Source organism: Anopheles cruzii, chromosome 3, assembly GCF_943734635.1.
Source record: "Anopheles cruzii chromosome 3, idAnoCruzAS_RS32_06, whole genome shotgun sequence".
NCBI lineage: Eukaryota > Metazoa > Arthropoda > Insecta > Diptera > Culicidae > Anopheles > Anopheles cruzii.
In genome coordinates this window covers 55,547,815-55,691,993 of record NC_069145.1, presented here as the reverse complement: position 1 = coordinate 55,691,993, position 144,179 = coordinate 55,547,815, and the positions used below count along the sequence as shown (strand labels likewise).

General features: G+C 46.8%; 1 protein-coding gene across 1 annotated transcript; it reads right to left on the bottom strand.

Annotated features, from left to right (window-relative positions):
- Positions 1-62,447: 62,447 nt before the first annotated feature.
- Positions 62,448-113,775, bottom strand: LOC128270632 (T-box protein H15-like). The gene is made up of 7 exons (XM_053008041.1): positions 113,619-113,775; positions 102,444-102,664; positions 102,245-102,375; positions 79,042-79,327; positions 69,974-70,218; positions 69,326-69,337; positions 62,448-63,012 (listed from the first exon to the last, which is right to left on the bottom strand). Exons 1-7 carry the CDS (start codon positions 113,773-113,775, stop codon positions 62,448-62,450), a joined length of 1,617 nt encoding a protein of 538 aa, XP_052864001.1.
- Positions 113,776-144,179: the final 30,404 nt, after the last annotated feature.

Sequence of the window (144,179 nt, the reverse complement as noted above, 5' to 3'; positions counted from 1 at the left end):
TGGTTTCTGTTTCTTCTCCCTTTTTATGAATATTTAATTTTGGTTTTAACTCTCGCTCTGTCTCTCTTTCGCTTGGTCCCTCTTTAGTAATCGTGTCATAGCAATATCCTGGATGTTGTGAGCATTTGTGAAACAAACATAAACTGGTCAAGCGCAAGCGACCACGCAGCTTCAGGAATAGAGAGACAAAAAAGAGCGAAAGAGAGAGAGGAATCCGAATCCGAGTTTTTCGTTGTGTGTTGTGAATGCACCGCTGAGTGTGAAGCATTTGCATTAAAATGCAACCACTCGGAAAACCGAAACCCCAGGGCCGGACAGCGTGGCTGGTGTTGAGGCGTTTTCGTTAAATGGTCACTTGCTGCGTTTTGACGCTTCGAATGAGTTATAGCCGTCGACGGAAATGACCCAAACTACCCGTCGTTTTGGCAGGACGCTGAATCGGGTGCGTGATCGGGGACTCCCGACGCCAGAACGATCGGGATGCGACGGGGTTAGTGAACTGTTAATGCGACGAAATGGTCCAAAAATGGCGTGCCAAATATGAAGTTTTTAAATTTCCTACAAAGAGTTCGGTGGGCGTTGGTAAAACTTTACCTCGAACGCAATAAATGTAAAATATTTGTGAGAAATGATGAAATTCGTGCTCAGCGCAATTAACTATTAATATATTGTTAACATTCAATTAAAAAATTCATGTTAGCTGTATATTTTTTATATACCGTAGATTACGGGTATTAAGACCCACCTTTTTTTGCAAAAAAAATCAATCTAAAATCCAGGGGGTCTTAATAGGTGTAGTCAGCGATTCGGCTTGCTGGATTAACCGGTTAATGCATGTAGCGGCATCATAAGCAACCTGACTCAAGCACTCGATCTGAATTCTATGAAGAAAAAGTGTTATCTTTCCACAAATTTGTCATCAATACCCGGCAACAGTTTAGCTTTGAATTGTCACAGATAGGCAATGGTCTAGCGTCTGGCGTCCTGTTGAAGAAGCATTCTTATTTGGTTTTTGGATCAGTTTAGAGGGCATTTGACGGAAAAAGTAAAGCAAAAGGCTAAAGAACTGAGAACCCAGTTAGCAGTCATTCCAGGTGGTCTCACAAGTCAATTGCAGCCTCTTGATATCAGTATCAATAAACGTTTTAAGGCAAATATGAAGGAGGAGTGGACCAAATGGATGAGTGAATCAAATACAAACTTAACTCCATCAGGCCTGTTGAAGAGGCCAACAATCTCACAAGTCTGCCAGTGGGTGAAAACTTCATGGGATGCCATCAAGAAAGATGTTATCATCAAATCATTTAAAAAAGCAGGTATTAGTAATGTATTAGATGGCTCTGAGGATGATGCTTTTTTTTGGCGCAAAGTTCTCAGACACAGATGATGATGACATGGAAGAATTAACTAAAAAACTGGTTAATCAATGTTTGGAAACAGAAGATATGTTTGAGACTGAAGAATTTCATAACTTCTATGACGAATGAGTTATGAATAAAGTCGTTAAAAAAAAAAAAAAAAATAAATTAAGGTTTTTCTTAAATTTTTGATCTAAAAATGAGGGGGGGGGCTTTATAGATGTAGTGTCTTAATACCCGTAATCTACGGCATGTATTTTATATGATTCGGTAAAGAATTTTTCGATAGGTATGATGAACTGCACAATGTAGCGACACGGCCAACCCAGAGTGACAGGTAAAATGTTGCCTTCAATAACCGACATCCGATTGTAGTTATTTTGAAAATTAAAACAATAAATTACGAAAAGCAGCTCAAATCCTCTACACATCTCTACTGTCGCTCCGCCAGATTTCTCGACAACGTGACACCATTGTAGTAAATTATCTGAAGCCTGCCCTTAAGCATCCCATCGAGAACGAACTCGCTCCCGGACAATCTGCATCATTCGGCTGCATTAACGGTGCGCTGCAGCATGCATTGGCATTGGAACTGGAAACACGAAACTCCCTAATTTTGGCCGCTCAGCGACAACCACCTAATGAGTGCTCCGAAGATGCAACACGAACGACCTTGGGGTGCCGATCATTACGTGGGTTTTGCTTTGACATCCGACTCCAGGGCTCCGGGGCCTTGTTATGCGTGTCACGTGATATATCGGTGTACATACACGTGTTAAGATGTTAAGCCGCTGTGTGGGTGGCACTGGTATTGCCGAAGACAGAAAAATGTAAAACCTCGAGAACCGACTTCTGGGAACTTTCAGGGGTTCCGAGAGGGAAGAAAACCTTGGAACAAAACACCCCCAAATCATCTGTCGGTTCTGTTTGCATAACATATCATTGGCGTTACAGGTTTGCTTCCCAGCGAAGGCGGGAACGTCAAGCGAATTGACAAATCGTTTCAGGAAGTCCCGAAATGGCTCCATCCGCAAGGTGTGACTGGTGGCCACGGGAACGATGATCGCTTACAAAACGGTAGATAAATGTAACGGACTATAGAGGGTCGCTTCAGGAAGACCTCCCAGACGGGGGCAGCCCTACAACATAATGATACCATTATGATACCTTGATGGTCAATAATGATGGAGCCGCAGTGAAGTGACACTCGGGGTATTCGTCAAATTGGCGAGACAAGCATTCGGTCGGAGCAGTTTAGCCCGCACCGTCATCACGAGCCCTACGACCTACGACGACGACGCCGGAATGGGGCGTAACATGCACGCGGAAGGCTGCTCGGACGGAAAGATCGTTATCAAATAATTATGATATCAGGCGCGCGAGTGCGCGGCCATCAGATACAATTTGCCCAAAAACGACCCTGGACGGGACGGGCGTCGGGATCGCATTTGTTCCGGAAGCGGAAGGCCACCACTTTGGTGACCATTTTCCATTTTTTTTCCTTCTTTCGGCGACCCTCAGCTGGCGGATACCGCACATTATAATCGTTAATTGTCATTACGGGCTCCCAGGGCCCCACTCAGGCCCATCACCAGCGGTCGCATCATCAAGACCATCACCATCAGAGCACCGTCATCGTGGTTTGCAGTTGACAAACGCCCAGCCCACGTTGCGCGTTGACACGTGAACCGAACTCTGTGGCCCGGAGGCCGCACTTTGTCGAACGCGCGTCTAATGGAAAATTGTAGCTTCTCTGCGAGTGTGTGTGTGCGGGTTTGTGGGAAAATGAAGGATTTTGCGGCGTTTTTGGCAGCTCGGTTACTGATTGTTACCGCTGGGGGCGTAGTGAATGACATTGGGAAATTGAAACCTTGCCAAAGATGTGGAAAACAATGAAGCTGTCGAGCGAAAAGATGCCACCCATTATGCTTCAAATGTGAATATGCTTCAAATGTGCGTTAATTAATTACTGGTAAGCAATGGTAGAAAACTGTGAGTAGCTTAAATCTTTTGAGCTCTATTACGTTGATTCTTTTTGGTGCTGTGTATTTTAGATTATCGATTTTTTTATACCGATAGGTTGCTACACATATCAGTGACTTATGGTGAAAAATTCGGCCACTTTGAATAATCAGTCTATTTTTGACAGCTATTTTGCTTGGAGGTGTTTCGGCTCATCGTCGATTTTTGTCTACTTCAAAAGAAATTTGACCACGAAGAGGTAATTTGAGTTTTGGAAACAAGAAAAAAACACACGAAAAAGTCACAGGGTGCCACATCTGGAGAATACGGTAGCTTTGCCATCAATAATTTTAATCATAATATAAGTTAAGGCTAAGAAGATATCCATTATTTTTGCGTGAATTTTTACACTTTATTTAACATGTTTCCGATGGTCCGATTTATGTCAAACATGCACCATTATGTTGGAAAATTTGTTGGCTTTTTAAAGGTAGCTTCATGATGCCCCTTTCATAGAAGTCTTAGTCGTAATTGGCGAAAAACTCTAGCAATCTCTTTTCACAATCGTTTCTTGATCCCAATTTCTTATCACTCATGAAGTTTTGCAATGCACGAAAAAGGCTACAATCGCTTGGTACAAGATCAGGACTATACGGTGGATGCATTAAAACTTCCCAACCAAGTTCCCGGAGTGTTTGGCGAGTCGCTACAGACGATTGTGGCCTTGCGTTGTCCTGATGGAACACAAAACCTCTTCTGTTGGCTCTGGCAATTCTGGTTGTTTCTGGTCAATTGCTAGCTTCAAACGGTGCAGTTATTGACACTAGAGATCTGAATTTAGTGTTTGTTCACGGAAGTGCCGGTTTTTCATTTCTCATCCCCAATTAAAATTTTAAAAGAATCCCTTGAAACTGTTCAATGGTTGACCTTTAGCTTCTAGACGATGCTTCGACTACTAACATGTCGATCAACTTGGATTAGTAACAGAGCGGGGACCAACCTTTTGAGTTGCTACACCATTATGATATGTGGTTGAAAAAAACATTTAAAACTCTTCATTCTAATAGTGAAACTTTTGCACTTTCCAAAGCATATCGCTAAACACGAAGGCCGCCCTTTTTGGCCGGCGCAAACGTTAGTCTGCGTCCCTTGTGGGCGACTCCCGAAGGGTGCGGTTCCAACGTGGGCGGCCTGCAGCTCGCCAGCACGTCACTGCACTCGTCAACTCGCGTCCGTCACGAAGAATTGGCCCAAGACATGTTTTGACACCGGAACAAAGCGGCCACAAGCGTACGCAGCGTACAAATCCTACTGATCGCGCCCGAGGCCCCACGAGGAATCGGATCGCCATCGTCGCGGCTTGTGCCGACCGACCGCCGCCACGAGGGCAACGCTTTCCGTTGAAGTATTTTTCAATTAGTTCTGATGCCTCCTTTCAGCCGCTCCTTTGAGGCTGTCAATCATCTCCACACCCGCCGCCAGGATCAACTACCCCACACCGGCTCTGCTTCCCTCGCTCTGTCCCCGGGAATGCAAATGCACACGATCGGAGCCGCGAGCGTCCTGGAGCGTCCGATGCAATCAAGCTGCTGCTCATCTGGAGCATGTTCGGGGAATTAATGTTGAAAAATGTCAGGCGGCAAACACCTTAAGCTCGGCCCGCCTCCACCCGGGTCCTGCGGGTCCTCCTGCCACCGGCCTGCGGTCTGCAGGGTGTTCTGGAGGATTGGTGAGAGATCCCAGAATCAGATTTGCGGCCATTCACTGCGGCACGGTTCCTAATGAAGCGCAAATGACAGCCGTGGCGAATTGAATCCCGAGGCCCCTCGACGCACGGGGACGACGCTTCCCGAGATCCGGGAAATCCGGGTCCCAAACCGACGCCGATGGCGGCCGGGCGAGAAAGTTTAATTGAATTTTGCTCCTACTCAAGGGCACTGGCCCGACAACACGCAACAACTTGGGCCGATGCTTGACGGGTTGCAATAGATGGATCAGCTGAGGGTGCCGGTCGCCGGCCCGTTCGCTGCTCTCGAGGAGGTGGTCGTGGCAAACGAAAAGTGATCAATTGCGATACAATCTGCGGATACGGTTCACCGGTGCGCATCAGAAATTGTTGCATCTTGGCGAACGCAAAGGTGCCTGAACTCCTTAAACGCGAGCACATTAGATCACGTGGACGAGATTCCGTGCGCGGTCGAACCACGCTGGAAAATTATATCGCCGACGCCGATTTCAATAAGCGGGCGGTCCGTGATTGTAACGGAGTCGGTAGTCTGCAGTCTGTATCCTTTTTATATAGATGATCGAGAGTGCAATTCAATATAGGCACACTTTACCTTCTTAACGATAGTTTCAATAGGCACATTACTATCATAAGCTATTATCCAAGTCTAATCTCCAGTTAAGATGCGTTTCATATCATCTTGATAGTCGAAAAGCATTGTTTCACACACTTCAATACGACGATTCAATCGATCGTTTTTGGCACCAATCGACATTACACTTTTCTAAAGTTCAAACCGTCACTGAAAATGGACTCCAACGTTCCATTCTATTATTCCAACAAGGTCAACAAGATCTCGGACTGTCGATCGACGACTTTGGAGTACCATTTCATTGATTTCATTGACGTGTAGCTCATCAGGTGATGTTGATAATCGTCCTGTCGGTACCTCTTCAATGCTTTCCCAACCTTCTTTAAAAATTTTGCACCGCTTTCAGACTCTTTCTTTTCGATGGAGCTTGCTCCCCAGAAGACCTTTTGCAGCATTTGTATTCTTTTTGTAACCAGAAATTTTATTCCGCACACACAATTTAACGTAACTGCCTTTTTGAACGATGTCTTACATTATGAGAAACGAAGAATTCACTTTTAACTGTTTACAAAACGACTGGTATCGCAAACACTAATTAGTATTTCGACGAATAATTTGACACATATGTTGGTGACAGTGACGTCAACTTAGCAATTAAAAGTTTAAAAGTTCAAAATCCAAATTGACGTTACTTTTTGGCAACAGTTTTATGGTAAGTTTTTTCTCAAATCAATCAAATCCTTTCTTTTCCATACCATATACGTAAATTATATCTGCCAACCCCGAAACAACAGCAGGCATAAAAAACCTTCACTGACAGCTCCAAAAGGTCGGTACTTGGTCGTGTACATCCAATGAAAATGGTCGCCAATTTTCTGCTGTACTTATATTCCTTCAGAACGATCATTACGGTTAAAATACGATCCACGAGGACTCCCAAACTCACCCGTAATCGTACTACTTGGTTTGTTGGTGTGAAATTGAGAAATTAGGTTGTTAAGATGAAAACCAAACCATTCGCTACGCGCAATCAAATTAGGATAGATGAAGCATAAAAACGGAGTGAATCCGGCGCGATTTATGCCCGCGGTGCGATATTCACAGCTAATGAATGTTTCATAGAGCAATAAATTATTCCAGCGTACGAAGTGTAATGTTTGTCATTTATGCGCGTCTCCCCGGTGGGAGAACCGGAGGCAACACACGGAAAAGAAAAAACAAGGACGCCAGCACCAAGAAATAGACTCCACCTTGGCGAGGATGAACTTTCGAGGATTGCGGATTACGTCGCGCGCTGTGCGGTCGTCGGTAAAGAGTTGTCAACCTAGTGACAGTAAAGTGGCAGGCAGGCGGACAGGTTGCCTCCCCTGTCTCGACGGCGCAGCGAGCGATCCTGTCAGGATCGCTCGCCGCCACTGCGAGCCAATTCCTGCCACAAATTTGTGCGCTTGTTAACATTCAAATTATAACTTTCTCCTGCGGGCCATCCCGCCAACTTGTCAGCTGGCGATGGTTTAGACTTCTGCCTTCCCTGAATTGGTTTGCGGCACTCGCGAGACTTCCACGAAAAAATGGGAAATGATTTCGTTCCGCGGCACGAATGCGGCAATTTAGGTGGCTTCCGACTGTTCCCCTGGCAGATGGATGTTACTTGGTGGTGGACGATTTTAACAATAATTATGTCACGGGCCCAGTCTCGACAACAACCATCAGCGTGCCGCCGGCCGGGCCGAGGTTGCGGCCAGGTTGTGTGGTCCCGAGGTCCCCAGGTCCCGGCAGTTCAGACTGTCTTCACCGATGCCGCTTAGCGCAGGAAACCGCGCTTCCATCCACACGCCAGCGTGAAGGGAATAATGGAAACAGATGAAGTGAGACTTGCGATCTGTGGATTGCTGTCGGTGCCACGCACACCTACCCAAGGTTCCGGTGGGCGGCACGGGCGGTAGACGGCATTCCGCGGATGTCAGTGTCAAAAAGTTACCACCGAGATTCGACTGTCGGCCCGTTGGTTTGGGACTGGGGCTTGTGTCTTGTGTGACCCCCACAACGCGGGAGGTCCTGCTGAAAGGTTACGCCGATCCGGACGTAAGCTGATTGTATCATTTGCCAGCAGACTCGTCAGTGTGCGTGTCAGTGGATTTAAAGTTATTTTAAGAGTGATTTGGTGGTTAATATGCTAATTTAAAAAGAGAAGCGGGTAGCCATGCTGCAATCATGTTAATTTCTTAAATATGAGGAAGAATCTTTCAGGAAAAGTATCACAGTGTCTTATCAAAGTTTTGATAAGACTATTCAATTCAATTCAATTCAATTCAATTCAATCCCCATTCGTATTCAAAGACTCTTTACGACTCTTTACATCGTTTGAAAATTAGTTACAGTTTCAATATTTATTCTTTTTCCTGGAAATGGGATTTTGTATAATACTTTTTATTCTTTGCTCATGAAAAATTTAATTATGAAGAATTGTTACCAATATTTTATAAGTCATTAAAAATAAAAAAAAAGAAGTTGTATCTTCCTTTTCGCGAGAGGATTAAATGTTCTAAAGTCCTCCAAATGCCCGAATTGATTTGCTCAAATAATATTTTAATGACGAAAGATTCAATATTTCAATATAAACCGAACGATACATGTTGTCTATGAAACACTGACGTGATGGTTCCAGCAAAGTTCACGCGCTCCAACCCACCGACGACCGCCATCATCGACCGCCACCGCCAGCACCGTCGAGCAAGGAACCAATTTTTCATCCTCGCTCCCAGCGTCGGAGCCCACCTTGGCGAATGAAAATTATTTTCGAGGTAATTAAGACACATAATTTTGTAGTTAATTATTCACATCGTCGTCTGCCGCGCGCCGTTTGCGGTTCCGGCTGCCCCGATGCTCTCGATGCTCGACGCTCCGGATGGGTGGCCATCGCGACATTCTGTGTTTCATTACGATGTCGCCCTCCCGACTTGCCCGGAGTTGGGGCTCCCGACGATTGTACTTCGATGGAACAGTGCCCGGGGCCGAAGCGCTTCGATTTCCGGGCGTGTGGCGAGCTGAGCGACGAGATTTTTCTTTCGTCGAAACACCGTCAGATGGATGGTACCAAAACCCAGGGGGGACCCAGCCACCGCGTCCGGGAGACGCGCCGCGATGGCACCTGCAATTCGGACGAAAATTTTGACAACTCGACAAAGTGATGTGTTAGATGTGTTGTTCATATTTACACCAGTGCGCGCTGTCTGTGCGCCGCTCCTCGCGAGTGGCGGACAAACGAGAGCAGCGAGATAATTTATGGCATTTTCCGGATTCCCGTGCTATGCTCGCCGTTCATCCGATAAAAAACACCGTGGGCCACCGGGGTCTTTCGAGCGATCCGTTCGGGCGTTCGTTGAGCGAACTATTTACAAACAAATGCCAAGCGAGCGAAGACGCGAGCGCAAGGATCGAGCTCCAAGGGGCGCGAGACGGGCGACGGGCGTGTTTCGGTGGTTGCATACGCTAAGTGACATCGGGGTGACACGCACTTCGGACGTGATTTATCTGGGCTCTTTAACTTATGACACCGCACCGGGAGCGCTCCTCGGCTGATCCACTCGCAGACTTTGTTTGATCGAACGAACTCGGGCCGGAGCCGCCGTGTGCCGTTGGATGTGGGGGGGCTCTCGTGGGGAAGGCGCCCACCACGGTCCACGGGGGCACTGATCAAAGTGAAAGCTGTCGAAGTTTAATCTCCCAAATCCCTTGTAATAGATTCGCTTGAAGAAATCAAATGATTTATCTAACGTTCTTCGGAAAACACTTTAGCACACGAACTATGACAGTTTCTTAAAAAACATTCCTGTTCTAGAAACAGAAATTTCCCCATTCTTTACTGGCCATAATACTTTGGATGCAGTTGAAAATTGAACGAATATTTTCATGTCCTGATGAAGTCATGAAGTGAGCAACATTCACAAGTGGGAATTTCGAGATCTATGATTCCCTGTTTCAATGGAAAAAATTGCTTCTGTAAGCTTCCAATATAAATTCGTATGAGAATTCGTACTAAGTCAAGTTAAGGTATTGAATATTGAATTTATCATTTGAAGCAACACCAACAAAAATCAGTCAAACCATCTCAAATCAGTGATCTATTTCATGCTTTTGTTTCAATCAGCGCCAGCGCATCCAACGAATTGACAACAGACCTTCGCAGACCGTCGCGAGATGCTCGTTAACATTGCTGAAGCGACGATCTTGGCGACCGTTTAGTGAGGATCACCGAAAACACTGATTGCTTTCCACTGAAAAATGTGTTGGCCCATCACCGTGTCTGGCATTGATGAATGATCCTTTAACGCCCCCTGGCGGCCCCAGCCTAGCCGATTTCCGTTTCCTCACTGCAGCAGCCTTTCGAATTTCGGATTTTTCCACCGAAGGACACACTCAATTAGCGAGGCCTGCCGCTGACGGATGGAGGTCCCGAAAAGCGAGTGACTTGGGCGAGTGAAAAAAGGGCACCAAAAGTATCGATGCTTTTCGTATCGAAAGGAAGTGACCCCAATATGCGCCCCGTTGCCCCGTCGCATTTTCGGCGCACACTCTCGGCGTGGCACAATTTGTCAAACGTCATTTATTTCTAAACACCATTTGACGACTTGTGAAATGACAAGTGGAAAACGCGCCGGTTGCGCTTAATTAGGCTGACATTAAAGCTAAAAGGATCGGCGAAGACGTCGGGGCCAGACGTCAGACACCCTGCCAGAACGCCAAAAAATCAGAGCAACATTCTTCAACTGCGCTGACTGCGCTCCCAGGACATCCACGTCCGGAGGCGGCTTGGGCGGCGACGGGGTGAGAATTTGAAAAATCATTCGCGGAATTTAATTAGCGCGTTATTTGCGGATGTACTGTCGCCGTCGTCGCCGTAGAGAGAGAGAGAGAGACCGCGGCGAAACCGCGGGTCCCGGTCGGCCCGCCCGCTGGGGGCGAACGGTGAAGTTGTAAACATGCTCATCTTCATCAGTCTCATCCGCGGGTGGCGATGTTGCATTTTTTGGGATGCGTTCTGTCTGCGCTCCTTGCTGCCCCGGGAGGGACTCAGAAAATCTTAATTAGCCAACATACTGATCCGTCTCAATGAAACTGTACGGGCGTGGGTCCGTTGGATGGTACCTCGATGAGGTGAGGTGGTCGGTGGTGATTTATGGTTGGGGTGTAAATTTTGTTTCTCTGTCCTTGGGGGCAGTACATTTTTGCTACACAAGGATTTAGGCACATTTTAAACTGAAAAAACATTCCATTAGTCGGCCGTTGCTAAATTTTTAAATTGATTGAATGATATTCAAATATAAATTTTTAATCTGAGGTTCAATTACTTCATAGAGCTTCAACTCAACTAAAGAAATCAAGAATATAGTTTTGCAGGATCATCTGTTTTTGTCGAAGCTTATTTTACCCGCAAGCCATTTAAACATTTTCAACGCCATCTGCGTTTTCCATGATGCTTAGATTTAAGCTTATATTTTGTCCATAGAATTAAGTATAGTTTTAATAAATAAGGTTCAGTGCGTTCTTTAAAACACATGCTGTCATATCAGAAAGAAAGGAATAATCGACAGGAAGGTCCATGCATTATTAAGCCTTACAACATTTCTTGTGAGCACGGCGCGTTTTGCTCTTTGTCAATGTGGCTACGTAAATAAGAAAGTAATATCGGCAAACAGGGCTATAGCTTTCCTCAACAAATAAAACACACTCGAAGACGTTCCCTAAACGTTTGCACCAATCATGTACGGACCCCCACAAGCGATTCTGAATCCCTATCCAAATAACCAAACACAAAGCCCCCTGACGGCACTTAAGAATGGCCATCGAGTATGATTGCCGACAAAATTACACAAAATGTACAATATCAGCCGGCAGCACCGGCCACTGATAACGGCTCCGTGGAAAGGTGTGTATAATGCATCGGTCGGCTGCTCCTTGCTCGAACGAGCGCCATTCACCGTTACGGTTATGGGCAACGAGACTTTCTTCGACTGCAATTTCGAGACTCACTCGAAACAATACAAACAGACCAATTGCACTTTCCGTGTTTGAGTTATCATTTCAATTTTTCTCTCCCCCGGCACGGCGCCCACACGGGAGCACGGGGGCGCAGAAAGTGGGCACATGTCCGGAGGCACGTCGACTCCGGCCATAATCGTTCGTTCGGCCCGTATTAGCATCCAGATGGCTCCGACCCGGCCCGGCTCCCCGGGTATATTAATAAAAGATGTCCATGCAAAGCCAATCGTTAGCCCGCCACACATCTGAGCTTTATGTTTTATGCTCATCTCACCCGCACACTCACCGAAATTGCTTTCGAAGTTTGTTTGAAGCCGATAAACAATCACGCTAAACGGTAGCACGGTGAACCTGGCAGCTGTTGGCTCCATTAAAAAAAAATGGCCATAAATATCGTTACAAATGCCAAGTTTGTTTGGATTTCCGGGAGCCCTGGAATGAGCTCTTTCTTACTGGCACGTATTTCTTTGCAAACCGACCGGCAAGATTGTGTTTGACTCCACTCCCGAGTGCCCCCGATTGTTAACTACAGTTCCTCGAACGAAGATTAGCCTGGTCGTTGGTCAGGTTTGTGCGGTTGCGAATAGTTGTCTACAGCCAGTCGACCGAAGGAGCGTCCAGCGTCGGGCCAGATGTAAGTAACTTCCGGCACTGGAGACGATGCAACCGAAAAAAACGGCTTTGAAATTAATTTCTCGTCCCGAAGGGTCTGTGAGCCTGAGAGGACGCTGGTAGTATGGGGGAAATTTTAGGCAAATGTCCCTTGCGGGTCCTAGCTAAATCCTACCCCGTTTTTTCCTCCTCCAGGGTACCACATGAGGCCCCCAGAAGAGCTGCAAGTGATTGGGTGGATCATGGAAAGGTTGGCTCGTTGGGCTGTTGAATTATTTTAATCCCTCACCGTTCTCGGGCCGGGACGCTTAGCTCCCGTACGAATCTTTCCGGGGAGTTCGGCAAGTTCCATCCCGGGCGCTACTTCCGGGATGTACTGGCCAGCGTACGAAGCCATTTGCTGGGCTGGGCTTCCAGCAAGGACGACGACGCCGACTAGAAGCTTGCGATCTAATCTCTTTCGAGTGTAAAACGTGGCCCAGGGCCCAGGGTTTGGCCGAATGCTAACAGCAGTCAGTCACCACATAATGAACGCTCACCGGGCATTCGGGTAACACCGGGTTGTCGGTGCGCAGAGACCGTGCAGCCCGCAGAGCCCGTGATGTGCTCGAATGGCCAAATCATGCTTTCACTCAGCTAGTCACTTACATTACAACCGGCAACCTGGTGACATCATATACACAACTGACCAGCACTCGACACGGCTCCGTATCGTAAGCCCGCGTGCTGAAAGTTGCTGTAAGTGGGGATTTGGATTTTTGGGGCGAATGATTAATTTAGGGACCACGACGATTTGTGGGGGGTTTGCATTTTAAATTCGCATTGGCCACGAGGTTGGGCTTCGAATGACTATCGAGCAAGCTTGTGCAGAGACCACCACCACCAGAAAGCCGCAAAGAAAAATCAGCAAATCTAAATAAATCACATAAAATACGGGCATCGCATAACACACCTGAGCCGACGAATAAATGGATGATTGCCTGCCATTTGTGTAGACCGATATAGTGTCAATCGATAGGAGACGTTATCCTCAGAATCGGAACCTTAGTTTCGGTAGGAGGTGAAAGTCCAGTCTAGGAGTCTTACTTGAAATAGGAATAAGAAATTCTTGAGGTACAGTGGGTGGCGAAAAGAACTTCAGTACCTGAACATTTCAAAAATATGTGAAAATATGAGTACATCTTCGTTTTGAATGGCTCTTTTGAGACGTTGAATATTAGATTGAGGTTGTAAGACTAAAACGTGGGCGATAAAATGACATTTAAATGTAATCTAGTATACTGGTGCGACCATTTGTTTGGAAAACAACCTTAGTTTAAGTTGGAAGCTCGAAAATTTTCAATTTTTCACACCAATTTCCTTTGTTTTGCTTGGTAATAAAGCTACTAGAGTACATTTTTAACTTTATATTGTGCATTGAAATAACGTGGTTTTTTACATGTTTTCATATTCAAAAAACAGAATTAAAGCTAAAAAATGCATGATGAAGAATTCACAAGACATTACGCTGTTTCTCAGCTTGAAATATGGTTGAACTCTCTAAATATCCCAAGTTAACTAATTAATAACGTGAATTAGTTATTAATTTGAGTATTATTTTGGTAAAAATAATAGGGATATTGCACGATAAAAGCGACCAACCAATCGGCAGCAATAATCAAGCTGTATGAAAATGAAGGTCGTATTCATCATATTAAAGTTTGTGGCCGCAAGAAATCAACACCCAAACGAGTTGATAAACGTATACTGAATATCTCCTCCACACACCCTTTACAATCCGCCTAAGGTATTGGCCAAAAACGAAAATGAGAAGGTATACAACTCGAGTATTTGTGCAAACTTCTTTCAACCATTATTAAAATTAAGGATTCCGCCATAAGCAAACAAGATGCACTAACAGAGGTCTTGAGGTTGGTCTCCTAACGTTCTGCACAATCCTGCTGAGACCAGAGACCTCGAAAACAACACGATGAAAGAGATTCCTGAACCCATCTAACATAACATAAAGTTTCCCTTCTTCCAAGAGATGGGTTATGATTTTTTGCTTCTTCAAATTAAAGCCATCAGCCCCATCTGGAGGTCCAATCTCGATGCAAGTGCACCATTTCTCTCACTTCCTGCACTTGATGGCGGACGGTGGTGAGCACTTCCCACACACACGCATTTGCTGTTGCTCCCCCTGGATGGGAACACCGAGTATTACGCCGGGGCTAACAAAATGGGTTCTTCTTTTTCAAATTGACCCACCAGAACGGGGCGGCTTAATTTCCGGTTCCGTCGCCCGGTAATGCTGGGAAGCTAATGGACACGCTGCTTGGCGCATCTTCCTCTTCGCCCGCTTACCTAAACACCAAATGGTGATAATCATAGGTTCCGGTCTCAACTCTTTAGCTCAAACGATTGGTACAATCAAAATGTCTTCCCAGATGACGACGCTAACGATGCGGCTGAGCCTGAGCAAATCGGAAGCGAGCAGTTCGGTGACTTCGGAGCTTCTCAGATGTTTCCTCAGAGTTTTAACTATTTAATTACATTCGATAGCGGTGGATCCTGTTTGCCGGCGCCGAAGGCAACGCTCAGCCTGACGAAGGTGAATGTGTGAAAAATACTGACCAAAAACTCGACCATAATTGAGTAATTTCCTAGCCCAGACCGGCGTTTAGCTGAAGCCGGTGAATGATTACCCTGACACTGATGAGCTGGAAGGAAGCTAATTGGGTTAGATATTTCCGGAAGCGTCACTGGCGGCCGGCAAGCAGATCGTTTCTAGATAATGAAGCTCGAAATTTACCGAGTTCGGAAAGAAAGTGTCTGCAATGATTTAAATGATGGAAAGTACAAATCGGGAACTTCGAAAGGGGCCAAATTTAAACGGTGATGCGCGGTGGGTCTCCGTCCGAACAGCGCTATGGTATGCTCGTTCATTATGCAAAAAAAAAACCAAACCCCGGAGCAGTCCGATAGTATTTCATGCCACACTAAACGTCACGGGGACATCGTTTAAGCTGCGACAACGGAACGCGCAAGATGACGAATGACCAAATAATCATCTAAATGAATGCAAAACTGCTGGCGGAGGCTGTAATTTTGCGTAACAATGCCGCGAAATGAATGCTGCCGGCCCGACGTGCCCATTTGCGAGCTAAACGAAGCACAAATGAAGCATATAAAGCCACGGGGTCCTGCCTGCGTCGTGAGCCTTCCCGTGTTCGAAATGAGCGCAATTCGATACCGTGAAGCGGCGGAATGCGCTGAACAATTGAAGGCCCTTAAAAGCGGCGAATCCGCAAATGAAAATCGCACATTAAAGTGCATCCCGACGCACACGGGACGCCCTTTTACGATGTAGTTGACATTTATGCTAATTGAGAAATACGCACTTTCTGCATGGCCGGCGTTCCGTCAGCTCCTCTCTCTCTCGCTCCCGCTCCGTCTTGGTGTCGAGCAGGTATCCATCAACGGATGCTGCAACCGGGCCAAACGCAGCATATGCGCCTCCGAGGCGGCCACCCCAAAGGCTGGCCGATGAATTATTCATATGCAAGCCCACCGACCACGACCACACCACACACGGTCTCGATCGCCTGTGGGGCCACGTACGGCAGCTACTGTGTGTACCGAGAAAAATTGATAGGTTTAAAAACGGCTGATTGCAAACTCCGAGTAGCCTCCGGAGCCCACGGGCTGACTGACAAGCCCGGGCCCGGCTCTAAAGCCCGGTAGCCCGCTTTCCTTCGGTGAAGGTGTCACTTCGAATGAATGAATATTGCGACCACCGCGGCAGGCAGCGGCACCATTCCGGTTGGGGCGGGGGGGGGGGGTGCTAAATTAATGGTCAGCTGCTCGGACCTCGGAGGGATTTTCGTTTCGCAATAACGGGGCCACCACCGACAGCGGGTTACGCGCTTTTGGCGTTTTGGGTGCATCGGTCATGATGCGCCGCCGTTGTGAACGGTCGGTGCCAAGGGCTCATAAACGTTATTTATGGACCAAACTTCCGGTCCGATCCGGGGTGCGAAGCATTCTTGGCCCCGGGGAAACGGAGACCGCGACCGGAGCGCACAGTTTGCGCACCGAGAGGATACCTTTTAACGAACGTCCCCGCGGCCGAAACGATCGGGTTCAAGGAACACTTTTTGGACAAAGCCACCGCTTTTGTGCATTTTTTCCAGAGTGTTAAATAGGCACACTTTGAAGTCAAGAACATTCCACACATGTTCATGTTCGAGAAGTTACAATGCAATACTTGGAACTTGATTGAAAGGAAATATTCAGCACCGGACATAAGGCATTGGACGTGAATTTAAACGAAAGAGTTGATATAAGAGGTCGGGTGACCTCAACATGAAGATGGTAGAACCAGCAAACAACAGCAAGACAGCTTCATTGTCACTCTTCTGACAGTCACTCGTCAAAATGACACCCAATTTGGACGCGCAGTTTTTATGTAAGAATCGTTTGAATGAGTTGATGTCAGTGTTTTTCTGAAGGAAAATCAAGTTTAGGGGTGTCATTAAATTTTGGGTTTTCAAAAGCAATAAGCGTACGCAAAGCAAAGATGAGATGGATTCTATATATGGGGACATTGCACCATCATGAATCACATTTTGTGACATTTTGGCCAGCGAAATTTAAACGTGGCCTTAAGAGCTTGTGAAACGATGCCCGTCCAGGACGTTCAAATACTGCAACTACCGGCGAAAACGTCAGCAAAGTTCAGCAAACGGTGCTAGACGATCGCCGAATTAAGGAGAGGTTATGAGCATGTAAAAGTGACGTGTTTGCCGCATTTAAAATCAACATTTAGATATGAGAAAGCTGTTCGCGCGTTGGTTATCACATTTACTCACGTTGCCATCTGCGTTGCTCAGTGGTAAAAATGGCGGAAATTCGCGAATAATGGGTTGAACTGCTTCCATCTTATTCACCAGATCCAGCCTCAATCGACTTCTTTTTATGTCCTCATCTGAAAATTGCGCTCTGAGGACCAAAATTTTCGTCAAATGAAGAGGCAATCACCTTCGCGAACAATAAAGAGAAAAAGACATACTTTCAAGAGTACTATTTAAACCGGGAAAAATGTGAAAAGTAACAAGGTTACTACAGGGTGGCAACGTGAAAGTGATACACTCATTCGAGTGCTCATCGTTTTAATTTTTACAGCTATAGTTCCGATCTTTGTTTACTATTTGAAGAAGTACTATGTTTACCGTCTATTCATATGTGGCAAAGTCTGTGCTTGTGTTTCGTTCACCAGGAAATTGTAATGGATTCTTAAAGCGAACAAATCAAAATCTTGCATCTTCAAAACATCACAAACATTCAGATATGGAGGAAACTGTCACAACTGAACTTGACCAGATTATTCGTGTACAGGACCATCAAACGGTTCAAGGAACCTGGTACTGTAGTCCCCAAAAAGAAACCGGGGAAAAAACGGGTTGTACGGACTTCAGGGGTAATCAAAGCGGTGAAGGAGCGTATTCGACGAAATTCGGCCCGCTCGGGAGGAAAAATGGCACGTGAGATGAAAATGAGTCACACCTCTATGCAAAACATAATCAAAAAGGATCTTGGATATAGCCCTTTTAAGAAACAGAGGATTCATGGATTTTTTCTCAAAAATATTGCCGATAGGGATGTCAGATCTCGGATGCTCCTGAAGACGCACGCTGCTCACAAGACAATTTTTCCGGACGAACATTTTTTACTTCAGGGGCAACTTTGAACAAGCAAAATGATCGTGTTTATGGCGGAAGTCTTCGTGATGTACCAGCCGGAAAAAAAGGGGTCGAGAGGTACCAAAATGCATCAGCTGTGATGGTTTAGGGAGCATTATTAGCAAAAGGGAAACTACCACTGTTTTTCATCGATTGGGGCGTGAAAATCAGCAAGGAGTACTACTTGGAAAACGTTATCAGAAGCCATTTGCTTCCTTTTGCCAAGGAACTTCATGGAGATGAAGATTTTGCTTTCAACAGGACTCAGCACCTGCGCATAAAGCATTGGTTGTTCAGAAATGGTGTAAACAAAATTTGCCATGTTTTATCAGTTCCTCTGAATGGCCCCCATCGTCTCCAGATTTGAACCCACTTAACTTCAGTATTTGAGGATACATTCTAGGAAAGTTAGACGACGTAAAGCATATGAGTTTGGACACTTTAAAAATCGTTTAGTCAAAATCTGGGATGAAATGCCGAATGTAGTCGTGCGTTTCGGGTTTCGGGAAAAGCGACTTCGGGTCGTAATCAAACACAAAGGCGCAAGATTTGAATTGAACTAAATACATTGTAACTTTACTACTTTAACACGTTATTAAAACTGCAAGAAGAGAGAAAGAAAAATTTTTGTTACTTTTATGACATAATTTAAGTTTATCACTTTCACGTTGCCACCCTGTATTTAAAAAAAAACAGGAAAATGGTCTTGCATCTTTGTTAGGTCGGAAATTTTTCAAATGACTTCAGTTAATGTCTGATTTTGAAATTTGTAAAATTATGTTTCCCAAACGACGCATCCCCACAGCTGGTTGGACACTAATTGAAAGCATCTTGATTTTGCTTATGCTCGAAAATACTCCATCGTTATCAGGCACAGGCTGGTTGTTTATTGGTATATCTGAGAATGATAGCGCAGCGTTTAACCAGCGGGCTTTTTCGGACTCACCCAGTACGGAGGCCACTTGTCATGATTTAGAGCCCCCGTCAGATGCATGGCAAAAGTTTATTTCCAAAGTCTGTAGTGTCTCTTCGGTCAGATGCGTCCAATGGGTGTCATGGTCGCTGATTTATGTTCCTTTACCTCGGAACCCCTCGGAACGTTGGCGACTCTCTCTCTCGATCGATACGCCAACAACGCTCACGTTTACCACTTCAATCACGCATCACGACAACCTGTCACCGGTGTCACTTGCAGCCCGCAGCCCGAAGATGCCCGCAGCCTCGATTCGGGGTGTCAGGGCCATAAAATCGTCCTCATCTCCGGCGCCCGGTCCCGGTTTATGATGGAATAATTCACCCGAAGCACCACCAACTGCATCGGTTTCGCAAAGTTGGCCGGTGACCGAAACGGTCCAAATGTTTGTTATCACTTGCGGTGGTGGCGGCGGCGGTACGGCGGGGTGGTTAAATCTCGTCGTCCGCGTCGTATCTGACCTGAAAGATTTTAATAAACCCGAACCGAGTGTACCGGACCGGGCCGAGGTCTGGCGGAGTCTGCAAATCAAAACTCAAACCCGTGATGCACCTTAAACCCAGTGCCGCTCTCGGTGACGGCTGGGCGCGTCCTTACGATCTAATATCGCTTTGGTTGCGACAAGTCTACCGAAATGACACAAAGGCACAGGAGGAAGCAGGACGCGCAGATGTACTCGGCCGTCGGGCCATTACTTGCTACTATTTTATGACGAATCATATTGTTCTACTCATTTCGGGACCGGGTTCCGGGACAGACTGGCTGCTGGGGTCTCACCCGGTACCCGAAAGGTCGCAAATGTCCTCCAGATGACAGATCCTGCCACGGGAACACGTTTACGGTCCATTCATTCGGTACGGTAGTTGGTTTATGAGTTTCGGGGCACAAAATTCATCAACCAGATTTCGAGCAGCCGAGCGAATGATGAAAGGCACGATGCAAATTCGTCCACCGAGCTGCACCTTCCTGCTGGTGGCCCGTTTTCTTGCAAGATAGCAGAGGAACGCCCAAACGGGCCGTTGAAAGTCCCAACGGAGGGTATCGAGCGGAATAATTCGGCATTCTCGATGCGTCAACCTCAACGGTGGTGGATGTGCAATGAAAGCCCTGACAAGCATGACGAACAGCCCGACCGAAGCCATATCGTTCGAGCGTTCAGCGGATCACTATCGCCATCTGCCGGTTGGCTCGTTGTTCGACGGTGGTGGCCTCCTTCCTGGTGGTGGTGGGCTGCGCTGAGAGGAGTGCAGTTGGTTCATAAAATTATGACATCGGCAATTCTCATTAGTAGCGCGTGGTGTGACGGAAAATCCTGGGGCCCAGCCTCGGAATCCGGACGACGCCGTACCCGGAACGGCCCGTGGCCGTTCAATAAACCCGAGATCCGAGAATCTGCTTGCGGGGGACGTGATTGGAATGTAGAACCATAAAGTTTTCCGGTCGGTCGTCCTCGGTGCTCGGTTTAGTTGGCAGGATAATGACGACGATCGCCGGTTGATATGAAACCCGGATAGTGTTATCCTCGGTGGAACGATGAGGCCCCGGTTTTAATCGCTTTCCCTTTCCGGCACTCACCCGTGCCGAGGCCTCAAATGCTTGATGGCCATCATCTCATCGTGCTAGGCACAGGCGGCCTAGCTGCCTCAGAAATCGGCATCTGGTTTCGCTTTCGTTACGATTCGGCTGAAGATCGCTATCAAACGATTGGTATGCAAATTGTTACGTGTATTGAAGATTATTGTCGTTTCGGTATAGGAACTGGCCCGAGCCTTAATCAGGCGGTGTGTGCGTTAAACTAAGCAAAAAGCCAATATGTTTCAAATAAGCATACGTCCAAATGGGACTGTAAATAGTGGGATTGCAGGCTGTGATGTATTGATTCTGTTGGACTGTTGCTTGGATTGGACCGGTGCTTATATTTTTTTCGTAACAGGAAAACTACATCAATTTACATACTTACTTGGGAGACCCCAAATACTTCATTTGACTCAAAGTGTATTTGTTCACATTGAAACAAACGTTTATTACACGACAATAATCGTCAAACGAAAGATTAACCAAACAATCCATAATAAAATGACAATAAAACATTAGATAGTCGAATTTTAAATTAAAAAATGGGTAAGAGTTGTACAATGTCGTGTGTTTAAATAGTATCTCAAAACAAAAATACGCGCTTTTCAAAGTACGATATACACTGCTTTTCCTAATGATAGAATCACCCGTTTTTTCAGACTGAGGCTAAGATAAAACGCTGAACCGATTTTTCGAAGATGAAGAATCGATTTATTTAGCAAAAGAAATAATATCCATTGTTTGGTTTTGCGAAAAAAAAAATTATTTTGACTTGGGGAGCCAAAAAACGATAAAACGGCTTTTTCAAAACGATAGCATCATTATGTATTATTCAAGAAAATAGGGCCACCCAGTAAAAATGAATAACAATTATGATGTTTTAATAATCAGTGGCCTCTCCACTACGATTTATTACTTGAAATATCCTTTTTGGCATACTATCGGATAGGTTCTTTAGCACGTTCATCGACAGGGAACGCCAAGCATTTCTAATCGCCACTTCAAGCGTCTGTAAGTTTTCGTACTGCTTGCCATCCGCATAGATCTCTCGAATTAGAATTCCCCAAACATTCTCAATAGGGTTGAGATCCGGAGAAACAGCCGGCCAGGTCATTAAATTCACTTCCAAATGTTCCAAGTAAGCTTTTGTTGCTCTACTTGCATGGACAGTTGCATTATCCTGCTGGAAAATTAGCGGGTGGTGGTTGAAACGATGCAGGTATGGCTTCAAATTACTCTCCAGAATGACTATATAGCCTTCACTGTTCATTCGTGAAGGAACTATTGCTAAATTACATTAAGCTTGGCTGCTAAACGCACCCCATATCATGATGGAACCTCCGCCATAATTCCGTCGTCTTAAAAACGAGGTCAAATCTCGCCAGTAGTGGCAAAAATCATCCGGCCCATCAAGACTGAATTTCTTTTCGTCACTCCAAACGACCTGAACTTAAAAAAAAACTCAAATATTGGAAAACTCAATGTATCGATAGCTTACATAATTCCATTCATCTTTCCAAGACATATGCTCGTTCGCAAATTGCAATCTTGCTGTTTGTGGTGTGTCTTCATTGCTGGAATTTGTCTCATTGGTTCTCTGACAATGCTTACAGAGGAACTAAGAGTTCTCCAGATTGTAGCATAGCTAACATTCATGTGGAATTAATTTTTAATACGCCGACAACATTTCGTAGTGTTAGGCGCAGCTGTAACTACTCTTTGTTCATCTCGAGGATTGAATGGTTTTGGCCGTCCCGATGACTTCCAAATCCCATATTCCAATGGATCTTTCAAGTAATTCTGACAACCTTTAGAGATCGTCTTAGTAATGAGGCTATTTCACGATTTTACTTCCCAACACTATGGTACGCTTCAGTTTTCGCTTTTCGCCTTCTCCTAATTGAGCTCCACGACCCATTTTTGATCAAAATGGCCAATGAACTACAGGAAATATGCGAGACTACTGAGATAATAAAACTCAGTTACTTGACAATTCAACTACTTTTAGTAGGACTGGACTAGGACTGACTTTTACAAGTGAGACTATCATTTTGAAACAGCCGTTTTATCGTTTTTTGGTTCTCCAAGTCAAACTAATTTTTATTTCGGAAAACCAAACAATGGATATTGTTTCTTTTGCAAAACTAATTGATTCCTCATCTACGAAAAATCGGTTCAGCGTTTTATCTTAGCCTCAGTCTGAAAAAACGGGTGATTCTATCATTAGGAAAAGCAGTGTATAAGATAAAAAACAAAAATATAAAAAACATAAAACAAAAACTTCTGAGATAAAAAAAAATAAAAACATAATGTTGCAAAAAGGACATAAGTAATAACATAGTAAAATGCTAACAAAAGAGTTGGATAAACCACATAAATACAGAAAACGAGTTGGCAACGGATAATGGAGATTGCTAGCTACATTTTAATACGATCCATTCAATAGTATGTTTAAAAAATGGAAAAAAATAATAAGACTTTTTTCTTTCCATTCCAAATCTCGTGAGAATATAACACGCAAATAAGCGTCAGGTAGTCTTATTTTCCACCAAACAGACCCACGTAAAGCAGCTGAGCTAGGGCCTCGTACCGAAAACGAGCTTAATCAACCAAAGTTCAGCAACGCAACCGAAAACTCGCTCTCTCGGAGGACAGCCTTTCTGGTCAATCAGAAAATTCGAAAGCATTTCTGGGCAAGAAAAAAAACCAGATCCTCAGCGCTGCCACAACACTCATCGCAGTGCCATATCGTATCGGAACCCGGGGGTCCGCCATCGAACGGGCCAAATCTGTTACTTTGTTTGTTTAAGGGTTGATTGGATACGCCATATTAGCCAAATAAATAAAGTCAACGACGAGACCAATCGGAGGTTCGCCCGTACAAAGTGTCACATGCTCTTTTTCCGACAAGCCCCTCTCTGTCTCTCTTTTTCCCGTGCCCAGAAAGGACTTCATTCGCAATAACCTGGAATCGAACGAACGAAAGACTGCGAAGGGAAACGGACCCGTTCGTCGCACTCCCGGCCCGGAAGGCGGAACTGTTTTTGTTTGTGACGTTTCCGATTGTTTTTCACTTGCGGCGCTAAATTGGAACTGCGCCCAAAGGACCTGCGCACGGAATCACGCGGAGGGTGAGCGATGACGGCGCGGGAACAGAGAAGGCTACCGAAACGAAACCAGCGCTAGCCCAAAAGGCTACGGAAAGAAAGTTCAGATCACTCAAGACGACACCGGAAAGACAATTCCTTTCCACCGGAGCGAGCGGATTGGAAACGAACGAAAAGGACGAACGGGCTGGCCTCGAATGCGGTGAAAGCAGCGTCCCGTGGTGGCCGCTGAAGTGAAATCGGACCGGTTGCGGATGGTGGTGCTCGGCGAGCCACCGGAGCGGAAAAGCAACCCGGCCCCCGACGTATGAAAAATGCTCCGGGACCGGGACACATGTGACATATGTCAGGATGATCTAATGGCTCTCTAATAAACCGTTTCGTTTGTCGAGATTGCAGTTTCCCTCCGGACGAACGAAGCCACCCGGAAGGGACTTTTCGCTACCAAAGCACAAACACAGCCACTGCCACATAGACCCACCCAGCCTGTAGTCGGTAGAAAAGCTGCTCACGGTTTGACGGGCTTAGCGGGTTTGACATTCGACTCGGTTGTGTGGTCGGTGGTCGAGATGCGGGGTGTTTGTTTCATCTGGAGAGACAAACTGTCACCAGCGCGCGCAATGCACCCCAGGCGTGGCCGAGGACGGGGAACCGGGAAGGGATCGCGGGTGGTCGCATCCTTCCTCCGGCGTGCTCTTCATCCACCGAGAGGCTTCCCAATTGTCCCTGTTTTCTCACTTCTTCGCCCGGGCGTAGAAGGCATAGAAAGGGACTGATGGCGAAGGATCCCAAAATCAAAACTAACAAAGTCGAACGAAACGCGGGTCGACAAAAAAAGGACTCGCTGAAGCGGCCGCTCGTTCGGATGAAACGCTTGTTAACAATTGCCGGCTGACAGCAGCAACAACAACAGCAACAACAGCAACAGCGGCCACAGCGTGTGTGTGGGCTCCGAGGTCCTCGCTCTGGTTGGCGTTAAATTTATGTTGCCCATTTGGGAATAGGGCCCCCGGATCCTTCCTGCCCGATCCTTGCGCTCCGGAGGGGCGTGATCGATATGGCTCGAATGGCATTTGCCTACGCGAGGCGGCCCTAGTTTTCCTTTTTGCTTCGCACCTTCGGCCGGAAAGGTGCGCATCGGTCGGAACCGGTCGGTTTTTGGGCCCTCGTCGCTGTTGTCGTTAAAAAGGTGTTAGAAATGTAAATCTGTCACTGAAAAGAAAAGGCGAGACATGTTTGCAAATACACGGCCAGATAAGAGTTCCGCCGAAGCACGTTCCGCCGCCTTTGACCCGCCGGCGAACCGTGCTCGGAGCGGATGGAAAAGTTAATTACATGTTGATCCAACACAAAGCTGAGAAAGGTTCATTACTGAACAAAAAGCGGAGGTGCCCCGGAGGTGTTCGGTTCAGGTGGATTTGGCCGTGATCCCAGATATCGAGCATTCGCAGGCGACAACACGAGAGGTTTCAGCAACGATCCGAAAACGAAACCTATGAGTCCTCATTTATTTAAAGTTTTTATATGTTTCCTGACGCAATTTATAAACATAGACAGAATTTTTCAGGAATACAAAAATGTCGCACCCATAGAAAGACTAAAGAGTTAAAAGCCGTTAAAAAAAGTTTAAGCTTCTTGAAAGGATTTCATATAAATCATATTATCAATTGCCACCATTTGTACGCAATAAAATTGGAAAAAGAAAGGCATCTGGAATAAATCATGAGAAATTAGCTTTAATTAATGAACTAGAATTGGGAGTTGGTTGAAAAAAATCATTATAAAAATAAAGACTTTATTGACAAAAAATCTTTTTATCGTATCAGAAAAAAATATTTTTATCTTATCATGGCTGCGATTCTGTTATGGATTAATGGTGTAATTATTAAGAATTATTTCTTTCTATTCCAATCATTTTCTTAAATTTTAGAGTAAAATCTAGACGGGCAAGAATATAATATCCATTTTTGACAAAATATTTTTTATAGCAGATGCAACTGCCTATTTAAAAATAAAATACCAATAGGTTAATGCGTTAATGCTCGGTAAATCTATTATTTTCCCGTATTATACAACACGACTTTTGTAGCCTGTACATAGCGTCATTTAATGCAAACGACATAAAAAAAGTAATGTTTCATACAATAAAAAGTTTGCAAATAGTTTTACGAAATAGTCAATATCATTTGAGCGCTCCTCAGAAAACGAAGAAAACATTACGTCATCTCTCAGTTTTTGTCTGTAAATCAACATGTAATTATTGTTTCAATAAAACAAAAGCTTAACAATGCCAACAAAACCAAATTGAAACCGTCTGAAAAAGATGAGATATAAATGTACATTTCTAAAACGACCAAAACGTAAGAAACTAAAGAGGTAATGCAATCATTTTGAAAAGATAATATGCTGAAAACTATGTGAAGGACTTGTACATTGCACACGAAAAGATGACTTTAAAAAAAAAGTAGGGATTTTACTTTGATGAGGATCAAATTCTAGCTTCATCCAATAAAGTTTCCATCGCCTCGAATCAAACCAATCCATTGTAGAGAAAACGAAAGCATGGTTTGGACGTTTTAAGAAATCTACTCCGGCTGCTCTGGTTGAACGGAGCAATCGAAACGAAGATTGCAAAACTATATTGGGACACACTGCCCGGACGGTACACAGCCGTCATACTGATCTATGGACGTGCGTGAACCACTCGATCACGATCAATCTTCAAACAACGCTGCCCCCGAAGCGGAACGCTGCGAGGAAGCGAAGGGTCTTCGGGTCGGTGAATAGTTTAGGCACAAAATCGATCATTCGCCGGTGAAGATTGCCAATCAACCGGGGGCCACCATCTGCGCCACCTCGGTAGTCGTGATCCTCCAGGATTTCGGGCACTCCAACAGCACTCCCGAAACTCCAGGTAGCGAAACGGGTTTCGGAGGGCGCTACTCGAGGTGCCCAAATCCCGCGATACATTGAGGCGTTTTAGAGAGGTTGTGGAAAAATGTCGCTCTCTCCACAACTGTCCGACGGCCGGGTAGATGCCCATCAGCCCGAAGGAATAATTCTCGCAGATTGATTTTCCTCCAAGAAACTCACCAGACCCTTCCAGGCGGCGGTACTCGCGGGGTTATTATTAATTCAGACCACCGTCGATGGCAACTGAGGCCTCTGGTGTGTGTGTGCTGGGAGATGCCCATGATTGATTAGGTATTTATCTCCACCTCGGACACCGGAGCTAAGCTTTACGCCCCATCGGCCGACATCGGTCCAACCACATATGCCATCCATCGCACCCACAGCTCACGTCCATAAGCCCACCTACTCCCGACAGCCATCGCGCGGAGCCCAAAATCCCTCAGAACCGGGACCGGGGGACGGGATCAGCACGCCGGGCCGAAGGCCTGACGACCGCCGCGATCGCGGAAACCACCCGGAATCCGCTGTCAGCTCGCGGGGACGAGACTTCATCTCCTTCTGGGCGTTGGAATTAATTGTTATCTGCGCTTCTCGATCGGCTCGGCGCGTCCCGACGTCTTGCAGGGGGCCGTTGGGTTGCGTGCGCAGTCGTGTTTGTCGCTTCCAACTTCCAACTCTCCACGGCGAGCATCGAAAATTCTTCGGCACACCAAGCGGCCGGCCCGCAAGGGGGCCAAGCCTTCCGAAAGGGCCCTGCCCAGTGGACTCCAACAACACAGAACCACACAATATTTGCCACTCTGCGCCACGCACGCGGCCACGGAGTGGCAGGAGTTACGGTATGCGCCATGAAGGTTGCCCGGTGATAAATCATGTTTTCATTGCACGAAACACACTCCGGGAAAAGGGGAACACCCAGGGGTGGCGGTGTGGACTCACGTATCGGTAGAACAAACTGACGACCAACGATCCATAATCTAATGACAGGTTGGGGGTTTTTCGTTATTTTTTGAGCTACCGATGGTTGACTCCCTGCCCGCTGAGGGCTCTCGATGGGACACTTGGAATGTCCCACTCCGAACCCCCACCAGCTCCAAGCGCGCCTATAAGGAACCTCGACGTGTGTGTGTGATGGGGTCGGCCCCATCGGCTTCCAGGAAACTCTCCATCTTGGATGGTCCCAACAGTGCACTGGCCACTGTTTTGCCTTCAGAGATTCATCACTCCGCTGACGATGGCTTCTGGTTTTGATTTGCTGGTTGATAGGAATGTCCAGCACCAATCGGGGCAGCGTGGAGTAGAAGCCCTGTCTTCAGGATTTCTAAAGTTTTCTGGAAATAAACCCAGACTCATGAAAACCGATTAAGCATACTTCAATCGTTATCCAACGATTGGATGAATAAAGTTCATCAATTTCGATAACAAGTCGAGATGATAATAAGAAGACCAGGTTAATAAATATATGTCTTCAAAAGTATTATTACTGTGACCAAAAATGGGAAACAGTTTTCTTTGATTATCGAGCTGTGGTGCATCGTGAATTCTGGTGCCAAACTGTCGACAAAGAATAGTATTTGAGTGTTAAGCTGTTTGTCTGTAATGCTGTGTGTCTGGTTTGTGGAGATCTGTGGAGAAACAAAACCTGATTTGTGGAGAGACAATTCTTGGTTCACGAGGACACGAAGACACATTTTCGTGATCATTTCGCCACAAACTTCAACCGCAGCCACCGTTTTCGCATTACTTAGCACCATGTGACTTCTGGCTATTCGCTATGCTCAAGAAACCGATTCGTTGCCACCTTTTGCAGTCAATAGTTGGCATAGGAGCCGAAAAGAAGAACGTGTTGAAGGCTATTCGCAACTTCTCGGATCGTTTCGAATATTGGAAATGTAGACAAATGTAGGTAGATGCATGGCATATAGTAGGAATTATGTAATGGTAATGACATAGATTTAGAAGAATAATCAGAGAATTTGTGAGTTATAAGTGAATTCCCGGTATTTTTCGGACAGATGAGTATGTTTAAGGTGCTAATGGCCACTATAACACAACCGCTGTCGATGTCAATAACAAAATTTAAAAAAAGGATTTAGTGGCTTTTATATAACCTTGAATAAACTAATAGGTTGTGGATTTTATGTACCAAGGAAAACGATTCCAACAAGATTACAATTATTTTAATGTCACGTCAAGGATCATGTGACTCAATTCATTGAATGGTGGAATGTTTCGCAAGATCGCACGTAAATCATACCCAACAACGATATACACAAGACCTTTTCGTAGTAAACTAAAACAAGTAATGACCAAGACCAGAAACAAAGCCCTTCCTAGAGACGTGCCACGGTAGATGTGCCATCCCTCATTTCTACTCATCCTGCTGAGTGGTTAATCTGTTAATCTGTCTTAGCTTCATGGCCGTAATCAACGCAGTCGAACCGTGAAAAAGAAACACATCAAAATCAATTTTAATAACTCCACAGTCCGTACAGCGCCGCTCGGTGCGGCTTCCTGTGGAAATAAATTCTCCGATTTTACACGCATTCGCGTTCTCCCATAACGGCTGATCGTTTCAACAAATCGAACCGAGCAAAGAAAGAGAAATACCTTCCAACTAGCCAACCCAGGCCAGCAGACAACTCATACTTCTGGAGACACTGGAGGCCGAACCGAGAAGCAGCGCATCTTACCGCACCGGTGAAATCACCGCTTTTTTGGTATTTAAATTATTAACAAATTGCGGTCAATAAATTTGAATTTTACAAGCTCTTCACACAGATCGGGGGTCCCGTAAGTTCGTAAGAGTGGAACCGCGGATGTCCAGCGGATCCAGCGGATCGCCCAAGCACCGGTACCGGTAACGAAATGGCTGCGAAGAAAGCGCTCACAATAATTCAACCGAAAATTTATGATCTTCATAATCCACCGTGGAGATGTGAATCAGTGAACTCCGGGAGGCGAACCGATCTGGTCCCGGTCTGGCATTCCTCAACGGCGTGCCGTCTGGAGGCACATTCCCGGGTGCTTTGCTAGAAACCGACGACGGAGATCGGCACCGAAGGCCACGATCAGCATCCAGAGCACAATATTTTTGGACGATACCCCCGAAACATCTCTCCTAATCTCAAGTGCGGCTCAAAACCGCGAAGCCGCCATCTGTTGAATGTAGCAGCGGAGCAAATAGTCACGGGAGAAAGTGGATCGTCTCGTTAGGAGACCTCCGACAGGCTGGCACGCCACACGGAAGTGGCCTCTTCTGTCTGTCGGAAGCCTAATGCCTCCACGATTCGATTCAATCGATCCAGACCAACTTCCAGACCGACTGTGGCAGACCGACTTCCCCCGTTAGCAGACCTCGATTAGATACGGCCACGGGTACGGGTTCTGTTGGGTTTCGTTGATGTTTTATGATGTTTTAAAAGAGCTACGCACTTACACCGTGGGCACGCGCTCCGAACCGGGTGCGCCTGACTTATGACCACCAAACCTCCTCCGCCAGATAATGACAGGTCCTTCCTCTTCGGCGCGTGTGTTGGATAGTTTTCGATCGTGCCACACTAGGCCCGTCAATTTCCGTCTGGTTTCGGATTTGACTAATTCGAAAATTATCTTCCCTCCGCGCTTCCGGGACCACATCCGGGAGCATCCCGTGGGTCGTCGGCGGACGCACTAAACGACGCCAAGCTGATGACGGTCCATCGGTCCATCGGGCGTAACTAGGGAATTGCGTGCCGGGGTTCTATCAGCGATAAACTTTACATAATTACTCGTTTGTTTATGAATGCTCTCCGGAGACCGATCCTGCCGGCGAATGGCGGCGGCGGCGACGGTGACGGCGTCGGCCTTCGGTGGACGGAATATCCTTCAATTAGCTGATGAACGCGCGCACGGTAGCGGAATCGGAATCAATTTGGTAATATTTCGGCTCGAGTTGAGCTTTGTCGGGAAGGCGTTGTTATTAATTTTGCGTTTGCAGGATAACTACACCGGCAGGACCGGAAGTCATTGGAGCACGTTTTGGGAGAGCATTGAGGGTGGACAGCACGCACCGTGAGCTAGGGACACTCGTAGCTTTTGTTGCATAAATTTTCTCGAACGCTAACGGGCTTTTGTAACCTTCGCAAGCTTTGCACAGAATTCGTTCTTTCTTTATCACAGACTTTTTAATTTGTATATATCGGTTCAGTATCATGGGCCAAACAATAGTAAGGTCAATTACTGTCAACATAACCAATGATCTAGACGCCATTGTTCAGTATCCTTTACTTTGAAGCTCAATTTGAAAGCCTGCTTTGATCATGGAAGGAACCCGAAAACAGCAAAAACCAAACAGTTACCAAGTAAAACCGATAAGGTTGGATTTAAGTCCAAATTGTGTCACCGTAAGCCTGTGACGTAACAAACATTTCAATTCAATAGTTTTCGGAAACTGTAAATGTTCGTATAAAAAAATGCTTGAAAAGACACAGAAATTGATCCCGATCCGGTTCGTAATCGAAGTTGTACCGGTTCGACAACCGAAAGGAATAGTGTGCCTTGAACATTGTACGGTAGTTTCGAGTTTAGATCAAACATCAAAACGGTGTTGTTAATAGCTTAACCAATAGCTAACTTAACGAAGGTAACCAATAGCTTAACGTACAGCAGTGTTCGTCTTTTTCGTAGTTTCATCATTAAAACTATTAACACGCTTACCGGAATGAAATTCTAATGCAATTTCTAACGACTCATTCCATTTTTCCTATAAACTACCTACGCTCGTGACAAGTGGTTCAAATCCAATATCAATTTTACGAGCAGTATCGCGTTAGAGTTTCATCCCAAAAGTCACCATAAGTCACAGAAATAACGACATCCAGCCCGGCCGCACAGCATGTGACACGTCTATTAGTCCCGCTTCAGGCCGCTGGTGAAGGAGTGCCACCACACACACACACGGTTTCATGCCTGGCTCATCCCACTCCCATTATCATTCCAATCACTCGTCGAGGATGGCGATCTGCCGTCTTTTTCTTATTTAGAAAGTTGTACCAAAGTCTTACACTTCGCCCAAGCGTTCATTCATAAAACTTAAGCCGCCATTTATGGGCATGAATGAAGCGCGCACGGAACGTGACTGAAGATGGTCAGATTCCCCCCCCCCCCCCCACACTTCTCCAATATGTTCCGTTTGTCAGGCTTTGGGGTTAAAAAATCGAAGTCATTCAGCACCGCACGGTTCCGAGGCAGCCGTTTTGTGGAAGTGTGAACCTAATCGCTTATCGATGGCCGTTATCGACCGAGGCACCGATGATGGGTAAGGAAATTTAGTCATTTTCGGCCACGGCTTCAGCTGTGGCGCATTTTTCAAGGCGATCTACACCCGATCAGCTCCGTTTGGTGGGTTGCTGACCGGAGGCTTTCATACACGTGGCACGTGGGTCAATAAGGGACGAAGCAAATCAATGTTTTTCATTTGGATTTTCGAATGAAAACTAAAACATTGGAAATTTGACACAGGTTTTATATTTTGGCTACCATTTTCAGTCGAGTTTTCCATCAGCAACGGTCAACTTTGGTCACGTGGATAAGTTCTGTAGATATCAGAACACTGATATCCTGAAAGAGTGTGACGTAAATCATAGAACCTGACGTAAAATCATAGAAAGTCGTTGAAAATTTGAAACTTGAGCATGGAACGTTGCTGATGGACGACGAATAAAGTCGTGGATATAGTAAAATTACCTCACTTTGTGGCTTCACTTTACTACTTATCGGTCTCCTTGTTACCTTGGACAACCGCAGGCTGGCGAGCAATACTTTGGGGCCCCTGGGCCGTTCGTGTACCGTTTTGGGGCGTTTTCATGAATGGAGCTCCACGCGGGACTCGTGCGTTATTATTTATGAATGGATTAAAATATCCAAACAGAAAATGATCTCAACGATTTCTGGAGAATGATCAAGAATTCATAAGCCCCCGCGCGGCCGCACGATGGTTCTTCCCTCCGTCCCATCGGGTCCGGGTCCGGCGAGGGATGCCCACCCGAGTAGTCGGGACCCGCGCGAAGGGCATTTGCATTTTCGTTCGATTCCGCGTCCCCGCCCGAGACGGTGTTGATATTTTATTTTAATGTCATATTTTATAACAATTTCCATAATTTCTGGCTATTCGTTCGGGTAAAATATGTCTTCCGTTTTTGTCACGATCCGAACCGTTGGAGTGTTTTATTTTTTTTCCCAACAGCTCTCGAATTGGCAATGCGCTCAGAGCGCAGAGCTTTCGCTGAAAGAGGGCTGAAAATTTCTTTTTAATAAACACCAAACACCCGAACGCCCCACCGGGCAACCCGGGGCAAGTTATGGGCAACCGTTCGTTTGCCATAATTTTGTGACACACATTCCTGCCTGCCCCCGGCGGCCCGTCGGCCCGTCGGTCAACCTCCCAGTAGAGCGCTCCCCGTTGCTGGTCGCATAAGTTATATTCTCGCACTATTTTTGGCACCTCTTCCTGGGCCCGTGTCCTCGCCGTGGGGGGCGCGGCATAAGGCAGAGCTCTTCAGGGGCAGCTCGCAGCACCATCGGGAATCGCTGGCAATCGAAATATCATATTACGGCACGATTATGATTATTAAATTATAATTCATATTTGCATCGCGTTTCGGGTCGAATTTCTTCTCCCTGGGAGTTTTCCTGTCTTTTTCTGGCCTTGCTGAGACGGAGTGCCTCTACTGTCCCGGGCATCGAGTATCGGGCAACCCCGCGGGGCAGACCAATGGACCGTTTGATTCATGGCGAGACTCGGGAGACTCGAACCGAACCCCCCTTAAGAAGCTATTGGGACCGGACAGCGAGCCGGACTCCTGGGAGTAGCAAAGGTTCGAAGCATTCCGGGGTCCAAAGCTGTATAAAGATTGTTTGTTATTGTGCCGGAACATTCATTTTTAAGCATGTTTCAAAGCAGTATTGCTCAACGGACTCCACCATGTACAGTTGGTTGATTAAGTATTTATTTCAGATTAAGTCGATGGATAAAGCGCTCTAGTTGACACTTAGACATAAGGCAGGATAAACTTGAAGCTAAAGTTTACAGCTATTAGGATAATAAAAAACAAAAATAATTCAAATTGCGTTTTTGCACTGCTTAAAGGGCATGTCGAAGCTCAATACACATGAAGCACGATGCTCTGGTAATATTTCATAGTGGCTCAAGACTGGAGGCGATTGACTAGAGTAGATTCTCAACCCAGACATTAGACGCCATCTTTTAACCCGCTCAGGTGCGCACAAGTGACCATTGGCTAGTAAGAAGCGGGCATCAATTTAAGGAGTTAGAAGCTTGGCCGGTTGTTATGCTGGAATCACCGAGTCTACGAGAAGGCGACTCGGGTGAATCGTCTCTGAACTCAATCGCATCTTCACAACATTGACTTACGGAATACGAAACTAGCATGTTCAAGAATTGGGTAGACCAGATATCAAATGACGGCGGCACTGTTCAGGAGAATCCAGGAGAACATTTAAAAAACCCACTATAACACATTGTTGATCTGTAACCCCTTTTTTTAAATGGCTTCCAGCCCTGGGAAAGAGTTTCAAAATTGCGATCCAACAGTAATCCCCTTTGCAAGTCAACCAATAAATCCACCGAAGATCATCCACGGCCCGTTTGCAGTCTTAAAATTATTACCACAGAAAAGCAGCGAAGCTTTACGCAATTATTATAACTCGCCGTACACGAAACGTCTGCTCAGTTTATGGACAAACCCGTGGCTTCACGCTCCGCGGGTCGGACCGAATTACGCCTTCCGAATTCTAATTGCACATTCATCTCGCACAACACACAGGCTGGCTGGCTTTTCTCATAAACGACGGAGTTTTCTCGCCCATCAGATCACACACAGAAGCACACACACACACATGTGAGCAGTTCTGTTGCACACACCGGAAAATGGGGACCCTTGCCTTTTCCGTGGCCAAGAGAGGCCAATAACTCACCCAGCCAGCTTCATTCGCCCGGCGCCCTTAATCTGCCGTCTTCCGAGAGTGTTGAATGGGAAATCTTCACCCGAAAAAGGAGAAAATTGTCAAAACGAAAACATTTAGATACGAATCTTTTCTTCGAGCTTGCGAACGCATCCTGACGGGGCCCGGGCTTTGGCAAGCCCGACGCTGGAGACGCTTCCAGCCACCCAGCTAGGGGTGACTTACGTATTTCTCGGTTGTTAATCTTCACTAATCTGTGTAATTTATCTCTTGACTTTTACGCCCGGAAACCCTGCCGGATGCCGGATGAAGAAGTTGGTTTGTGCCGGGGGGCCGGGCGTATTCTTCGCCACTGTCAAAGCAGGCGAAGGCTTTGCTCCGCAAACTTTTCTGGCAAATAAAATTCCGTAACGATGAAAACATCGAACCAGAGCGGCCCGCTCGACTATCGCTCTTGGGGCTCAGGCCCTGAGGGGGACAACCTAGTGTCGGAAAGCTGCTGAGTTCGCAATCGTTCGCCACACGCTGCCGGGTGTGCTGCCGATCAAGATTGGTGGAGGACGTCCTTTTCGAGGACAGTTTCGGGGACATAAAACTTTCCGCCCGTGCGATACGCTACGGAAGGCTCCATTACCAGGGTAGTCCGGTGTAGCCTTCCCGAAGCTTTGCTCTGGGCGACCAAGACCAAGACGAAAGCTTCGCCCGAAATTAGATCCAGATTGGGGTCTCGGAGTCTCGAGTGTCCCTTTTTGGCCCGAAGTAGAGCGTTGGGCCCAAAAGGCAAAAGTTCTGCCCCGTTCGAAGGGCTTAGCATGTCGCAGCCTTATAGTGTGTGTGCTGGGGTAAGGCTTCCGCTGAGAAGGTGTAAAGTTCTTTGTTGCTGTCATTTAGATTCCTGGCTGCCAAGAAAAAAAAACAGCAAAACAGCAACACTCCCGACGGTATCCCGAGCAACCGGTTACCGATGTAACAAACTGCTCTGTGAATGTGTTAACAATTGTGAGCCACAATTGGTCTTTGGAGATGTTTGAGGTGATCTTGTTTTGTACCGAGCGTCGGATCCAGAAGCTGAAAATGGAACGCAATGCTCGTCAGTGAAGGCATCTGGACCATAAAAAACGGAGCCCGCCTTAATTGTGTTCTAAACCAACAGTTTGACCCACAAACTGACCGAGCAGTGACACAGTTTTGATACTTTTATAGCACTGGCCACATGTGGCCGAAAGCATTTGCGCACCTTGCGCCACGGCCAGGCTGTAAACCCGTCGTCGTGCCGAAAGGGCTTGTCCCAGATACCGTTGTCCTACACGACTTTATTGGCATCAGGACGTGATCCGATCCGATCCGATCCCGATGGATGTCCTAGTTTTAATTAATTCTTTACAACGCCACTTTATAGCGCAACCCTTTTCCAACTGACGGACCACTTGAAAGTAGGACACGATTGGCCGCTCGGCGGAAATCGGAACGTAAGGATATACGATCGATGGATGGCTGGAAACCGATTGGCTAGCGAAGAAGCGCGGCGCCTCCTGTTTTGGGTAGGGCCGGCCGACATCCCGGCCGGCAGCTGCCGCGAACGCTCTCGTCCCGTATGCCCAAATCAAGATCCTGGCCCTGGGTCCATAAATGTATTAAATGATTTTATTTGTTTAGCTACCATTCTAATTAAACTTAGACATTGGGGCTCCGTCGGTCCCGGTCGTAAAATCCGGGGCCCCTTCCCACACTTCCGGGGCACCGCAGGGACCACACCGAGTCGTCCGAAGTAGGCGAGGTTTCGGTTGGTGGTCGGTCGAGTGATTTTCGAGCGAATGCGGGATCTCCTTTCTGCGCCACCAGCCACCAGTGCCGTCCCTGGCGCACCTGGAGCCTCCGGAGCCTACACGGCTACACACGGTATAAAATGCAAATGATGCCGAATTTATGGCACTTCTTCGCATTCGACGCGTTTGGAAATTTATTATTCCGTATCGTAAAACCGTGTAAAGCTTGCCAGTCGCCGGTCGCATCGCGCGCGCAGGATTGCGAGCCTGCCAATTGCATCGGTTTATCGGGTTTATCCGAGCACCACATCTTCCAATGCTGGGCCGAGTGGCCCAGCGTCTCGAGCGGCTAGACAAATGTCCGTGGCAAATTAAGCCACTTTATTTCTGTCTCTTTTTTCCTTTCTCACCAGCTCGCCCAAAGCCTCGTCGCCGTTGGTGGCATTTGCCTTTGGGTGGAATGTTTCTGTTTTAGGGGGTAGGTGGTAGAAGGAGCCTCCGAAAAAACTACGACTCCCTCGAAACCGATAGTCGGCTGGTCAGGAAGTTTAATAAATTGGCTCTCATTAACCGCGTTGCATGCGATCGCCGTCGTCGGTTTCGGGTCGGCGGCTCTTCGGCCACCTCCTAGACGAGCATAACCCCAACGAGAGCATAAAAAACGCACACCCACCGAATGGTTCGTAATTCAATAACGATTTCAAATGGCTGGCCCGAGCCCGGCGGCGCCCTTAATCAGCGGGTATCGCTTCCCGCGCATCTGCGTAATGCGCGCGGTCGTAACCACCACCCGCGGGATCTCGACGCCACGACCCTCCAAAAGACTGTCTGACTAATGGCATTAATTTTTTTGGTTCTGTCAAAATATTTTCCATCCACTGTTCACTGCGGCTACCGATAGATATTGGACCAAAAGTATGAGGACCTTCAGAGAATACTCACGCTGCTCACTCACGAGACTGCTCACGTAGTAGTGCGTAGTTCGGTATAACTCCAGCCTAGTATAGGCTCCTTTTCGGTCGATTCAAGCGAACTGTTTGGTCCAATTTAAATTATGGCCACCGATCTTGACCGTTCCAAGTAGGACGTGCTACTGACTGAACGGATGATTGAGTGAGGTCGATTAACCCTAATCAGCCCAACAGAGGACGCCACCAACCAGTTACTGCCCGGGCGACTCTGGTCGGCTCCATCCTTCGCACAGTTTGGAACTCCGTTTAATTTGGCGCTTCATTGGTTCAATCACACTGTGAGAAAACAATCAATCCTTTTAAAGAAAAATAAAATCCCAAACATCATCACCAGAAAAAGAAAAGAAAATTTTGTTTTGTTCGGTCTTAGTTGGTTATTTTACATCGGTTGCGGAACGCAAATAAGCGTCCGTTATCCTCACATCTCGGGACAGTCCTGCGCCGGGATTAGTGGCAAAGTTATTGTGAAGGTAAAAAACCAACATTGTCGAGTGCCACTTTGGTCGGCAATAAAAGTGAACGACATCGAGGCGAGGCGAACGAATCCCAATCCCAAGGACCCCAAGGACCGCTGCGGTGCTGCTGAGAGAAAGTTTGCCATTTTTGTGAGTTTTTTCTTTTCTCGTGTGTGTGTCGAAAACTAATCGCCCCGCCAGCATGCTGACTCGGATAATTGCAAACGAATTTGATCGTCCGCCTCCGGGTCCTGGCGGGCACTCGGCGGCGCGACCACATGCGTCACAACATAAAAAGGGGACCGAACCTAATCGCCGGTGGACGAATCACACCCGAAATCCCGCCCGCCCTACCGTGGAACGTGTCCCTTTTTGTGGCGGCGGTCGCCGGAAAGGCAAACAATTTGCCGCTCCCTTTATGATGATCCTGTTAAAGTGATTATCATAAAAGTTATCATAATTCTATTATCTACGGAAGATTTGACTGCTCCGTTCGCCGTCCCGTTCGCGCGTGGAATCGAAAAGGGAACACGCCGAGGACGACAAAAAATCGCCAAAACGCGCAGGACCACGAGCGCAGGGCTGGGCTGGGCAATGTGATGAGAAATTACACCCTCTCGTTAAAGAGATAATAAAGAGCGGCGGCAGCATAGGGACCCGACGGATTCGTTCTGTTACCCTTCATTAGTCATATCGTTTGGAACTGTTTTATGGTCGCTTCTGTGGCGGTGATTTCTGGGAATGTTTTCACGCAAGGGCAGCAAGTGGACAGGGAAAGCCATTCGTTTCCATGCCGGTTGGCGTAATGTGCAGTGGCTCTGGTGGGGAAAAGTTGAAAAAAATCCCAATTTGTCGAGAAGGAATGTTTGTTTGTCGGAATATTGTCTATTAGATATTGTTCATAAATTGAGATTAGAGTGCATCACCGTCCTTGGCTATGCTATAGGCCATACTTAGAGGCTTAGGTAAAGAGCTTAGATTACACCCTCTATAATCCTATCGCATTGTGTAATCAGTGGTTGAGAGAGTGGTTCAAGAACTAATCGAACCTAGTCCCTCTGATACATCAAACAGGATGAAATCATTTCTAAAAGGAAAATGGCTGCCGTCTGCCATCGTATCTGGAAGATTCTGCTGGTGGACAAAAAAGTAACAGGGCTGAAATTCCTACGACCAAAACAACGTGGGCTTCGGTTTTTCGTAATTGTTCGGAACATTTCACACATAATGTTTCATCGCTCCTGGCAGATATGGCACCGGTTACGATCGCTTCACATCCTTCCCCTGAAGGCCGCTGTAAAATGTGCACTTTATGACTATTTAGTCAGTCCACTGTAAACATCAAATCTTGTAGAGTAATATTCTTTCCAACAGACCCTGCGAGTATAAATAGCAAAACTCCTTTCATCTACTGCCGTGAACAGCGCGCGCGATGGCGAAGGTGCAGCGACCGCGCCGGCACCCATGAAGCACCACATAAACTGCATTTTATGGGTTCATTTTCATCATTAAAAAGGAAAAAGCTTCGCCACCCACCCATCGCGCGGCCATCGGGCGCCATCGAGATCAAAGGCAGACAAGATGCGCGAATAAAACCCGGCAAATGAAACGACGCGGTGGCCATCGGCAGCGCCACTAGACGGTTCGCTGACGGTTCATTTATCGTTCGTTTATTCGATGGCCGGTTACCGAAGACGTTTGGCCCCTTTCCGACCGGTCGCACGTCTTAAGAGCGCAGGTTCCGAATCTTCCGGGGTCTAAGCGGCCACCGCTTGAAAATGTCGGCCCGACGGTGATTCCGTTTCTGTTAATAAGTCGCTCTAAGAGTCGCTTAAAACATTCCGAGCCTTGCATGATTTGCTAACGAATTGGGCAAAAACAAACATCCGCTAAATCTGCTAAATTCGTGAACGATTTGCACGGTGAGTCGTAATCTCACCCTTCGCAGCTCACAACTCACCGCGTGTGAGATGAACGATGGCCACGCCTCTCGCTGAAGCCGCGGTTCCACAATTCTTAGCGCCAAAATTGTTTCGCGATGAAGAAACCATCACAAGGCACGGAAATTAGCCTATTGCTTAGTAATGGACTTTAAACCATTTTTTAGTTAGATTACATTTATTTGAAAATACTTTTTAATGGCAATTATTCTAGCATTTTCAAAAACAATTCATTATCTGGGCAAACAACATTGATTGATATCAACGACAAATTAAATCAGTTAAGTTTAAATGTTTATGTTTGGAGATACAGGGTGCCTCATCATGACCTATACTATTTAAATGTTAATTAACTCCGCCAATTTTCAGTAGATTTTGGCAAATGAACAAAATTTATTTAGGGTATAGAATGCCGTTTATTGATAATTCAATCAGAGCACAATATCGTTCAAATGACTGCCTCCATTAAACACACAAAAAGCGGGCATTTTTTATTGATTTTGGGCACTTTTCATTGTATTTGAAAAGTTCATTTTGGGCACTTTTCATTGTACATTTCGGGCACAATAGCAACAATTTCCGCTATGATGTGAGCTTTCAGTTCTTCAATTGTCTTCGGTTGTCTGACATAAGCCTTACTCTTCAAATAGCGCCGCAGAAAGAAGGAGGAAGAAATTCGACAACAATAAGCACGCACAGTTTTCACAGTTGAACGATTATTTTCAATGTAGACCGCTATATTTCAGGCCGCTATTTAGGCATAAATCGATCTATGATTAAAACGGTATAGACTAACGTTTCAGAATCTAGTTGTATGGGTCAGGATGAGGCACCCTGTAGAGGCATAACTAGAAAAAATCCAAATGATTGTTCAATATAAATTTGCTACTAGTTCAAAGAATTTGAATAAAAACCCATTTTGTTTGCCTATTATCTCAACTTGTACCATAACCAGTTGTAAGCATAATATTGAAGCAACTTCTTTGTTGACCGCCGATGCCATCACTAGTTAATCCAGATAATCTCTTCGCTCCCGTTCCGCGGGAGCAGCTAATGTGTCAAAACGACTCCTTGTCTAACAGTAACTAGTCTGATTGTCGTTCACGAAAATGCTACTTCTTATTTAATATGTAATGGAACTGCTTCCGACGAAGATCGATGGACGACGGCAAACGCTAATAACGGTAGCGCGCTGTTGTAATTAACACTCCATTTTGCGTACTGGTTGCCTTATTGCAATAAAGAATCACATTGCAAAACTCTCCTGCGAGAGTTTCGTGTTACGTGTGCGTTAGCTTAAGAGTCGGGTCAATTTAACGCACGTCACGTTGGAATGACCAGTTTTTGAGTGATCTTGTTGTGTTCACCGTGTGTGGTCCGGCGAAGCATTATCCTTTGCGTAACAGGACAAATATGCCTCGCCACCTACGAGAGCTGCTCCCGTAAGAGAGCGAGAGAGACGGAGCTCCCGTTTTAAGGCGGTTGTCACTCGGCTCGTGATTCATAACAACTTGAGCTGACTCTGACGGCCCCAAGCGAAGGTACGTGTTTTTTCTTAATCACAATCAGCCAGCGCCAGACCACCGATTGGCCAGGGAATTAATATCGCTGGCCAAACAGGCACGGTTCGGTGCGAGTCTTGGCCACTTCGCTGGCGAGATACATGGGCGCGATACGCAGATTAACATCATTCAAAAAATCGGCCTCGGCCCAAGCAGAACTCCGCTGGTGCTGGCTGCTGGTGGTGAGCATATATAATGAGTGGGGCTGGTGTGAATGATTTCTGGCTGCTGCTGGCCCACTCCCGGGTCCCGTCAGATGGAATGTTCGAAAGTATAAATAAACTAACGCACAAATACGCCACCGCCACCAATCATCGTGACTGAAAAGCGTATCGAATCGAACGACGAACCACAGCCCGCGGTGGGTGGAATTCGTTTCTTCTTCTCCCGTTTTATGTTTCCTTCGAATCACGATACGATCCCGTTGGCCGCCTCAAACGGGCTTCAAATTGAACCAGTAGGAACCGACTCGTGCGGCCTTCAATTTCATTCAACTCAACTTCCAATCGTTCAACGGAAGTTGCTTTCTTGTGTTTTGGGGCGACAAAAACGAGGCCGTGTTTAGGAAAAATCGTTGCCACGTTGTAATCTTGAACATCCGTATGACGGATTCGGTTCCGTTTCCAGCCCAGCACCGTTCACACCTCCAAGCCAAGGTGTGAAGGAACAAACGCGCTAACCAAACACCGTTTTGGAGGGCCCGTTGTGCTGCACCAATTAAATCATAAACTATACTTCCCAGCCCGGTGTGGCGTGTGGTCGGCTTTGGTATGTTCCGGCCAGCCGGCCGGCCGGTCTGGGAAAAGAGTTAAGCCTTGCGATGGTGTCAACCACGGCCCGGCTTCACCTAAGCCGTCAACACGCGTAACGAATCCGAGACCTTGGCTCGATTTCCAGCGCCAAATGTTGGGCATGCCAGCATCCACACACTGGGCTGGGGTTCCAATAACCAACCCCGAAGGTGGCCTCGACACGCTAAAAACAAAACGCCACCAAACCCGGGGACCGGTGGCCAAGTGGTATTAGATTTTTCTGTGGTGGCGGATGAAGGTTTCCGTCACGAACCAAATCCCAAAAACCGAAGAAAAAACGCGAACCCTTCCGCCAAGAAAGGAGGTCAATGGGCCGGGTTTGATTGGTTGTTTCGTCACCCGCAAAACAACACCATATTTCGGCGTATCTGCGTTTGATCTGTGTTGGTTTGGCTGTTGATGGAAGTAGCTCGAATTTGGGTATTTTGACTCAATTAGACACGCACACTCGTAGACTCAGCTACACATTTTTTCAAACTGTTCTGACGCCGTAACAAAGGAGAGAAAATGGCCCAGACATTCTGGTCTCTTTTTCCAATTAGGTAACAAATTCCCACAAAACGACGAAACTACTAGGCTGCTCATTAAATTCGGAGCCTCGACAAGAAAGAGCGCTGCTACGAGCCTGATTTTTTTTGTGATATTGGTACACTCTTCAAATGAACGTATGTGAAGTTTCATTTCAATCGGTCACTTAATTTTTTTTTCACAAGCCATTTAGTATCGACATGTCACAGTATTTTTTACAATGGAAAAAATCAAGTATGTGCAGTGATTTAATTTTTATTTTTGGAAGGTTTAAAAGCCAAGGAAAATTATGAACGAATATTGAAAGTGTATAAGGACTCTTCACCTTTAATTAGGGGTTAAAAGAGGGTTTTCTGAGTTTAAACATGGTCGTAGTAGCCTTTAAGACGAACCATGTCAAAAACGTGAAAAAAAGGCACAACACCTCAAATCGTAGAAAAAATACAGGATATCGTTTTCGAAAATCGTCGAACCACTGAAAGAGATTTACTATAAGGCCTAGCCATCTCATTGAGCAGTATAACCAGTATTTTGACTGAAGTTTTGGGTTCTTAAAAAATGTTTGCAAAATGGGTGCCGCATTCGCTAAAAATGGAACAATGCACCCAGTGCAACAAATGGCAAAAATCCATGAATTAAAGTTCAAATTGTTGGAGTATCCACCCTATTCATCAGATTTGGCCCTTAGCGACTTCCATCTGTTTTCAAACCTAAAAAAATCCTGCGCGGAAAGCGGTTTTCATCAAATGATGACGTCATAGCAGCTGTAAGGAATACTGTGACGTGACAAAAATACTGTCGATACTAAAAGGCTTGTAAAAAAAAAGTAAGTGACCGATTGAAATGAAACTTTCCATACGTTCATTTGGATAGTGTACCAATATGACAAAAAAAATTAGACTCGTAGCAGTTATCGTATCGTAGCCCTCTGTTATCGAGGCTCCGAATTTAATGAGCAGCCTAGTATATCTAAATATCTATCTCAAAATTGTGAACTAAATTAACTTAAGAACTGCGCATTGTTTAAGATGCCGTGTCTTCGTTTCCTCGGTTACCAGAATCGTTTACCAAAAATTGAAGAGGTATAGGCAATGACAACATTTCGGACAAACAATTTTATACTGTCATGGAAATGTTGTTCATTCATTGAAACCGTCCCTTTTCCCTGTTGGTTTGGACACAATCAATTTCCAATAAAATTGCGATAAGAATCAGCGGATCGCAACGGTAAAGATCAGGTGGAAGGGCTCGGCACTGAACAAAGTCCTGATAGATAGACGATTAGAAGGATTTTCTCGTTGATGCCTGCACGTCGAAGGACACACACGCGAGGACCTTAGGGAATGGAACCGAAAATTCCACGAAATCGTTTGACCCTTCGAAGAACCCTTCGTGGAGTCAATTTGTCTAGCATCGAAAGGAACGATTTCCCATCGAGAAGTCCTCGCCACGGGCAGACAACGAGTCGCCCGTGGCACGATTCCCGCATCCACCGCCGGTTGGTCGGTAACTTTGGACCTTGGTGGGCTGAGATGAGACCGCGCGATAAAGATGTTGGGTCTTGCTGGAGAGATTTTTGGAAGATTGATCGGATTCGTTCGATCATCCAATTCGCTCCGTTCGGTCCTCGGCCGTATTGCAAAGTCATGCGGGGTGTTCGGATCGCGGACCGATCGGAGCGATGAGAAATAAAACTATTATTGAACCATCAGAGATTCGTCCGATATCTACCTTTAGGCCCTTCCATCACGCGCAACGAATAGCCGCTTCGGGTTCGACCACCAATAAAAAAAACGAGGAAACAAAACAACACCATCACAGAATCTAACTCAAACTGGTGTGAAAATTGAAATTTAAATATATGCATTAAGATTAGTGCCGAACGCACGTCAATCAGTGGCGTTTGAGTGGCCGAGACCGGGATCGGGAGCGTGAAAAATGTTCCACGGAGCACTTCGGGATCGCCGCGGATGCTCACCGCTGTCTCGAAGGATGTGCCCACGGAATGGACACCGTCGTCGATCGGGCGATGATTTGGCTACTTTTGCTTTTACGCCTCTGATGGCTGCATTTATGAATGAATTTGTTTCAGCTCGTTGCTGGCCATTCATTAAGAACGTTTAGTATTGGGCGTCAGGGTCAGGTGATTGAATCTGTTTTTGTTGTACAGCAAGTGGTCGAAGGAACGTAAAGTTAGTCCGCAACTCTATACTGTCTATAAATACTGAAAGTATCCAAGGCTTTTTCATGAATATAGATTTAATTGATTTATGATGGTGAATGTGACAAACGCAGGCCAAAGTTTCCAAACACATATGTTTGAAATACTCTCGTTTTTAATACTTTCGATGCCTTGTATAGCTACCGGTAACGTCATCAAACGAACGGAATCGAATAAATCTAGGTCTTCATTGGCAAAGACCAAAAAATAGTCCAAGTCAATTGATGATGGTTCTATTGGCGGCCGATAAATAATGATGGGCACTTTCTTGAATGGAATTTCCAAAAAGGACATTCCACGTTACGAGATCCGTTTTAAATGACACAATAAATGTCACGTCTACTCCAAGAATAACCGAAGCCAACTTGGCACCGCCCCATCTGCCTTGCTGAGCTCAAGAATTCCCGAATCTCCATAATCGCGTTGGGTTGCCAATCCCAAAACATCTTACGCTCCCTCTCCATCATTCGGCCGATTCGGTGATGTCTGCCGCTATCATTACCACGCAGGCCTGACCCGCCAACCAAGCCGGGAATGGTGCGATGAAAACATCATTAACCTGGTAGCCACTAACTACCGTCTTCGGTTGGTCTGGATTTGTTTTGGTGTTCTCCGTCCGTCGTTTCATTCTGACTTCCAAGACCCACAATCTGGTCCGTGGTCCTGGTCGTTCCCCCACACACGCTTGAGTCGCCGCTTAGCTACCTCACATCAACACGGCCGATACTTCGCGGGCACAAAAAAGGACCAACTGCAGAAGTGTCATGTCGCTCAAATCACCAAACCGCAACGGAAACTACTCGCAGCGCTGAGTCAGCGGAATTGCGCTCATTTACATGATTTGGCCAGCCCATTTGATTAATCCGCACCACCGTTGGCACCTCCTCCCTATGCCTTCCTCCAACTGTTTATTTGGGGCTGCGTTTTGGAGAAACGGAAAGAAGCAGAAAAAAATGCTGAAGGTCGATTAAAAATTCAAATTCTTGTCAATTTATTCCCCCTCAACTGTCAAGACGGCCATCGGCCAGCAGCGGCGGCGACCGAGTGGCGATCGCGGGTTGTCTGCGTCCAAGTCAAATCGGTTCGTTCGGACCGTTCCGGACCCGGGCACAGCGGGATCGAGCGGGTGCGTGTTGCGCATGAGTGGTGCACGGTGAATCATTTCACGGTAGTCATACCCACATCAGCGACAGGATTCTCGATCTCGTCCAGAACCTGATCGTCCCGCGGGCCGGGAAATCGCGTCAAATCAAGCCCGGCCGTCAGCGGGGTGACTTGTGATAGACAAAAATTAGCCCGGACCCGAGGCCAGCCCGGGACCCGGGGCAGCCGTTTAGGGAGGACCACTTTCCGGGAGGTTTCGGTGATGGTGTTGAAAATATTAAAAATATGCCCCGCATTCCAGGGGCCCCCCCGCAACAGTCCAGGAGCTGCGTGGCTCGCCCGTTGCTAGCTTCTCCGTGAGTTGGCTTTTATTAGTTTCATCAACCGAGCGGTTATGTCAATCTACGGTTCGTTGACGTTCAACTGACTTGTGGCACAAGAAGCATGCTACTTTTTATCGGCCTGTCAGCCGCTGGAATGTGATCGTTGATTTGACCGTACGTCGACATACAGCAGCGCCCGACGACCGTTTCGGGATGGCCTGTTTCGACGACGTTTCGACTAGCCGGCACGTAACAAATCGAGAATACACCCATTTCGGACACTGCAGACCTAGATACGATCCCGGCGGATTTAAGGCATTTAGTGGCACCCTTTGGAGCCTCGTATTATGCAATGGTTTCAAATCTCATGTCAGGGTTCACAATTTTTAGCTAACCTTTGGAGCTGTTGCATTATTCGATAATCAACGCCTTTTACAAATGTTCTGAATATTTCCGAACAATAAAGCATACATTCAAAAGCCTTCGTTAGTGTTCGATATCTTATTGACTAAAATCTATCGGAAATTTATTTGTAAATAAAACAATCTAAATTTATTCTCCCAAATCTATGTCATTACGTTTAAAATAATCTCTTACGTCAACGTTTGTCTACAATCGTCAGCAATACAATTGCGTCTACATTTGTTCCAAGGTTCGAAATGGTCTAAAATGTTCGTTTTTGGAAAAGCCTTCATCACATTCTTCGTTTCGGTACCTATTGCAACTATTGACCGTCAAAGGTGTCCACGGATCGGTTTCTTGTGTTTGAATAACTAGAAGCCACATGATGCTGAGGGAGGCAAATCCGATATGGGACAGGCTTGTGGAGCTCGTGGATCACGAAAATGTGATACAAAAACATCACCAGGAAGTTGAACAAAGGATCATCTCTCCATAAATTAGGTCTTGTTTGACTCACAGTATTCTAATAGTATTCTTTGTTGACAATTTTGGCCATTTGGAAGGAACTCATAATGCACCACACCACAATAATCCGAAGAAAATTGTTTACCGTTCGTTTTTTCGGTCGCAGTTTTATGATACGAAAACACCAGCACATTGTTTCGTAATCACCGAACTTAATTATTTTCGTGCGAATAATAACACAAAACGAAAAAATAAACACAAACAATAACACTACGATCAAAAATGTTAATCATTAGAATTTCGTGTATCTTATATGGCTTCATATCATAAATTGTCATATATTTTTATTTCTAAACGAACCAAACTCAATTATCTAAATGAAAAGCATTGCTTCGTGCTCACAACAATTGATTTCCTTTGGCATCTCTTCCAATCTTTAGTATGACTAAAGATGTTACAGTATATTATAAGTATCGTTACGAATGGTGATGATTCAAACTTTAACGAACTTAAACCAAAAATCCCATCTTAAAGCTTGAACCAAAATCGCATAACGGTACATAATGTCCTATGCTTATTTCTAACGTTCTTTTTGGGTCTAAGCTTTCCTCAGGCCAACCGATCGCACTGACGAAACCACACGACTCCTGGGGCGGTCACTTAGTCCTACGGACACAAAGCTGTACGTTCCAAGTGGTTGGCTCACGCGGTGTATAATTAGCATCGTTCAACATATTGCGCCACGTGGTTCCAGCGCAGATTCTCACGCCATCAAACGCATCTCACACGCAAGGACGACCGATTCATTGTCTACCGCCGATGTCTTCACCGGCGCGAAAGCGATGGCCAAAGCCTGTGGAGGCGCTATGTAGGGCTGACGTCTCCGATCCGAGGAAGCCGCCGATCATAGGCCCCGGTGTGAACCGACGTGAAAGGTGCCAAACGGTTTCGATTAACCGTTCAGTTTAACCGTTTGACTTTGTTTCGACCATCACCAGGCTGCCTCTGCCTTCGATCACTGTGGCAAAGTCGCGGTCGGAAAAATTCCCACAGTCATCAAACCTTTTACGTGCAAACAATCGACCGAACGACGGCGCTTCTTTCGAAAGTGTAGGAGGAGAAAAGCTGGCCCCAAATGTGGAACACACGCATACTAGTTCGTTGGCTTCGGAAGCGGCTTCGTGTGCCAATTTTCGCACCCATTCGGAGCCGTTTTGTGATTTCTTAATTAATTGTGCTCTATAATTATTTATTAAAGGGGTCCTCCTTCTTCATTAAAATCGAACATGTGTTTCCTTTTACGAGCTCACTGGCAACTTGAATCGACCGAGTTCTGGGGCTGGCGCTCTGGACACGGAAATGGTCTGTTAGAGAGAGCGAGGGCCGTGTGAAGCGGCCCAAGATGAATCGCGCACTCCGTTCCGGATCGTTGCGTGAAGCCGAAAACGGAGCTCTCAAAAGGCAAGCTGAGCTCATCAGGGAGCAGCTGTCGACATTCGCCAGTTGATACTCCTTGGAGTTGATTTTCCTCCCGGACTAGTCAATCGCTGGCCGGGCGCAGTAGCGTCCCGGGCTCGTGCGTTTCTCAGTCCTGCTCAATTGCCGTTGCCACCCGACCCACCGGAGTTGGAGCAATTTCGGTCGCACAGATGTGAACGTCTTGGTCTACGAATTTCGGGCTAGTCAGCCAAGAGGGGGGCAGATCCAAAAATAATGGACACACGCTCTGTGTTGAGGAAAGATGACGACAAGATGATGGTTCGTGGATGGTTTTTCTGCTCCACACTTTGAACCCACGCCAGTTCGGAGGCCGCTGTTTGCTGATGATGGAGCATTAGGCTGAGCAGGGGTGGTTGGTGAGAACTTTAAATTCGCCCAAACATTCGTTATGATAAAAGAAGAAAAGTTGGTGCATAATGTGGCAGGAAGTCAGCTATAAAGAAAATGGCTGTCTTAGTAAATAAACATCGCAGTAACAGCATCGAGCCTCTAGCCTCAGTAACAGCATCGAGCCTCTATGTCACTGATGGCTCGAAAATAAACAGTAAAAGATTCCAGAAGGTGGCCACTTCCAGTGTTTATCAATAATTTGGATATAGCCAGGACAAATAACTGAATTCTGTTTGATTCTGTTTTCAGAGGAACAGAATTTCGGACTACATGGCAAAAATCACACGAAGCTGAAATACTTGCTACAAGTGGCACGGTTTCACGGGAAACAAATGGTGTCAAATGGGATGTTCCAATAACAATAAGACTACAAACACTTGGAGTACATACCAGAAAATGTAGAGTTGCCACTGTGTAGAAATGGTGACCGACAAACTGTAACCAATTAAATGTTTTATTAGTTGACAATGTCTGCAAATCAATTTATCTATTACAATTAATATTGTTTTTTCGTTTTTTCATTGTTTTACAAGGAATAAAGAATGTGAGTCATAAGCAGTAAGCATTGTTTCTTATACACCAGTCATTTTGACTGGTAGGTCCAGTAGAAATAGGAATATTTAAATAGCGTTAGGAATAAATCTAGCGTTAAAGGTTTGGTGGAAAGTTAGTATGGTTCCAATGCCTGATGCGAAAAATGTACGGAAATTTGGAAAAATGAACCCGGAAAATTTCACTGAGACTAACATTTATGAAAATTAAATCCTGATTATATAAAGTAGAAAATTATTCAATATAAATAAAATAGTGTTTATGAATGCAGTTGGCTGGACGAAAGACTTTGTTGCTCTCGGAAGTTTCGTGACGCTCTTAAATTTTCTAAGAAATTTGATTTTAGACCTTGTTACTTATTTGAAAAAGCTTCGATTTAAATTCGTTAATTTAGATACTTATACTGTTTACTGGGAAGATGCAATATTCTCTTTTTCTCTTTATTCAAAATGAGCATGTTATTTGTTGTTTATTATCGTTAGATCGGATAGGCGTAAAGCTTGGCACTCAAGTGGATTCGAATTGACGTCTTTAGCATAGAAACCGACGGACCATGTTATATACTTACTGTTTTGTTGCCATCATCATTGTTTGGCGACATCTGATGGCGCGCATTTTCCGTCGCTCCACCAACACATTGCTGGACACTACGCTTCGGGTCGCCACTCTATACTACGTACACTGCTTGCGCTTGAGCTCGAGCTCGCCACTAACACATCGCTGGACATTACGCTTCGGCACTATCTGATACCCGTTGTCAGCACACAACACTCATCTCATCTGGATCACTCTCACCAGCAAACTCACCATGACACTACACGGCTTGCAAGCTTTCTCTCGGCTCAACTGTGCGCGGTTTATGACTCAGCCGACTGAAGTGTGTAGTGATCTCGCCTAACTACTCGCTGAGCTGAGAAGCAGCCTGATTTCTCCCGCATATGGACCGGCATCTCACATCACTGAACGCTATTCGCTAAGGCGGTTGGCGCTACTGATGCTGCGTCCAGACGATCGACTAACACACCGTCTGATTCGCCCTTTAAATGGCGGCACGATCCACACTGACACAAATTGACACCGTACTGTTCCGGGAATTTATTGACACTCGGCCAGGCCTCGGGCACCGCTCGCCGCTAACTGATCCGAATGCGTAGCAAATCTCTATCGACCGCCAAAATGTAAGAGGACTATGGACAATGATCGTTGACCTAAGGTTGGCTCTTTTCGATGCGGATTGCGACATTGTTGTGCTGGCGGAGAGCTGGCTGGCTCGGTGCACTGTTCTGCGGCGACTGTTACACTGTGTATCGGTGCCCGATCGAGGCCCTAAGTCGAGTGGTGTGATAGTTGTCATCAAGCTCATATGATTATCTCGAACTGCCTCGAACAAGTGTGAGTGAAAGTTCAACTCGCATTTTCTACTCTCTGGATAGCTGTATGCAGAACGCTTTAAATGACACTCTCGTCGAGTAGAACGACCGCTGTAAACTGGGAAGTCATCTGATGCTGATCGGTGATTTCAACCAACCATGGACTAAATGGCCCCACCTGAGTTGGATATCTTCTCTAGTCATTCCTCCTCTGGGATTGACCCGTTAAACAATATCGCTAGAGCTTATAACCGTGCATTGCCTATACTCAACTTCAACATGTCCGTCAACCAGAGCAAAAATAGTACAGGGTGTTCCATCACAATTCATACTATTGAAATGTTAAATAGCTCCGTCATTTTTCAGTAGATTTTGACAAATCAGCCAAATTCTGAAACGTCAATCTTTGCCGTTTTAGTCATGGATCGTCATGGAGGTCGCTTTTACGGTAAAACAGCGGGTTGAAATTGTAGTGCTCTAGATTGAAAATAATCGTTCAACTGTGAAAACTGTTCGTGTTTATATTATTTAATCGATATTGTATTTTCAGGAAAATGGTCAATAAATGGCATTCTATACCCTAAATAAATCTTGTTCATTTGTCAAAATCGACTGACAAATAGCGGAGTTATTTAACATTTTAATCGTATGGGTCGTTGTGGAACACCCTGAATTTTTTTTAAAGGCTTAAGGCGCACCTTTTTTGTTGTTCATCTCATCACTCCTGATTGCTCTTACTACTTGTCCCTTTGACCGTGTTATATGTTATGTTAGGCTTAGTATTCAGTTTTAGTTTTTAAGTTTGTAAGTAAGTGTCAACTAAGCCTTGTAGCCCGTTGACTGTATGAATAAATGATGACAATAAATTCAACTCAAATTTTCGCTAGAAGGTGTATGGAAACTTTAAAAGCTTACGAATTCAAAATCCACTGTTGGTTAAGAAGTTCGTTTAATTTGTCTTTTAAATCCACAACCCCCTAGAAAAGAAACACTATTAAAAAACCTTTAATTACATTACTCTGATTAATTTGAAACCTTCGCAGTGTTATTTCAAATGAAAAACCATTCCGCAGCATTTCACCAATTGCTCAGGATTTCTAGTCACACCACCACCACACCTAGAGAGTCCTACCCATCCACTGCTGGCCGTAGTAAACGCATTGCTAACCCAATTTAGGGCCCGATTACGTGAAGCGTGAACCATCATCACATGTGCACGGCTCCGGGATGCGCCACAAACTTCACACCTCGGCCACCCTCGAATCCCCGAATCGTTTCGGGCCCTTTCGATCTCAGATTGGATCAGATCACTTGGAGTACATACCAGAAAATGTAGAGTTGCCACTGTGTAGAAATGGTGACCGACAAACTGTAACCAATTAAATGTTTTATTAGTTGACAATGTCTGCAAATCAATTTATCTATTACAATTAATATTGTTATCGTTTTTGTCATTGTTTTACAAGGAATAAAGAATGTGAGTCATAAGCAGTAAGCATTGTTTCTTATACACCAGTCATTTTGACTGGTAGGTCCAGTAGAAATAGGAATATTTAAATAGCGTTAGGAATAAATCTAGCGTTAAAGGTTTGGTGGAAGTTAGTATGGTTCCAATGCCTGATGCGAAAAATGTACGGAAATTTGGAAAAATGAACCGGAAAATTTCACTGAGACTAACATTTATGAAAATTAAATCCTGATTATATAAAGTAGAAAATTATTCAATATAAATAAAATAGTGTTTATGAATGCAGTTGGCTGGACGAAAGACTTTGTTGCTCTCGGAAGTTTCGTGACGCTCTTAAATTTTCTAAGAAATTTGATTTTAGACCTTGTTACTTATTTGAAAAAGCTTCGATTTAAATTCGTTAATTTAGATACTTATACTGTTTACTGGGAAGATGCAATATTCTCTTTTTCTCTTTATTCAAAATGAGCATGTTATTTGTTGTTTATTATCGTTAGATCGGATAGGCGTAAAGCTTGGCACTCAAGTGGATTCGAATTGACGTCTTTAGCATAGAAACCGACGGACCATGTTATATACTTACTGTTTTGTTGCCATCATCATTGTTTGGCGACATCTGATGGCGCGCATTTTCCGTCGCTCCACCAACACATTGCTGGACACTACGCTTCGGGTCGCCACTCTATACTACGTACACTGCTTGCGCTTGAGCTCGAGCTCGCCACTAACACATCGCTGGACATTACGCTTCGGCACTATCTGATACCCGTTGTCAGCACACAACACTCATCTCATCTGGATCACTCTCACCAGCAAACTCACCATGACACTACACGGCTTGCAAGCTTTCTCTCGGCTCAACTGTGCGCGGTTTATGACTCAGCCGACTGAAGTGTGTAGTGATCTCGCCTAACTACTCGCTGAGCTGAGAAGCAGCCTGATTTCTCCCGCATATGGACCGGCATCTCACATCACTGAACGCTATTCGCTAAGGCGGTTGGCGCTACTGATGCTGCGTCCAGACGATCGACTAACACACCGTCTGATTCGCCCTTTAAATGGCGGCACGATCCACACTGACACAAATTGACACCGTACTGTTCCGGGAATTTATTGACACTCGGCCAGGCCTCGGGCACCGCTCGCCGCTAACTGATCCGAATGCGTAGCAAATCTCTATCGACCGCCAAAATGTAAGAGGACTATGGACAATGATCGTTGACCTAAGGTTGGCTCTTTTCGATGCGGATTGCGACATTGTTGTGCTGGCGGAGAGCTGGCTGGCTCGGTGCACTGTTCTGCGGCGACTGTTACACTGTGTATCGGTGCCCGATCGAGGCCCTAAGTCGAGTGGTGTGATAGTTGTCATCAAGCTCATATGATTATCTCGAACTGCCTCGAACAAGTGTGAGTGAAAGTTCAACTCGCATTTTCTACTCTCTGGATAGCTGTATGCAGAACGCTTTAAATGACACTCTCGTCGAGTAGAACGACCGCTGTAAACTGGGAAGTCATCTGATGCTGATCGGTGATTTCAACCAACCATGGACTAAATGGCCCCACCTGAGTTGGATATCTTCTCTAGTCATTCCTCCTCTGGGATTGACCCGTTAAACAATATCGCTAGAGCTTATAACCGTGCATTGCCTATACTCAACTTCAACATGTCCGTCAACCAGAGCAAAAATAGTACAGGGTGTTCCATCACAATTCATACTATTGAAATGTTAAATAGCTCCGTCATTTTTCAGTAGATTTTGACAAATCAGCCAAATTCTGAAACGTCAATCTTTGCCGTTTTAGTCATGGATCGTCATGGAGGTCGCTTTTACGGTAAAACAGCGGGTTGAAATTGTAGTGCTCTAGATTGAAAATAATCGTTCAACTGTGAAAACTGTTCGTGTTTATATTATTTAATCGATATTGTATTTTCAGGAAAATGGTCAATAAATGGCATTCTATACCCTAAATAAATCTTGTTCATTTGTCAAAATCGACTGACAAATAGCGGAGTTATTTAACATTTTAATCGTATGGGTCGTTGTGGAACACCCTGAATTTTTTTTAAAGGCTTAAGGCGCACCTTTTTTGTTGTTCATCTCATCACTCCTGATTGCTCTTACTACTTGTCCCTTTGACCGTGTTATATGTTATGTTAGGCTTAGTATTCAGTTTTAGTTTTTAAGTTTGTAAGTAAGTGTCAACTAAGCCTTGTAGCCCGTTGACTGTATGAATAAATGATGACAATAAATTCAACTCAAATTTTCGCTAGAAGGTGTATGGAAACTTTAAAAGCTTACGAATTCAAAATCCACTGTTGGTTAAGAAGTTCGTTTAATTTGTCTTTTAAATCCACAACCCCCTAGAAAAGAAACACTATTAAAAAACCTTTAATTACATTACTCTGATTAATTTGAAACCTTCGCAGTGTTATTTCAAATGAAAAACCATTCCGCAGCATTTCACCAATTGCTCAGGATTTCTAGTCACACCACCACCACACCTAGAGAGTCCTACCCATCCACTGCTGGCCGTAGTAAACGCATTGCTAACCCAATTTAGGGCCCGATTACGTGAAGCGTGAACCATCATCACATGTGCACGGCTCCGGGATGCGCCACAAACTTCACACCTCGGCCACCCTCGAATCCCCGAATCGTTTCGGGCCCTTTCGATCTCAGATTGGATCAGATCAGGACCCTGCGCGCGCGTGTGTGTGTGTGTGTTGTGATGATTTTCGCACTTTCTCACTCCAATTGACACATTTCCCGACGAACCGCGTGTGTGTGCGGACGTAAAGGGAAAATCCCGCAAAAAGGGGTTACTCGGTTTCCGGTGCCACCACCGGTGAACGAGATCGGGTTTTCCCCGCGGCCAACGCGTTAAAGTGCAAAGCACGGCAGCGGCGGCAGCGCAACGCAAATTGCGTTCCGGCGACGTGGCCGGCGGCGCGACAAAAAAAGGCGGACCGGAAAAAAGGATTTTCTTGACTCGGCCCACAACCCTTTCCGGCCGATCCGGCCTCCGGGCGAGGCCGTGAAACTGGCTGCGCAACCATTTAACGGTCGCGGTACTGATTGCTATCAAACCGTCCCGAAAGGACGACCCGCGTGGGCCTGAGATCCGGCGAGGGTGTGAAGCCATCTCCTCGGGGAACCCGTAGTCCTGATTTATCTAGCGGAACATCTTATTTTCAACCCCTTTTTTCGCTCTCATCATCAACGGGATTGGAATCGAGTTCATTTTGTTAAACTCCAGCCTCCGGGAGACGACCGACCAGCAATTGGCCAACGCGGCCAACGAAGGAGGCCAGTCTGAAGGATGCGTGAATTTATTGCACCCTTTGGCCTCTGGCCTCGGCCAAAGTTAGGTCACGCGAAACTTCGGTGACCCAACGACGAAAACCTTTCTAGTGGACCGAAGAATTGTAGGAAATTGGTCCAAAAATCTCACATTCAGCGACAAAAAAGCAAGCGTGAGATCGCTGCTCCTGAGCTCCCTTCAACAGTTTCGGTTCATTTCGGCCAACCCGACGCGATTTGACGGTCGCTGCGCGTATCCGTTTGCACGTTTGCAAAGTTTTCCCATCAACAGAAAAGGACACCGAGGACACCGTGGTAAATTACAGGCAATCCCAGAGCGAAGTGGCAACCGGGCTGCTAGACCGGGCCGCGTGTGCCCCGCGCGCCGCCAGTTCCGGAACCCGGTGCAGTAATTTAAATGATAATTTCATCCCCATTTACCGATTCGATTCACCAACGTGGCGAACCTTCGGCCTTCGGCGGCCTTCGAACCCTTTTTCCGGGTCCAACGGTTCGACTGTCCTTCCCTCGGGAACACTCGTTACATCTCGCTCGAATAGTGGAAACCCAAATATCCTTCGCCCCCTTGCTGGTTGCGACCCTTCTGCCGCCGCCGCCATCGGCGACTCGGGTCACGTCAATCGAACGCTCCTAATCGTGACAGGTTGGACTCAAAACACCTACCGGAGCCCCGGACCTACCGACATTCTGGAGGATCGCATTAAAACTGTCACATTATTTGGATAATGAAGCTGACAAAAAACGCATCGCCGACGAACGTCAAGTGGCAGACCCGGTCTGGCCGGGTCTGGCGGGGTGCAGGACGAGGGGACGGAACCACTTAAATGTCTATCGGGCCGATCCGGGCTTTTAATCTATATCAATTAATCCTAACGGACGGACGGATCGGTCTGACACTACGGTTTGTCCGACACCCGGCCGGTTGTCCCGAAAGCTGAGGCGCAACATTTTAGATCGGTTTAATCGAAGCAACTCAAATCTCCGCACCTGTCGGTTCCTGTGTACCCGTGACACTGCCAGGCTGAGCACGAAAAAAGACCGATAGGAGCTCCCTGACGTTGATGCATTCAGGTTGCATGCAGCAGGGTGCATGTTGTTGTGATCCCGTGGCCACCTCCCGTGACGGCCCGAACCCAAAATGAGGCTCTCCACGAGCTTCGGTGTAAGGTGATTTTTTGTTGTTCTAATTCCAACGGTGATAGAGCGGAAAAAAGTAAAACCTGAGCCCGAAAGCCGTCGGCCGGGAAGATGTGAAATAAAAATGAAGAACGCCCACATTGGCCATAAATACCTCCCGGTCCGGAGGCCATGCACTCAATTAACAATCTCATCGGGCGGGCCCGAATTTAGCAGTCCGTCCGACAGGAATTGATGCGCGCTAGAGAGAGGGACGGTGGCCATCCTAAATGGCATCCGGAGTGGCTCGTCCTGAAAATCGTCCGCACCCGGCACCCGGGCACCCGGTGTCAATCCGTTAAGTGCGACTGGATGAAATGTCAATCGAATTTAGGACCGAATCGGGTTGGCTGCACTTTTCGGCCGCGTCCCGGCACCGACCCGGATGTGTGGCCGTTGTGACAGTTTATGAGCCCGTGGCCGTGAGACGCGTCCGGACCGGGCCGAGTGCGGGGCCGCTGGCCGCTTGTTTGACGGTTGCCATTTTGTCAAGAATATTGACGGCAACAATTGAGTCCCGGGACGGGACGGTCGAGCCGAGTCGAAGCGGATCGGAGCCGTTGGATGGGTTTGATTGGTTTTGAAACAAATCTGGTCGCCTAATGGCGGAGGTGGCAGACCTGGCAAAATGGACCCGTGAGCATAATTTAGGCTGTTTGTTAATGTATTTTTTTTTCTCACTCCCGTGCTCTCTGCATCACTTGTCGGCGTTAAGCCTGCCAAATATGCCGCCGGACCGGACGTTGCAAAAGTTGCAGTGATTGTCTTTGGCACCGACAACTTCGCTGGTGACATTGCTGAAGGGTGACATTTTGATTCCAGTTTGAAGGTGTTATTGGTGCTATAAGACGACCCGACACCGTCATAATGAACGTGCTCAATGCATCATCGAGTCCTTCTGTTAATGTTTGGAGTGTCTTGGAATGTTTGCAAATACCTTACCAAAATCAACAATAATCGAAAAAAATCACAAATCCCACAATTAAAACTACAAAGTCAATACAATATCAAACAAAGTGAACAAATTGACAAAGTCTCCAGGAAAGTGAAGGAAACATTGACCAACACCCGCAAGTTGACGCCATCAGAGAGATTTTGGAAGACTTAAACAATGCTTTAGGATCCGTTCAAAGTACAGGGTGGTCAAAAAAAGGTGCACTTTTTTAATTGATTATAAAAAAACGGGTCAAAATTTGTCGATGGTTGAACTTTTATTTGAAAGTTTTTTTTTAATCTTAGAAGAACTGACCGGGCCGTATTTATTTTATTTGCAAGGTTAATTCTTATCATTTTTTTAATGTAAAACAATTTTGGTCATATGTTTACCACGATTGGCTTGGCAATAGAATGAGCTCCAATTTTCGACCTATTTTTGAGTAAATTTTCGATTGTATCTGGTCCTATTTTGGCAATAGTAACTTGAGTTTGGGTCTTAAGATTGTCAATAGTTGCTGGTTTGCTCTTCTTCTTCTTCTTATTTGGCGCTACAACCGCTGCGCGGTCTTGGCCTGCACCAGAGACAATGTTAATCTCAGATGCTCTCTGTAACGGATCGTTTTTACGGTCGAGGTTGTTGGTCCCGCGCCAACCCCACTGTCACGCCGGTATCGGGAATCGAAACCATGGCAGTGAATTATCCTTTCAAATAAAAGTTCAAGCATCGAAAAATATTCAGCCGTTTTTTTTAAACAAATAAAAATGGACATGTTTTTTTAATCAGCCTGTTTTTTTGTGAACAATTTGGGTCTCCGTCGTGTAGCCGCCATGTTGGTTCCAAAAGGCTTGAACTCCAAAAGAAGCGTTTTGTTCAAAAGGTTTGAACAAAAAAAGGACCGTGTTGAGATCGCCAAAGACATGATTTTCGTGGCTGATTCTGACCCAAAAGAATAAATACTGGAGAAGAGATGAGGGTCTATGAGGATCCCGCGCAGTACCAACATCAGGCGAGCGAATGGCGCTCGTTCAATGAGCAGAGACCACAAAAAATCGTATCGTTCCCAGTCTAAAAAGAAAGCAATGCTCACAGTTTTCATGGATTTCTACGGTGTGGTGCATAGTGAATTCTTAACCGGGAACAAGGCCGGGAACAAGGAAAATTATTTGAGTGTTTTGTGACGTTTGCGTTAATTAATCCACCAAAAATGCAAGGATTTGTGGGCGAATAACTCCTGGATCTTGCACCATCGCACAATGCCACGAGGTTTTTGCTAAAACCAACACGAATATCATCCAACAATAACCGAATTTACCTGATTTGGACACCTGGTACTTCTTCCTATTTAATCCAATCAAACAACCACTGAGAGGAACGCATTTCAACATCCGATGGAGATACTAAAAATCGAATTTAAAATATGTTTCGGAGAATGGATCAAGCGTTGGCATCAGTGCGTTGCAGTCAATGAGGATTTTGAAGGAGACAATGCCGTTTTAGATTAATAAACAGATATGGTCCTTTTTTTAAATAATTTCCTGGAACTTTATGATTCGCGGTTTGTGATTTAGTAACCAAAATTGTGCCCAATTCTCAACAACCGTTTGCCCACAACAGATCAAAGTCGAACCGTCCCAACGTGTCTCTGACAGGGTGTTACACTAATGGCGACGGACGAGATAGTATGGTTTGATGCTAACCATTTCGCTCATTATCAGCCAATTAGCTGTTGCTCGCAATTAATTTCGAGCACACCACGCTGGGCCGTGCCCTGGTAGATGGCTTAATTTTCGGCCTTTTAATCGTAAATAGTGCGTCCCGGACAAAATAGTGCCCGCAAAGAACAAAAGCATTCCCGCAAACAGCACCGGGGACGAAACATAAAAACTCACACACACCACAAGGTCCGCGAATCCGCGAACTGCTGGCGGGCAATAATTGCTCCACCCAGACCCAGACCGGGCAATGGCGCATTTTAATTGAGTTCTCAAGTGTGTGCAAATGCACGCGGTGCAGTCCGCCGGTGCATTCCGGTGCACCAAGACCGGCCGGCACTCTGGCGGCCCTGGTTGCGGTCAATTGAAATGGTAAATGGACGAGAAAAAATGATAAATTGAGCCATTGAGCAACGAAAAAACAACGAAACCTTCGCGGTGGTGGTTTCGTTTCGAGTGCACAATGCACTCGCCAACTGCAGCCGCAGTGATGCATTTTATGTTTCTGCTGTACGCTTTTGTTTTTACGCCACTCCCGGGGCCTTCGCGCACAACGCGGTGTTAATGGGGCCGTAAGTCGTGATTGCCCGCCGGATATGACGTCCCAAAAAGGCACAATTCGGTCTCTCGGCCGCGCCCGACTGTCACGCGTTGTCACGCTGCAGCCATTTTTGCCGTGTGCAAAAGAGAGACTGTCGATTAGTTGAAGGCCACCGGGAGTCCTAAGAACGAAGCCACCGAAAGTGAAGAACCTTGCGCCCAGTTTAAGGTGCACTGTTTCGGTGATTTTAGAGCACGAACTGGGCACGTGACGACTAATGAGCGAAGCGAGACCGTCCCGGGGATCGAATCGAAAATCCCTTAAGACGGCCAAATTGAATTCGAAACCCCCAAAAACTAAGGACACGAGCTCCGTAGGTATCTCGTAGACCATGTCGAATGATATTTATAGGCTCCGGCCGGTTCCTGCCCATCCGATTAATTTATCTCCAAAGAGGGCGCATCTCCGGGACGTGTGAAACGGCGTACGTGTAGCTCACGACGGAGATAGTCTCGCACCCAAGGCGATTATGGGTCACGTGTCCGAGATGATGCGCGTCATTTGATGCGTCCTGGTGGCGGCGCACTCGGACGGAGAGGCAAACAAGTTACTCAACGGAGGAACGTGCGAAAAGCCGCCGTCGCAAAAATCGTCGAGAAGGAGTCGAGCTCTCCGAGAGTGACTTTCGCAATGTCGCTGCAACATTGGGCGTACGAAATGATGATTTATGGACGAAGGAACCGGTCCGCATAAGTGAATTACTCACCGGGAAACCACGGTGGCTGAGGTCGATTTTTCTTGCCTCCCAATTCCCTACCCGACAGCTCGACAATCCAGAGGCCAGTGCAAGGAACCGATCGAAGGGCGTCCCTGCATTGGCAGCTCATCAATAGGTAAAGCTAATAAATCAACAATAACGGCGACACGGCCGTTTTGGGTGTGATTTGATGCACTCAGACGATGAAGTGAGCGAACGAATTTACATTCGCCAGGAGAATTTTCGTAATGGAATTAGATTGCTTCTCTCAGTCTGAAGACACAGTAGATCTACCCTTCTGTGCATGTGGCAACCCTGTCCAGCAGGCAGCACAACTCTGCCTCACTGACAGCTTCAAAACCATAACGAAAAGGCACATTCTCAAGAGGCAAAGTTACCTTACCGAGTCTTCTGGTCCATTGAATTGTGGATACTGAATTAACGGTTCCACCTGGTTTAAGGAGCTTGTGGTACACCATACCTTTCTGGTCCTTTCCTATCAGATGTTTTTTGCCAAATCGATCTGGTTTTGCAGTCGAAGTTGATGATTTTCCCGGACTTACCGATGATTTATGCCTTTTAGGGTTCTCAAAATGCATCTACTTTCCATCCCCAGTCACGATCTGATGAAGAAATTACTTCCTTTTGTACGTGGCGAGTAGAATTTTCCGTTTGTTTTTTTCGGTTTTTCTGCTGTCTTTCGTTCCAGGGCCTTCAAACATAGGGATATGGCGTATTGGGACACATTTAGCTGATCCGCGGATTGTCGTTGCGTTTGCGTGTCATTTTCGGCCAAAAGATCTTGTAGTTCAGCATCCTCGAACTTATTTACAGTTCTCCGGCGCTCTTTTCTTGTTAAACCAAAATAGCCATATTTTAGTTTTTAAATCAACTCAAAGCACTGCGATCTTCTAAAAGAATGATCACCGTAAGCTTCGACAAGCATTTAATGTGATTTTGTATCAGTTTTGTTCAGTATGTAGCAGAACAGCAATAATGCCCGTAACACGTCATTTTCAGGCACAAAAGTCGAAAAAGGCACATGGTCTACCCTCTTCAAAAATAAGTTGCAAACTAAATAATTATTTTTTTTTACATCAGATCATTTTCCAGATGTCAAAACAAGACAGTGTCACCAAAAAAGCATAATGAAAAGGACTAAATTGACAACTCGACTCACCGTTTCACACATTTTAGACCTGATATATTATCAAAGTAATTTCGGAGCGCATAATTTTCGGTTGCAAAGACTGTAGAACTCTCTGGCCGGGTTCTGGCAACATTCTAACGTCTATCCATTATTGTTTATTTCCAATCACGATTCGCACACGTTTACAGCAGTTACTAACCTTGGCCTGTGCAGTCCTTTGTTTATTTACCTTTCGACACCTTTGCTCTATTTTACAACGAAACTGCGCCCACTGCGATACATTGGGTGGCCCAAAGTCTCAACGAAACGTAGCCAACTCATCTATGCTCTATGAATGTTCGGTAATTATGCTCGAAACTCGGATGAAATAAATAGAACCTGAGCGTTCACACTTGTCGCAGACTCGCCGTACGAGTCTTTGCTCGAGTTTATGTACACCGCGCGTTGTGTATCTACACTGGGTCGACCCCCTCCTGGTTAATTCGAAGGACTCCTCGATGTCGAGGTCGATGCCGGGCCGGAGCCGGCCGGCGAGAGCTGCTGCGGATGCTGCGAGTGCTGTGGCGGAATCTGGTACGGACTGTAGCGGCTCAGGTGTCGGGTCCGCAGGTCGTTGGGCGAGGGTGATCCGGCCCCGGGCGATGGCGTCGAACTGGTGGTGGGCGGTGGGTGATGGAGGGCCGATGGTGGTGGTGTTCGCGAGGTGCCGACGGAGGTGGCCGTCGCCGCCAGCGACGCCGTTTGCTGCAGAAACCCGGGCGGAAGTTGAGGTGGCCACTGACCGCCGGTTGCCTGCCAGAGGCCCAGGTTGAGGGCGCCAAGGCCGGCCGGTGGCCGTTGGTACATCTGCGGCAACAGCAGTTCACTGTATGGGGAGCGTCCCCACAGCTGCAGGTGTTGGCGGGCCTTCTCGATCAGCGCCGCCTGCGACCCGTCCGGATCCTGGTGGCTGGACGCGAACTGGGCCATCGCAATCGGATCCGGAAAGAGGCGCATCGGGGAGCGAAGGTGCTGTTCCAGCAGCATTGCATCCATTGGATCCCTGTGGAACGGAACAGTAAGTGAATTATTTTATTTTCATGAAACTTTAAGTCATTTATCCCAAGAATTGTATCCTCTTCGACGTCGATCCTTTGGAATGCACAACACGCCCGCCTGACACACAGTCAGCATCATCATCATCATCATCAGCGTCATCATCATTATGGTTGCCAGCTAATCTGCTGCGCTGCCTGCGAACTGTGGCCACTCTCCTCCTGGCGGTCCACCGGCCGATGGCCAAAAATGTGGGCTGCCACCTTCGCCGCACCAAGGATCGGAGGCTCCGATCGGGAAACGATCGGTTATTAAATAACTATAAACTTCGCTTCATTTTCAATTTCACACGACCATAAACCAATTCACGTGATCGCTTCGTACCCGCGGTTCGGTTCGGTCGGTCGGTCCCACTTTCCCACAAGGCGCGCGGTGCCAGATGAAAGGAAGCCCTCGTCGTGGCCGGCAATGGCAAAACACAAAAACCGAAAACACGGCGCCGGAGCGCGCGCGAAGATTGGCTGCTCGGGAGGAAGCTAAGGAAGCAAAGCTAAAGAAAACAATACATTCACGTCACGAGTCGCGTAGAGGGTAGCAACGACGCTTCTCCAGCAGCTTCCAGCGGGAGGCTCCAAAGAGGCTCGCAATGATCGCAATGACCCACCCACCAACCGACCCGATTCCCTTTGGCCAACAGAGAAACTCCCGTGCTGCTGCAAGGCACGGCGGTCACGAAATGGGATCGATTCCCTGAATCACCGCAGAAAGCAAACCCAGGAGAGAGAGGGAACGAAGGAGAGCAGTCTGTGGGTCCTCGGGGCTTCGGTGTGCCGCCCTGTAATTTTCGTTTGCCGCCCTGGTGATGATATTAGCCCGAAGGGCTGTTCGCTCCTTTTTGATTGTCCGTCGCGTTCCGCGGCCGTGGACCCGCGTGTTGGTCCACTCTGGCCAGTCACGGCCACGGACTGGAGCCAGGAGCAGGGACGGAACGCCGGACAGAAGGAGCGGCCGCCCGGGAACCCGCGGGGTCCCGGGGTCCGAAAAGATTCCTTCACACCTCGCGCACAACAAATTAGAGCCTTCAATTATTAGCTGCTATCATCGGGTGTAATTATGAAAAATCTGACCACGAGGTGAGGGATTCGTTTTGTTTTTGCCTGTTCTTCTTCTTTTTCTTCTTCGTTGGTTATTTTGCTCGTTTCTTCATCGATCATTCGGCTGGCCGTTGTGCGTGGTGCGAGCGAATGGCCACGAGAAGCGAAGATGATGGACAGGTTTCGGATTTCTCGTCGAACTCAAACCGAATTCGCCGGGCCACGTTGCCGACCGGGTGCTGCCGGACTGCCAAAGTGATTCTTGACCCCCACCCAGGACCCAGACCCCCTTTTACCGATTCTTTTCACTTTCCCTTATCACGATGCACTTTAACTGCTAATCAACTGCAACCGCGCCCGGCTTGCCTTGCCGCTCGACTGCAGTTCGGGCAAAAAGGAAGCAATCCCGGCCGGCCGGCTGAGTGTTGGCGTGCGGTCTTTAATTTCGTCGATTTTACCGATTTGTTACCGCCCTTTGGAGTCGCGATTTTGCCAAAAAAAAAGGGAACGGGGCAAAACCGCGCCTCCAGAAGCAACCGGAGTAGCCGATATTGACGATGGTCTTATGCAACGTAACCCATTACGGCATGAAAGGTAATTTAATTGGTTCAATTACGGATGGTCGGTGGCTGAAATGGAGTGCCAGCCTCCATCGGTGTGAGTCATCGGTTGGGGATATCGCAGAAAAACGACGCCAACAATTGCTGGACGTTTGTTGCAGCGTGCCTACGATGTGAAGTGGTGACGTGCCAATCCCTAACAATTGGCTTTAAAGTAACCGATGACTTGTGAGGGGAAAGTAACTCCAGTGCTGTGTTTTGCTGTTTTACAGAATGAGTTTCAGCAATTTAATAAGATCAAGTTGTTTTGAAAAAATATTTTTAAAGTACCATCAGTAAGTATTTCACATGTTTTTGTAAGCTATTTCACAGTCTTTCTTACGGTCACTGATAAGAGCCGAGCTCAATTGAATTTAATACAGTTAAACTCTTCATACAGAGTCTAACAAAACAAAGCACTTTAGAATCGCACTTTTAAGCTGTTGAATGTTTGAGAGTTCAATTATTTTGAGATATAAATTATGACAATTGAATTACATTTTGATTGAATGTCTTGTACTGGTACAGCCATAGGTGAATTTGAGTGGAACAGTCCAAATTTTATTTTGAATATTTAGGTCTTTTTTTACATATTTTTACATCACTTTGCTCGGAATTAAAGGTAACTCGGTAACGTGATTTTTTAACTTGAGTGGTAACGTGACAAAACACGGAATTAAGGGTGATAAATGCGCGATGAATGTAGTGAAGAATTATGGTGATTCGATAAGATGTGATGATAAATGTACATTTGATCATCTCAACTGCCAATTCTTTTTTATCTGTGAAAATCATTCCACAAAAAAATCAATAAAAAGATATACAGATCTCTTATACCTTCCTTACTAGGTGTGTGCGTTGAGAAGTGAAATTTTAGAATGATGGCTGTACCTGCCGATTGGGACTTCCCAGTTTTGCTGTTCATTCATCATTACCTTGTTTTGACATCAGGTAAATGATTTCAGGTCGAAAAAAAAATTATTTCGGTTTGCAACCCATCATTGAAAGGGTTAGACCATGTCAACTTTTGTGCCTGAAAATGACGTTTTGCGGGGATTATATTTTTCTGCCTCTTGAAGAAAACTGCTTCGGAATCGCACCAAATGCTTGTCGGGACTTGTGTTTGGAAGATCGCAGTGCTTTAAGTGGTTTAAAAAATTCAAAATGGCGATTTTGACTTTACAAAAAAAAGCGTCAAGGACTCCAAAAAACGGACTTTCTGATGGGACAGAAAGGTGTGGTGTTTCACAAGCTCCTAAAACCTGATGAAAACGTTAATTCCGATCGCTACTGACAACAAATGATCAATTTGAACCATGCATTGATCGAAAAACGACCAAAATGCAATTCTAGTTTCCAATGGGGGCGCCTGGTGGCCCGTGGAACAAGCACCAGGCGCCCCAAAAAACAAAACTGTTTCAGGATACTATCAAATCACTTGGATGGGAGCTGCTATCCCTCCCCGCGTTATTCACCAGACTTGGTTCTTTCCGAATATCATTCATTTTCATCGATGGGACACGTATTGGCTGAGCAGCCCTTCGTTTTTCTACGAGGAAGTCGAAATGGGATGACTAATTAGTTTACTTAAAAAGTCGAAGAATTCTTTCGTCTGGGAATCCATGATTAAGCAGAGAGATAGGAGAAATGTATAGCTAGCGATGGCACATACTTTGAATAAAATAGAAATGCATAAAAATTTTATAAACATTTTTTGTGTGTTAAAAATTTCACTTCTCAACGCACACACCTAGTATTTTGGTTAAATCAATCGTTCATAGGACTCAACTCAACAGCACTATGTTAAATTAAACTTTTCTCTTATATGAAGTTTAAATCAAGAACAGGAATCAATTTACAATTGTATTATGGTCCAGAAATGCTTTGTTTCCATGAAAGTTTTAAATTAGAGACAATTCAACGCCGTGTTGACTCGAAAGCTGGTCAAAACTTGATGCAAGAAATAATTATTCGTTTGTCTCGTTGGTCAATATTTTACGCCACGACAAGATAATGCAGCAATTCAGAAGTTACAAGTGACAGAGACAGTACTTCAAAGATGATGATGGAACATGTGCTTTTCACTTAATTTTAATTGACTAAAATAAATGTTTCAGCATCGTATTTCATAAAATCTTTTGTTTTGTTAACTTTGTTTCGATATTTTCTATGTAATAACCGCTTCTTGTACTTATTTGAGTAATTGGAAAAGTGAATTGAAAAAATGCCTTAAAATCTTGATCTCTGTGTATTTACCAGATAACTTGTTGTTCTAACTTGAATTTGGCAGTATCACCAGTGATTAAAAATTTGCCATTGCATGGTGCAATCATTTCTCCGTTTTGGATGATTTTTTCAGTCATTGATGAACTCAGAAAGATTGTGAACAAGACTCCAAAAATGTCACTATAATTAGCGATTGATGTACCACCTAGCACCGCCAATCACAGGACGAAAATATGTCTCCTGACTGCAACCGTCAACCGCCGTGTGGTGGTTATTAATATGCATTTAAGGTAGGGAAATGGGAATTGCTTCCCTCGCGGCAAGAACGGCGAGGAGAACAAGAGTGCAAAATATGATCGATGTTCGCGGTGCACAGGTTCATCGGCGACATTAGAATGGCGGCCACCGGCGGCCGACGATTGGCAGGTGAATAGAGGCCAAAAAGGTTGCAGCCCCGCTCCGGAGGATCTGGGCCCTGCGCATCAATCTTCTTAACGGAAACAATGCACTGTCCGGGCCTGTCTCAAGAATCTCCCGTCGTCGTTCGCTGCCAAGCGCGGTTCGAAGGTGACGCGAAACGGCACCTTCGGCTTAAAGAAATCGCTCGAGGGCAAGTTCGCAGCGACGATCTGCGACTCAATGTCTGGCGCAGCTCACGGGCGACAGCGAGACTGACCGTGAAGGTTCCGTGACAAACTCCGATGGGGCGAAGGAGCGGTGCTTCCCCGGACCAACCGCCCGGGAGTCATAAATTACCCGGCCGCACGGCATGTTACGCTTTGCGCCTCTCGAAGTTCATCAATTTCGTGTAAATTACTACGCAACGTGCCGCGTTCGAGGCAACCGAAATGCGCCCGGTTCATCCTCATTCTGCCCCGAAAAGGGCCTCCGGCGGCCGTGTTCTCCCGCCCCGATGGTCGCCGGCCGGGCCTGCCGCCGGAGGTGTTGTAAGGATTTTATCAATCATTACGACCGGACGACGGACGGGCGCATCGCTACGGTTTTTATGCTTCGTTTTTATGTTGGGCCCGGCAGTGTGCAGAAGAGTGCAGAAAGGCTTCAAAGGCGGTTTCGCGTTGTGCAAAAGCCGGCAATCAACGGCCGCTCCGAGAGCGCAGGATTTCCTGTGCGACGCGCGAGAAGGAGATTGAAACGACTCCGGACCGGACCGGACCGGACTCGGCCCGGAGGCTGGTCCGGTGCGCAGTTGTCGGAATAATTACGACCACTTTTAACAGTCATTTAGCTCCGTTTGCGCTTGCGCAACGCCGCGGCTTTGCGAAGGTGCCGAATGTTGCCGCTCTGTAATCAACACTTTAGTGAAACGAAAACGCGGAATCCTCCGGTCATACGTTTCGGTCGCGGCGAGGGGCTCGACCGGGGCTCATGTGGTCGGCGGGTTCTGAGCGGTCGGTGTCTTGCCATTTTTCCATCTCAATCTCGTACCGGTGCGAAGATGGTGCTGAATTGCTACTAGGAAGTAGCCTTTCCGTCGTGGCGCGAAGTTTCACGTTGTGCACTAAATAATGTTCCGTCTGCCTTTTTTGAAAAATGTTTTCTTTGAATAGTGAGAAAATGTATAAAAGTGGGCTGAAACTTTATTCTCTATTTAGTATTTACCCTTCATCTATAGTAATCTTTTTATCAAAACTTTAACATGCGGAGAATCTTTAAAAATCTTGGTTATTTCCATTTTCCTTCACATTACAACTTTTAGAATGCCCAGTTGAAATTCTAGTTAATTGTAACTAATTATGAGACATTTTTCTTTAAATCAGCTATCTATGGCCAACAACCAGGAACTTATCGGTAAAAGAAATATTGGTTATCGTGAAGAAATATTCTAGTAATACATTTGCATGATAGAATGAACTTTGGACCACACTTGGATTATATTATCTAAAAAGTGGCAAGGAAGTTTGGAATGATCCGAACGATACCATGAATTTCTTCGGGAAAGCTTAGTAGTACAAGTCAATTAGCCTCACCACACTTTGATTTGTATGCCTCTATTTTGTTCCTTAGAAACCAAACACAGCTTCAACGGCTCCAGAGGCATTGATTATGATGATGATAAAATAAACAAATCAATTAAAGCAAATACAAAAAAAGTAAAAGAAATAATTATCAGGTCTTGTGCTTGATAGTGGCACCATATTATCAATCAATCCGGTCTGCTATGTCCAGAAAAATGGTACTTTTACGTCATTTGAAACCCAACACCGAGTTCCATTTCGTAGTAAACGTACTCGTCCTTCAAATTTGTCACATTAGTCAGAGCATAATAAACAAGTAATACTATTTCAGCATGATTATTACACCTGAGATTTGCATATTTACGATTTAAGTCATCTTTGGCCGTCGCCTCTGTTTGGTTCAGCGTCGGCACCGAAATACTTACATGCCCGAATAGCTGAAACGTAGATAGAAGTGTTCAATGTTTTAATATTTTTCAAGAAAACAAACTCCGCAAGCGGATAGAACAATAATGCAGCTAGAATGGTCCTAATGCGCCGTTCGTGAACCAAAGTAAGTCTCCTTAATTGCTAGAATCCCATGTTGAAGCATAAGGCGAACAGTGTTTGAATCAAACATATTTGACTCGAGGGATACCCTACGCACACACATTCAGGTGCAACAAAGTCAGAGAACCGCCAGAGTTTTGAAAATGTGAGAAAAAGCCGATCGAAATCGATTATTAACGATGGGACTGGAACACCACCGATCGGAGTAATTAAGTTAACATCTCGGTGCGTCATAAATCATTCGAAATCGAACCGCGACCGGACGATGCTTGTGCTCGTATCTCCAGACGTTAGCTCTTATACCGTTTGTTATTTTAAAAACTTCAGGGATAAAAATCGTTTGTCCCAACGTCCGTAGGATGGGGTGTCTTTGGCGCCGCATAATGAAATGGATACGGCGAGGGTCAGAGCTAGCATTCTCAACAACATAAATCATTAAATTAACACCATCCGAAAGTCAACACCAGCGAAAAAGGAAAGCAGGCCAGTAAAGTGTGGCCGAAGAATCCGAGACCAGGGCTTACCTATCGAAGTCGGTCAACCGCGACGAATCCCGGAATCCTTTGGCGAACGGGTTGGAATCGATTTTTAGCTTCGTGATCAGCTGATTCTGGTACGCCGTCACCGCGGTGAAGACGGTCTCCGGAAAGACGTACGTTTTGTGGTCCAGCTCTTGCAGCTCCTTGGGCGAACAGGGTACGGTCTGGCCCGGCCCTAGTCGCACCAGATGGACACGCGGTTGGTAGCGATGCATCGAGTTGAGTACAATCTGCAGCGAGAGGTTTGAGGGAAAGGTTTTGAGGCATTACTTATGTTATTTAATATACCAATAGTACCGATATAAACCGTATTGGGCAACATCTACGCCATGGTTGACACCGACAGGCCGAGAGGGCTTTATTCAAACTTTTCCAATTTCTGATTACTTTCGCCGTTCGGCAATCAGGTAGTGAGAGGAAAAGTTTTACATTTTCACAATTTTCCACCTCCACCATGCGAGTTCTTGTAAATTGGGGCACAAAAGCCCGCAGTTTGGTCGAGCAGATCGAGATATTCACAGCGCGGCCATAATTTTCACGGAGCCTTCCTCTCCGAGGCACATCACTCCATTCACGCAGAGTGGATCCGGAATCCTGAAAGTTTAATGCGCAGTAAACAACTCAACACAAACGCCAGCTGAGGAACCGGAAAGGTGGTCGTGTTCGGTTCGGTGTGTGTGTGTGTGGGTTTCGCACTCGCGGTGGGTGGTGGTGCTCCCCCCAAACACCCGTTCGAGAAGGAGTGCGCAATATTTCACCGATCCCAACGGCGCGCAAAAGCGAACTGGGAAGAAACGAGCCCGCCCTATACAGCATCCGCAGGCCGATCCGATCTCGGCCGCCCCAGCATCCCACACAAACACACCAAACGGTCACGGTTGCACAAACACGACGAAAGGCGCACAAAATATTATATTCCGGAGACGAAAGGGCCATGAATTTGACATCCCCGGGCAGCAGCATTCCCGGGCCGCACTCCGAACGCAGCAGCCCTCGGCAGCGGCGGAACCCCGACGATGATGACGACGACGACGACGGCCGGAGAATAAACCATTTGCAAGAGGAATGGCAATCCATAAATTATGATTTGATGAAATTGATATCGTTCCCATGAGAGAGAGAGAGCGGGAGAGAGAAGGACGATGGTTCCGATCGAAAGGCTCCTCGAAACGCCACCGAGTGTGGCGAAAAATGGCGGATGACGCGCCGAGACCGACTCCTTCCAACTTCTGGTCCCTTCAGGGCCGATCAGCCAGCCTTCGTGCGGAGCACCTTCACAACACGACCGAAGATATCAATAATAAAGATATGGCCACGAAAAATCAATATCTGAGGCACCGAGGCCGAGTCGGTCGGTCGATGAAAGTGTTTAACCGGAAAACTCGAGCCACCGGCAACACTGGACCTGGCTGGCAACCGCTTTTAAAGACTGGTGGTGCCGATACTGGTGGACATCTTGGGCAAGCGATCGGAATCGATTCCGTCGTCGGCAAACAGAACCAAATTAAGGCGAGACGGCAAAAAGACGGAAACTGAAATCCTGGTCGGCCGCGGAAGACACACTCAAATAGAGACTCACTGCGCGCGTTGCAACAGCCATTCCGGTTCGGTTCGGAGCGGGCCGGGCCAGGGGACTCCCGCTCCCGGCACTCGAAGCTCGACAGCGGAGATAACCCACATAATTTATGGAGGATGTTTTATGGAGACATTTACCCGGTAATTAGTTGCGAGGCGCGCGACCGGTGCCAGCCAGCAACGGTAGCAGTGTTTGCAAATGGCCTGGCATGGGCGTCGGATGCAAGTGTTGGAGATCTACCGATCTACCCCAGCGACAGCACTAATCAACGTAATTTATCGACACGTTCGAATCCACGGCAGTCCACGGAAGTGCTTACAGGCTGGCCCAGGGCCTGGAGGTTCATGTTTGCCACGGAAGCGCCATCTGGAGTCCGGGAGAACATTAGTAAAACAGGAGCCCATTGCTCCAACGGGGACACAGATGGAGACGTGACTGGGAAGTGGGGATAGTTTTGGATACCGGAGGACGAACCGACCTATACAAATCAATCAGTCCAGGTCGCCGTCGGACAATTCTTCAAATATTCGAGGGAGTTCTACAGCTTGGCTGATTACGAAAGCTGGTAGCGGAAAAGGGGTGCTGCTGAGCACTCCACCCACTCACTCACTTTATGGTGGGCGAAGAAAAACTGCTCACCAGGAGAGCAGGAACAGGAAACCCATCACACTTCAACAGCTTTCCAGCAAGGCTGGCCGAGGTCGGCCGAGCCGAGTGATGTTTCGTACCTAATTTATCAAGCTAACACCTCGCCACCATCACACCCGGGCCCGGGCGTGGGTGGTTGGGTAGCCATTTTTATGCTAAGCACCCACCCCCAGCACATCCGGCCATGCCATGCGCGTCCTTGTTCACCACCTCGGACAAGGACTTTACACGCACACCACCGTAGAACGGACCGAAGACATGCGCGTTTTATCAGGTCTTTCAAATTTACGCCTCCATTACACCCACTCGCGGGTGGCCCGGGAGTCCTGGAGTCCTTCACCAACACCACAGCCAGGCCGGGGACGGGAGCGCACACAACTACACGCGCGTTCCTACGCGTTTTCTGCTCCTGTACCTCGAGGCTTGCTGCGTGTTGGTGGTGCCGCCATGTTGCCAGGACAACGGCTCCACATCGCACAACGACGACCGTCGGATTAGTTTCCGTCGGTCGTCGGCTGTAGTGGTGGTAGTGCCCGAGCACTGCAGGAGGACACGGGAGCCACGGACTCAAGTCGACGACAAATCGATTCTTCTAACAGCTTTTCACAGCTCGTCTCGCCTTCGCTCGTTCGTTTTCAGCACGGTTCAGTGGCTCGGAACGCCATCACCGGGTTTTCTGCTGCCTTTCCGCGCGTTCCCGGATCACGTACCGCGCGCGGGAGGGTGGTGTCCTCGCCCCCCCGCCGGGTGGGGGATAAACCACAAGGGTGGGCCACACGGAGCAGATGCTCGGGATTTGGGATCGATGCTAGCTATCTTTCGCAGACAATATTTAACTTTATCCCCGGTCGGAGGTCCTTTCCGTTATCCGAAAATTGGCCACACGCAGGGGCACCCACCGTAGGGGGCGGGGGCAGTGGTCCCACCCGGCTGGCGTGTGCAGGACTTGTCAGCATATAGAGCGGTTCATTTTCAACATTCTTAATTACAAGTTTTATCTTATCGGAGCGACGGAGCGACGGTCCTGGGAAGTTTGTCGGTGTCGGCGAGAGACCAAACTTTGCACCACCGAGGACACTTATCAGCAGACGGCCAGACTCTCGGTCTCGCTCTCCAATCCAATGGGGTGGCTTTCGACCTGTCAACCTGCCCGAACCTGCAAACTGGAGTATTCAGCACTTCCCCGGGTGTAGAGGTTTCGCAACTAATAATTCGACACGCTCTGGGAGGCTCGGCGTGTTAACGGAGCGCTTAGATAAAACTGGTGTCGAGGATTTTTCTTCCGACGGACGACAGTAAGTTCTGCAGTAAGTTCGACAAGTTATGGTGCGACCTTCGCGGCGCGTGGTGTTTGTCGGGCAACTTTTGCGGTATTAAAAAAGAGTGTTTAGTTGCAGCGTACAATCGACGAGAAGTGCAAAAGATGTCAGAAGGCAAGCATTCAGTTTAATTTTAATTTTAATGAGCCGAAGATGTAATTAGCGACAGTACAACAATGTGATTGTGTGTAAGAATCTTATCATAAAAATTTGATTAAAAAAAAAATTATTACCATACAGATACATTTTCAAATTAACTTACGTGTTGCTATCACCTACTTTTTTTATGAAGCGAGCAGTCCTTATAGTTACAAAATGACTGGGTATTTCAAGTAGGCCATGCACTTTCTTTATAGATGCAGACAAATCTATGTCACATCTCTATCAAACAAATCTCTATCAAAGGAATCTCTGCAATGAAACCTTTTAGGATCTTGTAATCGAGTTGAAGCAACAAGAAGTACGTAAATAAGTTACACAAATAAAATAGGCACAAATGTGTTGAAAATCCGTATATTTATTGATTGTGAATTAGCAAAATCGAATAGAATTCCTTGCTCGATAATATGTTGCATTCTCAAACACTTCCTCCATCGTTTTACTGTTTTCTTTTAATCTTAGAGAAACGGACCGGGCCATTTTTTTTTATGTTGTACTGTTAATCGGAAGTCAAAATGCAGTGCTAAATGAAACGATAAGTGTAACTCGAAGCGGAACTCACTACTCAAGATGTCGCCACAAAGGTAAAAATGTCCTAGTCTTGTGGGTAAATAGTGACAAAACAACAGAATATAGGTCAACTGAAAAGCAAGTGAGAATAAGAATAAAAAATAACATAATGGAGGAAAAAAGCTCGCTACAAAAAGGGATTTGGCTAACCCTATGTAGAATAAACAAATAAGACAACAATTCATATCTTCAAATCCAAAAAAAGTATAAGTTTACGGCTAAAATTGCGTACAATGAAAAGCTATTGTTCGTGTTGTTCTAGTCTGGTTTAGCCACTTGCACATATGTAAAGGTACCTCACAAGATAATAACATCAACAAAACAGGCTGCTGAAAGACTTTAGTTCTCCAAACAACCCAGAACCCAGAACCGTTTGAAAGATATTGGACCATCGGGAAGCTCAATCTTCGATAATCTATAGGCGAAGATAATAATGAATCAGTTTTCTTCAAAGTATGTGATAAAGATTCGAAACAAGTGACTGTAAGGTTTAGTGCAAAAACTGTTAGAAGAATATGATGCGAATATGACGGCAAGTTGTCCCTTTCCATGACCAATTATTCTTAATTTGAACATTATTTGTATTGAACTTTTGTGATCCTTTCGTAAGCTTAGTCCTATTGTTACTTAAGTTTCTTGGCGTTAACAATAACTTCATATGGAAATATGGTTTCTGTTTGCTTTTGATGTCCGAAAAACGACCCACAAATGCCCGACTCGCGGTGCTGGCCACTTCGAGGCCGATATGAGGCCGCCCAGGTCTAAACAGACACACACGCGCACACCCATGGTGCGGTTTTCGGTTACTTCGGACAAGTTCCCCACCACGTCTCACCCCTTCCCGGGCGTGCGTCGACGGCTATTTTAAGCAAAAGCAAGGCCAGGCCAGGCCACGGACCAGACGCGGACTGAACGCGAAATGGAACGCCGGGAGCGCCACGGGCGGTCCTGAATACGAGTCAGGCGCATGGTGGCAGCTCCTGACCGTCTCTCGCGACACCTGGACCGTGACACAAACGCGTAAGCAACGCGGCCACGTTCGACGAAGCTGCAACGGGTAGCAGTATCAAATGTCTTTCGCTTTCTACCCCCGCCGCCGCGTTCTAGACACTATATGCTCTTGGTGTTCGGTGGTCATTTTAGGCCCCACGCGACCCACACACGCGCACCCGGATTTTGGGGTGCACGAGTTTGGCGAGGTCACGGGGGCTGAGCTTTGCAATAGCTAAAATGGTGACACCACATTTTAAAGCTTTTTATGGAAAGCATGGATCATAGACGGATTCGACCGTCCGAAGGCGCTGTCACTAGGCCTTTTCTTCGGTAGCAGTCACTCGTCAGAAAGTTGTCCTCGCTCCACGCCCGCTCCGTTGACAGTGCGCCCGGCGCGCCCGGCGTGGTCATTAAAAGCCTTGCGCAGATCGCAAGTAATCATAATACTTTATTATTTCATAATTTAATAAGCAATATTTCACTGTCCCAATGGAACTGGTTTGCACACGGCACGTCGCGAGCCACGTTCACGTTCCAGTGTACCCCGGGACCTGGCCGGTAGCAATCCGAGTATCCGAGCGTCTTAACCTGCACCCTGCGCTCGTCGAGATTAATTAAGTGTTTCCGATAACGATCTGCAAATTATGCAACTCCGACTCCGACTCCGCTCTTCGACGGCCGGACACCGGGTGGTGTAATGGTTCTTTTGGTCCCTTTCTATACCGAGTCGCCACCAATCGAGCATCGACACCTCGCAACATCGACACTTCGGACGTCGATCAATTGCGCGGTCGCGCGGATGTACGGCTGTCAACGCGCGCCCAAGACCGGATTTCGAATGGAGTCATAATTTTCCATCGATTGCGTAGCTCACTCCCCAGGCTCGGCGGATTAGTTCTGGGATCCCGCTTCGGCGAGATGTCATTCCGCGGCCGCGGTGGCCCGTTAGAGGGCTAATTGAGAGAGCTCGCTCGATAATCAACTCGCGACACTTGCGGTCGGTGGGTAATTAATGTGCAGCCGGTTTTCTGTCCCCACCCGGGGGGAGTTGCCCAACGAGGCCAGGCATCAAGAGGAGCTCTCGCTCTCTGTCGCTCCTGCGGCTGTATCAATTGCAGGCCGGCGCTTTTTGGTATTCCGAACCTCGCCACCTCAATTTGGGCGCGCTGAAGGCGAAATTATTCAAATCAGCGGCCTATTTGCACTTCTTTTCGACCGACCGACCGACCGACACACCGGTCCCATCAGCCGTGAATTCGTGAACGTGATAAGGTGTCAAAATATCACACTCAACTCGACTATCAATACCTACGGCGGAGCCACGGCGGCGGTCTTCCTCGAGACTCGGCCAATATGGCCGTCCGCCATTAATAATTCATCCAACCGACGAAATAATAGTAAATTATGTACCTTCAGTGGGCCGACCGTGGGCCGACCGAAAACATAAAACTGGAGCTAGTGTGTGTGTGGGGCTCGTAAAAAAAAGCAGCGGAAATACAGCACAAACTACCAAACCCAAGGTCCTTGCGGCCAAAAGGCACCACATGGGTCCACGGGGCGGGTGACGGGCGAAAGGTGCGAATGTGTTAGGTCAACGAAATAATCACGAAATTAGGATTATGCAAATCCTCGCCGTTGTGCCGTTCGTGTTGCTTCGCGCTTGCTCCTTCGTCCGTCCGTGTGTGTGTCCGCAATGTCCAATGGCACTCCTGCGTCTGCCAACTTTGATCGCTTGATCCTTCAGAAGGAACAAGAAGCAAACGGCCACCAAGGCGGGGAAAACGATATGCCATTACGCGCGTCAGGATTATGAACCCCGGGGCCATTTGCGGGACACGTGTACGGCAGGCACTCCGGGCCGGCCGGGGAGCCATCTAGCGGCACGAGCTCCTGGAGCAATGAAGGTGTCAAATGGAAAAGCGTCGTAAAGTGTTCGAGTTACGATCATTGACACTTTCCTGGCCGCACGGGGGGAGGGTCTTAGCACCAAGGACCAGGCACTCGGCGCTCCAGGAGAAACCCTCACGAAAATGTATTAATTAGGTATAACTTATGGGCAGCCCGCTTTAATTGTCTCCATAATTTCTACGGAGCTTTTCCTTCGCGCCATTCGCTTTCGGTGGGTTTCGTTTTTTTTTCGGCTCGCCGGATCTGGCCGGAATTGGCTGGCGATTGGCTGACCACCGCTGGCTTTTCCCCGGCTCACGTGCCGGTGGGTCGCGGCCACCAAACGGGAAGGTATCCCCCTGACAGCCACACACACACGGGCGCGCGCGCGTTGCTGGCGAGAAAGCCACGTGAGGAGTTGGAAAAATTACGATTATTGGAAAATTATGGAAATGGGCTAGCGACGACGACGGCACGGAGCCACAGCCAGTTTGGCGCTTGGCTCCCGATGGCGGGTCCTCCGAGTGGTTTAGGCTTTTGGGGAGGGCACACTTTAACGCATTTGGAAGTTGCACTTGGGACGCTTGGCGCTTTGGCAGTTGGTTAAAAACTTATTTCCATGCTCAATTTAAAGCTAAACACTGGGAGGAACAAGCGAGAACAAGATTCGGTTGATAATGGTTCGTAAGGTTCTGTCTCAGGTCGGTGAGCCGAGGTCAAACGAGCATATTATTATTGTTAATTGTGGATTTGCATTGTTAAATGTTATTGCAGTAAAATAACTTGTGGAACTGCTCGCCACGTTCAATTGATAATTATTTGTTAATGCACTTGAAGTCCTGCGGTACTGAGACATAACGGAACCTGACACTACTTTTGACGTAAATGGCAATGGAGATAATTGTCTAAGGTTCTACATTACAAAACCCTATCTTATATTGGGTGACCCATCAAGTGTTATTTTAAATCTATTGTAAAAAATCTATCTATCATTAAACTTGACTTTTAAAACGTCAAAGTTCATTCTGAAAATTATATTTTCAACGTCTTCAACTTAAACTGTATAAAATTTGAAAAGCTCATCTAATTTAAGCTCATTTCCACCTCGGTGGTTATGATAATCATCAGAATTGTCCTATTTGAGGCTCGTAAAAACCACAACGTCGACAAGAGAAGCCAATGCACCCAGAACAAGTGACTGTTTAGTGCGGATTTTGGTCTGGCGGCATTTTTATATTTTCGATCTCGATATTTCGCGCCCCATCTTAAAAATCCAAACAATAGATGGATCACTCTAATAATTACCCTTGGTAATTCTTTTGAGATAGCATTTCCTTTTGTTCCTTTTCGAGAACTGTCGCGACATAGAAAACTCAGTAGATTCGAGTTTCAATTGTTTTTAAAAGATTTAACAATTTTAAAATTAGGAGAAACAAATATTTTCAAGCACTCTCCCAAGCATATTTCAAAGTTTTGATTTGGTTTTAAGTAAAACTTAAAATATGGAAACCCAAGCTACTATTGGGAAAAGCATGTTGAATGTTGTCTCACTGTGGCCACCCACTTAATCCGAAGTCCCGGTGTCAAATGGATGATTAAAATATTGTTTTCGTTTGTCGAACATCATCACAGCGCCATCGCGGTCATCCCCAACGCCCCGGATCATGTTACTTCCCCAAAAAGAAACTCCATCGCAGACCCTTCTCTGCCACAACTTATCGCCCTTCGAGGGCCTGATCGTGTATAAGATTAATGCAACAACCTTCTCGCTCGTCATCGAACGGATCGTTAGCGCAGCAGGCGCCGGTATTAGGTTTTCGGTGGGCACACGACCCACAGAACCACCCGTGTCTCTCTCACACGACACACATATCCACGGCTCAGATTACACCACTACTTACTTGGCCATTCTTGTCCATCTCGTTGTTGGTGAGCTTCACCTTCTCGAACGAGATGACCTGCTTGCGGAGGGCGTCCGCTCCGATCGGGGTGTCCGGGTGGGCGTACAGCCGTGCCGGCGGTGGTGGGTCCGCCTTGCCGGCCACCAACCAGGACGAGCGGTGGTACGCGTACCGGTAGCGCCGGCTATCCATCGGCACAACGTCCAGCAACACCACGTACCGGTCGGCCGGCGACGTCTGTCGAAGCGGCCCCGAAAAGGACACGCGCACCGTCGGAAACATGCGCCTGGGTGTGAACGAGAGGAGAAGAGAGCATAACTACAACATTTCAAAACACTTTAAACGGGTTCACGAACAAGACCCCATCACCATCTGCGCTGATGAGTTGATGCACCTACCAGGGAAACATTCAATAACGCATTGCATTTAATTATCGCCCAACTAAGGGGATAATGGTACACCGCTCCGAAGGAAGGACGCTCCGTTCTGCAACACTTTTGCGCTTCAAAACCAAAACCTGGTGGCTTACCAGCAACATCAGCAATGTAGCCAACGCCCGACAAAGGCCCGACCATTACAAGACCCATTAGCATAAGTAATTAGATTGGCTAATGATAAGTATTTGAAGTGGTGCGTGCTGCAGTTTGAGGTTCCGAAAAGGAGGCTCCCGATCCTCCTAGTGGAGGACCAGTTAGCTCCGCACGGCAGCTGTTTCGGTGTTCGAAGTTCGACCACCCCGATTGGCCGACTGTGGTGGCTTGGACGTTTTGACATCTGTCATTAGCGCAAATGATCGATCCTCGTGGAAAGGATCCTTTTCCCGGTTACCGAACCCGCGCCACCGCCGATGATGATGATGGTGGCACCCTCATCACGTTCGTTTACTTTGTCTTGTGAGAACGATCAGCCGGAGTCCGAGTAGCATAATGGCGCGAATAGGTGGATGGAACGTCACCACAGCTCAGGAACCTACTTTTCTGTTTTATGCTGCCCCCGGGCTCGTTATGTCGAGCGGTCCAATAAGAGAAACGTTTCAATCAGTCTCTAATGGACTTCCTAAGCGCATTTCAAGCCGCGAGCCACCCGGTTACGCGCGGCCTTACGATCTCACGATTAATGCATATGCCACACCGCCAACTTGAGGGCCACAATGTAACGAAGACGGAGATAAATTTCCATTAAAAGTCGGCCATTGAGACCTCGCGAGGGAAAACCACATCAACCGCTCTCGCTCTTTGCAATTACAGTGCCGCGGAGGGCGAACCGGCCGAAGAATAGCAAAACGGCACAGTTCAAGGAAAGAGCAAGAAGTTGCTGGTGGTGGCTAGTGGCGGCCACAAAGGCGGCTCAGAAAAAAGCGGCCCACATTGTGTGGCCACGGAAATTGAGCTATATCATAATATTTAAGAGTCTTGAGGAGCGACTCCAAAGCGAGCCGGTCCCAGAAGTCCTTCTTGATGAGCAAAAGGTGGGAACAGAAATTAATAACATCTGTCATTACTTCGGGCAGGCTTGGGCCCCCTGGTGGATGATCCAACAGAAATTGAGTCCCACAAGACTTATTTGGACCGATCGGCGCGTTGATCCACCTCAAGAAGCGCGGGACAGGAAGTGTATTTTCTCGATCGCCGGTGGAGGTTGTGACAGTTGGGAAAATGGAAAGCTCACCGCTTGGCCGACTCAGCCAGGTCTTGCGTGGGTCTCCTTCGGCTCAACTATTACAAGCCCCGTTACGGTAAGACCTCCAGGCGCAGGCGCGATTCTCACTCGGCGCATGAATTAATGGTCACTGCTGCCTAATGGGGTGTACGAAATGAGGTGGAAAATTGAAATCCCTTTATTCGTTTCTTCTCTGCGGGCTCGCCTCCCCAACGATCGTTGCCCATTTTTCATGCCGTACTGCCGGCGTAACGGTGCGATTTAACGCCCTTTTGCTCGCCATTAAGGCTGGACTGGGGGCTTCGGAATCGATTAGCCGGATGCAGTGCAGCGGAAGCGAGTTTGTTTTGGAGCAACGTTTAACGCAGACGCAGGCTTGCTGCTTACCCTGCTTCATGGTAGGTACCGCAGTAATTTGCTAATCATTACCAAGCTTGTTTCCAGCGGGGGCCCGCGCGAGAGAGAGCTAGCGGAGCGAGCCGGACTCAAACGGTCGATAAGTTATGAGGCAGACCATTCATTTTGCCGATGATCCGATGCCACGTCCGGCCGGTTACATTATTCCGCCCAATCACTGTTCACGGTGGGGTAATATGTTTCGCGCAGAACAATCGGAAACAAACCAGCTCCCGGTCTCCTGATGGGTGTGTGTAATTTGCTTCGCTCGAGACGTTACCATTGTTGCAGGTCTGCTGAAGGATGGCCAGCGTTACGCACAACAATTAAGATGTGAAATGTTGTTGCATAATCGTTGGCCGTTTTTATCGTCAAATGGAGGAGAATTAATTCTCGAACTTCGTCTCGCGTAGGTCTCGCGTGCAAATGACGCGCGGTTTAGGTGCGGCCGTAAGTGAATTATGATGTGCAAAGAGAATTTATTTTGATGATCCTTTATTTGACTTCTGTGCTGTCAGTGTTCGGTGCTGCAGCCGGTGCAGCATATTACTCGGACACGGGCACACGCAGCCCCCGACGGACAGTGATGAAGCGCTCAACACCATCGTAGACAACACGACCCCGACGGGCGATATGTTGGCGGCGGCCAACGGACCCCGGCAGCATCGCGCAGCTCCTTCGCGAGACCCCTTCGCTCGGCCTGTTTTATGTTCGTTTCCTCGTTTTCGCATTTTATCATCGTGTCAATGTGTTTATATTTTGCCGTACTCCGTATTTACCTTTTGCCATCCGTATTTTTTTGTATCTGCCCGTATTTACCGGCTCGTATTTTCAGTCCGTTCCATTCATTCTGTTCCAATGAGTTTCACCGTTTATCGCGCGCTCTTCGCGCGCATTGTTTGCTTCGGCCGCTGGCTGCGGGTTTTTATTTCCATTCAACATTATTGCCCCGTGATGTGATTGATGCCCGCCGATTAATCATGAACAGTGAAACGCATAAACAGATACTTTTGCCATTTGCGCTTGCGATACTTTGCTTTGCCCTTATGCACCAATGAGAGGTACGTGAATTTTTCCACTCCCCGATGTTCCAGATCAAAGGCACCACTTATGCTGCGTTTACATCGCGCTGTCGATGGATGAGCGTTTGGCACAGTTAGATGTTCCGGTGTTCCGGCCTTAAAGCTGCTTCCCTTACAATCCAGGATCATGTTTGCCGTACTTCAGGGGCCCCCGGGAACGTTGTTTCCATCACCGGTCCAGTGTGTCCAGACTGTGTCGGTGAGTACATCGATGGCTGCGGTTGGCCCAGCCCGAAAATGATTGATGAGCGTTTGATTTAGCCTCCGGTTGCGAGAACTCGGCCCGGGGCCTTTTCCTCCTTTTTTCTCTACTAAAGTCTCCACCCATTGCAACCCGTTCCCTGCTGGCCAAATTGGGGAACGGAGCTGAACCACGGTGCTCTCGGCACGGACGATTAATAGCTGTTTGCAAGTGTAACGAATGCCCGCGAAAATGCACCGCGCGACCAGAGAGCACTGCTACGAGACTAATTTGTTTTGTGGAATTAGTACACTCTTCATATGAACGTATTTGAACGTATGAAATCGTTAAAAAATACCGGATATCGTATTGGAAAATCGTCGAATCACTTAAAGAGATTTAGCATACGGCCTCATTGAGCAGTATAACCAATATTTTGACTGATGTTTTGGGTTCCAGAATGCTCTTAGCAAAATGGGTGCCGCGTTCGCTAAAAATGGAATAATGCAGCCAATGCAACAAATGGCAAAAATCCATGAATTAAAGTTCGAAGTGTTCGAGTATCCACCGTATTTACTAGATTTGGCCACTTCTATCTGTTTTCAAACCTAAAAAAATTGTGCGTGGAAAGCGTTTAACATCAAATGATGACGTCATAGCAGCTGTTGAACCGTAATTTGAAGACCTTCCAGAATCTCAGGGACTTCAGGGACGGGATAACAAAGTGAATTTCAAACCATAAAAATGTGTTCTTCTTATCGAAGCAAAACACTTTTTGAACAACCTAGTACACCTTCCAAAACACAACACCTTCAACATGTAACTCATTTGTCTTGTTCGACGGAATCACTCCAGTGCATATTCTTTATGATCCCTGCCAAATGCTGCTAAGTATCCTTAAGACCCCATAATCGTTTCGATTTGAACCGTGGGCATATCACAACATTTGCTGCCTGCTGGCCTCTTGTCTCTTGCAGTGTTTGGCACCTTGCATTAATAAGGCACAGACCAGGAGCCTTAGCACCTTTTTAAAATGTAAGAAAGGTCTTTGTAAATTATGGTAATTTTCTTTTAGTTTCGAATCCTCACAATATTTGAGGTGATTATTTGACTGAATTTCATTCCGGGTCAGTGATGTTCCTTTAAATGCAACCTTCAATCGAGTATCGCATTAGGAGCAACAACAAAAGCATAAATGTTTATGATGAAAACATCAATGAACATATGTCTGCCACGGTGCAGAGCATGCGTTCCGATGGATTGCATTAGGGCTCTATTATCCTGGTGTTTTCTAACCTTGACTTCCATCAACGGCGCCTCGGTCTTCGCGACCTCTTGGGCCGCTCGTTTTGAACCGAGCCCTATCGCCGTTCATTAATTTATTACGAAACAGGTGCGGGCCAGGGGTCAACGCCGGGACCTTTCGGGTCCTGCGCACACGGTTCCGGCTCCGGCTCCGGCTCCACCTGGCAACCCGCGTCCCGTGGGGACACACGGCAGGGCAGCGAAAAATGAATTATGCTAAGGTCACCGTCACCCGTGTAGGCAGTTTTTCAGCTCATTATACGATCTCGGACAAGCACGTTATTTTATGATCGGGTTTATGTTAATTAAGACGGCACCGGACGGACGGCCGGCCGCACGAAAAGCAGCCCCGCTAATTCGTTCGAACAGTTGCCCGTTCGCCGCCTCACCGAGGGTCTTATTCATCTTCGTTTCGTTTCCGCGTTACGTGTTTCCCGAGCCGATAGTTAGTATGCGTAAAAATGTGTAAATCATTCCGCGCGGTCCGGGCCGGGCACTTAAACCCCAAATGCTGGACGCGACGCTTTTCGGCCGAAAGGCTACTTAGCCAAGTCACACGGTGCAGCCAGAACGTTGCTGCATTGTGGCGTTAGCATAACACCTAGAAATGGGTCCAAGAAAATATAAAATCGTACCCCAGAAGGTAACGAAACCTTTTAAAAACCCGGGGAACCGCTGAAAGGAAAGCCAATGACACCAATGGCCGGCCGGTGAAGATCCGCGCCTGGCGGACGGTTGATATCGCGCGATCAGCAAACCACCGCAGCAACCACCGATAATTAGCACCCTATTTTCAAGTCAGCACTCGTCGATCTCCGCAACAGCCGGGCCCCCCATCTTATCACTGGCCGACCATCACTGGCCGGCGAAATTAGCAATCGTTGGCATTATGTAAATAAATATTGAAGTCGAAAGGTGAGCGAACAAAAACAACAACCCAGTGGCCGGTCCTTCGTGGAAAAGCCACCCAACCCAACGGCGGTCCATGATCGACTTCGCCGCTTTTAATGAATCATGGCGGCCGGCTCACAGTATTCAGTAAGGGGCCCTCAACCTGATGGTTGTGAGTTGGCACTTTTTTACACGCCATTACCATCGGAATTACATTTTATGTAAACCGTTTGGCTTAGGAGGGGCCCGCGGTGGTTCCTATGAAACAAAAAGGGTTCGCAAACGAAACCGAGACAAACTACTGAAACAAAGAGGTCCAAACAATGTCTCGATCGAGAGACGGAGACAGAGAGACAGAGAGAGATCGTGTAAAAAAAATTCAGTTATGACTTGTTCAAAAACAGGCAACAAATGGAACGTGTTACGGAATGGAGGCCACGGCACAAATGGGAAAACGAACAGGGCCCCAAACTGGGGGCCTTCTCAGGGAACTGGAAAGCATGGAATTCAATTTCACGATGAATGAATATACGTTTGGCTTCAGGGTTTTCTTCCTTGCCGTGCCGAAAGGCCTGCGCCGGCCGACTTTTTCTCTCAACTCGATCGCAGGCGACGGTAATGTCCGCTAATTTATTTCACCACACATTTCACTTGGCCACCGGGCAAAAAGTAGGGCTTTCCCCGTTCACCACTGGCCACTACCGAGGAAATGGACTTGCCGGCCGCTTGATGGGTTTGGTTTTAATGAAAATGATACAACATTATTTTGATCGCCTTGTCCGCGGGTCCGCGCCTTGAGTCGTCAGGTTTTCCACGTCACGTCGTTCCGGCGGACAAGCAGGAAACGTTTCGCCAACTCATGCCGAGGTCCACCAAGCTAGACACAATAGTCTCGAACGAAAAAAAAACTATATGTCCATCGTACTGAAACGATCGTTATCGCACTTCTCCGAATTCCAAATGCAAAACTTCCATCACTTTTTGGGGGTGTAAATGGAGAACGCAAATGCTTTTCATCAACTTGAAGCTGACAGTAAAAAAAACTTGAAACCCAAACGCCCAAACCCCAACGGCAAATTGATAATTAAAGTGTTGCTTGGGACGGAACGCGACGAAAACATGAAACACGGTTCGGTTCGATTCAGTTTGCTGGAAGTCGTAAAACTTACGACATAAAGTTTTGAATGCCTGTATTCGATCGCATCGTAACATAAATTTCGACAACCAAAACCCGGCCTTCATAAACATCTCTTAATTAGGTTGCCCTTCTCCGATGGTGGATTAATTACTATTCCCGGGAAGCCACCACGCATGTAACGGTGATAAATAAACATTTCTATCGTTATTAGAATGTCCCAAAGTACACCATAAAATCGGGTCAATAGTCGAACCGAAAAGCTGCTCACGGCCATAACTCAATCGGGCCATCGGGCCATTTGATGGACAAATAATAGTTTTCAAATAAACGACACCCGAAACCGATCAACCGTACCATTTTTTTGTTGCCTCGAGCTTCGGGAAAACGGGCACAGGAAAATTTTCGGCGCACGGTCCATTAATCTGCTCACCGGTCCCGCATCGATCCCGTTTCAATTAACATAATTTTTACATTCGCGTCCCATGCCTAGACCGGAAACGCGATCCACCCGGAATCGAACGCGCGGCTGACCAGGGATGGGATTTGATTGCTGACCCCACCCGCTGCCCGCCGGTCGCTTAACAATTCATCAAATTCATCACCACCCAAAAGCGAACCAGAAAAAACAGGAACCGAAACTCTTCCGACGAATGGCGGCCATTTCGGCCGTCAGTCCCCGGGAAACAATCGCGCAATTAATTAAAGTCCGATAAAAGCTCGGGACGACGGTCCCCCACGGGGGGGGGTTGCGCCTCGTTGTGGTGATAAATCTCACGGTTCGTCACATCGGCCACGGACACGGATTTGTCACCGAGCTGTGAATTGAGCAAAGCGCGCGACTCGCGTGCGTTCAACAATCAACCCAATCATCCAGCATCCGGAACCGGAATTATGAGCTTCTTCGTTCGACTCCTGCTGTTTTTTGTCTCAACTTGTGTATGGAGTGTCAAAAACGGGACACCGAGCATCACCGAACACCACCAGATCCTTGGTGAGCCCGGCGGATTGGCCACCTAAAGGAAGAAGAATCCGCAGGGCCACGAAAGGTCGGCACCGGACGACGGTGTCTGTTCGTCGTGTACATCAATCGGTGTTGTAACCGCGCTGTCACTTTTGACACCAGCACCGAGATGACTTCCCCGTCCACCGGATGATCCGGATCCGGAGGGGTGCAAATACTTTGATTGACAGATTAGCGCTCGAGTAAGAGAAGAAGTGACACCAGCAATTGCCGCTGTCATGTTTTTACCGGTACCGGAACGAAACGAAGATCCGGGGAAAAAAAAACAGAAGCATCAACCAATTTTCCGCCGCCGCTGGGGTGCCATTTTTCTCACCTTTCTAGGATTCCATGCACTTCCCGGCGGGACCGGCGCAACAATCGCTGCGCAAGCTGCCGCATTTCGCATGCCAATCCGGTGTCACTGCCGGAGTTTGACATTTGGCTTAATCAATTTAATTTGCGCGACCATCGTTTGCTCCCAACCTAGCCACAGCTTTGTGGGAATCCCGCAGATGGCCCCAGGTGGGTGGGTGCGGCCGAAAAACTGGGCGTTTGTTTAGTGTGTTCCGGAAGCACGCGGCGTGTCGTGAATGTTTTGACAGAAAACCGGGTGCCCTCTCCGGGTGGTCGGGTTCGGTGCAATTGAATGATTCGCATTACAGGTCGTTGTGGCGTGCCATCACTTCCTGTCCGTCACGGAAGGTCGTCCGCAGTTGGAGGTGGAGAAAAAAGGCTGAATAATTCCTCCTAACCGGCGGCAATTTCTCGGGTCGTTCGGGGCGATTTGCGAAATGTCGAAAATTCTGACAACTTGCAATGTAGTGATACTAATTTTCTCATCATTTAGCAACGCGTCAGGCGTCAGGCTCAGGCACGACGGCTTCAACCTTCCAGTCCAGACTAGTATTATCAACTTCAACGACTCTGTTGATTTGGTGTCCGTGTTTTCCTTATTTTTTGTTTGTGTCTCTCACCGATGCATCGATGTTTTATGAGGCAAATTTGGAAATATCTCATTTGGATCGTGCCGACCGACACGGCCGCACACAGCGAACGGATCATTAATTTCGAAAATTATGATTACTCAAAGAACGGAAAAGAAGAACAAAAACGACGGACGGTCACGGTGTTCGGCTTCGCTAGCCGAGTGAATTTGTTTGATGCCATTTGTCGTTCGATCGGTTTTACGTCCGTTTTTTTCTTCGTTGCTCACCCACCCATCCATACATTATGCATCCACCGACGCCGGGAGTGGCACCACCGGGTATTGATTGAGCGGTAACTTGTGAAACGGAACCGCCCGGATCCGCGATGGGTCGAAAAATACAAAGTACCGTAATAAAAATGTAACACCAGTTTTCCCGTCCCCGATGCCGTCTGAGTGACAGGCAACATAAAGGCAAATTATGGATGGCACACACACAGACAGGAAAAAAAACTCTTTTCGAGCCACGCTAATGATCGATTTGCATGTTGTTGGCCACGCTGCCAAGCGCCCATCTGCAGCCCGGGAACTGGCTGGAAAGGCTGGCTTCCAGGCTGCTGCCAGGACACACACACGTGACGTAATTGACAATGAGGTGCTTATGTGTGAAAAATGCGCCACCATCGAATGGGAGTCCTCTCGGCCACGATATTGTAGTCCTTCGCGAGGCTCCATGCAGTGCCATACCCACGGTGGACTTTCCTTTAATTTTCTCTCGCTATCGGGCGAAGTGAATTAAATTACAAGAAGGACTACAAGTCTCGCGAAGCGTCTCATTAACACCGATCTCTCCGATCGGCGAGAAGAAAACACTCCGATCGTCAACCTGCGGCAAACCTTGAACTACTGCGGACTACGAACACGTTCCGAAGCTCATTTAATGCACCCGGAATGGGCTTTTTGGCCAATTAGTTTTTTACACGCCCTCGCCAGGGAATCCCCATCGATCCCAGCGGGGTGCATCATCCGTGGCGCTGGCCGCGCGGCCGCGATCATAAAAAATCAAATTAAACAGCGAAAAATTAAACACTTGCTCTTGGTTTTCGCTTCTTGGAATCGAAACTGTTTAAGAAATAAACTAAAAATCCCCAACCGGGGACCGTGGGGTAAATAAAATCGGGGAAGGAACACAAAAAACACACCACAGACCACATCGACACTCGCACCGACCATAATCGCATTATTTATGAACGGGCGAAACATAAATCGTGCACCGTGCGTCCGTCCAGCATCCGGGCAGCCGGGTGGTGTATTTATTTCGCACGAAAACGGAATCTTTTATCACTCACCGCCCAAGCACGCATACAACTTCACGCAACCTGCCGCGCACCGAAGCCGGAGAGCCACAAAAATGCGCATAATGTGACACCGCAGCATAAATATCATCACCTTCAACAGGGGTGTAAAGCGGGCCCAAGATTTACGAGCGTTAGTAAGGTCGGCCACGATCACGGCTGGACGAAAACCAATTTTTGTCGAGCTCCCGATTCGGTGGTCAGTGTTTTACGAGACTTCCGAGGACGGCAAAGGCACCGCTTGGGACCGCGATCACCGCGATCCTTTTTAACAGCTCATCCAGCTCAAGAAGCACACGACGGCGAATGCCTCTAGAACACAACACAGAGACCGCCGGGTGTTAAGGCGCCACGGTGAGTTTCCTTCGGGAAGCATCGGGTGCAGCATATGGAAGCATTACGAAACATCGTCTGTCGGACAATCAATTTTCCGCTGCCGCCATCAAGGGAACGATCAATCGTCACGAAAGCGTGCTCTGGGTCGCTGAATTAATGTGAGGTACACCTCAGGTTTTGTTCAACAATTGAGTGACAACATATAATAATATGAACAAAATCCAGGAGTAAGAAAGTCCGAGTCTTGATATAACTGGCAATTAATCTAAACCTTAAAACAGCGAAGAAATTAAAGAGCAGTTTCTGGAACCGGTGTTACTTTCAACACTTAATCCACGACGACGACGCGGACGATGCCGTTTTCCGTGCCTTAAAGCAGTAGCAGTTACCGCACGACCATAACCATACTAATTTAAATGCCAGAATGGTCGAGCAGTGCATGTTCAGCGATAGCAATCTACTGGGGCTGTGCCTCCGTGCCACAGTCCCGGTGGCCCCATCCTCTCCGTGCGTTAAATGTGAAACAAATGCTCCCGATATCAAAACCGATATGGCCGCAAATTGCCAGGTATCATGCGCGAAGGAGTAAGCAAAAACAAAAGGAAAACACTTAAGCGCAGGATAAGAACCATAAAACCATCGGGATAAGAAACCAGAACACCAGCACCACCACCGACACCTTGCAACACCAACGGGTGGCGGGTGCACCGAAACCGGAAGCTAGCGATGGTCGGCCAAACCGGTTCCTTCCCACCGAACGACGGCGTACAGAAGCGTGTAATGATCATGTTTTCCCGCCACTGCCAGCTAGCTAGCGATAAGATAAGATATTGTTCGAAGGTGTTTGGCGGCGGTGTTCCTCCTCGGACCAAAGGCACAACGAGCCAACCTAGCCAGCCTAGGTGGATTGGTTCATGCAAAGCAGTAAAAGAGGTGTTGAGAGGGCATTCTAGAGCCGGGCTGGGTGAGCTTCCAGGTCGAGCCAGGGGTTCGCCCGCTGTCCGTGCCTATTTATCGTGCCTGATTTACATACCATCGGGCCATCGATTCACCCTTCGGACCGGTCTGCGGTGTGTAGGTTCCTAACCGATTTGACCATTTCGACTCTTGAGGGGAATACACTCGAACGAGAGGAGCGAAATAGAGGAGTTTAGTAGGAGCACTGCGTGGAAATAGAAATAATGTACTTCGTTTGATTTGGCGTATTTTTCCAACTTTTCAACAACTTTGTTAATGTCCGGGACCTAGACTCCAGAATATTTAGAGTTCTCAAAATGACAGACGACTTTTTTTGTATCATTACGCGTAGTTACAGACTTGTGGACTAAGTTAAAAACTGTTGACTCAGTGTCTAATAAAAACCTGGCTCAAGAATTGAAAACACAACATTTCCATCGTGAAGATAACTGTTTCCCATCGTCCCAGCTCCCATTTCCAACAAAACGCTAAGGTCACTGCCTCCGAAAAGCGAGTCACTAGCTTCTCTAGGTTGAGACAAAAACAAGTCACACGTCATCTACTTGTTACCAGAACGCAATGAGAGATTGTTCGACGAGAAAAAAACTCGTTTCGTTTCCATCTGGCCAAACGAAAATCTTCCAAAACGAGTCATGGGAAGTCCGTCCGGCTATGTCGGAGACCGGACCGGAAAACAACCGGACACCCCAAAAACCCGGCCCGGTCCGGTGACAGGGTCCATTTGGCGGAATCTAGTTTCTCGGCAGGGCTGGGAAAAATTCAATCAAACGTAACGAGGCCGCCGAGTCGTTGGCTTGTCGCTGCCCTTGTTGGATAGGTTGGTTGCTGGGCGCGCGCGTAGTTAGTAACACTCGAGCAACCCGACTGGACGAAGAAGAGGAATGGGAACGGCAAGATTTGGCTGAAAGCCACTTCCGGAGACCGCCGGTGTGGGAAGCCCGTAACACGGTCGGTTCTTCACGGATTCGTTTCGAGGAGCCTTCTGGCCGCTCCGGCTTAGGGCACGCTGGAAACGCCGTGGCCGGTGGCCGGAAACCATGGATCACCCACCACTCCCGAACCCGCGGAACCAAACGGATCATAATTTGATTGGCAGTCTAAGGGAAGAGTTTTAGGCGCGGAAAGCAGAAACAGAGAGGGAGCGAGAGGGAGAGTAAGGTGTGTGATTGTAAATCACTTCGAACCGTCTTGCTAATCAGCTGTAAGCTCCTCGCTTCGCCGATGGCTCGGCTCGGCCATGAAATGCGAAAACGCAAATGAGTTTCGATGTTTCGCGCGTTATTTAAAGTAGCTGTAGCCGAGGTGCATGGTGCGTGGCTGGTACCTTTCTAACCTTCGAATGACTTCTAATATTGAGTGCTGCCGAATTTTTTTTATAAGATTAGATTAGATCAGTTGGATTTTATGGCGAACCTTTTCCACGTTTCTCCAACACAAATCATACCGAATTGGCCCAATTTTAAATTTTAAATTATTTTAAACTATGTGGGTTCTTTTCAGATTCTCCAAAGATTAATAATGGACACATGTTCCAAATGGTTATCTGGCTTGGACAACGATGTGAGTAGCCTAAAAGCTTAATACCATCCCCGAAATACTGTATGACTGCTTGGGCCTTGCGGATTGCTGCATTATTCCGTCATAGGGTGAAATCTTCACTTCTTATGATTTGACCAGCTCCACGGCCATGAAATTTTAGTAAGTTCTAAGTTGTAAGTTTCATTTATACCTAGTCTGACACAAAGTAAACAGGACTTTTTCAATAGGGTCATTTCTGGTGGCGCCATCTTGATGTGGGTATATTTGTTTGTTAGGTACATCCTTTCCTGACATCCAGTCAAAATTTCATTAAATTTGGTCCACTTGGTACAAAGTTATTGTGCCTAAAGTGACAGTATGTCTCTGTTGTCGGTACAAGAATGAACACGAGCCAAAATCAAGTGTTGTTTTAAACTCGCTAAAACGTTTACCGAAACGTTTAGATTGATGCAAAAAGTTTATGGTGATGATTGTCTATCCCGTGACAGAATTTATGAAAGGTATACGCGTTTCAAAAACGGTCGTGAAGACTTCAACGACGACCTTCGTGTTGGCCAAGCCAAGTTCTTGATTACGCACCAGAGAGCATTGGAAAAGGGCGTAATTTTCTCAAAACTGACTCGAAATCGTCGTTCCTTTTTATGGAAATGGAATTGTGAATGTCCAGAGATTCGATTCATCGCATTTTGACCGAACGATTGGGTTATCGGAAGGAGTGTGCTCACTTTGTGCCACACAAACTCACTGATGACCAAAAATTGATCAGAATCCTGATCACTGCCTGATCACTGATCACTGATTTTTTGATCAAAAATCGCATTTTATCGATAAATCATTCTCCGTATTCACCTGATCTGGTACCCTGTGACTTTTATCTATTCGGGAAACTTCATTTGCCAATAAAAAAAACTTTTTGCTGACATTTTTGGCCAGTTATGGCCATTCAGAAGGCTTGTACCGACAACAGAGACATACTGTCACTTTAGGCACAATAACTTTGTACCAAGTGGACCAAATTTAATGAAATTTTGACTGGAAGTCAGGAAAGGATGTACCTATCAAACAAATATACCCACATTGAGATGGCGCCACCAGAAATGACCCTATTGAAAAAGTCCTGTTTACTTTGTGTCAGACTAGGTACATTATTGGATCATAATGCCTTGACCATAAAAGAGAAAAGTTCAACATCTCATAAATTGAGTCGTATCAACAATTTATCAGCCTCGGAAACCTCAATACAGACTTGGTATTGAGGTTTCCGAGTATATGTTGCGATTCCAAAAGAATTTTGATATTTCATATTTTCACATATTATTACAATATTCAGTTGCCTAGCTTCTTTACGCTAGTGACTTTATACAGTTCATTAATCTTCCACATTCAATACTTCGGCATATCAAATTGTGACGAAATTGGCCAAGGGTTTCAGAACGTTTCTCATCAAACTATCGCAAATCTATTAAAGATAACAAAAATATGTTCGTATTGAATTTTCTCGTAAAAGAAGTACCATTAAGGAAATAAAGATATGATTTTTATAATGCCACCAGGGAACTGTAGTTCCAATACATTGGCAAAATTCACGATTGTTGGCCTTTCCTTTCGTGTTACAAACGACCTCATTTCGCTACGCGTTTTTGCGTCATCAAACGCGAGCTGAGCCACTGCTAATCGAAATGCAATTCCTTCGATGAGGAATAAAATTAACCTTAAGCGGTGCTCGAGCCAAGCGGCACTTACGCACCCCTTTCGGACGCCGCACTAATCCCATCGGCCGACCGATGATGATGCATCATGCACCGGCCATAATCGGCTGGCATCCGAACCGTAACCCGGAGTGTCCGTAAAACGGTTACAAAACGGCCGGGCCTCGTTCGTTATCACTTGCCGCTTGCGGCTTCAGTCAGCCGGAAATTGGCAGATTAACAGCCCGGATAAGCCGCTTGATCGATCGTGAGTGCATTTTTCAGCGCAAATAATGACACATTGGCCAGCCGGCCACGTTCCAGCCGGCCGGCCGGCGATCGATTTGTCTTCCGCAAAGCGGCGGGGGAATCCTTTAATCGGCCGCGGCAGGCAGGTGAGTGCGCTGCAATCGGTTTTGAGCATTTTAGAATTTCTCGATATCCGACCATCGAGAGATTTCCTGGTGCGCAGGAAACGGATTGTCGTCATTTCGCGCGAAAGCCACGGCGCCTCGCGTTGCATCGTGCCACACGAAAGGTGCGATTCTTCCGTGTGTGTATCCGTCGGGCCGCATTGTACTGCAGTGCAAATATTTACCACGAACCGACCCCCACTTTGCAACCGGGCAGTCGGGGAGAAAGGAATAAAAAAAGGATGTAATAACTTCTGTCTTTCGATACGGCGAACGGGCCGAGCCAATCGCGGGTTGGCCAACGCCGCCGCGGACCATTTGATTCTGGTTCGCAGCTGCACCGTCGCGCCTTCACGAAATCTTCTGGCCACGTGGAAGGAAAAAGGGGCGAAGGAAGTGCGCGGGGCTGGCCGGGCTTTAAGGCCGAGGCAAAACATAAATCGCGATGAAGAAGCTGTTGCCACCGGAAGATAAATCAAACTAAATGACTGTTTATTTATTTAATGCATAGGCCGGCCATTTTCGCGACAGACGGCCACGTGAAGTCCGTGGCCCGCACGAGGGGAAGGGTGCGGGTTTGGAGGGGAACAGGGAAGGGATAAAACGGATGCGCAATCGTTCCTTTTCTTGATTTTGTTTTGTTTTGCCCCGGCCAAGAAAGAACTCAACCACCCCGGAACCACACGCCGGTGGTTTTCTTATGCGTCGTCCTTTTTTTCCCCATTCGTACAACTCTCTACTCTCGTCTTGCTACCCAGTCCCGGCCGTCCCCGGGTTGGTAGCGCATAAATTGTTTATGTGGCGTAATTTTGCGGTCCATTCATGATCGGAAATTTATCTTGTGAAATCATAATCACGCCCGGGGATCGCAACCACGGAGGAGGGATCGGAGGGGTGGGGGGGATGCAGTGGTAAAGTGACACATCTCACGCGGAAACGTGAGAGCCACTTGGCGAAGCTGCGCCTCTCGTACGAGGCGTTCCGGGGCCCCGACGCCATTTGCGCTAAAAATAAGGGTCTTAATTAGAAACTAGACAGCAATTTGCGCAATGCACCATGAGACCATTTATTCCCGGCTGGCCGAGGGCAGCAGGCGAGAGGCAGCATCTCCGCGGGTGCAAGCTGATGATCCGGACAACCGGATCCAGCCGACGGGTGCGACGCGATTTCAACGATCTTTAACGATTTTTCGGATCAAATTTCATGTCGTTTGGCACGATCGCTTCACGGTGCGCAAGCCGGATGAAGCGGATAATCGGTTCTGCCTTCCTGCCGTGCCTTCCCGACGGCAATCAAATGAAGGTGTTTATTCGCAGACAGTCGCCTCCGAAGGTGGAACAGAAAAGTTCAACGTCAAACCGGAGAGGCGCGACTCGATCGTGAGCGATCAGAAAATTAAGGAAATTAAACTAATAAAATTAACGGCAAAACAACGACTAAACCTGTCATCGAACTGATTATCGCTCGAGCCCCGGGCCGGCCAGCCGAGCCCGATGCCCGCCGAGAAGCTGGACAGCCGCCGGATAACCCAACCGGCCGTCGAGAGGAAAGCGAGTCCCATAAGTGTCCCATAAAATCACCCGCATATTCCAGACTTCCCGATCGGGCGAAGAAGACCCATGTCCCTTTGACGTGCGCCTGCCTGTGGCCTGCCTCTTATCTAAAACGCTGTCGCCTGCAACGTCTTTTGGTTCGCCCGAAAAAGGAAAGACTTTATCTGCGGCCGATCGTTCGGGAGGAACCGAAATTCTTTTATTATCTTGTTTTGTCACTTTCGAACGACACGGAATCGGTGATAATGCTCGTGTTCGGACGGCCGCGGCGCAGTCCAGCAGTAATTTGATACATAAATTTAATTTTAATTACATGCTGATCGACCGGCCGCCCGACCGACCGTCCGGCGGAGCGGCTTATCGGTTTACCGATTTTCTCCGGGCTCCGGATTGCCTACCGATCGGTGTTTCGAACGTTTACGAATGTCTATGTAGCCGGATCGATCCGAAGGTCACAGATTTATTTTTGAAAACGAAGCCAAACCAATTAGGGATATTTTATGTAAGGAAAGATAACGAAATTAATTTGCTTTATGTAGACTTTGGGGTTGTGGGACAGCATCGTGTCCTCAAGAAGAAACAATACAGTAAGTCGTTTTGTAGATCACAACAATTTGTTTGTAACCTTTTAAATAAACATTGCAAGCGATTAGAATTTATACATGTCATACATATTGATACATTATTTATAGCTATTTTTATACTCCTGATTTGTACATGGCACACATACAAGAAGTAATGCAAACGTGCTTGTAGAAGACGAGCTCAGTAAGCTTCAGAAGCGTGCTATTTCTACTCTTCACGTCTGCGCAGTTTGATGACGTTGCTTCATTTCAGTTTGTTTTGAGTAGTAGAAGCGTGAAGTCGTGCTCTTCTCGTATGTCAACGCTAAACAAACTGCACGAATTTATAGCTGCTGAGAAAATGGATCCTGTTGAGATTCATGTTTCCGTGTATTATGGCAACTACTAAGACTTCAAGATTACCATCCTGTATAAGCCTTAATTGTTGACAAAACACACACCGGATGTCCAATCAGTACTTCCGATGATAATAGTCGCAAACTTGTCGAAAATTTGATTCAAAATGACCGGCAAATCCCTCAACAGGAATATCTAGGCTAATCACGAATTGGAGTATACAAGGAAAGTGAAAGCGAAACGCTCGTCCGCCCTTTTCGCGTGCAACTGAAGAGTTTTCTGGAAAACCTGAAGCCTGAATCGATTCCATACCCTTCTCTCGATCTTGCAAATTTTTAGTTTGTTACTCCACGCAAGAGAGACCTTAAGAATAATCAAAATGACTCGGACAATGAGGTAAAGGTTGCTATCGCGTCCTGAATTCGATAAAAGCTGGAAGAATCTTTCACTGGAGGAATGAAATACCTTGTAAAACGTTGGGAGAACTTGGCTAGTTGGACATGTTGAAAAGTAAGTACAAGATCTTGAAGGTAAAGATTTGCCGCAAAATTTTCTTTCGAACCTATCATGCTCTTTGTTCTGATTCGTCTTCTACAAGCATGCATATGAATTACATATTAGCCGGCCTTCGAACATATGCTTTTACCACATAAAATTACACACTGGCAACCATATGTAAAAATAGTAAGCATTATTCGAGTCAGTAATCGTTCATTCAAACGATACCGCACGGTGATAAGCCGAGACGATTACAGCTTGAGTAGGAATATGATGGGATATTCCTGCTTCGTGCGCCATGATCGCAAAAAGAAACAATCATCTGGCATTCGACACATTTCACTGAAACAAACAGCCGTTTGTCTTGTGTTTAGAAAGACAAGTGAAAAGTTCTAGGCACATATAGACCATCCCGAGCAACTCACATATTTTTTCCGAACTAGACATCATCATCCGCTCTACGATGGCTGCCTACCAAGCAGCAGTTCTTCGAAAAACAACAACCTGAACATACTGCCGACGTGTCTTGTTACCCCGAAGACCGGTGCCCTTTCGGATATGCCCAACTCACTAACAACGACCGCAAACAAGGACTTAAGATCGCCGGGTGACCGCCGCACGTTCGCAGTCTATAAATTCGCGGATCATCAGCACCGCGGATCCACCGGAGGCCAACGCCGGATTGCAGGTCGTAAGCCTCACGGCGGCTAACCGCGGTTCGTAAGCCCTCTCAGCAGCCCGTGTGCTCGGTGCGAACAAAGCCTTAGCAGGGGTCGCCGAGTCCCGCCGAGAGCCAATAAACTGGCTGTTACGTGTTAAACTCGTAAACCTGACTCGACCCGATCCGAAAGGGCCGAGAGGGCAACGGGTGGCCCGCGCGTGGGGTAAGGGGCTGGTGGGGGCCCGAGAACAAATCGAACTGAGAAAAATCTATAAGCGTAAATCTCACGTTTATGCTTATTGATTTATTCCGTTTGGTTCCAGGCCGCCGCGATGTTTATGGTGCAAAACGAGGCAGCACAACACACACACACACACACGGAGCATCGGGCAGACAGGACACCCGTTGACAGGAAGGCGTCCCCACCTCACCGCGGCGGCCTCGCGCGGTGACGGTTGGGTCGTAAATTATGATTTTATTTGAAGAAATTGAAAAGCAAAACCCGTAAACCCGTGGTCCGCGATCGCCCGATCGGTCCGATGAGTCCGATGAGTTCGGCCGCCAACCTGCCACCTCATCCGTGAGCATCGGACATTCCATCAGCCCACATCTCCTGGGCGCTCCTGGGCATGTGGTGGGCAGGTTCGCACAGTTGGCCTTCACAAGCGAAACGGGGACACCGCGACATCCGCCGGTCACGGAAACCATGCATTGACACACACGCTGGGAAATTTATCACTTTCATCAGCACGGATTAGCGATTTTATTGCTTTATTGCAGCGTCGAAAAGTTGTAGAAAAAAACAAGCAAATAAGCTCCCACCGTGCATCCTGCTAGCTCCGGCCAACCCCTGGACGGACCAGGAACCCGGCTGCTCAGAAGCGGCAGAAGGTACCGGATCCAATCAGACCTGATTATGATCGAACAGCGCAGCGCACCGGGAAGGTGCTACAAACCTCACACGAACCTCGGGTCCGCGCATGTTTTTCACACATTTTAACAACCGGATCACGATCTCTTGGTCTGGACCCTGGCTGGACCAGGGTCTAGCAGCCCGTTGGCACTTTTCCGACCGCGGCACCGCGGAACACCGGTAACGAGCTAACACCCCGGGTGTAAATGGGGGCCCTTGGGCGGGGGGGACGTGACGTGACGTGACAAGCCCTAACTGTCCGCGATGGTCCGCCCCGGTGCGATCGTAAAGCAATAAAAGCAGGCTCGGCGCGCATGTTGAGCCGGTTGAGAAATTTCGAACCTCGGCGTGAGAAGGGACCGCGGCGAGCATCCGGGGGATTAGATGGGGCGGGGGTCGTTCCAGGGTCATCCACGGGGAGTGCCGTGTCCGCGCGCCAAGGTTACGTTCTATTGCTCAGGGCCCAGGGCCACCCTGGCCTGGCCTTGCGCCGCTCTTGAGAGATGTGCTCGAACTGGTTCACAAAAGATTTACTACTGCTTCACCGCAGGCCGGCCGGCCGGTTTGCGGTTCATGGCCGCACCAGCTTTACGACATCTGCTTCCTGACTCGCCAGGCCACTGGCACTGCCTGTTGGCGGGCGAGGTGAGAAAATTCAAACAAACCCCCGGACATGCAGGGAAATTCCACAAAAATCCAATCGAAATTGGTATCCGCTGCATCAGTGCAAAGGCGCATGAAGTTCTTGGAACGAAAACCGGAACGGACTTTTGTTACTTAAATCCATTCAGAAGTTAAGACGGACTTGACTTGACTGGACTTACTGGATGAACAATTTATCCATTCAACGAGGATAATTTGTAGCGTCAACATCACCATTCTTAGCCGACGATTCAACGACGATCCGTTTCCATCCACCAACTGTCCAAGCCTGACACAATCTTGCTGAATGTGACGTCACCTAGACCAATGATAAAACATTTGTCAACCTAGTTCATATAAGTTCTTCTTATCAATAGTCAATAGTTATCAATAATCCCACCACACACTTTGATTTTTGTGCCTCTTTTTTGTTCCTTGGAAATCAAACACAGCTTCGATGGAAAGTGGAGGTATGAACTACAAACAGAGCAAGAGAAACCTTCTGGACTCCGGAGAGTGATCCCTCCCTTTTAGGTGAAAGACTGCAGGGCCACACGAAGCGAAAATAAACGATTTGACATTAATCTTTAACGTCAAATCGTTTATAAGTGTGCGGATTCATATACGATTTGACATAAGCGGGATCGATTTGACATTTCTACGCTGGGATTTACATTAAGTCTGGTCCTTCAGAAAGGATGGCGACCGTCGTATGAAAGGAGAAATGCTAGATAGTTCTGGAGAGGACGCTCCCATTCTACCTCTCGCAGCTTTTGTTACTATTGTAATGATTGATAAATCCTTCCTTCTCAAACCTATCAAAGGGTAAAAGGTGGGACTTATCAACATCATCATCATATCCGGTATGACAACCGCACGACGCGGTTTTGGATTGCACCAGAGACAATTCTAGTCTCTGTTGCTTTCTGTAACGTTGTGTTTTTACACTGCCACGTCGACTGCTCTATCAATGAGGGCAAGTTCATGCAAGTTCCATGTGACAGAATACGACTTCAAATTAGCTAAGCCCTCATACTGATAAACTAGGGAACAACGTAATTCATAAGAAACTAGCTGATCCCGGCGCGCGTTGCCACGCCTCATTTCATCCTCATTTCTCGATTATCCGACGTTTCAACGGACTTCCTGGTGACGTATCCGATCAGCTTCCCTTTGCATTTCCCGTTACTTCTACTTTTCAGACGATCGGGCTTCCCGGTGACGTATTTGTTCAGTTTCTCTTTCCTCCTCCCGTTACTCTGTTCCGAATGAAAGGGCTTCCCGGTGATGTATCCGATTGGCTTTCCTTCCCGCTTCCCGGTGGATACATGGCAAAACTCGCACCAGCTAAATTTGACTCAAATTGTTTGAACACTTTTCGAATTTTGCTGCAATTTACCCTAATTTTGTATGGGAGCCACCCTTTGTAAAGTGGCGAAGGGTTTCAAAAATTCACCAGAACATTTCCTCTTCCCAAAAACTCCCACCTGCAGAATTTGGTTCGATTTGTTCGAAAATAACCCGAATTATGCTGAATTTTATGTTATGTTTGTATGGGAGCCCCTCTCCCGGGAGGTGTGAAATGTACTTTTTCTACTATACGTATGATCCTAATTGCAATCTACAAGGCTGTAGCAGTCCGTTGCTATCTCTCTCTCTCTCTCTCTCTCTCTCTCTTTCTCTCTCTCTCTCTCTCTCTCTCTCTCTCTCTCTTTCTTTCTCTCTTTCTCTCTCTCCCGCCTTCTCTCTATCCCCCCCTCTCTCTTTCTTTCGCTCTTTCTTTCTCTCCCGCCCTCTCTCCCCCTCTCTCTCTCTATCTCTCTTTCCCTCTCTATCACTCTCTTCCTCTCTTTCTCACCTTCTTTCAAAATTAAACGCAAACTACGCAGTTCCCCCCAACATCACACTACTTCAAGAAGGGTGGTGATAGGTGGAGAAGGAAGGAAAAGGCTTTTAAGGGAAACCAATCGATTTACAGACCACCAAAACCTAAGAAACGATACCCATATTGCCGTAGGACGTATTTTAAGGATTGGGGTTGTATGGGGACCCCTTCTTCCCCTCGTCCTGCAAGGACCAAATTTCGTCACATGGTTTCTCAGGTGACCATCAACTATTGTGCAAGTTTTGATGAAATTCGATCCATAACTTGTGGAGTAATTGATGTTTTTAACAGTTAGTTGTATGGGAGGGCAAAGAAAGAGGAGGGTGAGGGGTTTCTAACCTCGACTATTGCACTCCCCGGCCCCAAAAACCCCTGTATACCAAATTTCGAGTCAATCGGTCCAGTAGTTTCGGAGTCTATAAGGGACATACAGACACAACTTGATTTTTATATATATAGATAAAGTAGCTGTCAAAACCCGAATTGTCTGGACGAACTACTTCGTGCTGTCAATGGTCTAATCTAAAACGCAACAATGTTGCCCAGCCCAGGTCATCGAAAGAGGGCTTTACTTAAAGTTTGGCGAAGAACTCATAGCAACCCCTGCATCAAAGCTATCAATCCGGTTACGCTCAGTCCCGGCGTGACATGCCAGACCTGACGCGGGTTCCCTTGGCCCGACGCTGACCCCGCCAAGTAACGTCTTATCATGTGTAAACGCACGAAGTGAGCACACCTGGCACACCCGACCGCGTAAGTTAATCATCTGAAAGTGACTTGTAAAAATAAACTCCCGCCCAAGTCGGTCGGTCGAGCCTATCGAGCCGTTCCATCAGCAGCCCACCGTCGACACGTGTCACCGTGTATAGGTGGCTCGGTTTAGCAACAGCAGCGCCCGGGTGGTAGCTACCGGGCACAACCCTCTGCGGCGCAATCCACTCCGGCGCTGTGCTAATTGCCCAACGATTACGAACTCATTTGGGGCGCGCAATTACTGGCCGGGCCGCGCTTTGTCAGGTCAGGAACACTGACGCTGGGCGATTGCCACTTTGACACCCGGTGTGTGCGCCACAACCGTGACCTACCTTGCCCCCGCTCCCCGTGGTGCCCGTTGACAGATTGTCGGGGCTCGGCGTAAAAATAAAAGCCCGCCCGCCAGACGACACGAAGTGACAGCCGATGTGATTGACACACGCTGTCAGTGGGCCGCCGGCAGCGCCACCTGCAGGTAGTTCGACCTACCTGCCCGTCTTGGTGATGATCATCTCGGTGCCGAGATCGTGGAACTTGTCCCACAGCTCCTTGGTCTCCAGGTGACACTGCACTGGCCGCAGCTCGTCGCAGTTACACGACCCAACGATCGTGGATTTGCTCTGTGAGGAAAGAGAGGACAATGTCAGGACGACTGGCACGTACGCCACGGGCACGCCACGGGTCATACCTGTGCCGGTTCCGGTGTAAGCCTTTCCTCGTCCGAGGCACTGGCGGTGGTGGTGCGGGTCGGGGAGCCCGCCGTGGTGCGTGATTTCGGGCCACGATTTGGTCGCTGCGTTCGGGTGTTGGAACTGGAGGGTTCTCGGGTTTCGGAATCGCTGCACTGTTCCACGTCCACATCCACGTCATCATCCGGCTCTCCGGGGAACCGATCAACCGACAGCGGACCTTTGGGGGGAGAATGGAGATGGATACAACTGTTGGGGAGGTGCTTTCAGGTCTAATTTCAGGGCGCGCAACAGCCTGCGTAATGGAGAACAAATATTCAAATCGGTTCCTAAACTCTCCCCGTCCAGTAACCAGCAACGCGCAACCTCCACGCGCTCCGTAAATATGATCTAATTAAATTTGCATACAAATTAGCCGTGAAACAATTGGCCAACACTCCGGCCAACGTTGTTGGTACGGTGCGTGAAGCTGCGGCTCACCCAAACCGCGTCCGTCCCCCGGTCTGTCGGGCATCAATCCCTCTCGCTCTGCTTCGTGAGGAATTATTCAAATTCCGTTAAATTTATTCTAATTAGATGTTAGACAATGTTCGCCTCGCCCGCCACGTTATTGGCCAGAAATTGCCGGCCTGCCTGCCTGTCGGGCGGCGGGCCAAGGTAGGTGGGCATGGTTTACTTTCTCGCGCCCACAACGGTGGCCAATTTAACTGAAGTACCCAATCCGACCCCCCCAAAAAAAAGACCAAAACAACCCAAACAGATAAGAGACCGGAACGGGACATGGAACGAACCGTGCCCGACTTGGCCCGACCCGAGATGGTGGCCCGTAAATCATCGTTAAATTTCTGATGATTTATTGAGTTCCCTCGCCGCGAGTTTTCCCAGCGTCCTGTCGCCCTGTTTTCCGGGAGTAACCGGAGAGCGGCTTCGTCAAACTTTGTTTTTCGGAACAGCATCACGGCGCCCAAGCCGACCGGTGGGTTACTATTTGTCAGCCTCGCGGCGATAACGGTGGCGTTGAGGCGTCTACTTTTTTTTGGTTTTGGTGGCCACGGTTCGGTTCAGTGAATTATGGGGCAGGGATATGGGAGCTTCGGAGGTCTAGGTCATCAGCGTACCGCGTAATCCGAACAAATTGAGCCGTGTGAGGGTTTCGCGTCGCGCACCGAACTTCAGAATGACATCCTTCGGGGAGAGAGAACGCGAGCTTACACTTATTTATAATTCATTTACATACGGAAGGTCCCTGGTTTTTTGGAGGAATAAACATAGGAACGATATGGGATATGACACACCGTTGAAGCCAAGCCCGAATCCCTATTTAGAGATGTTTAGTCATGAATCGAAGTGCAGCATGATCCGTAGCGATAAAATTATCTAAAAACTCTGCTCCAGGAACGAAGTAAGTTTCTTTTTAAGTGGATAATTTTGTACGTTGTTTTGCATTTTATTATTGAACCATTTAACACTGACTTAATTTGAATGAGATGAAACAATTTCACTCGAAACTGACTAATTTTGAATATATCAATATGCATTTTTGAATATACATAAATTTTATTAAAAAACGGGCAGATCCTAATTAAGCACCAACTTAAACTTAAAGCACTGTCAGGGTTCGAACCGACGTCTTTCGCATGGAAACCGATCAATCGGAGTAACGTCAACGGGTGATCTACGGACGACCCACTAATGTACTAGTAATTACAGGGTGTCCAAACAAGCGCTCTTTTTATCATTTTGTTATAAAACAGAAACGGCTGAATATTTTTCGATGCTTAAACATTTATTTGAAAGATTGATTTCTAAATTTTTTTAATGAAAAACAATTTTGGTCAAATGTTTAACACAATTGGTTTGGCAGTAGCCCATTCGGTCGACCTATTTTTGAGTACATTTTCGATTGTATCTGGTGCTGTTTCGGCAATAGCAACTTGAATTTGGAACTTGAGGTCGTCAATAGTTACTCGTTTGTTCGTGTAACCTGAATATCGATTGTGGATGTCGCTGTATGGCACGTAGCGCCGTCCTGTTGAAACCAAATGCCGTCCAAGTTCTTAGCTTCAATTTCGCCGAAAAATCAATCATCCAAAATCCGCACCAAACAGTAACTCTTTGGTGGTGCATTGGCTTCTCTTGCACGATATGTGACTTTTCCGAACCACAATACTGCTTATTAACATAGCCACCGAGGTGGAAATAAGCTTCAATGAAATGTGCTTTTGACGAATGATTTGACGACCTACCACTTTGGGAATAAATTTTTCATATTTCACAATTTTCTACAACCAAAACTTTATTTTATACATAAATTCTAAGAATCTACCTTTCAAATAAACGTTTAAGCATCAAAAAATATTCAGCCGTTTCTGTTTTATAACCTAATGGAAAAAAGAAGGCTTGTTTGGACACCCTGTAGTAATTAGTAGCAACTGTTAATTTAAATAGTTAAAAAAAGATGCATTTAAATGCATATTATTAACCTACATCATACTTTAAACTGATTCCAAACTGAACGACAAACAACAGCTTGTTGCCGCACTAGAATAGAATTCAATTAAACAATTTTAGAAGAAGTAATATTTACGCCTCGCGTACAAAAAAAAATCGAAACGCTTTTCACCTTCGAAAAGCACGGCCACCGCACCGGCGCAGCAGTGCTAAGTGGCGGAAAATGATCATTGATTTTTTATCTAAGGTACGAAACACCCGGAAACCCTTTTTGACAATTACCGGTCGCGCCGGTGTCAAATGGATAGGTTTAACGCTCCAAGGCGCCCTTCGCCTGTGGTTGCCACACGAAACACCTAAAACTTACGCCGTGTTCCTTCCAAGCCGTACCTGACCATCTGCCCTAAAGCTCGGATGCTTCCGATTTATGACGGCCCTCCAACGGCCGATCAAATTATAAAGGAGTGTTAAAAAACGGATGCGTCTTCGATGTCCTTTCCAGAGGACAAAACCACCAACCACGAACCACTAAAGCGACGGGTTTTCGATGCCTCGGCACCGGGACCGCAACGGATCGATTGGAAATGACCCTTTAATTATACAATTTATCAAAATTAGACAGAAAATCTCGAAGGACGAGCGACACGCACACGAGCGCGGCAACAGGGGTTGCTGTTGCTGTGGGCTGCGGTCGTCGTTCTGATCGATTGTGCGCCACCCCGGAGGTCCTGAGCGGTGCGTAACACATGGGTAATGGTGAAATAATAACCTACTTGAAGCATAATAACAGTGCGGATCCATCCCCTCCGGCAGAGATCGCGTCTCATTCGACACTTCCTAACGGCACTTCATGATCCTGATCGGCCGGGAGTACCAGATGTTGTTATGGTGTGTGTGTTTTTTGTGTATGACCGCGCTATTCAAGCGTTGGCACCGAAGTCGGACTGGTTGGACGCGGATTTTCGGAAAATAACCTCCAAAATGAACCAAAATGAGCTGTCATTTCATCAACGCCATCAAACCACAAACCGCGCGAAATGGAACTCCAAAGGCCTCTAATGCCCCTCCAAGGTCGGCCCAAGCCCTCGATCGCGGGTTTGGGCCGCGTGTAATAGAAAATTAGACAAGCCGACAGGTTGGCCGTTGCGGTTGCCTCTTTAATCGACCTAATGTCGGTGTGCTGACACACACGAGCACACGATTATGTTGATTTTTCGATAACCCACGCGCTGCAACAAATGCATCCCACGAGCATTGGGGGCCAACGCGGTTCGATTACAGCAGCACAACGAAGGTTGACGAAATTATGGTGAAAAATTAGAAAAACCACACATGTGTTTAGATTATCGAAGCGACTGTGTCAGGGCATTTCGACGGCACGGGAACTTTTGTGGTTTTCCGAGCCTTCGACAGCCACTCGGTGGACTGTGTGTAGGATGTTGATTGATGTCGAAGCATTATTTTACCATCACTCCAGCCTTGATTGAACGCCCATTAAAGTAAAATGCCAAGGTTAAAGCTATTTTGTAATTTTATTTTCAATCAAGCTTTGTAGGGTTAATTATAAAGCAAGAAGCAAATATTCGTGTGAATGAAAGGACACCGTTAGCAATCGTTTTCATCGTAACGTTTTGTTTCTGAAACATGACCGTTTAGCAATCAATTTACTATTTGTAACCATTAACTAAACCCAATTATTTTTATATTAGGCAGGTTAAAGTTTTACTGAAGGTTGCGGATAGTACCAATAACACTTGTCTGGCGTAGTCCACATCTTCCAGAGGCCAGGTCAAACTATAGCCAGAATGTATTAAAAAAGTAGGATAAGTGGCGAGTCACTCTACGATAGGGGATACTCAAATGTTGGACAACTCCGCCGTTTTTCTGTCGATTTCGATGGCAAATTCACAAGATTTATTTAAGGTATAGAAATATTGATATTGATAATTGATATTATTGATAATTATATTATTGATAATTCACATTCCGTTTATTGATAATTCACTCAGAATACAATATCGTTTAAATAACCGCCTCCATCGCCTCCGTTGAACACACAAAAAACGGACATTTTTCATTATTTATGAAATTCATACTCTTCAAATAGTCTTACAGAAAAAAGTCAGAAGAAATTCGGCAACAAAAAGCACCCACAGTTTTCACAGTTGTACGATTATTTTCAATGTAGAACGCTACAATTTTAGGCCGCTTTTTTGCGTAAATCGATGCATGACTAAAACGGCATAGACTAACAATTCCAAATCTGGCTGATTTATAAAAATCGACTGACAGGTGGCGGATCTATCCATCATTCACACATCCCCCGTCGTGATTACGCACCCTTTAGATTACCAACAAAATAAATAAACCAATAATCGGTTTATGTTGCTGATTTTCAAGAACTTCACGATTGACAAAATTACTCAGATTGAAATGGATATTGCGATGGTAGAAGACACTCTTTTGTAGGGTAAACAAATCGGTAAACTTATATGAAAAGTATTGTTTGAGACAGTGGTTCATTCTTACCAGTCCGTCAATTCGTAGCACGCATCACTATCTGTAGCATATCGGAAAATAATCACCCATTAATCCATCTGCTACCAAAAGGTTGATTAAACCATGCGAAAACGGGCTGCTGTCTCACTCTCGCTAACAGCAACCAGCCAGCAGAACATCCTCATACAGAACCTCGCGTTGGGGATGCGTCTGAATTGGAGCAAATTTATGCTTCATTATGATATGCCACTAGCGTACGAGCAACCGGGCCGTGGCGGGGTTGCGTGAGATGCAGTTGCATCTTGCCCGCCTCAGTCAGCCCTCTCGCCCCCCCCCCCCCCATTCCACCCACCGATGGGGACCGCAATCAACGAACCACCATCATACGGCACTATCAACCCTAATTACTGTCTGACGCACTAATGAAGGCGATAATCTATTTTAAATTAATTTATGCATTTGTTGCGCCGAACCATCAGCACGCACGCATGCAACGCAGCCGAGCGCCATTTTTGCAAACCCTGCAACGCCCCCCTCTGCTTTCCCCTCATCCCTCAGGGGGCCTCAGCGTGGGGCGGCGGAAGCTTTCAACGACCACTGAGGGGCGGCTGCGGGGCTGCCAACACTTTCTTATCTCGCTGGCCCCAGCGCACTGGGGCAAAGGGTTGTTGTCTTTGCTAATATCGCCCACCGATTACACAGCACCCCGCCCGAGCCCGGGTCCTGAGACCGGATTAGTTAGTTGCCGCCGACGCCCTGCATATTTCGTCACTCGCACGGCGACTCGGTTCGGCTCGGAAGTCGGCAGACGAAATGATCGGTTATTAATCTCCGTGTCACTCCGTGACGTTGGCGGATCCGCTCCGAAGAAGAAGGAGCCACGCCATAGAGAGTCACCAGTTCGGGGGCACCTTTCATCCCACGCGCGACATCAACGCGTCAACGCGACGGAATTCAATTCCGTCTTGTGGCGGCGGCGGCGGCGGTGGCTTGTGGCCACCCTTTGCCCCCTTCCGCACCCCGCGGGGGCCACCGCAAACGCCAGCTCACGGATCGTCACGGATGGTGGCCGGAAATTTATGACAACTAACGGATTAACTCCGGGCTTCTGTCGTAAATTATAGCCAGCAGCAGCCGCCGCCGCCGGCGAGCGGCTGATTGAAGAAGGGAATCAAGGGAGAGACAGAGAGAGGGTGAGAGGGTCCGAAAGCGAGTGAGCAGCGCAAGAAACCAACTCCATTACGGGACTCCCCTCCGCAGGACAGACTAACTGCCGAAATCTCATGTCTGCGTGTCGTGAGCGATCCGTCAGCAAGGCAAGAGTTCAACAAGACTCGGGCTCGTGCGTCTCCGAAACTCCGCGAAGTTGGGTGCGCCACAGCCACCCCTTTGGAACGAGTTTCGGGGGCAGCGATACAAAAAACATGGCCGCCGGTGACAACCAAACCCCGAGCCCCGGGTCCGGGCGCAGTTTTGGTGATGAATAGGTGATAGATGTGGCTGAATAATTTGCACCAACTCCATAAGTCGCCGGAACCTCATCACGCGGAAAGTTAGTCGATCGTCGATCGCAAAGAAGATGTTCAATCTGAATCCGCAATCGGTGCGCCCGCGGGTGTCTCTTGAAATGGGAGACCATTTAGCATTTTATGGTCTGAACCCGCGGACAAAGCGGTCCGAGAGTCGAGAGTCCACATTTTTGGTTGGTGGCTCAATAAACTACAGTCAAATATTCTTGCACAAATTTTACAAATCGTCGCGAAATCGAAACGAATGTGTACTTTATTATCAATCGAGAAATAATAATTAGGTGTTTGAATTAATTAGTTCTGTCTTTATTTGACATTTGTAGCCTGACTACAAAAACGAAACGTATGACTTCCATAATGAATGTATTATCCGTCATTAGCTACTACTTTCTCTCTTCTTACAGGTAATCGATTCCGTGTCGACAGAACTTTTTAGTTTTAGGAGCGATCCAATCTGAGACCTATTTTTCAATACTTTCATAAGAAACTGCCAAATCGATTCTCATGTATCGGAGCAAATAGTATTCCGAAAGAACAACATCTGGTGGGTGGGTTAACAGTTCCCAACCGACATTTTCGCGATAGGTTTTGACCAGTTTTGCGATGTGGGGTCGAGCGTTTTGAAAAATCAGTTTATCATGTCTTTTATCCCATTCTCGTCGTTTTATGCCTAAAGCTTTGCTTCACATGTTTTAATTGTCGTCGATGGGATTATCTATCAATAATTTCATTAGGTTTCAAGAGCTCACACTACACCACACCGTTCATATCCCACCATATGCCCACTATAACCGTTGCAAAGTGAATATTTCGCTTTGGTTGCGATGGACCTGGGTAAACTGGCTGTATCGAGGGCTTTTTGCGTTTAGGATTCTCTTAATAACTCCCATTTTCTTCACCAGTGACGATTTGATATAGGAACCCCTTTCTTTTTTCGCAGATCGCAAATGTTTTTCCTCTTTTCAATGTTTCAATTTTTGTGGAACCCATAAGACATTTTTCCAATCATTCCCATGGCCCTCAGGCGGTGGGAAACTGTTGTGCAGGCAACTCTTAACATTTTTGCAAGTTCTTTTTGCCTATGACATGCATCCCGATCGAGCAAAGCTGCTTATTCTTCATCATCAAGTTTTTTTGGCTGTCCAGGTCGCTCTTGGTCTTGGAAGCCAAAATCACTACTTTTAAACCGCGCAAACCACATCTGAAACGTTCTGTTAGTAAGAGCAAGTTCACCATCAACATCCATTCAAATATGATGACTTTCGGTAGCAGTTTTCTTCATATTAAAGTAATCCCCGCAGGAACACTTAATAAGGAACAAAACCCGAGAGTTTCAGATGCGTATGAACAACTCTTTTACACTTTAACAAAAACAAACTTATACTGTGTTAGATGCGTAATGACAGTAGCTATCAAACACATATTTCATTAAAAAACATTATAACATGTAATGAGTAATGCCATCCACTGTAAAACCGAACTAATTAATTCAAACACCTAATATCAGTGGCACTGTCAGAAGAACAGAAAACAGTGATCGATGTTGGAATCTTTTCTATCTTTTTTTATTTGATCTAGGATTCAGTAAAAATGTTCCACATAAACGCTAACCTTACAAGTTCCTTTAAATTCTTTTTAGTTATTCACAACTCGCCGATATTAGTTTAACTATTTCTTCGTCGCTTTTCCTTCCAACGGTTTTTCCCACCTCATTTTTTGTGTTGTCGCTCCGCTTGTCTTAACATTTCTTGGAAAGTCCAACTACACTTTGATTTGCAATGCGAATGGCCGACTGTCTTGGCTCTTGACACCTGCTATTCGTCTTGTCGAATAAACGTGCACTATTCTTAGAGAAGCAACATAAAAGTCACACCGCTCAGCGCTGAGGTCTTAAGCTCCGGGCTCCCACCGGACCGTCACAAATCAAACCTCTCCTTCGCTGCGCTGCGGTGCGAGCCTTTCGACGACGGAACCGAGGGTCTCCACTCGAAAAGTACCTCATTTTCACCCAGTTTCTCCTGTCGCCATTACGCGCCAGCTGACCGTAAATCAAGATCTTATTCAAATCGCACGTCGGCGCACAACGGACAAACTAAGGGAAAAACCATCCCCCACGACTGGCTGGTTTATAGCGCCTGGGAGAGAGCGAGAGATGGGAAAATGTTTTAAAAAACAAACGCCACCCAAACGACGTTGCGTAGGTGAAAACGCTCAACTGCACCGACGGCCACGACGGCCCGTCTTATCACTCCCCCCGATGCCGGTGCTTCCGGATGGGGCGGAAGAGAAATATTACACACTCTACTCCTCCGTCGCCGCCGCCTCGGACCGAGTTCGGATTTTATATGAACCGCCGGCGCGTAGACACAGTTTCCCAGCCCCGGGCTATCCCCAAATCACCCGCGGACTTTTATGCGCGGTTTCTTAAATCTCCCCCCGGGTTTCTACGATGGCACACGCTCACGGCTCATGCTCATAACTCTTGCACCACTCAGCCATTGCGGATTTTTCGGTGAGTAAGTAATGCTACTGTCCGCCGCCGGCTGAGAACGGCAGCAGCCTCGAGGTGTGACCAAGTGGTGGAAATTATGCTAAAATCGCTCAACAAACCGCTGGCATTTGTTGATGGTTCCCGAACAACGGGAAACCAGGGAAACGAATGACTACAGCGAGCGAGTAAGGGAGCTACTGAAGTTGGCAAAACATGATGATTGTTTTTATTGCAAATCGTGTTCGCTAATTATCGAAAGAAAACTTTAAAAATATAAAATGTACAGCTCTCTACAGCTCTCTTGATTAAGCCTGTGCTGCTTCCCTATTCTGCTGCTCCCAACACGTGTGTTTGCTGCGATGGGAAGCATAATTGACTCGAGAAAAACCAATCTATTCCTCTCCCAGGGTCCCACAAACTTCCAGCTTCGTGTTCCACCCCAAAAGCCCACACGCCACACGTGTCACGGGAAACGATACCACGACATGACACCTCCGAGACACCTCCGACATCTGCGATGGGGTCTCTAACATTTCAACCCGCATACGCCCCGAAATGGATCCCCTCTCTGTCACGACGAGTGGTGATGAATATTTCGACACCATTTCGAAACCAACGGCAGTTCGAGTATCTTTTGCTTTCATCCCCTGAATCCCCCACATGTATTAATCGACGAGCTGTGGCTCGCGAACCTTCTATATTGTTTGAATAATTTTTTTTAAATGTATTATGTGTGTTAATTTATTCTTGTCGTTTTACAATAGATGGCGTTACTCATCAAAACACCGATTTAAGCATTTGAACATGTCGAGTTTTGCTTCTGATAAAGAGTTTTTGCGGGGAGTTCTTTTTCAATACTGCTTGCACGGCAGAAAAAAAGGGTTCTTGTACCGAATCGTTTCAGGTTATTCAGGTTATTAACCGAATCATTTCAGGTTATTATTATTAATCGGAGTTATTACAAGAATCTTAAACGCAAAAAGTCCTTGATACAGCCTGGTGAACCAGGTCCATCGCTACCAAAGCGAAATATTCACTTTGCAACGGTTATGCTGTGCATATGGTGGGATATGAAAGGTGTGGTGTACTTTGAGCTTTTATAACCTAATTAAATTATTGATGGACAATCCCATCGACAACAATTGATGCATTTGAAGCAAAACTTTGGCCATAAAATGATCAGAATGGCATAAAAGGCATGATAAGGTGATTTTTCAAAATGACAACGCTCAACCCCACATCGCAAAACCGGTCAAAACCAATCTCAAAAATGTCACCAGTACTTGTTCCGTTGCATGAGTAACAATGTTGAATAAAAATGTGTTGAAACGTTGTCACAAATGTTGTATAAAAACGGCAAGAATTAATTCACACACCTAGTATGATTCTATTGTTTCATTCTATTCAAGTTGTGTAAAGAATGCAATATCAGTTACCGTTTCGTGCCGATTTCATACTTCATCAACACGATGCCAGCCCAACATGCCATCCAAATCCTACAGCGCATTATTATGTGTTAATTAATTGTGCTAAATGTTAATCAATTAGCTAGCAATGCTAGCCGTTTTCTTCCTTTCGATCAAAATCCAAACCGTGATCACATGAACTATGTTTCTACACGAATTAAAAAAACATATATCATGAACAGCCGGCCACATAGGAAATCATGTTAATCCCACCGGGGAAACAACGATCAAACAACCGCCTCGAGTCACGAACAGAACACCGTTTGCGGTGCGCTTTTATGGCTTTCCTTCGCCCCCGGCTGGGCCGGGTGGGATTTTCGCAAGTTATCATAATAACGGCGGGCGGCGCTTTTCATCGTGGTGTTTGGTGCATGTACCGGAAACGGTATCAAACACCCGCCGCCGACGAAACGCTTTCCGGTAATTGGCAGTCGGAATGGCTGTCTTCGCCAACGGGAACAGTACAAGATGGGAGTCTGGATTTTTTGCAGAAAATTTGGATTTATATTTTGAATCAAAGTGCAAAGAAGCTTCAATATTGTCTGATGGTTTCCACGGTTCCGGCACACCATTGCTTGATACTTCCATTGTCCGAACGTAATACAAAACATTCCCTCACATCCGATGCAGCATACAAGAGGGATGTCACGGGATGTCACCAGTCCGATCCCTAGCTAGGGCATTCCCCCATCTAATCAATCCGTTTCCGGGAATGAAATATAGCGCGTTCGAACTTACTGATGCTTCGCTCCGAAGGTTCCCGGCTGGAGTTGCTGCCACTGCGTGCCATGATGGCGGCGATTGAAAAATCCGTCCCATTGCCATTTGTTTTCTGGGACGCGACTAACGCCGCCGCCGCGGCCGCAGCACATTGGCTAGGTGTTCCCAGGAGCATTTTCGAATCCTTTTTCGCACACACAAACACACAACGCGGACGTCGTCGAGGGTCCGATCCGCGGTGCAACAATTCCCTGCACCAGCGCGCGTTGAAAGATGACGATTGTGACGTTTGGCGGTGATTGGGATTTTGCCCCCTGGGCCACTTTCACACACACAAACACACACACACACGAAAGGGTTTTGGACCCAGTGGTTTGGTTTCCAGTTTTGTATCCGTGTAGTTCAGTGGCGCGAAACTGCGAGAAAAGCCCAGAAAGGCCTAACGAAGGACACGCGGCACGGAAAATCACACGCGGGGTCCGATAATCTGGCGGCCATTCAACCCGTTTTCATCACGACTTCACGATGACCGGGCACTCCGATCGGCCACGAAAAAAAACCGGAAGCCGGACCAAAGGATACGCGATACAGCGGCGTCACTCCGGATTCTCGCTCCGTGTCGTGCGACGTCCGTGCGCTTACGTGCGCCGGTAGCAAACTGCACGCGAACTGCATATCTGGCCGCCATTCGCTCGGCGCAGAAAAGTGTGGCCACCCAAGCCACCCACCAGCCCCACGCAAGCGTCTTCGTCTTCATGGTGGCCGTTGTTGTGGTTGGCGCTCGGCGAAGAAAAGACATTCGCCTGTGTGAGTGAGAACTGCGCAAGGGAGTGAGATCGAGTTTTGCGTGCGGCGGGCAAAAGAAGTAACAACGGAAATCATCGTCGGAGTGTTGAAGTGAAGAGAATCAGCCCGCGAGCGGACGTCAGCAACAACAGCAACATCCCGGCGCTGCTTTTTTCGACACTGTTGCGTCGGAGCGTTCGTATTTTGGACGCAAAACTTGGACGAATCAACCGAAAAGATCTAACCGTCGGCTCTTCCGACGGAGGGTTGCATTTTTCAAATCCTCCACAACACTCTCCCGAAGATCCCTCGGGAGAATTGGAGGCGACAAAAGGACGCAGCAGCTGGATGGTGGATGCCTCAGAATCAAATCGAGGACAGAAAGTATCTATAACCTCACAACCTCGGCAAAAGTATTTACTCTCCTTTGTTTTGTAAAAATTAAAATTCAAATTAAATTTCAGATTCTCACAATGTCAAAGAAACTCCGCCCCTTTTCTCACCTCAAATCTCACAGAGAAACTCACCACACACTCACTGGGCACTCACCGCACAAATTCACCACCCGAGAAGTTTCGCGCTTTTCACGCTTCCAGTGAGCAAATCATCTCACTGCTCACCATCTCGCTCACTCGCTGTTAATTTGTTGTACACTCATCTTGTCATCTCGTTCATTTTCGCCACTTTTCATGCCTTTCCACGCGACACACTGATTTTGGAGGAAAATTTCAACGAAATTGGTCCCCTTTTTTTGACGAGCTTGTGATTAGATTCTTTCCCTTTCCGGCCACATTTTCCCGAAACGATATATTTATTCGGGTGCCTCTGTGTGTGTGTGACTGAAGGCTGCTGACAACACACGTCATCTCCCGCGTTGGGAATAAAAATGTCACCGGAAGCGGAAAACTCACCCCACCGACCATTCGGTTCGATTCTCGGAAGCGCCAGCTTTTAGCGCCACCACGCTGCTAGGTGGCAAGGTCTGGCACCTAATTATTCTGACGATACGTCGCCGTCGTCGTCTACGTCCTGGACTTCGCCATTTTGGTCGACACCGACCGAAACGTTACCGTTCATTAACCCAGTCCGTGACACACGGCACACGGTCACGAAACGCGCCAAGTGGTTCCATTTTACACTTTTTAACGGGTCTAGCAGCGGCCAGAGTCGGAAACACGTGCGTTCCACGCCACGGAACGGAAGGCAGCAATATTAATGGTCGGCATTTTGGTTGGCGGGTGTCGGAACAGCATTCGCAGCCGTGCGCTAAATATTTTCACGCCACGCGGCGATTAGACGACGACTCGTCCAAGACTCAGCCCCGACAACAGGCAGGTTTCGGCGGCAGGACATTATTAAATGAAAAGTTGACAACAAGGCACACAGCATGGGCAGCTGGCAGGGCACGAGCGGGGCGGACGGGCCATTGGCAAATAAACACCAAAGTGAACAAGATTCTTGGGAGCTAAATTCGCGCGCCCACGACGAGCATTGTTCCGAAAGTTCAATGGCAAGGAGTTAATTTCGTGTGGGGCTGTGGTGTGGAACGTTTGGAAGGTCTTAACGGTCTTTCGAACGAACACATTACACCCTTCCGTTAGAATTATAACATTTGATTTCATTAGAATGAAGCCCCCGTAGCTGTATTAGGTTAACTGAGTACTGAGTATTTGATTGAGATCAGACTTCTTGAGCATTTCTTTCTTCAGATAATCTGCGTAAATTTGAAACTATATCAAGAGACTCAAAAGCTGTCGTGTGACTGAAAGACTTCTTAATTCCAACGTAATATTAGTGTGTTCAATAAGTTCGTATGGTCGGTAACAAAGGGGGCTCCTACGAGTCTACCTTTTTTTTTATATTGGTACACTCTTCATATGAACGTGTGTGAAGTTTTATTTCAATCGGTAACTTAATTTTTTTTACAAGCCATTTAGTATCAACGTGTCACAGTATATTTTACGAAAAAAATCAAGTATCATGCAGTGATTTAAATTTAACTTTTGAAAGGTGTAAAAGCAAAAGAAATTTATGGACGAATGTTAAAAGTGTATAAGAATTCTTCGCCTTCAATTAGGGGGTTAAAAAAAGGGTTTTCTGACTTTAAACGCGGTCGTAGTAGCTTTCAAGATGATCCATGGTAAAAACGTCAAAAAACAGACACAACACCTGAAATCATAGAAAAATTACAGGATATCGTATTGGAAAATCGTCGAATCACTGAAAGAGATTTAGTATGAGGCCTAGCCATCTCATTAAGCAACATAACCAATATTTTGATTGAAGTATTGGGTTCCTAAAGTTGTTTGCAAAATAGGTACCGCATTCGCTAAAAATGTAACAATGCAGCAGGTCACAAGAGCATTTTGAAAATGGCAAAAATCCATGAATAAAAGTTCGAAATGTTGGACTAATCATCCCCAGATTTGGCCCCTAGCGACTTCCATCTATTTTCAGATTTAAAAAAACATGGATGAAAAGCATTTTTCATCAAACGATGACGCCATAACAGCGGCGGAAGCGCATTTTGAAGCTCTTCCAGTTTCTCACTTCAGGCATGGAATTTATGAATTGGAGTCTCCTTCGAACTTATTGAACAGCCTAGTAGGTTCGAGATTTAGTTGAGCATTTAGTCGGTATGTTGGTCTATCTTGAGTTTAAGCTGGGCAAACAGCATCTGTTGGGAAATAATTCCTAGAAATTTCGGCAAAGGATTTGCGAGATAGAAAAGGACACTTCCCGAGGCTCATGGTTGGCAGCCTGAAGCAGCGTCTGACTGCGACTGCGACTCATTAATAACCGTCACCGGGATGAGGCCTCTCGTTAGCCACGACAGCCGCTAGACGTCACATTTAGCACAAATCGTGAACTGACAACTTACCAAGCCCATTTTCATCAAATTAACAATCCCTTCCACAACACAGCCCTTTGCCGAGGCAAGCCCCGGCCAGACCCACACAGCCAGGCCACCGAGCCTGAGCCTCTTGGAACCGGTGTCTGGAGTCTGGACGGAACAAAAGAGGCCCACTCTCATGCCACAGGATGCCGCAGCGTGCGGTACCCGGGGAGGACATGCCGATTTCCGTGTAAGACCCCTTGAAGAGGTTGTAGTTTCTTTTCTTCACCCTCTCGCTACCTCTCTGTCGCTCACAGTCTGAAGGCAAGGCCATAAAAACGAGCACCGAAACCGAAAAGGTGTGATCTCCTTCGGCTGCCGGGTTGCCATTGTTTTGCCACCGATCTCGGGGCGTTCACGGGGTCTTTATTTACACTTCAGACCATAAACCACTCCGGTCGGTAAGATTTACGACCACTTCCTCTTTCAGCCGGGTCCACAGCCAACGCGCAGGTTTTCGGCAACAGGCAACGGCCTAGAACTCCCAGCTTTCGTCATGTTTTCGGTCGGACGGATTTGTTTGCCGCTGCTCTGCCATAGAGTCGCGGCCGGATTCCATCTTGTCCACAACGCAGCGGTTTCCAGAACGCTGCTCGGCACGACAAAAATGGCTCCCGTGTGTTGTGCGTCGTATTCTTAAAGGAGAACCCCGATTGCCCTCGATGGGTCCGAAGGCAAATAAATGTATAACAATAAATGGCTGAATTGAAGCTATTTATGATTTTATGCATCCTTTCCGGTGCGGAGCGGCGGAAAACGTGAGCAAGCGCAACTAGAACCCGACGATGGCTAGGGGCTCGTTCGGTGGCCTACGGTGCGTGCCATTGTTTCGCCATACAGTCGTCGTCAAATATAAAATGGAAAGTAAAACTCAACGGAACACTGTGTTCCGTTCCACCGCAATGGGATTTGCGAACGAAACGCTAAGCTGACGAAGAAAAACGTCGCTATTTCCTTCAATCAAGTCCATTCACACCGACCAAGGTTGGGAATATAACATCAGGCATTTGTACAACAGTTACGTGCGGACTGAAATACATCATAACTTTGTTGTTGAAATGTATATTATATTGGAACGGAATTCCAGTCAATACAAATCAGACTGAATAAAACTCTCAAGGTGATCCTTGAATTACACTGGATAACACCAAGAATCTTGTCCTAAACCTTGCTGGCGCGCAAGGACTATCGTTCGAAATTAACAAACTAAAAGAAGGCCTAATCAATAGATGCAAAAATTCTATCAACCCAACAATTCGAGAGCTCATTATCTGAAGTTTTTATGATTAACTAGTTGTCAGATGTTTTTTATTATTTATAAGTAGGATAAAATGATTTAATGCCACGTGACATAACATATAATTTAAATAGTTTTAATTCGAAACATTTTCATTTCAACCATTTTGATACCATAGACTTATTGAATAGCTGCAATACTTCAGCTAGTTGATCTTGCGGTATTAAGGCCCATTCACCTCAAACGACTTTGTCCAACGAACTGCCCAACGAACTTGCGCATTGAATATGGTGCCAGCATCAATAGAAAGTTTTATGGATCACTCCAGCAAGTCGTCGACATGCTAGAAAGCTGAGTTCACGTACGGTCCCAATGATTTTCCTCATAAATATAATGCAATCATTTTATTGCTACTATTCCGTTTATGTTGCATTTTATTCAATGATGTGAAATCTAAATACAGATGTCGTTTGTAGTCCAATGTAATAAACAAATTGGATATGTAGTAGTGTATATCATACTTTCTCTTATGTTTTCGCCACTAGTTGCAGTGTTTGGACGTCCCGAACACTTATCCTCTTCCAAGCTTTATTAGCTACGCTTTCATTTAGCGGTCAAAATTTCACAGCGGTAAATGATCTCATGTTTGATTTACTTATTGGCTTACGAAAACAAACATTTAATGACACCTCGATTGTCACAAAAACACTGACATTGTTACACAAAAACTTCGCTTTCAAACTGTTTGAAGTTATAGAGAGTAACTGTCACTACCTTCCATTAACTATTGCTGCCATCTTTATGTCGCTCGTTAGTGGTTTGATAGATTATTTGAAGATCGACGACGCTTATTCGTCCCTGTAAGTGATACAAGTGAACTACCGATTGTGGGTCTGTTTTGCATAAAACAATTATCATGCATAAAATGTAATTCACCGTGTATACCGATGATCATTGGCGTTCCTCTTCACCTGAAACATAATAAAGAACGCTTATTGGTAGTCTTTCGGTGACCATTATTGCTGGCACATTGTTCAGTTTATTCGAAGCTTTAAACCAATAAATTTTACTGTTTCATGGCTTGGGACAGTGAATTTTCAAAGGATCTCCACACGCAGATGTTGATGAATACCTGGAATGCAACGGTTTGGTTCGTTAAAATTCTTGGCAGTACAATAATCTGCCCTTACCGTCCCGTTTTACGAACTGTTGCGATGGATGGATTGTTAAGGAACGAGTGTCACCACATGTTCCAGAATAACCGCTAAGCCAATTTAATAAACATAGTTCTAAAATCCTTCGTAAAATCCTTCCTTCGTTGCATTTTTTTGATCAAAATTTGGCATAAGGTATACCTAATCACCGTTCAACCAAAAAAACTTACCGAAGGGTGCATCATTTTCCAGCCAATCGGCTAGACCTTACGATGGCGGAAACGGTAACATTCGGTTGCCGCAAACGACCAGAAACCGGCCGTGCGTTCCTGCGGAGAGAGAGAGAGTACTCCAGCAGGTCGTTTGTTTGAAAAATTTGTTCAACTAAAACACGACCCAAACGACCACGGCCCGGCCATCGCTTATCTTTTTTCACATAATTTATAAATCTTCTTTTAAGGAACACACACACACAGCCAGGAAAACCCTCCCCGGCCATTACGTTGTCGCTTGTGGGAGGCATGATAATCGGTCGTTATGGACAGCGCCAGCGAAAAGGGTTCTCTCGCTCACTCCGTTCGGTGTCCCTTCATCGGCCACGCCGCGAAGAGGTTCGAGTGCAAAATCAAAACCAGATCTCAGATTGCGCCATAGCACTGCGCTGGTCCGTGGCCTCGGTGGTAACAGTATGTTTTAAGCTGCAACATAAAAAAACCCTCTCACGATCACAACAAATACGCCCATCACGCCCTGGCTGGAGGAGCTCGCGTTTCCGGTTCTTGTGGTGTGGCCGTACCACCGAATTCCTCGCCCCCTCGCCCCGCTTCGAATTGGTGAAGGTTTGCTTTCATTTTGACTCGCGCTCCGTTTGGGCGAAGGGATGCAGGAGAAGGTCTGATGTTTGGCTCCGGGGCGCCTGGTACTGAAACCGATGCCGATGATGCCGCCCTTGAGATTGTGGCCAAACACAGCGCTTGTGGGCACTGCAATGCACTTTGGTGCAATATCAATAAACAGCCGCCCGAAAACGGGCCGCCCTAGAAGGAAAAAGGACCTCTCCCCAAGCTGCTTATCGGAAACGACACCCGGGTCCGGTCCGGATGACGTGATTCTTTTCGGTCTTAGCGGTGCCAGACGTGCTTCGTGCCGGTCACTTCGGGTCTTTATCTTTGAGAGCTCACCACCAATCACCCGGCAGCGAAGGCACAACGAATCCCGTCAGCGACCATTTCTCAAGAAAGTTGGCCGCGCGGTGGCCACTTAAGCCGGACCACGGTTTGTTTTTCCCAATTACCGCCCGGGACCGGTACCGGTACCGGTCAGCGTGCTCTCGGGCGGCGTGAAAAGCAATCTCCAGAGTATTATCCCCGACGCAAAGCAGACCCCCGCTTTTCTGGGGCGGCCACTTTCCTTCGAGGCGCACGCTTCCGACAGCGCGCGACTCCGAAATGATCCCGGTGGGCAAAAACCGCCTGTCCCACGTAAAATACATTTTCCTCCGATCGACTCCGAACGGCTTATCGATGGAACATAAACGCCGAGCTCCGGCGCCGAACGGTAAACATGCTGTGGGCGCAATTGCCCGACGTAACCGCCATCTTTGTGGTGATCCTCGTCCGGAATACTCCGGCGCGTAATGATTTCCGGCCCCAACAGTCGCTTGCGCGGCCATTTCCTTATCGGCCCGCCGCGTCAGGCGTTGTTTATGCGTAACCAGCTTATATCACTCGGTTTTTTTTCGGATGGGTTAACGAACGTTTGCAGTTTGTCTCAGTATGGCACGCCGAGAGGCCGGCGGAAGTTGTCGGAGCCACGGGATGACAGACAAAGGCTGACTTTTTGTGACGATGATCGACTGCCGACTAGAATTTCTGACTAAATTAAGCGCTAAATATTTAAATGAACCATTTTCTTTGTCGCTGATATTGGTGGAATTTGGCCATTTCGGTTGAACTCATTTTCAGGTTGTTAAAAGAATCCCTTTCGCGTTTGGGCTTCATGTAGAAGGATTTCCTTTGAAAATTGGCAACGAAACAAATTTCAGTAGTTAATAACACCTATTTATTAATTATTTATTTATGTATTCACTACACAAGGCTGGCATTTTACAATTTTTGAATATATCTGTCAACTCTAGTGTTAAATGTATGCCGTTCTGGAAAATGAATTGTCTAACAACAACGCAACGTGTTAAAATTATTAAAACTTACTGCAAAAGTGAGGAATCAAATGTAAATACGTTTTCAGGTTGAAGAATCGTTTGAAGAGATCGTTTTTTCGAAAATGACGAAGTGAGGACTACTACCGTTAATTCCGAGCGATACCACCAAATGATATGAATTTGTTTTGGGCTCCAATTGAACATATGGACTAAGAAGATATTCATCGTTATAAAGCGATTTGACTCCGTTGAAATTTTTCTTGGAGGTCTAAGCAAAAGCTCGTGTTTATACTGACAAGCCTACAAGTTTGGATCATTTAAAAAAAATGCCATTAGACAAGTTATGGGCGAGATAACGCCGACCCGAAATGTGCAAAAACGTTATGATAAAAAAATATTTTAACACTTAATGTTTCATGTGTTCTTTTCAAGTTCTTTTTTGAAAATAGACAAAAAATAGCCCTGTACGTACGGTCAACGGGACACAAGGCCCAATTTACACGTACTACTAGACTTAATAGTAAACGCGGGAAAAACCTAAAACCACATACAGGAGTGTCGATCAAGACAGAAAGTGAACCAAAATAAGAGCGAACCGTTGTGACGAAATAACTACAAAAAAAGGAAAAGGAAGGGAAGGTCATAAATAACAAATTTTTACACTAATTAATGATTATATTGAAGTTCAGTACAGACGAAGATCATTGATGTGTTCTAAAGAGGAATAAAGAAACTTCAACTCATACATAGTGCGTACCAGTTAACATTGGCCAACAAGAAAGGAGCAATAACTTCAGCAGTTGAGAGAAAAAGGAAGAATTCTAGGCACAATTTTGGTATATTTGTCCATTTATAAAATTCCTTCAATGACTATTTTTGTATTATTTCAATCGTAAATGTCAATCCTTTTCCCAAGAACTTTCAACGCTCTCTGGAAAATGCCTTTCCATGATTCGCGAAAATTATCTATGCATATGAAAAATAATCATATCTCTATTTTCAATGTATTTATGATTATGCTAGGCTTTGTCGCAAAATAGCCAATTGAAGGGCAAACACGGCGTTGGTCTGTCATCAAAGGGCGTGCGGCTCATCATCTTTACCAACCGCTTTAGGCTCCCGTATTTCAACCACCGTCAAGGATCTGATGTTGAATCGCTCAATCTGCGCGTTAATTTAAAATCGCGTCGATCAAACGAGGGAGAGAGAAAGAGCGAGATCTCGCACATGTGATTGTAATGAGGCCAGGTCCTTCAGAGCCACGCCGCCGCCGCCGCCAATAATGACAATCGATTAGGTCGAGGCGCAAAATTGAAACCGAAACGCTTCTCATCAGCCGCTCGGGGCGTGTTAGGAGAGTTGACCGCGAATAGCCTGGGACTACTGGCCGGGCCGGGCCACGTGAAATGGCCTCGCGAAGTTGGTGACCCGCGGGCTCCACGCGGCCACGACCACTAATTACGACCGGCGGGCAATCGATGACTTATGATGAAAGTAATGAGCGCGGCCACAGGAAGTGCGCAAACGAAGCGAATTCCGATGTGGCCGCCGTATGGGCTGTGAATGCGTGAACGTGGAAAATGGTGGCGACGGTCACAGCATTTTTGCGATGTTGCTGTTCCGATCGATCGATCGATCGACTGCGAAAGCTGCAATCGCCTGTGAAAACGGGGTAATTTATCATGTTTTCGCATTTAACCTTCATTAGGCTGGGGCCGATGGCAACCCCGGACTCGCGATTGACCGCGGCACGTCGCGGCGGTGAAGGTTTTGATGATAAGCTTTGCGCCACGTTCTTTCATCGCTGCCGCCACTTCCAGGCGATGCCCGTCGTCCTGTGCGGTCGCCCGACCGTATCCTAATCAATCGGTGTGTGTGTGTGTGTGTGTGTGTGTGATGAAAGTGTTTCCGACGTCCGCAGCCCTGGGCTGCGGAGTTTGCGCCATGCTGTAGCAGCTAATTGACCAAATTACTCTTTTTCACATTCTCAAATGACGAGCAACTGGATCGGAGTAGTGGTGTGAAGAGATCAGGCATTATTTAAATAATTATAGGAAATGCTATAAAATTAAGCAAGTGCAATCAAAAATAAACCACACATTCCAGGCACCTTTGGGGTCAGATTAAACATTCCGAGCGGAACGGACTGAGATGCAACTATTTAATAAATGGGTTCACGGGTTCACGTCAAGAGCATCATAGAACAGACCATTTTCTCGATCGCGTAGAAAATTGTCGAAATTCTTCCACCAAATTATGCTGCTTCCAATTTGCGCTAATTTACGAATTCTTTTTAATGCACTTAATAGGACACTCCGCGATGCGTGCGGTCCCGGAATCCGGAAGCGATTTGCCGTCAAAAGCAAACCGCAAACAAAATTCTTTGTCGGCGTCAATTTCTCCGCCAGCTCGACAAACAACCAAAAGCCATCCTGGAAAACACCTGGATGTAGGAAAATAACGGAATAATGTCCTCACAAGGCGCACAGCAAATTACAGGGCCCAAGATTGCCGCAGTGGCACCGCAGTGTGGGGTGTCGCCGGAACCGGAACAAGAAGATCCGATTTCCCTTCCTCGCCAGCGGAAACCGCGCCGGAGATCACAGCCCGCCTTTGATGGGGCCTTTTTAATTATTTAATTCTTTTCAAACGCTTTCACTGGGCCAATTGTGTGCGGCCTCTTGGCTCGGGACCCGAAAAGTTGATGATCCTTTTCATATTAAGCCTAACTGCCGACGGACCGGACAGTGGGCATAAAGAAAAGAAACTACCTCGCGCCTCAGCCTCAGCCTTCGGGACACGCGGTCCGCTTTCTTTCCGAAACCGCTCTCTGTTTGACAATTTGGCTAAATCACAATGGGACCGGCCCGAAAACCGAACGTGGAACGAATAAATAAACGCTGCCCTTCTTTTTTGTAATTATTTTGCGACATTTCCGTGTCCCGACTCGCGTCGATTTTGGTGTCCTTTCGTGATCTGCCGGCCCTGCAAAGGTCAGTCTGCAACAGAAGGCACGGCACGAGGACAGTGGCTCCTCGGGGTTCAGCTGTCCGAAACTGTCCGTCCAACGGAGGACACCTTTTTTTCTAGGTCATAGGAAATGAGTAAAAAAAAAAACGGGCGGCAAAATTACGACCGGCCCAAAACCACAGCGCGTACGACGACACGAGAGTCCTCTCAATTTCGCCGGCCATTGTGTCGCGTAAGTTGGGAAAATAATGTTATTATCCCGTATTCGATGGTTTTGACTTTTCGGTCCCTTTTTGGGCATTAGGCATTTTTTTCGACGCTTCACGAGTGTCCTAAAATGAAATGCCGTTATCTAATTTTGGGCCGGCCCATTTGGACCGTCCCCTGAGAGCGTCTGTTGCGGGTTTGTTTCCGCTAACCTGCGCTAAATAATGATGCTAGAATGATTAGGGCTTCGTCTCGTCATCAGGGTGGTCGCACCTACCGAATGTTCGACTATCTGGGCGATAATGATAAGCAAAGTGATCTATCTACGAGAAGCATTCATGGGCCAACTGTACTTTTGATTGCAATGAGAGTTCATGAGTTCAACACTTCAGATGACTGTAACGACACATTTCTCATGTATCAAGAGGAACACGCCACAAGCATGCCAAACTACTTATCCTTAATTACCTCGCTAACATAAAAGTATTTGAAAACGAAATCAATCAATCATACAGCACAATTGTTGTAAATATTCATACAACTCTACTTTAGTCGTCTGTTCGATGTTTCTTTTATAATACCTTAGCCTTGGTTGGCCTTTTTGGGTTGGTCTTCTACACAAACCTGTCTACATCTCGTGTAGAAGTTCGAAAGGATTGCAAAATAACGCCAACATGGTTTCAAACTTACCGTTCTTAACATCAAACCTACCTAATTCGAATTGTTTGTTGAATAATAGGACGGGGAAAAAGAAATCCATTATTTTGCATGAATTTCGAAACTTTATTTAATATGTTTCCGATGGTCCGATTTGCGTTAAATATGCTTCGTTTTGTTGTATAATTTGTTGCCATTTTAAAGGTAGGTTCATAATACCTTTTTCATAAAAATCTTAGTCGTTATTGGCGAAAAACTCTAGCAATCTATTTTCCCAATTTTCTTTCGATCTCAATTTCTTGTCAGTCAGGATTTTTTGGAATTCGCGAAAAAGGTGATAATCGCTTGGGGCAATACGGTGGATACATTAAAACTTCCCAACCAAGCTTCCGGTGTGTCACTATAGGCGATGCTAACAGTAAAAGCCTTTTTAAACGTAGGTTAGCTTGAAAAAGAGCATAAACTTGAAATTGTTTGATCGATACTTTACGAGATATCGATCGCTAAATGGATTAGATTTTAGTAAGCAAAGTTTCATAGTAGGATCCAATAGGCAAGGAGAGTTACTTTTTTAATTACACTTGAAAAAACTTAACCAGAACGCTCTGGGCTTTCAAAGCAAACAGCTTTCCCATAAATTATAAATACGGCCCGGCCGTTTCTTCTAAGATTAAAAAAAAACTTTCCCATAAATGATGTCTGTCTAAAAAACCGGAACATTGTATGGAATGAACTCGAAAAAAATCCCAACAACATGAAAACGAATTCTTTTCCAGTCAGTTCTTATGGTCCTTGCGATTCCAACGTACACATTCAAATTAATTGCAGTCCACAACCATCAGCGTCTTTTATGAATAGTTTAAACTCAACACCCATTTTACTGCGTTGTTTTTGTCCGCGCAAGAAGTGACCATTAATGTTTCATTATTTTTTGTCGTCTACGGCAATATCTGAAGCAAAAAGACTTGAGCTGCCAGGGAAATATATTGAACTAAGCAACGGCCTAGGACACGCTTACTTCAAATCGACTGCATTTATCTGCTCAATCGAAACCATTTCCATCGCGCGTGGGCCTAACGTTGATTGGTTCATTTTCGCAACAATCTATTTACCGCCCCTCCGCGGCCACGGCCGTTCTCGTCCTGGCCACACGAAAACGCATAAATAATGCACTCGCCAAACTATTAATTACGAATAATTTATCGAAATTATAAACCTTCGCCAGTGACGGCGGCCGCGTCTGGCAAGTGGCGGCCGGGGCAGCCGGCCAGCCGCATGCAAGAGGGGGGCCTTTAACACATTAACCACGCTTAAGACGGCCGGCCTCCAAACATGGGTAACCTGGGCCCCGGTGCAGACTAATGGATCGCGAGAAGGCACCATCGGTTCGGGTTCGAGTTCGGGGCTCGGCAGCTGTGGGCTGGCGCGTCGCAGTGCTTTTTTGCCACCCATCGCCACCACCCATCGCCGTCGCCGTCATCAGATCGGCGCCATTTTGAAGACACACGCAACTGCACGTTGCGTTTGATGGGCTTTGCTCAACTCGGCTTGCCGCTGCCACTGTTGCTACTGTTCGTTTGCCAATTTAAGTGCATCGTTTGAGCAGACATTTGCCAGACCTAACCAAAGGGTTGCCCATACAAAATGGCTAATGGCTGTGAGAAAACCACACAAAAACGTTCGCGTTTTGAAATTATCAAGATGTTTTAAAGCGGCTTCAGGTGTGTGGATCACCCTAATTGACACACTCCCGAGCGAACGAGCGAGAGCCAACTTAATAGTGACTAGCGACCATCGGATTAAGGCGTTCCAGAGCCTTTAGGTCTTTGGTTGCATGTGGCTTATCGATTGGGCAATGAAACGAAATGAGAAATGATCCACTTTACGTCCACTTTCCACTCCAACACTTCCACTTACTTCCAAACGGACCAGTGTCAATAGGGTCAACGCCAACGATCATTCCGATTGAGAGCTTCCAGGTCCAGGCAAGCACACCCCAAGAAATCAGTCGTCCGGTCGGACTTTGGTGATCGATTGGCCATCCGTTGGAGCGGGTTAGCGTACCTTTCGGGCCCCCAAAAATAAAGGGCAAGAATGGGAAGCACCGTATGTAAATCTCAGTCAACGTCGCGGGTACTGACGGACCCCAAAGCGAGACATCTTAATGGGTGGGCACCTCGGTCGTCCCAATCTTGGTCCTGGTCCCAAAATGGGTGAAAATTTATCATTTCGCGCGCGGACTTGTCGCGATCGCTGGCCACCTCTCCGCCGCCAGGCCGCACAGCTCGGCAGCTCGGTTGATTAATGGTTGACCAAGTCGTCGTGTAAGCTCCTGCACCTCCTGCTCCTGCCCTTCGCAATCGTCCGCTGACAGGGGCTCTCGGGGCCAGCGGGCCGGTGTTGGATATTAATAAGAAATCTCCTCCTCGGACGGGCTGCGATCGAGCCAACGTAGGTGGGCTCCATTTTGTTGATGTTGTGAATACATTTGAGACACAGGGCGCTGTGTTTTTTTTTTGTTGTAACACACGGTCGGAACGGTTTCAGGCACACATGTGGTCAGCGTGGCCAGCAATTAAATCGTCCGTGCTCCGAAAGGCTCTGGTAACCGCGTGGCGTGTTAATATCGGTGCATTACGTTACAACCTTCTCGGACCGAGCAAACGACGAATCGTTCTTTGGACATTGGCATGTTTTTATAGGTCATGAACCGCCGAAGAAGTAGCTACTAACTGAAGGGACTTTCATGCTTTTACTATTAGAATACGATACATTTTTACTAAGGTAGAGAGAAAGTGGTCGGACCAGAAAATATTTATTTTAATTATATTAAACGTAAACAGGCAACAGCAAAAAGGTGCTTTTCATAAGACAAGTTCTTTTTAAGACTCTTTTATTATTCAAAATAATTTTAATCCTAAAGAATTCTTATTATTTCAACTTAAACCGATACAACATTGACGTTCACTGCGATGGCTTCACTGCGAATCCATGTCCAACTGCAAGATATTAATGGCCGTTGGAGATTAACGCAATTGATACTGATCTAAAAGCAGCTTTCGACAGAGGCTGTCAAAGCTGAGTTTGTCCACATTTTGGTGTCAGTTGTTATCAACATACTTCAGCAAAGTAAAGACATCCTAGAACGTTTCTTCTCATGTTGTCAGCACTTCAGAGGTACGGCAAGTTAGTCAAGGGCAAGTTAGTGGCCAAAAAATAACGAGAAGTTGCTTGTTACACCAAATCTCTTTCTTTACTCTTCTAAATCTATATTATTATGACTATGACCTTTAAAAAAATCCCTCCTCTATCAAATACGTCTATGTCTAAGTTTGTTCAAATTTTCGAAACGGTCCGAAAAGTTCGTTTTTTGAATAATCACGTTTTTGGCACCAATCGACATTTCACTTTTCTGAAGCCAAAACGGTCATTTGAACTGGATTCCACTGATCCTTTCGATATTCAAACAAGGTCATCAAGGTCCATTAGTTTCAATCAGCCATATTGGACCACCAATTCTTTGATTTTATTCACGTGTAACTCATCAGTTGATGTTGATGGTCTTCCTGGCCGTGCCTCTTCTTTAATGCATTCCCGACCCTTTTTGAACATTTTATTTCACTTTTAAACTCCTGTTTTCGATAGACCTTCATCACCGAAGGCTTTCTGCAACATTTTCAACCTTCTTGACAGCATAAATTTTATTCCGCACACAAAATTTAATGGAACTGCGTTGTAGAACAGTTTCTGACCTTATTGAAAACGAAGAATTCACATTTAACTGTTTACAAAAGGACCCGTATCGCAACCAATAAGCAGTATTTTGACGTATAATTTGACACAGATGTTGAGGAAAGTATTGCCAACTTTGAAATCCCAATAACTGTCCCTATCGGAATCAGGAACAAGTTCAAAATCGAAACTCTCCTTACTTTTTGTTCTACATACCACATGTTATGTTGTGTTATCGATGATCTATACGCTTTACTGTTGGATTCCAACTTCTTGTAACATGTCTGCGATGTCAAATGGTTCTATGTGGTCATAGAAGTATGGAGTGTAGAAGACTGTTTGGACCTTCAAACAAACTCGACATGTTCTTTAAAAACTGCCTGGCTCAATGTGAATACTACTGAAATACAGCAAAAATGTATCGCAATATAATATCGAAAAGATTCCTTTCGGTATGCTAATGTAAGGTGTAACAGTTATTTCTTTTAAATTTTGACAAATGTTCGCTTTCGGTGTTTTTCTTCATGTTTTTAACAGACCTTTTAGCCAGAGCTCTCGAGTATCAACCGGATGCACCTCTGCCACGTAACCGAAACCTTTGGCTGCGTGATCTCTTAAATTGGTCTCAATTTCTGCTCAACCACCCCGCCGAGGGCGATCGCAAGCGACCATCCTAGAGCGATCGGGTACTATTGGGCGGCCATTACACGAGAACGGAGCAAATGGCGTCCACCTCGGAGTCCACCGGCCCTCCGATTAAGTTATTAGACCAGGGTTCGCCGGGGTTCGACGAGGGATGGAAAATTACTGTGTCACACTGTCGATTTGCCCCGTTCCGCATCTTTTGGACTCCACCCAGAAACGGAAGAACCCGTCCGTTGGTCAACCCGACCGAAATCGCCTCCCGGCCGGGGAGGGCAGCACCTGAACCGGGTCCCATAGCGCTCCAGCCCAGCCCGTTTCCGGTCCGGCCCGGTTCTTCGGTTGTTTGTTTTGGGGACCGATCTTCGTCTAACGTGTTATTACGCCGTGCGTCAAGACGGTCGTGTCGCAGCCGGGTTTTCTGTGGGGCCGAAGCGCTCCGAGGAAATTATCATGTCTGCCACCCTAATGACAGTGTGGCCCCTTGCTAAAGAGGCAAAATTGAGTCTTCAAGCCGCCGGGCCACCCGGGCCGGGGGTTCGATTCAAATGCGACCACCCGTGCGAACGCCATTTGCAAGCTCTCTCATCGACCGCCACGCGAATGTGCAGCAAACCGGTGCGTTATCAGCTCAATTATTGAATGACATCCGCCCTGTAACAAGCAGCCTGACGTGAGAAGCGTAACAGTAGGGTCTCAGTGGGCACTTTACGCCGTTTCAAGCGTTGCAGTTGGCCGGCTTCGTTTCGTCATTTTGATCAGGCCTCAGGCCTATCAGCGGTCTGTCGGCGTTAATCTCGTTTGACGTGGCGTCTGACGTGTACTTCTTAAAGTTACCAGTATTTTGGTGTTCCAAAAAGAAGAATTTTCGAAAAAAGGATCGCTCCAATCACACTCCGATTCCGTTGATTGCTCCATTGATAGAGAAAGAAACAATACGAATACATGTCACTTTACATTTCACGCTTATCAACGGCATATCCTCACGGAATTGACCGTTAAATTGTGACCGGCATTGGATTACCCGACCCAGAATTAGAGGGGGCCCTGCGAGTGTAATATTGTTACGGACCTTTACTCTCCACAGCCTGCCGAGGCCCTGTTCCTAAAGCCACAAAAACGGTCTGACGGAGGTCATACCAAGGAAACCGAAAATAAACAATGAAAGTCATAAATAAAGCATCTCGAAGATGGAAGGGCCTGGAAAGAGAGTGAGCGAGAAAAAAAAACGTTAACACATAGCCGCGGCGGCAAGAAAGCGGCAAGAAGTCTGCTAAATACGTTCTTAATTACGCAAAAGTTCGAGAATCTGCTGGCGGTTGCTGGCTGCATGATCCGTTACCGTGACCCTTTGGATCCGCCGTTGATCCTTTCGGGTCCTTTCGGGAGGCGAGACAAGGTCTTCGTCCGGTCCGTCATCCGTCATCTGGAATGTCAAAACAACGAACCCAATCTGGGTCATGTTGCTGAGAGACACTTCCATTAGCCCTATTGTTCGATCGGCGATCTGTTTCACGGCGATTCACCGGGCGATCCGATCCGGAGCAGCATAACGGCCAGCCGCATTGGGTAGAGTGAAGCGACGAACCTCTGTCGTTGGCACGTTAACAATGTCTCAAGTTAACAATTCATCACGCATCGCCCGGGACCTCGGTGCGTGCGTGTGGCCCGATGTTTGACGCGCAATTAAAGGTTTGGGACTGCAGGCAGCAGGATGCAAGGACCGCGTAAGTATACGATACGCGATGGCCACAAATGTTTGACGTCTGTCATCTGGGTATCGATCGGAGGGCTTCGGAGGCGCTTTTCAATCTCTCGCCGACCGATGTTCGAAGACCGCCCTCCCGAAAAGGATCTCCCGGGAGACGGCCGGTTGAGTGTGAAATTTACGACCACGACCACGTTAATTAAACAACCACCAGAAGGGCACGGGTTTGGCGAGCGCCTTTTTTGCGGTCGAAGAAAATGTACTTTTTTTTCTTGGAAACCCCGGAATCGTTCGCTTTCGGAGGGACTAGCATTCGTCGGTGACTTTTAACCGCTAGCCAGTGTTGATTCAATTCATTCTGCTAACGTGACCGAGAAAACCACGAAAAAGGTGGACTTTTTGCCAATCACCGCACAAAAAGCTAATTCGGGAGAACCGAATGAAGGGCAACCAAATTGGAAATTTCTTCCATAGCGATGGCCACTGATCGAAAGGGGAATTTGGAGGTTGAAACATCGCCGATGTCGCCGAAACAATAGAAAATTAGGCTGAAATTAGAAATTCAAAAAGACTTAATCAAACGGAAGAGAAAATTAGATAAATCGGAACGCAACGAGGATGTTTGATCGAATTAAAACAGAACACAACAAAGACACTATCTCCTTGGCGCGCTTCGTTCGTGTAATGATTTATTCATAAATGTTTGCTCGAATTGTTTTCCGATTCGCCGTGTGCCCTGCGAGTTCCGAGCGACGATCATCAACTTTTCTTTGTTAGCAATATTTATCATCGCTATCCGTACGCATATCAAATACCGCAAGGAAACTAATTAATCTCATCTACATACCGGGCGTGTGTTGGTGCACGGTGTGGGCCCATCGCCCATCGACGTGTCCGCACACGAACACGCGGTAAAGTTCGGCCCAGGGAGCGAACCAACATAAATCACCTTCGTGTGCCATTTTATATTTTACCGTTTGACCCGTTCCACAGGCGGCGGCGGCGGCGGCGAGAATGATTTTATTTCTTCCCGTGTTTTTTTTTTGTTTCTGTGTTCCCTTTCGCCCATGACCGGGCGAAAAACATTGGCATCGGTAGTTTTTGGGAGGTAATTTATTAAATATAAAATTTCCCCGTCCAGCGTACAGCAACTTTGGCCAATTCCCATTTAAAACACCTTCCATGCCGGGGCGACCATTTCGGGCCACAGCGAGCTCATTGGAATGCATGTTGCTTAGTGTTGCGGAGGGTTGACGAGGGGCGGCAAGCAGACGGGAACACGCAACAACAACACACCGACAACAACCGAGCCAAATGTGTCGTTGGAAGAAGAAAGTTCGCGCGACGTGGTGGCAGGAATTAAAATGTAACCGAAACACCCCCGGGATGGCGACACATGAACGATTTATACACCACCGACCACCGACCACCGACCTCCATTGGGCCTCCTTTTAGGATGCAGACCACCCCCGACACGGCGCACCTTGCTTGCCCGGCAAAATGCACTTCTTGTTAGGTTCTATCGCCCGCCTCGCTTCTGCGTGGCGGGCGCTACAAGATGGAATGGCCCCTGCGCTAAAGAGACCCTGTGGCCAGGCGGCTGAGGCCATGCAAAGGTAAGAAAAGTTTTATGATTTACGAGCCTCCGGGCGAATTTATGTTTCACGCGCATCCGCGCCATTCGCCACACCGGAGTCGCTCCGGGGGAGCAAAAGTTTCTTTTTTTTCGCTGCTCTCAACCACTGTTTGCAAACTTTTGCACAAACTTGCGTTTAGATGGTTTGGCCGGCACATGTTTTGGAAGCCACCGAAAGAATAAAAACAAATAATTCCACCGAAAGGGCGAAAGTTCCGAGTTCCGAATGCTCCGAAAGGCGAAGGGAAAGTTTGCGGTATTTAAAAGTGCTCACGAAATGGTTCGCTTGTAAAAACAAACGTTTTCATTCATTCACAAATACCCGAGACCTCTAGGAGTCAACGGAGAATGGTCGACGAATTTGATCACTAAACTTATTCTAATATTGACTAATGTTTAACTATTAGGGCTTTCAATTAATCTATGCGGTTTTTATTCGACATTTGTGGCCTTAATACAACAATAAAACATATGACTAATTTAGTGAAAGTAATGTCCGTTTTTAGCTACTACTTTCTGCCATTCATTCTGCCTGATTCCGTGTCGACAGAACTCCTCATTTTTAGAAGCGATTCAATCAGAGACTCATTTTTTCAATACTTTCATAAGATGTGAACCGCTGTGCTGCCAAATCGTTACTCATGCAACGGAACAAATACTAGTCCGAAGGAGCAATATCTGGTGAATACAGTTCTCTCGGGTAACAGTTCCCATTCGACATTTTCGAGATTGGTTTTGACCGGTATTGCGATACGCACAGCATAACCTTTGGACAGTTAAGATTTCGCTTTGGTTGCGATGGATCACGTTCACCCAGGCCTTTTTAGAATTCTTGTAATAAATCTACTTTTCATCACCAGTGACGATTCGATACAAGATCTCCTTTCTTTTCTGCCGTGCAAGCAAAAATTCGCAAATGGTTTACCTTCATTGTCAATGGTTCAATGTCTCTTTCTTTCAATCCATGTGGAGCTAATAAGACACTTTTCCAATCATTTCCACGTCACTCAGGCGATGCGACACCGTTGTGCGGGCAGCTCCTAACATTTTTGCAAGTTTTTTTGTTTTTTTGACATGTATCTCGATCGAGCAAAGCTGCCAATTCTTCATCATCAATCTTTTTTGGCTGCCCAGGTCGCTCTTGGTCTTTCAAGCCAAAATCACTCTTTTTAAACCGAGCAAACCACATCTGACACGTTTTCTCAGCAAGAACATGTTAACCATAAACATCCATTAAAATACGATTACTTTTGGTAGCACTTTTCTTCATATTGAAGTAGTGAAGAAGTACTCCTCGCAAAAACACTTTATCAGGATCATGATCACGAACAATCTTTAAAAAGGAATAAACCTAACCATTCTTAATTTCACCTGAAATTAACTTCGCTTAGAGCGTCTTAATTGCCTGTAACTCACGCTGAAACACCATTCTTCTGTTTAATAAAACTAAATGAAAAACCATCGATCAGCAGAATATAATTTGAAATAAAGCAATTCAGTTGAAAATTCATGTTCTTCTACTTCAAGTTTTTTGGTTTGGTCTCTTTTTTCCCGCTACAATTATGCTTACGTCCCTTGCTGTATTTGTTTTTCTCCGTTGCGCCCAAGTCCACCAAATTAGCTTCTAAATAGACTGTATGTAACATTACAGAAGTTGGAAAGTTCATCGAATGTACACCGATGGTGATTAATGGGCACTGGAACTGTCCGCCGACCATCCTTGCGGCCAGCCGAACCTTCTGCCGTAAAACCGTAGGCACTTCGACACCTTTTTCCTTTTTCGCAGACCCAGGCCCCCGGCCGTTACCGCCCGCTGCCATCCCGATGACAACTGCAGCGATCCGGGAGTAGGTGAAGATTTTGGCTCCTACTCCTTGGTCGGAACTACGAAACGCCTTCCTGGCTAGCACCACCATAAATCAGTGTTTCCCGCAGAATAGGGCCATGAAAGGTGCAACAACAAACGGCTGGCTGACTGGCTGGCTGGCCATCACCGAAGAAGGACAAACCACCGGCCCACCGGGAGACGGCCCGACGGAAAAGCCGAAACAAACGAAAATTGTAAAACACCCGAAACGCCCACCGGGTGGGGTCCCTTTTCCCGGAGCTCGATTTCACACCTGTGTAGGAGGTGGCCGTAGGACAATGCAGGACGATGTCCTGTAGGCACCTTAACGGTCCCGAGCATCGTCGAGAGTGACATGCCAAAAAAAACCGCATACACAACACAGAATTAAAAAGGACCCCCGGAAGGGCCCGACTGCTACTGAGGCCGGGTTGTGTGTGCCCGTCCGTGGCTGGTCCTTTATTTACGTTCATTTACATCGTACAAATCGGGCTAATGCTGGCCATTGTTGGGCCAACAAACAGGCGGCCCACAATGCGTGGTAATGGTGTTTTTGCCAGACGGCCAACCGATGCCCTCCGAAGGCTCCAGGGAACCGACGTTCCGTACCAAGCCTCTCTCTCTCTCCCTCTCTTTCTCTACGGGAAGGACAATCCGGAGCCGGAGTCAGGGCGAGCACAAGCAAATCCCATTAACTCGGGCGGCCTCCAAGAAAAGGCAACATTCTAATAAATCCACCACTAAGCTCGAGCTCGTTCGAGAATATCCTTTTGACAGTTTTGTCTTCCGTCTCCGCTCCTCGGTTCTCTCGCGCGCGTCCAACGGTAAGGCCTTTTTACACCTGCGATCGCCAGGAGCCGTTTGAGGCAGAAAACAAAAACCTTGTCCGGCCGCCTGAGTCAGTCCGGAAAACTAACCACACAGTCCGGCCAAAGGATTTTCCTGCGCTTTCCTCCGGTCGTCCGCGATGCCGCAGTAGGCCCCGCTGGTGTAATGGTTGTCCTTTTTCTCGGTGCTCGAAAATTTCTCCCGAGGATAAGGCCGTCCTGTGCCACCGTCTTCGAGTTGTGTTTTAGTAAATGTTTACAATGAACGACAGCTGATTAATTGAGGTCTATTATCAGTGGCTGGCCGGCCGGCTGGGGGCAGTGGCGGGCTTAGTAGCACCCGCCGCCAGGACACTCCTCGGTGCGATCCCTTCGCTGCTATCGCTGCGTCGAGATCTCCCACCGACCACGAGTTGACTGGCGGTCGGTAACGGGATTCCTTTGGGATTATTTGGGTGTCCCTTTTTTTTCTTCTTCTACTTTCATTAAAAGAAAAATTGACAAACACCGCGCGGAACTTTGAGGACTCAAGGAGTTCTTTTCTGTTTTTTTTTTTCCTCCGGTCGGTCTGGTGCGTCGCATCCCGCCCGCACCCTTTCTACCCGCCCGACCAGGGTTGATTTATCTGAGAATAATTTGTAATTCAGCTGCGCGGAGCCCAACAGTGCTTTATCGGGGCGATTTGTGTATGAAATCCTGTCACAGTTGCTCGTGGGCGGTCTCTGGGCAGGATTTGGAATCCGTTCCGTTGGGAGAGATTTTTATTTTAGGATGCTTTTTTTACGCCCATGGGACTTATTAACAAATTAAACATTCCCGGTGCTGCGGCCGAAGCCGGTGACTGAAATATGAAAAATGTTCATAAATGGTCCTTTCGGTCGGTTTTGGAAAAAAATAATCGCTTGAATCGCATTATCCCGAAGTCGCTTTGCAGCTGGCCCAGCGTTGAAGGCTTCTTGCGTTCAAACTTTTGGATTAAATAGGACTTAAGGACTGCGAGCGAATAAAATTGTGAGGATTGGCGATAATCGCGGAGAGTTTGTTTAAATTTTCGAAAACTAAGAAATAATGAAGTTGAAAGAAAATAAATAGCACACTTTCGAGTTACCGATACCCTCAGGTTCAACAGGGTAAACATGATCGATTCCGTGAACTACAAATTGATCTACTTGAAGGGCTTGTCGGGACGACCGTTGTGCGTTGATCATCTCAATTTTACGCCAAGAAGAGAGTCAATTATGAGATACCGGCCAGCAACATCTATAACTCATCCGTATCATGCTTAGATCATAATAGGTTTGCCAAGTGCGCCGAGTTGTGGTCCGGGTTCCAAGCTGGCCACCGGAGTGAAACGGGCCAGGAAAGTGGAGGCATGTTGTAAGATACACCCGCCACATCATACACATCTTGGGCAGCCATTTACTAGAGCCGGCACTAGCTTTCCGAACGATCGACCGATCGGTCACAGAAACGAATGCTGTAACTCGCGGTGTCGTGTTGAATCCATGGGCCCATGATCGAATTAGGATCGCCAACAGAACGATCCGTTCGCGCGGTGAAGACGAAGCGAGCTGTGCACCGCCGTCGCCGCCGCCAACATCGCATCTGTTTGCGCGAGATTTTATGTTTTATTTATGCACGGCCACGGCACTCGGCCATTCGGTGCGGCTCTTGGGGGGGGATTTTCTCTACCGGTCCCAGGTGATCCCGCGCGGAATGGTTTTAAGTTTTATAATTTAATTAGCACTTCTCACGAAACAATAAATCAACCCGCGACTCTCGTGGGTCTCGTGTTCGTGGTCCCGAGACGCGCGGCTCTACCAATGCCACCAATGGCGGCGAAGCGTTCCGTTTTTCTAGCGCCTCTCGGTAAGGTGAAAGGAAATTGAATCACGAGCGCTTTCAAGGATCGATGAAAATGTGTTTCAGGAGTGTCCGAGGAGCACCGGGGAAGGAAAATGGTGCAGCGAAATGTTCAATAAAGAGCGAAACGTTCGTTCGTTGAATGTTTTATGCAATCATGTTTTTTGTTTAATTTTGTTACATTTGCTTTTCGATTCATAAATGCGTGTTCTCGTTAACACTTTGTTGTAATTTTTTTCATGTTTTTTTTATCGGATGGTTGGTTTATTTATTTAGCACAACTTCTGTAAGGATGTTTTTAGACTATCTCATTTATTTACCTATTTGTTTGGTTTATTAAATTTATTAGTATCAACATTAATGTTTCTCTGTTTTGTGTGATTGTTTTCTATTAGATTTCGTATCATTTGAACTGAGTGTTGAATTACGAGGATGTTCCTCTTTGTTTGTTTCTGTTATATCACATCGTTCAAAAAGTCCCGGGACTAACTATGAAAACAACATTTTATCGGCAAAATTCTTTATTATTCATCAACATAATCTCCTTAAAGTGTAATACAATCATTCCACACTTCTCTAACTTTTTAATTCCATGTTTATAGAACGGTTTGTCTTTTGACTCAAAATGACCCTCATTAGCAGCGATCAGCTCCTCATTCGAGCCATATCTTTTTCCCTGGAGCATCTTTTTGAGATCCGTAAAGAGCCAGTAGTCGCTAGAGGCCAGATCCGGATGAGGAAGCAGTTAAAAGCCTAATTCTTTGAAGTTAATCATCGTTTTGATAGAATTGTGCCATGGTGGCTTTTGTTCCAATGTGCGCAAATGCGGCACCCATTTGAAAAAAACCTTTTTCATATCCAATTTTTGGTGCAAAATAGTAAATGCACTACCAGTTGATTGTTCATCATCTTAGCTATCTCGTGCACTTTCATTTTGCGGACACCCATCACGATTTTCAATACTTGCTTGATGTTTTCGGGAGTTACTGCCTCATTTGGCCGACCCGAACGTTCCGCATCATTTTTATCAGCACGACCGCATAGAAGTCAGCATACCTCCGAAAAATGGTTGGTTTCGACGGAGTACAGTCCGGATAACGTTTTTCAAGCCATTGCTGAGCTTGAACAGTGTTTTTTTCCCATTAGAAAACAATGTTTTATCAACACACGAAACTCGTTTTGGTCCATTTTTTCAGGATTGCAAAAATAGCGCCACTTTAACCACTATAGCTTTCTTGGTTATGCTTCCAATTACATCCAATTTTGACACACCTCATCTGAAGGTTGGTACTTCCGAACCCTGGTATATGAATTGCATTATTAGCGGCATCTCTATGGTAGTCCCGGGACTTTTTGAACGGTGTGATATTAATTTTGACGATGGCAGATGGCATGACAGATAATGGAACAGTTTCTGTCACGGCGCGTGCTGTTCTCCAGCATTAAATTTATGTATTTACTAAAAGCCGAAATAGTATCACCGTGTTGCGGAACCAAATGAACCTCACACCATTCACCATCGGTCGAGCTATTGATCTGCTATTGAGATTCCAAAATAAACATAGCGGCCGCCCGTCGGCCGAGCTCGAAAATCCCGATCGTGAAGTGTGACCGCCAATTCCGGACTCGCGATTTCGCGATCAATCCATTGCAGTTCAAACGGCCAGCGGCTGCTGACCATCCGGTGCGCGAAACCGGCATCTCTGCCTCGCGGCCCCTGATTCCCACTGCCTCCCTGCCACTAAATCGCGGCATCCTTTGAAGGTCCCGCGGCCCGCGCTAATGGCAGGTTTGGCGAACGCTGATTACCCTCATTATCAAGATGGATTTCTCCTTTTATTACGAGAGAGCCGGCCGTCCAGGACCACGCGGGATTACCGCGGGTGTTGCGGCATCCGTTGCGCCCACCATGCGCTCCCTCCGAGACCCCTCAGCCACCCCTTTTTATCGCTTCGCACGTTCCACTTCATTTGGGGAGCGGTTCTTCGAGAGGAGGCAGAGCCTTCCTGCAAGCTCCCTCCCGGAGAGCGCCATGTGGTCGATGTGCGGGGAAGCCTCGACCAAACTTCTCGCCCCGGCTTGCGAGAGTCCTGCTCCGCCCGGCGGAAGATCCTTCTAACGTATCTTCCCCCCAAAAAAAAAAACGAAACCCGAAGCCAAACACTTTGTGTGCACAGTTTGTTAATCCGCGCCGTGGCCGGACGTCGTGTGGCCGGGCTAAAGTGGCAGCTATTTAGCGCGAGAATGTCGGCTTCTTGCATTTTATCTTGCGCCACGCCACCGTCGGGGGGCTTCCTGGCCCCGGTTCACGCGGCCCCGAAATGCAAAGTGCAGCATGTGTTCAATTGACTAATTCGCCTCCGTTATGTCGAACGGGGCTGCCGCTCGGCCGTGAAGGGTATTAATTTTGGACGGCGTTGCGACTGCTCGTTGCGACTCATCTCGCGCTCGAGTTCCGCTTCGGACTCCGTCTGGCCCTTGCTGCATCCTTAAACCAAAAACTAAATGATTGCTCCAGATGGCCAGGCTGGCCAGTGTCGGATGTTAGAAATTGGCAACCGAATCGGACTGGCGTGCGATCGTACAAAGTACCAGCCTGCCTGCGGATCGGCTTAAGATCGCTTCCGAACAGCTCAATTACCAGGCGCTGACCAAGCCTTGGTGGTTCGCGTGATGGCAATGGTACACTGGCGAAATTGGGCACTCTTGGGAAGATGGATAAATTGGACCGAGAGTGATTCTTTGAAGTGAATTGTTCTGTAAAGTGAATAAAGGCCACTTCCTGGGGACCACAAAACGCAGGGCTGCAAATAGTTGGTTCACATGATTACCAATAGCATTTAGTTTTGTCTGAGTCGGACGCGCATATGCCCCAAATCACGTGAGGTAGTAATGTCCGGAACTACATTTTTCCCAATTTTAATTATGCAAATTTTAAAATAATTTTTAAATTTGGTTTCAGGTTTTCTGGTTACTTCATTGGTAGTGGAGCCTCCCTGAAAGGTATTTTTTCAACAACGTTACTTTAAAGCTTTTGTTACGTATACGAGGGCTCTTCAAAAATGTCTGGAAAGTGCTAAATTCCCCAAGCTACGTATGTTCGATTTTCGATTGTTTTTGTGCCGTTGTGTTGCTACTCATGTCACTGAGGCCGCAAAATTCCGACATTGTGAGTGATTAGTCAATTGTTGACAGCTGCTTTGCTTGGACGTGTTTTGGCTTATCGTCGATTTTTGTCTGTTCCAAAAGGTGGAAGGCAAAAAATCTGTATAAAATTTTGTGTCAAAACCGAAATTAAGAGCGCGGACGCATGAGCCAAAGCTGCGTTTATCAGTGGTTCAAAATGTTCTCAGAGGGCCCATAGAGACACCATCGCAAGAAGAGATCAGAGAAGAGACAGATCACAAAATGATTTTTTGAAGTGCTTCGAGGATTGGTAAAAACGTTGGCACAAGTGTATAAAGTCTGATGAGAATTGCTTTGTGACAAAATGAAATATTCATGAATAAACCAATATTTTTTGAAAACCATAAAATTCTCAGAAATTTTTGAACAGTCCTCGTACTCTATTATTATTGATAATGAAATATTAAAACAGATTTGGGTGAGCTTTTTTTGAATTAGATTTTAACGTTTATGAGAGCGGATTGATAGTTCAAAAGGATTTATTGTAGTAGTAGCACCTACTATAAACAATTAGTTGAAAAATTACTTTCAATGTTGTCTTCGTAATTTTTCTAATCAACCTTGAATTGTAATTAACCTTGAGTGCCTAGCGTATTCGCTTTCATATTTTTCAACTTCAAGCATTACTTTCAATATCCTAGAAAATAGAAACGAATGGAGAAAATGAAAATCGATCATCCACCATCGAGGATCACCGAGGAGCACCAACTGATCCTCGGCCTCCCAATGGCGGTGCGATGATTGTAATTACCTTAAAACGACTCACAAAACGTGTTTCACACCAACACACGCTCGTGGCTCCCGCCGTGTTAACTAATTTATTTAAATAAATTGCCTTCTTACATGCAAACGAAGTCCTTCGCCAGCTTCCTCGCGAAGAACGGCCGAACGGGAGAAACTCATCGCACAAATTGGGCTGGCCAACCGGGGAAAAAGTGTTTTTCCTTCGCACGCAGCCCAATCAATTGGCTCGCACCGAGCTGCACCACAAACCGATCGTTATCCTTGCCAATCGATAACGTCCCGACCACGCAAGGACACGCCGCGCGCGCACCCGGGCGTGGGCAATCAATCACCCATCACCTGTTGTCACCGCACTCGGACTGCAATTTGGCTTCTTCCATCCGAGCTTTTTCTTCCGGTTTGCGCGCGCGCCATACTGCGGGCGTCGGGACAGCAACGGTTGAAAAACGGCCAAAATGATCTCCTTGCCACGCAAACACCGTGCCGTGCTTAAGTAATGTTATTTTCTCGTTGTCGTGTGCGCTTTTTGTCACTGTACTTAAGCGGGAGAGAGATTGCGCACGCCACATCGGGCGGAAATTGGTTGCCGACCGCAACCAGAACGGTGCAATTGTTTTCCGGTGTTTCAATTAGACCGTACGCCGCTCCCCAGATGGCGCTGGGGACGGGTTGGCCAACGCTGCCAACTTTCGGGGTGCTAATAGAAAGCTACACATTAAGGAAACACCAAAGGAATGCGTGTGTGCCGGGGACTTGGTTCGTTAGTGAGCGCGCAGGGCCCCGACCAGGGGAGGGAGGTGTTATGCCAGGCCCGGGGTAAGCATCGCCCGTATGCTAATGATCATCCCAGGGCCCCAGTGACAACACCTATCATTAGGGATCAGCCCGAAAAAGCCGATGCCGCCGCCGACTGCAAATTGGCGCCTCCGGGTGTCGTTGCCCCGTGGCGGTCCTGTGCTCCTTTCTTTATTTTGCAATAAATTGAGCACACCGCACCGCACCCCACTGGGAGTTTCCGGTCCAATTCCCGGGTGGTCCCGGGTGCACACCGGCCCCCCGAGGGTCCTTTTTGATTGGGACGCCGCAAAGCCGCCAAAGGGCGCCGCTTGCGTGGGGCTAATGAAATGGAGTCACCTTGTCCCCCCGGGGGCTGGAGAAAGACACGAACCCCACGGGGAAGGGATAAGCTGGTGCGCAAGACGGAGCGGCAGACGCAAGGCCCGGGTGGCAGACAGGTTTTGTTTACGCATCGAAAACAATTTCATTAAAGAAATTAATTCGATAATTCCGGGCGGATGTCCTCTGGCCTCCGGCTGACCGGGGCCCACTTTCTGGAAGAAGAAGCACTGGAAAGGCAGATAGGAAGAAAGGAAAAAGGGCCAAAATGGAGCATAAAAAGCAGTGGTCAAGCAGCAGCAGCAACACGGCGAAGCGCAACTCCAATCATCATAAAAGCATAAACGTGAGCGCCAAGGACCAACGGACTCTACCCATCCGTTGGGGAAGTGCCCGGTTCTGGTGGCCATTCGCAGCCCGTCTGCCCAACGGTTCGGGAAGCTCCCGGTTGTGGCTTTCTCGGCGAGCCAATCCCGAAAGGCTAACGAACAAGGCGTGCGCCTTATTTTTCTGCTATTCATTTTAATGGCCACGTAATCGAGGCCGATCGAGAGAACGGGGGAGACATCGGGCCGCACACGCGTGATCAAGTGCACATCATCCGCCTCCAGCCAGCCAACGGTTTCCCGAGTTTTCCCGGTGAAAATGAAGACGGAAGGCTGCGAGCGTCCGTTGCGCTCCGATAAGCCGTGCGGCGGTTTAAGAAAAACCGGAGAAACAAATTAAACTTATTTCCCTTTTGCACAATTCCCTGTGGCACCCAATGCGCCTCTACTATTTGCATGCCCCCGGACGGTGACCGATAGGTGCTCTACGGCCAAATGGGGAACCGTTCGACGCATAAAAACGCAACATAATTAGGAACACACAAAAGGGCCCCGTGGGGCCACAAGCGGCAAGCGGTTTTCCTCGGTTCCGGTTCAAAGGCCGGTTCGTGTGTAATAAAAACTCCCTAATTCGGTTCATCTTGCTGATTAAGAAACGAACGAACAATGGGTCTGGCGTATAAACGATGGAAATGATACATTCCCCGCGTGTGCAACACCGGCGCACCCGTTTCACCTGTCTTCCAGTTGGCTTGGGAGAAAATTGATTTAATTTTTCCCATTTTCATTACGCCCGGCTTGGCTTTTCACATGACTGTGCAAACAAACCATTGTTGTGGCTGTCGGAGCTAGGTCAGCTAGGTCATCTGGCAACTACTTACATTT

Excerpts from the sequence above, each read along its gene's own strand:
- LOC128270632 (XM_053008041.1), bottom strand. The coding sequence starts at position 113,775 with ATGCTCCTGGGAACACCTAGCCAATGTGCTGCGGCCGCGGCGGCGGCG. Across the intron at positions 79,328-102,244 it reads ATCATCACCAAGACGGGCAG|GCGCATGTTTCCGACGGTGC; the intron begins GTAGGTCGAACT and ends GTTCACACCCAG. Across the intron at positions 70,219-79,041 it reads AGATGGACAAGAATGGCCAA|ATTGTACTCAACTCGATGCA; the intron begins GTAAGTAGTGGT and ends CTCTCGCTGCAG.